The 144,179-nt window shown below is 45.6% G+C and overlaps 1 protein-coding gene across 1 annotated transcript; it reads left to right on the top strand.

Annotated features, from left to right (window-relative positions):
* The first annotated feature begins 70,261 nt into the window (after positions 1 to 70,261).
* EFNB1 (ephrin B1) lies at positions 70,262 to 129,982 on the top strand. Its single transcript, XM_077284939.1, has 5 exons — positions 70,262 to 70,726; positions 109,089 to 109,366; positions 121,423 to 121,515; positions 122,782 to 122,910; positions 123,684 to 129,982. Exons 1-5 carry the CDS (start codon positions 70,620 to 70,622, stop codon positions 124,073 to 124,075), a joined length of 999 nt encoding a protein of 332 aa, XP_077141054.1. The 5' UTR covers positions 70,262 to 70,619; the 3' UTR covers positions 124,076 to 129,982.
* The last annotated feature ends 14,197 nt before the right edge of the window (positions 129,983 to 144,179 follow it).

Below are 144,179 nucleotides of genomic sequence, written 5' to 3'. Positions count from 1 at the left end.
TTTGGTGGGCGGGGCCCCTCGGCCTCCGATGTGGTGGGCGGGGCCCCTCGGCCTCCGATGTGGTGGGCGGGGCCCCTCGGCCTCCGATTTGGAGGGCGGGGACCCCCGGCCTCCGATTTGGTGGGCGGGGACCCTCGGCCTCTGATTTGGTGGGCGGGGACCCTCGGCCTCCAATTTGGTGGGCGGGGACCCTCGGCCTCCGATTTGGTAGGCGGGGCCCCTCGGCCTCCGATTTGGTGGGCGGGGACCCTTGACCTCCGATTTGGTGGGCGGGGACCCCCGGCCTCCGATTTGGTGGGCGGGGACCCTCGGCCTCCGATTTGGTGGGCGGGGCCCCTCAGCCTCCGATGTGGTGGTCGGGGCCCCACGGCCTCCGCTTTGGTGGGCAGGGCCGGGCCCCTCGGCCTCCGCTTTGGTGGGCGGGGCCGCTCGGCCTTCGATTTGGTGGGCGGGGCTCCTCGGCCTCCGATTTGGTTGGCGGGGCCCCTCGGCCTCCGATTTGGTTGGCGGGGACCCTCGGCCTCCGATTTGGTGTGTGCTCTGCCTGGGGCCACTGTGCTCTGCCTGGGGCCCCATATGCTGCCTGGGGCCCCTGTGCTCTGCCTGGGGCCCCATATGCTGCCTGGGGCCCCTGTGCTCTGCCTGGGGCCACTGTGCTCTGCCTGGGGCCCCATGTTCTGCCTGGGGCCACTGTGCTCTGCCTGGGGCCCCATAAGCTGCCTGGGGCCCCTGTGCTCTGCCTGGGACCACTGTGCTCTGCCTGGGGCCCCATATGCTGCCTGGGGCCCCTGTGCTCTGCCTGGGGCCACTGTGCTCTGCCTGGGGCCCCATATGCTGCCTGGGGCCACTGAGCTCTGCCTGGGGCCCCATATGCTGCCTGGGGCCCCTGTGCTCTGCCTGGGGCCCCATATGCTGCCTGAGGCCCCTATGCTCTGCCTGGGGCCCCTGTGCTCTGCCTGGGGCCCCTGTGCTCTGCCTGGGGCCCCATGTTCTGCCTGGGGCCCCTGTGCTCTGCCTGGGGCCCCTGTGCTCTGCCTGGGGCCCCATAGGCTGCCTGGGGCCCCTGTGCTCTACCTGGGACCACTGTGCTCTGCCTGGGGCCCCATATGCTGCCTGGGGCCCCTTAGCTCTGCCTGGGGCCCCTGTGCTCTGCCTGGGGCCCCATGTTCTGCCTGGGGCCACTGTGCTCTGCCTGGGGCCCCATAGGCTGCCTGGGGCCCTTGTGCTCTGCCTGGGACCACTGTGCTCTGCCTGGGGCCCCATATGCTGCCTGGGGCCCCTGTGCTCTGCCTGGGGCCACTGTGCTCTGCCTGGGGCCCCATATGCTGCCTGGGGCCCCTGTGCTCTGCCTGGGGCCCCATATGCTGCCTGGGGCCCCTGTGCTCTGCCTGGGGCCCCATATGCTGCCTGGGGCCCCTGTGCTCTGCCTGGGGCCCCTGTGCTCTGCCTGGGGCCCCATGTTCTGCCTGGGGCCCCTGTGCTCTGCCTGGGGCCACTGTGCTCTGCCTGGGGCCCCATGTTCTGCCTGGGGCCACTGTGCTCTGCCTGGGGCCCCATAAGCTGCCTGGGGCCCCTGTGCTCTGCCTGGGACCACTGTGCTCTGCCTGGGGCCCCATATGCTGCCTGGGGCCACTGTGCTCTGCCTGGGGCCCCATATGCTGCCTGGGGCCCCTGTGCTCTGCCTGGGGCCACTGTGCTCTGCCTGGGGCCCCATATGCTGCCTGGGGCCCCTGTGCTCTGCCTGGGGCCCGATATGCTGCCTGGGGCCCCATATGCTGCCTGGGGCTTCTGTGCTCTGCCTGGGGCCCCTGTGCTCTGCCTGGGGCCCCATGTTCTGCCTGGGGCCCCTGTGCTCTGCCTGGGGCCACTGTGCTCTGCCTGGGGCCACTGTGCTCTGCCTGGGGCCCCATAAGCTGCCTGGGGCCCCTGTGCTCTGCCTGGGACCACTGTGCTCTGCCTGGGGCCCCATATGCTGCCTGGGGCCCCTGTGCTCTGCCTGGGGCCACTGTGCTCTGCCTGGGGCCCCATATGCTGCCTGGGGCCCCTGTGCTCTACCTGGGGCCCCATATGCTGCCTGGGGCCCCTGTGCTCTGCCTGGGGCCCCTGTGCTCTGCCTGGGGCCCCATGTTCTGCCTGGGGCCACTGTGCTCTGCCTGGGGCCCCTGTGCTCTGCCTGGGGCCCCATATGCTGCCTGGGGCCCCTGTGCTCTGCCTGGGGCCACTGTGCTCTTCCTGGGGCCCCATAGGCTGCCTGGGGCCCCTGTGCTCTGCCTGGGACCACTGTGCTCTGCCTGGGGCCCCATATGCTGCCTGGGGCCACTGTGCTCTGCCTGGGGCCCCATATGCTGCCTGGGGCCCCTGTGCTCTGCCTGGGTGTAGGACACTGGTGACGTCACTTATCTCCGGACATTAGCTCCGGACATTAGCTCCGGACATTATCTCCGGACATTAGCTCCGGACATTATCTTCGGACATTAGCTCCGGACAAAGCCACGGAAGTTGGCACAAATTGCAGGAAGTAGTATTCTAGGCAATTATATATTAGATACAGCAGGTGTCCAGGAGACAGAAATGTCCTGCAGCTTCGCTATCAGTAGGCTGCATGCTATCTGCATTGGGATGTCATTATATGGTGTCACATTCACAGGCTACAGGATGACAATACGATCAGCATGGGGTCTGCTGGTGGATTTCCAGGGCAACAATGAAGAATTTGCAATTGCCTGCAGCCCTACCTCCTGAGGAAACCTGGAGAAAAAGGACTGTTCCTATTCATAGAGGAAATTTCTTGTTAAAGGAGTTTCCACAACTTTTCACCTATTCACGCAATAGATAAGATTGTGATCGATGGGGGTTCAGACCCCCCAATCATTAGAATTGAGGTCTCAGATTATCCTGCATGAAAGGGGTTACGGACATAGCCAAATTCAGTACTTAGTTATCTCTTGTCAGTCAGTCTCATAGACAGTGATGTGAGTGCTGGTCATGTATGCAAACTACCGCATGATTGGCATAGACGAGGACTGGGGATCGCCCTGCATGTGATCAATGGGGACAGTCGGACCCCAGGACTCAAACACTTATTACTTATCCTGTTGATAGGTGAAAATGGGGATTATGTGAAGACTCCTGCATGAAAATCTAAGAAATTCATGTAGATTGCACCAATGTTTCAAACCTTGAATGTCTTATGATGGCTGTGCAAATATTTATGTCATGTGCATTTTCTTGTCCTACATTTTTCTCAGGTTTTAATTAGTTTTGATGTATCTTTAGTTTTTTTTATGTTGGAACATTTCTGTTCATATTATATATAATTGCAAGCAAAAAACTGAGTAACTGTCAACTGTTCTCTAGAGACTTGGTGATACGATAAACTCCTATAACGTGGAATAACACACCGTGATTTCAGATTCAATAAGTCCTTGTGAATGTGGCCAGCCTTCCATATCACGGGGCAGCATACTGCCCGGGTCACTGGCTGCCCCCTGACCTCCCAAATCTGTCATTCACAAAACATGCCCCACAAGCAGCAGCCACTGATGTGACTCTGTACTTCCATCCCAAAGCCCTGGCCAATGAACTAGAACAGCAGTCCTGGCACACAATTGGTCCGAGAGAGTCATGTTACCTAAATGACTCAGGTGTCAGGAACCAAAGGCTCAGACGAGTGACATTCACAGACTAAAGCAGATGGACTGAGTGATCCTTGCTGTCACAGGTCGTACATCTTGATGTAATTAGTAGGGTTGAGCGAAACGGGTCGATCATTTTCAAAAGTCGCCGACTTTTGGCTAAGTCGGCGTCTCATGAAACCCGATCCGACCCCTGTGCTTGTCGGCCATGCGGTACGCGACTTTCGCGCCAAAGTCGCGTTTCAATGACGCGAAAAGCGCCATTTCTCAGCCAATGAAGGTGAACGCAGAGTGTGGGCAGCGTGATGACATAGGTCCTGGTCCCCACCATCTTAGAGAAGGGCATTGCAGTGATTGGCTTGCTGTCTGCGGCGTCACAGGGGCTATAAAGGGGCGTTCCCGCCGACCGCCATCTTACTGCTGCTGATCTGAGCTTAGGGAGAGGTTGCTGCCGCTTCGTCAGAATCAGGGAGAGCGTTAGGCAGGGTCCACTAACCACCAAACCGCTTGTGCTGCAGCGATTTCCACTGTCCAACACCACCTTCGGTGTGCAGGGACAGTGGAAGCTATTTTTTTTTTTTTTTCCCCTCAGCGCTGTAGCTCATTGGGCTGCCCTAGAAGGCTCCGTGATAGCTGTATTGCTGTGTGTACGCCACTGTGGAAACCAACTGCTTTTATCAAAGCACATATCCTCTTGTTCCTTCCTTTCTGCACAGCTATCTTTTTTGTTTGTCCACACTTTTTATTTAATTTGTGCATCAGTCCACTCCTATTGCTGCCTGCCATACCTGGCTGAGATTACTGCAGGGAGATAGTAATTGTAGGACAGTCCCTGTTTTTTTTTTTTTTTTTTTTTTTTTTTTTTGTGGGAGATTAAGATTGGCATTTCTGCTAGAGTGCCATCCCTGTGTGTGCCATCTCTCACTGAGTGGGCCATAGAAAGCCTATTTATTTTTTCCTTCATTTGTGTTCTAAAATCTACCTCAACACAAAAACACTACATCAATCAGTGGGAGAAAAATATTGGCCTCAGTCAGGGCTTGTGTGCCACTGCTGTGTGTGCTATCTCTCATTCAGTGGGCTATAGAAAGCCTATTTATTTATTTTTTTTTTAAATATTATTTGGTTTCTAAAGTCTCCCTGAAACAAAAAAAATACCTAAAAAAACAGTGGGAGAGTAATATTGCCCTTTCAGCTTGTGTGCCAGTCTTGACTCCTGGGTGTGCCACCTCTGTCCCTCTCATTCAGTGGGCCATAGAAAGCCTTTTTTTTTTTTTTAATATTATTTGGTTTCTAAAGTCTCCCTGAAAATAAAAAAAAAAATACATAAAAAAACAGTGGGAGAGTAATATTGCCATATCAGCTTGTGTGCCAGTCTTGACTCCTGGGTGTGCCACCTCTGTCCCTCTCATTCAGTGGGCCATAGAAAGCCTTGTTTTTTTGTTTTTTTTTTAATATTATTTGGTTTCTAAAGTCTCCCTGAAAATAAAAAAAAAAAAAACATAAAAAAACAGTGGGAGAGTAATATTGCCCTTTCAGCTTGTGTGCCAGTCTTGACTCCTGGGTGTGCCACCTCTCTCTCTAATTGTGGGCCATAGAAAGCCTTTTTATTTTTTTCCTTCATTTGTGTTTTAAAATCAACCTCAACACAAAAACACTACATCAATCAGTGGGAGAAAAATATTGGCCTCAGTCAGGGCTTGTGTGCCACTCCTGTGCGTGCCATCTCTCATTCAGTGGGCCATAGAAAGCCTTGTTTTTTTTTTTTTTTTTTAATATTATTTGGTTTCTAAAGTCTCCCTGAAAATAAAAAAAAAAATACATAAAAAAACAGTGGGAGAGTAATATTGCCCTTTCAGCTTGTGTGCCAGTCTTCACTCCTGGGTGTGCCACCTCTGTCCCTCTCATTCAGTGGGCCATAGAAAGCCTTGTTTTTTTTTTTTTTTTTAATATTATTTGGTTTCTAAAGTCTCCCTGAAAATAAAAAAAAAAATACATAAAAAAACAGTGGGAGAGTAATATTGCCATTTCAGCTTGTGTGCCAGTCTTGACTCCTGGGTGTGCCACCTCTGTCCCTCTCATTCAGTGGGCCATAGAAAGCCTTGTTTTTTTTTTTTTTTTAATATTATTTGGTTTCTAAAGTCTCCCTGAAAATAAAAAAAAAAAAAACATAAAAAAACAGTGGGAGAGTAATATTGCCCTTTCAGCTTGTGTGCCAGTCTTGACTCCTGGGTGTGCCACCTCTGTCCCTCTCATTCAGTGGGCCATAGAAAGCCTTGTTTTTTTTTTTTTTTTTAATATTATTTGGTTTCTAAAGTCTCCCTGAAAATAAAAAAAAAATACATAAAAAAACAGTGGGAGAGTAATATTGCCATTTCAGCTTGTGTGCCAGTCTTGACTCCTGGGTGTGCCACCTCTGTCCCTCTCATTCAGTGGGCCATAGAAAGCCTTGTTTTTTTGTTTTTTTTTTAATATTATTTGGTTTCTAAAGTCTCCCTGAAAATAAAAAAAAAATACATAAAAAAACAGTGGGAGAGTAATATTGCCATTTCAGCTTGTGTGCCAGTCTTGACTCCTGGGTGTGCCACCTCTCTCTCTAATTGTGGGCCATAGAAAGCCTTTTTATTTTTTTCCTTCATTTGTGTTTTAAAATCAACCTCAACACAAAAACACTACATCAATCAGTGGGAGAAAAATATTGGCCTCAGTCAGGGCTTGTGTGCCACTCCTGTGCGTGCCATCTCTCATTCAGTGGGCCATAGAAAGCCTTGTTTTTTTTTTTTTTTTTAATATTATTTGGTTTCTAAAGTCTCCCTGAAAATAAAAATAAAAATACATAAAAAAACAGTGGGAGAGTAATATTGCCCTTTCAGCTTGTGTGCCAGTCTTCACTCCTGGGTGTGCCACCTCTGTCCCTCTCATTCAGTGGGCCATAGAAAGCCTTGTTTTTTTTTTTTTTAATATTATTTGGTTTCTAAAGTCTCCCTGAAAATAAAAAAAAAAATACATAAAAAAACAGTGGGAGAGTAATATTGCCATTTCAGCTTGTGTGCCAGTCTTGACTCCTGGGTGTGCCACCTCTCTCTCTAATTGTGGGCCATAGAAAGCCTTTTTATTTTTTTCCTTCATTTGTGTTTTAAAATCAACCTCAACACAAAAACACTACATCAATCAGTGGGAGAAAAATATTGGCCTCAGTCAGGGCTTGTGTGCCACTCCTGTGCGTGCCATCTCTCATTCAGTGGGCCATAGAAAGCCTTGTTTTTTTGTTTTTTTTTTAAATATTATTTGGTTTCTAAAGTCTCACAGAGAAAAAAAATAAAATAAATTAGGTGGGAGATTAATATTGACATTAGTGCTTGAGTGACAGTCCTGCGTGTGTGTCATCTCTGTGATTTGGTGTCACAGAAAACAGAGTGTGTAACATTGTGCCTGATTTTCCTTGTGGTCTCACCAACCTGTTAAGGGATATTGAAATCATACTGAAGTTATAGCTCACCGTGTAAGTTGTTTGACAGCAACAAATAAAGTTAGTTTGGTTACGATTTTTAAACAATGAGGAAGTCTGGTGCAAGAGGTCGTCGTGGGCGTTCATTGTCAGCTGGTAATGATGGTAGTGGTAGTGGAGCATCAGGTGGTCGTGGGGATAAAAATATTCCACCTAAGTCTGGAGCTGTGGAGCCAGTTTCGTCGTCAGGCTACACAAGGCCTCGAACGCTCTCTTTTCTGGGAGTAGGAAAACCGCTTTTAAAGGCGGAGCAGCAACAGCAAGTTTTGGCTTACATTGCAGACTCAGCCTCTAGCTCTTTTGCCTCCTCTTCCGAAACTGGTAAATGTAAAAGCAGCGCGTCGCTTGTGGATGTTCACGGTCAGGGACAAGTCGCTTCCTTGTCCTCCTCAGCAAAAACTACAACAAGAGAGAAGGATGCAGCAGGCGACACAACGGGTCACTCCATGGAGCTCTTTACACATACCGTCCCTGGCTTAGAAAGTGAAACATTTAACAGGCCATGCCCATTACAAGTAGATTCTGACATGGAGTGCACTGATGCACAGCCACAGCCAGAGTACTATGCTGCTCCTTTGACTCAGACCACCACATTGCCCTCTCAGGGTACAGATCCACAATCAGACCCTGATGAGACTATGTTGCCCCGCCACGAACGCTATACCACCGACCGACACAGTGACACAGACGAAGTTGCACACGAGCTCGAAGAGGAGGTAATAGATGACCCAGTTATTGACCCCGATTGGCAGCCATTGGGGGAACAGGGTGCAGGCGGCAGTAGTTCAGAAGCGGAGGTGGAGGAGGGGCCGCAGCAGGCATCAACATCGCAACAGGTTCCATCTGCCGGGCCCGTATCTGGCCCAAAACGCATGTCAAAGCCAAAACCTGTTGGAGGACAGCGTGGCCATCCGGTTAAAGCTCAGTCTGCAATCCCTGAAAAGGGATCCGAGTCTAGGAAGAGTGCAGTCTGGCATTTTTTTAAACAACATCCAACTGATCAGCGCAAAGTCATCTGTCAAAAATGTTCAACTAGCTTAAGCAGAGGTCAGAATCTGAAAAGTCTAAATACTAGTTGCATGCATAGACACTTAACCACCATGCATTTTCAAGCCTGGACTAACTACCAAACGTCCCTTAAGGTTGTAGCACCCTCGGCCAATGAAGCTAGTCAGCAACGCAACATCCCTTCCGTCACTGTAAGGCCACCATTTTCCGCACCACCGGCAGTATCTGTGCAGGTTTCTTTGCCAGCCAAAAGCAGTCAGGGTCAGGGAATCACCAGTTTAGTAGGAGGAAATATTGCATCTAGGGCACCGGCGGAAACAATACCGTCTCCAACCGTCTCTCAGTCTGCCATGTACACCGGCACACCCGAAAGTTCCACGATCTCCTGCTCTCCAGTCCAGCTCACCCTACATGAGACTCTGGTTAGAAAAAGGAAGTACTTATCCTCGCATCCGCGTACACAGGGTTTTAACGCCCACATAGCTAGACTAATCTCGTTAGAGATGATGCCCTACCGTTTAGTTGAAAGCGAAGCTTTTAAAGCCTTGATGGAGTACGCTGAACCACGATACGAGCTACCTAGTCGACACTTTTTTTCCAGAAAAGCCATCCCAGCCCTGCACCAGCATGTTAAACAGCGCATCGTCCATGCACTTAGGCAATCTGTGAGTACAAAGGTGCACCTGACTACAGATGCATGGACCAGTAGGCATGGCCAGGGACGTTATGTGTCCATCACGGCACACTGGGTGAATGTGGTGGATGCAGGGTCCACAGGCGACATCAATTTAGGGACAGTTGTGCCTAGCCCACGGTCTAGGAAACAGTTGGCTGTAGGCGTTCGCACCCCCTCCTCCTCCTCCTCGTCCTCCTGCAGAAGCTACAGCTCTTCCACAGAACGCAGTCGGCCAACCACTCCATCGGCAGATGACACTGTTGCACACCAGTTGTCCCATTATGGGCCAGCTACTGCCAAGCGTCAGCAGGCTGTATTGGCTATGAAGTGTTTGGGCGACAACAGACACACCGCGGAAGTTCTGTCCGAGTTCTTGCAACAAGAAACGCAGTCGTGGCTGGGCACAGTAGATCTTGAGGCAGGCAAGGTAGTGAGTGATAACGGAAGGAATTTCATGGCTGCCATCTCCCTTTCCCAACTGAAACACATTCCTTGCCTGGCTCACACCTTAAACCTGGTGGTGCAGTGCTTATTGAAAACTTATCCTGGGTTCTCCGACCTGCTCCTCAAAGTGCGTGCACTTTGCTCACATATCCGACGTTCGCCTGTACACGCCAGCCGTATGCAGACCTATCAGCGGTCTTTGAACCTTCCCCAGCATCGCCTAATCATAGACGTTGCAACAAGGTGGAACTCAACACTGCACATGCTTCAGAGACTGTGCGAACAGAGGCGTGCTGTTATTTATTTGTGGGAGGATACACGGGCAGGCAGTAGGATGGCAGACATGGAGTTGTCAGGTGTGCAGTGGTCGAAGATACAAGACATGTGTCAAGTCCTTCAGTGTTTTGAGGAATGCACACGGCTGGTTAGTGCAGACAACGCCGTAATAAGCATGAGCATCCCCCTAATGCGTCTGCTGATGCAAAGTTTGACGCACATAAAGGAGCAGGCGTCTGCACCAGAGGAAGAGGGAAGCCTTGATGACAGTCAGCCATTGTCTGGTCAGGGCAGTGTACAGGACGAGGTAGCGGGCGAAGAGGAGGTGGAGGACGAGGAGGATGATGGGGATGAGTATATTTTTAATGCGGAAACTTTCACGGGGGCACAGGAAATTGGTTGCGTGTCACGGCCGGGTTCTGGTTTTTTGAGGGACACAAGTGACGTAGATTTGCCTGCAACTGCCCCTCAACCAATCACAACCGGAGATTTGACAACTGGAACTTTGGCCCACATGGCGGATTATGCCTTACGTATCCTAAAAAGGGACACACGCATTACGAAAATGATGAACGATGACGATTACTGGTTGGCCTGCCTCCTTGATCCACGCTATAAAGGCAAATTGCAAAATATTATGCCACATGAGAACTTGGAACTAATATTAGCAACCAAACAATCAACTCTTGTTGACCGTTTGCTTCAGGCATTCCCAGCACACAGCGCACGTGATCGTTCTCACACGAGCTCCAGGGGGCAGCAGACTAGGAGTGTTAGGGGTGCACACATCAGAAGTGGCGTTGGACAGAGGGGTTTTCTGACCAGGTTGTGGAGTGATTTTGCTATGACCGCAGACAGGACAGGTACTGCTGCATCAATTGAAAGTGACAGGAGACAACATTTGTCCAGTATGGTTACTAACTATTTTTCATCCCTTATCGATGTTCTCCCTCAACCGTCATTCCCATTTGATTACTGGGCCTCCAAATTAGACACCTGGCCAGAATTGGCAGAATATGCATTGCAGGAGCTTGCTTGCCCGGCAGCAAGTGTCCTATCAGAAAGAGTATTCAGTGCTGCAGGGTCAATATTAACCGAAAAAAGGACTCGTCTGGCTACCCAAAATGTTGACGATCTAACATTCATTAAAATGAACCACAACTGGATTTCAAAATCTTTTGCCCCACCTTGCCCGGCCGACACCTAGCTTTCCTATGAAAAGCTCTTGCCTGTGAATTACTTTTCTAATGTCTAATTTGCTGCTGCAGATTGTACAGCATACGACATGTTTACACCTCCCTAAATGGCCAAACTCCCCACACGGGGCCGTGGTATCGCGACTTGGCGCAAGCACCCGTGAGACTGCTGTTTGTCTGAAGAGGTGGGTGTGCTCGCTTTTGGTTGACGGCATTGCTACTGGGTCCCTCATAGTACAATGTAGTGTCTCTGGCGGTGGTGGTGCGCACCCAACGTCAGACACACCGTTGTAACATGAGTGGCCCTGGGGCGGTCCCGCCGGCCTCAAGAGAGTTCCCCCCTACCCCAGCTCAAACTGGGCTCTACCACGTGCAAAATTATGTCGCACAGCTCCACCAATCTTTAGTCTATTCGCTGACATCATTCAATGTCTGGCACTGACAATACAAATTTGTAGACATCTATGATGCAACTTAAAGTAGTCTGTGTCTGTGTCCTATATTGGCACCATTAAATAGTTACTGCCAAATTACTATGTCAGAAACACAGCAGATGAGCCCACCCCTGTACCTAAGTATGCCACCTTTTTTTTTGTTTTGGTTGTTTTGCGAGACATTAACATCTATTTATATTTTGGGAGTACTGGGACAGACACTCCTTGCACTACTCCTCCACTCAGCACCAAGCTGCCTGCCCGTGTATCCATGTAACCGCTGTAAAACTGCCATGAGCCTATTGTTTGTTATTTTAGGCCTTTGAAGCCTTTCTGCGCTCCCTCCTTCCACTAGTCCTCCACTGACCAGACCACTGCTGCCCGTGTACCCCTGGAACCAATTTTAAAGTGCCTACAGCCAGCCCATTTTATTGTGTTAGGCCTTCGAAGCCTGTCTGCGGTCCATACTTCCACTAGGCCTCCACTGACCAGACCACTGCTGCCCGTGTACCCCTGGAACCAATTTTAAAGTGCCTACAGCCAGCCCATTTTATTGTGTTAGGCCTTCGAAGCCTGTCTGCGGTCCATACTTCCACTAGGCCTCCACTGACCAGACCACTGCTGCCCGTGTACCCCTGGAACCAATTTTAAAGTGCCTACAGCCAGCCCATTTTATTGTGTTAGGCCTTCGAAGCCTGTCTGCGGTCCCTCCTTCCACTAGGCCTCCACTGACCAGACCACTGCTGCCCGTGTACCCCTGGAACCAATTTTAAAGTGCCTACAGCCAGCCCATTTTATTGTGTTAGGCCTTCGAAGCCTGTCTGCGGTCCATACTTTAAATACTCCTCCACTCACCACCAAGCTGCCTGCCCGTGTATCCATGTAACCGCTGTAAAACTGCCATGAGCCTATTGTTTGTTATTTTAGGCCTTTGATAGCCTGTCTGCGGTCCCTACTCCTCCACTGACCACCAAGCTGCCTGCCCGTGTATCCATGTAACCGCTGTAAAACTGCCATGAGCCTATTGTTTGTTATTTTAGGCCTTTGAAGCCTTTCTGCGCTCCCTCCTTCCACTAGTCCTCCACTGACCAGACCACTGCTGCCCGTGTACCCCTGGAACCAATTATAAAGTGCCTACAGCCAGCCCATTTTATTATGTTAGGCCTTTGAAGCCTGTCTGCGGTCCCTACTTTAAATACTCCTCCACTCACCACCAAGCTGCCTGCCCGTGTATCCATGTAACCGATTTCAAACTGCCATGACTGCCTACTGTTTGTTATTTTAGGCCTTTGTGAGCCTGTCTGCGGCCCCTACTTGCAATACTCCTCCACTGACCACAATGCTGCCTGGAGTGCCTGCCTGTGTATCCATGTAACCGATTTCAAACTGCCATGACTGCCTACTGTTTGTTATTTTAGGCCTTTGTGAGCCTGTCTGCGGCCCCTACTTGCAATACTCCTCCACTGACCACAATGCTGCCTGGAGTGCCTGCCTGTGTATCCATGTAACCGATTTCAAACTGCCATGACTGCCTACTGTTTGTTATTTTAGGCCTTTGTGAGCCTGTCTGCGGCCCCTACTTGCAATACTCCTCCACTGACCACAATGCTGCCTGGAGTGCCTGCCTGTGTATCCATGTAACCGATTTCAAACTGCCATGACTGCCTACTGTTTGTTATTTTAGGCCTTTGTGAGCCTGTCTGCGGCCCCTACTTGCAATACTCCTCCACTGACCACACCAATGCTGCCCGTGTACCCCTGGAACCTATTTAAAAGTTCATAGAGCCTAGTTATATATTTTATTTACTATTAATAAGGCCATGATGGACTACGCTGTACCACGCTACAAGCTAACCAGTCGACACTTCTTTTGCGAGAAAAGCCATCCCAACCCTCCACCAGCTTGTAGAAGACCGCATTGTCCATGCACTCTGGCAATCTGTGAGTACAAAGGTGCACCTGACAACAGACGCATGGACCTGTAGGCATGGCCACGGAAGATTACGTGTCCATTACGGCACAATGGGTTAATGTGTTGGATGCATGGTCCACAGAGGACAGCCTACTAAGTATGTCTGCAGTCCATAATTCAAATTGTCCTCCACTGTCTAAATCGGAGCTTCCACCTTCTGGCTTTCGGCCTATAGTATCAGAAATTAAACTGCATTTGGCCTTCAATTTTGGTTACGGCCTACTAACGGCTTCTGCCCCTCCCTGGTGTTGCCCACAACTAAATAAAGCTGAGCTTCAACCTTCCGGCTCTCATTAAGTGGTTTTGAAAAAAAAAAATGGTGGATAGGGCCTACTAACGGCTTCTTCCCCTCCCTGGTGTTGCCCTCAACTAAATAAAGCTGAGCTTCAACCTTCCGGCTATCATTAAGTGGTTTTGAAAAAACAAAATGGTGGATAGGGCCTACTAACGGCTTCTTCCCCTCCCTGGTGTTGCCCTCAACTAAATAAAGCTGAGCTTCAACCTTCCGGCTATCATTAAGTGGTTTTGAAAAAACAAAATGGTGGATAGGGCCTACTAACGGCTTCTGCCCCTCCCTGGTGTTGCCCTCAACTAAATAAAGCTGAGCTTCAACCTTCCGGCTCTCATTAAGTGGTTTTGAAAAAAAAAAATGGTGGATAGGGCCTACTAACGGCTTCTTCCCCTCCCTGGTGTTGCCCTCAACTAAATAAAGCTGAGCTTCAACCTTCCGGCTATCATTAAGTGGTTTTGAAAAAACAAAATGGTGGATAGGGCCTACTAACGGCTTCTTCCCCTCCCTGGTGTTGCCCTCAACTAAATAAAGCTGAGCTTCAACCTTCCGGCTATCATTAAGTGGTTTTGAAAAAACAAAATGGTGGATAGGGCCTACTAACGGCTTCTGCCCCTCCGTGGTGTTGCCCTCAACTAAATAAAGCTGAGCTTCAACCTTCCGGCTCTCATTAAGTGGTTTTGAAAAAACAAAATGGTGGATAGGGCCTACTAACGGCTTCTGCCCCTCCCTGGTGTTGCCCACAACTAAATAAAGCTGAGCTTCAACCTTCCGGCTCTCATTAAGTGGTTTTGAAAAAACAAAATGGTGGATAGGGCCTACTAACGGCTTCTGCCCCTCCCTGGTGTTGCCCTCAACTAAATAAAGCTGAGCTTCAACCTTCCGGCTCTCATTAAGTGGTTTTGAAAAAACAAAATGGTGGATAGGGCCTACTAACGGCTTCTGCCCCTCCCTGGTGTTGCCCTCAACTAAATAAAGCTGAGCTTCAACCTTCCGGCTCTCATTAAGTGGTTTTGAAAAAACAAAATGGTGGATAGGGCCTACTAACGGCTTCTGCCCCTCCCTGGTGTTGCCCACAACTAAATAAAGCTGAGCTTCAACCTTCCGGCTCTCATTAAGTGGTTTTGAAAAAACAAAATGGTGGATAGGGCCTACTAACGGCTTCTGCCCCTCCCTGGTGTTGCCCACAACTAAATAAAGCTGAGCTTCAACCTTCCGGCTCTCATTAAGTGGTTTTGAAAAAACAAAATGGTGGATAGGGCCTACTAACGGCTTCTGCCCCTCCCTGGTGTTGCCCACAACTAAATAAAGCTGAGCTTCAACCTTCCGGCTCTCATTAAGTGGTTTTGAAAAAACAAAATGGTGGATAGGGCCTACTAACGGCTTCTGCCCCTCCCTGGTGTTGCCCTCAACTAAATAAAGCTGAGCTTCAACCTTCCGGCTCTCATTAAGTGGTTTTGAAAAAACAAAATGGTGGATAGGGCCTACTAACGGCTTCTGCCCCTCCCTGGTGTTGCCCACAACTAAATAAAGCTGAGCTTCAACCTTCCGGCTCTCATTAAGTGGTTTTGAAAAAACAAAATGGTGGTTAGGGCCTACTAACGGCTTCTGCCCCTCCCTGGTGTTGTCCTCAACTGAACAAAGCTGAGCTTCCACATTCTGCCTTTCGCCCTATACTATCAGATATTAAACTGCATTTGGCCTACTAGTGTGGTTAGGCCCTTGAAACAGTGTCTGCTGCTCTTGGGTTTGCTACTCCACTGAACAAAGCAATGCCGCCTGTTTAGTCCTGTTACCAATTTTGAACTGCATTTAGCCTACTTTATTCTTTGGCCCTATATCTGTTTCCTCCTCATCCTGCCCATTGCCCAGCCACTGCTAAATGAGTCTGCTGGTACATTGACCTAGACCACTACATTCCCCTTGTACTCTACACAGCCAGAATCTGACCCTGCTGAAAGTAAGGTTCCCCTTCTCGCATGTTATACCACCTTACACAGGGACAAAGAGGAAGGTGCAGATGAAAGTGCAGGTTCCTTCATCAGGTGGGGGGGGCATACTCGTTGGCGACGTCACTGGCACAGGGCCCCTCAGAGTACGCAAAAGTGTCGCTGCTGGTGGGAGGCGCCCCCGCCATGCAAACACACCGCCGTACTTTGAGGGGCCCTGTGCCAGTGCCAATGCGAACGAGTGGGCCCCCCCCTGCTTGCTCAGGATCACAGCACTTGCAACGTTTAAATACTTACCTTTCCCTGCAACACCGCCGTGACGTAGTCCGCATTTCCTGGGCCCACGAAAAAATTGAGCCAGCCCTACTCCCCCCACAACTTTTGCCAAATGACCCCCAATTCCCTATGCCCAACTATTATTATAAAGTTAATTACGATTGGCAAGCTTCAGAAACAAGAATGGATGTTTTTGGCATTAAAATGGGCACTGTAGGTGTTTTCCTGGCCTCCACTCACTGCCGACTATGCTTCCCCATTGACTTGCATTGGGTTTCGTGTTTCGGTCGATCCCCGACTTTTAGCGATAATCGGCCGAATGCACTCGACTCGACTCTGGACAAAATCGGGTTTCCCAAAACCCTACTCGATCTGAAAAAAATGAAAGTCGCTCAACCCTAGTAATTAGGTCTTGTGTCAATCCACTGAGATTTTAGAGACATGAGTGTGGAAGATATATTGAAAGACTGATCCTGACTCCATCACATTCAAAGTATGCGTGGCTAAACTGGATGAGATCTGGCATCTGTGACATCACCAAGGGGCTTATTTCTGTGGTCTAACAAGGACTACTTGAATTTGTGATCATGCCCAACAGACTAGAATCCAGTTTGCCCATGCCAACCATGGCTGATAAAAGACTGCTGGTTGGCTGTGTACAAGCAATGGTTGTTTAATGGTCTGATCTGGCCATCCAGAAGTCTCCATGGACAGAACGATAGTTAATTTGATTCTCTGTGCTCACAGGATACATATCACCAATATCGGCAACACATAATGATTTTATTTGCACAGGATGATGTTAACGCTGGCATGGATGGTGCAATTACTGGATGATAGAATGGTTTCCTTGTTTATCTGGTGATTGTCAACATGTTTACACATGTTGATAATCCACAAATGCTCATTCCTAATTATCAGAATGTCTAAATGGGCCTCAACTGCTAATCATTGCAGGGTATAATGACCAATCTGTTTCAGTTGTGCTACAGTGCCTTGCGAAAGTATTCGGCTCCCTGGAACTTTTCAACCTTTTCCCACATATCATGCTTCAAACATAAAGATACCAAATGTAAATTTTTGGTGAAGAATCAACAACAAGTGGAACACAATTGTGAAGTTGAACAAAATGTATTGGTTATTTTAAGTTTTTGTGGAAAATCAAAACTGAAAAGTGGGGTGGCAAATTTTTCGGCCCCTTTAACTTAATACTTTGTTGCGCCACCATTTGCTGCAATTACAGCTGCAAGTCACTTGGGGTATGTCTCTATCAGTTTTGTACATCGAGAGACTGAAATTCTTGCCCATTCTTCCTTGGCAAACAGCTTAAGCTCAGGAGGTTTGATGGAGATCGTTTGTGAACAGCAGTTTTCAGCTCTTTTCACAGATTCTTGATTGGATTGAGGTCTGGACTTTGACTTGGCCATTCTAACACCTGGATACGTTTACTTGTGAACCATTCCATTGTAGATTTTGCTTTATGTTTGGGATCATTGTCTTGTTGGAAGACAAATCTCCATCCCAGTCTCAGGTCTTTTGCAGACTCCAACAGGTTTTCCTCAAGAATGGTCCTGTATTTGTCTCCATCCATCTTCCCATCAATTTAGCCATCTTCCCTGTCCCTGCTGAAGAAAAGCAGGCCCAAACCATGATGCTGCCACCACCATGTTTGACAGTGGGGATGGTGTGTTCAGGGTGATGAGCTGTGTTGCCTTTACACCAAACATATCGTTTGGCATTGTTGCCAAAAAGTTCGATTTTGGTTTCATCTGACCAGAGCACCTTCTTCCACATGTTTTGTGTGTCTCCCAGGTGGCTTGTTGCAAACTTTAAATGACACTTTTTATGGATATCTTTGAGAAATGGCTTTCTTCTTGCCACTCTTCCATAAAGTCCAAATTTGTGCAGTGTACGACTGATTGTTGTCCTATGGACAGACTGTCCCACCTCAGCTGTAGATCTCTGCAGTTCATCCACAGTGATCATGGGCCTCTTGGCTTCATCTCTGACAAGTTTTCACCTTGTTTGAGATGAAAGTTTAGAGGGACAGCCCAGTCTTGGTAGATTTGCAGTGGTATGATACTCCTTCCATTTCAATATGATCGCTTGCACAGTGCTCCTTGGGATGTTTAAAGTTTTGGAAATAATTTTGTATCCAAATCCAGCTTTAAACTTCACCACAACATTATCACGGACCTGCCTGTTGTGTTCCTTGGTCTTCATGATGCTCTCTGTACTTCAAACAGAACCCTGAGACTATCAAAGAGCAGGTGCATTTATACGGAGACTTGATTACACTCAGGTGGATTATATTTATCATCATTAGGCATTTAGGACAACATTAGATCATTCAGAGATCCACAATGAACTTCTAGAGTGAGTTTGCTGCACTGAAAGTAAAGGGGCCCAATAATATTGCACGCCAAACTTTTCAGTTTTTGAATTTCCCAAAAAATTTAAAATAACCAATAAATTTCATTCAACTTCACAATTGTGTTCCACTTGTTGTTGATTTTTCACCAACAATTTACATTTGGTATCTTTATGTTTGAAGCATGATATGTGGGAAAAGGTTGAAAAGTTCCAGGGAGCCGAATACTTTCACAAGGCACTGTATATTGTCAGTTGTGCCCATAATAGTGTTACAAGTTGGAAACTACAGAAGAGTGGATTGATCCACAGAGGATCGAGTTTGAGTCAAATTTCCTGAAATGTGTGGTTTCACGCGAATTCGAACAATTCAAAATTTAATTTGTGGTAAAAAAATAAACACTTGTCTTACACAATTTCCCACATTGCTGAAGCATCAGAGGGCAGGCTAATGTCATTTTGCGTTGTGAGCCTCCCCATAATGTCCTGCAGCTATGATATCTTACAGATTATCATCCCTTTTACAGTGGTGGTCGGTACCTGGATCATCACAGATCAGCAGTTCCCAGCAGAGCACAGTTTGAACATTCATTTTCCATTTCCAGAGTCACTGGGTAAGTCTCTCTCCTGTAGAGTGTAAGCTCTTATGATCAGTGAGGTCCTCTCTCTACTGTAGAGTTTAAGAGTTAGTATTCACCGCACACTCTCTTGAATATATGCAAAAATAAGCTATTTATTGATATACCATCAAATATGAAGTAGAGCAAGAACACAAGAAAAAAATGAGTTTGACGTTTTGATCCTCCAGGATCTTAATCATAAAGTCGCTTTTCCACAGGAAATTAACATATAGAGAGTGTAGGCAAAGGAATCCCAAAGGGAGCATGAAAGCTGTCATGTAAGGTCAGATGCCTAGCTGAGGCATAAATCACCATCCTAGGGAGGGACTTGGTAGTATGTTAGTTGTGAGCGGCGCGGTGCTCCTCTCCTCTCCTGAAGAGTTTAAGCTCTTATGGTCAGTGTGGTCCTCTCTCCTGTAGAGTGTAAGCTCTTATGGTCAGTGGGGTCCCCTCTCTCCTGTAGAGTGTAAGTTCATATAGTCAGCAGCGCTCGCTCTTTCTCCTGTAGCGTGTAAGCTCTTATGGTCAGTGGGGTCATCTGTTTCCTGTAGAATGTAAGCTCTTATAGTCAGCGGAATTCTCTCTCTCTCCTGTATAGTGTGAGCTCTTAAGGTTAGTTGGGTCCTCTCTCTCTCCTGTATAGTGTAAGGTCTTATGGTCAGCGGAGTCCTATCTGTTCTGTAGAGTGTAAGCTCTTATGGTCAGTGGGATCCTCTGTCTCCTGTAGAGTGTAAGCTCTTATGGTTAGTGGGCATCCTCTGTCTCCTGTAGAGCATAAGCTCTTATGGTCAGTGGGATCCGCCCTCTACTGCAGAACATAAGCTCTTATGGTCAGTGGGGTCCTCTCTCTCCTGTAGAGTGTAAGCTCTTATGGTCAGTAGGGTCCTCTGTCTCCTGTAGAGTGTAAGCTCCTATGGTCAGTGGAGTCCTCTGTTTCCTGTAGAGTGTAAGCTCTTATGGTTAGTGGGCATCCTCTTTCTCCTGTAGAGCATAAGCTCTTATGGTCAGTGGTATCCTCCCTCTACTGCAGAGCATAAGCTCTTATGGTCAGTGGGGTCCTCTCTCTCCTGTAGAGTGTAAGCTCTTATGGTCAGTAGGGTCATCTGTCTCTTATAGAGTGTAAGCTCCTATGGTCAGTGGGGTCCTCTGTTTCCTGTAGAGTATAAACTCCTATGGTCAGTGGGGTCCCCTGTAGACTGTAAGCTCTTATGGTCAGCGGGGTCCTCTCTTTTCTTTAGAGTGTAAGTGTAACACCCCAGGAAGCCGGTTGTTACAGTGGTGTTAGAGAGTAGTTAGAAAGAGGGAGGAGTTAGAGAGTAGTTAGAGAGAGAGGAGTTGGAGAGGAGAGCTGGAGCCATGCAGACGTGAGGTTCTGCAGTTCCTGACCAGGAGTGGAGCAGTCAGACAAAATTGTATGTTAGATCGTTTAATGGCCACCATTGTTGCACCACGAGGTCGGTAAGGAGCGGAGAAGATGTGCTGTCACGGGTGGAGCCTGAGGACAGGTATGAAGACTGGACCTGCCCACTACAGAGACTTTAATGCAAAAAGAACATGTCCGTCAGGAGGATGGATCCACCCCCAGAGATGGCTGGTGGTAAAGTGGAGCAAGGACCGCTCACAAAAGAGAGAGAAGGAGGAACGCATGGGAAAACATGCAGCAGAGATGGCTGAACACTACCCAGTACACGCTATGGCAGATGGCAGTGGAGAGCCGCCGGAACCTACTGAAAAAGGAGTGGACTTCCCCGGTCGGCCAGAAGAAACCTTGGACCAGAGGACAGCATTGGATCCGAAGCTCCTCGGCGCTGAGATGGAGGAGCTGGCCCGACATCTCCTTTGGTCTCAGCTGGCACCAGTGACCGCGTGGAAGAAGACGCTGCTGAAGAGAATGATGACACCTAGGAAACAGACCCTGTCACCGGCGCTCCTTGTCGCAGAGTGCGTCTTCTTGCAGTCACCGCTAATCTGTTGCATATGCCAACACTCCTGACCCCAGCAGAGCAAGAGGAGGAGACCAGCACCGGGAACTCAGGTATGCACACTGCCCCGGTAGTGGACAAGACCCTGGTGGGACCAACCCTAACGTCCGCCCAGGTAGTCACAGCAGTAACCTGGGATCGCATGACTGACCTGGTGGGTGCCCTGAAAGAACCGATGGTACCCAAACCCTTGTCCTTGGGGTATACAGGAAGGAGGAGGCAATATACTGGAGGCACCCAGAGACAGATCTTATGGGATTCCCAGAGGAGGCACAAGCGGGAGCTAATCAAGTGGAGATTGTTAACAGGGAAGAGTTTTGCCGGCAGCAAATACTTAAATTGGAGGCAGAAAAGCAAAAGCGCAGAGCTCAGTGGGAGGCCATGGAACAGCGTAATATGCAAGCCAAAGCCCAGACCCGCAGAGCCAGACCCGCAGATAGGGGTTCAATCAGACAAGGGATTGTAGTCTCATTTAACCTGGATAGAGGATAGGGATTTATTCGGGAACCTAGAGTACCTACAGAACTGTTTTTGAACCGCAGGGATGTGGAGTCATATTTGCAAAAGGGACACCCATACCGTGACTTGTATCCTGGTGACCAAGTGACATTTACTAGGCACAAAGGTGAAAGGGAATGGTATGCCCTTAATGTTAAGCTACGCACAGAAAAGCATGCGAAATCAGACAAAGCAGCTGAAACTGTGGTACAAACCCAGGCAACACAAACCCCAGTTTCTGGACTAGCACCTGTTGTGATAACCAGAGAGCACTATTCCCAACCAGGAGGTTGCAGACCTGAAGACCTGCCATGGAAGAGAAAGTAAAGAAAAAGAACAAACAGATAATGACAGTTGCTGTTTATTAGTAAATAGTTAATTACCTGGTTAAAAATGTTTGGTTATGCTTATTGGAAGATAAAATGGACAATAGGGTAATGGATGGTAAATTACCTAAAAACTTTCCTTGTAAATACTTGGCACCTCCTAAGGAGCATCTTATTGGTTTTACCACGCCTGGCAGCGTGAGTAGAACCGTGTTTGTTTCAAAAGACCAGAACAAAAACCATTTGGCGTGGCCAAAGAAAGGTCTGGATATTTACACCTTGCAGCCCAACCAAGACCTACATTGGGGTTTAGAACAGGTCCCCCTCATCATTATAGTTGGTGCACAAGGACACCCTGGTATCAAAATGTTTTTACTTTGATATTCAAAAATGTTTGCACATTTGTAAATTATGTTATGCAATGTTCAGGGAAATAAACTTCCCACAAAGGGAAGAAAAAGTTTATTTACCTATTGAAATGCATTTCCAAAAATTTTTTGCAATATCTAATCTGTTATTGTTATGCTTCTTTTCCCTGTCCGGGAGTACTGGATTTAACGGTGGAGGAATGTAACACCCCAGGAAGCCAGTTGTTACAGTGGTGTTGCCTTCCTCTTGGGGAGGGTGATGCCATGCCTTTAACAGGTGACACATATACATGCAACATGTTCTGATCCCAGGCCAGAAAGGGGAGCTCTGACCTGGTTTCAGGGTGGCTTCCCTGGATTTTCTGGCTTGGGAGAGGAGTTAGAGAGTAGTTAGAGAGAGGGGAGTTGGAGAGAAGAGCTGGAGCCGGGCAGACATGAGGTTCTGCAGCTCCTGACCAGGAGTGAAGGAGTCAGACAAAGTTGTATTTGTGAAACGTGCAAGGGGAAAGAAAGCACAGTAGAAGTGAGAAGCCTGAGGGGAGCTGCGGCTGGGCTCCCTCCACGCTGAAGCTCAGGAACTGGACACCGGGTGTCCGAGGCTGTGTGGGACTGTATACCCCACAGCAAAAACCAGAGGGCAGGAGATTTCAAGTCGTCTGTCCACAACCACACCCGAAGGCACAGCAACATATAGTGCCTGGAATCGCAATCAGAGACACCTGTAAAAGGGCTTGCGTTGCCTGCCATGCGGGTACTGTCCTACATATAGGATAGAGAGAGAGGACCTTGTGAGAAGTCATAGGCAGCAAGGGACACACACAACAGCGCAGGAAGGAAGGCTTTTAACCCCACCTGCAAGGGGGATTCCTAATCGCTTCCAGGCTGGCCGGAACTCACCATCACCTGTGATCCGTACCCTGGACTGTGGCAGACTACCACCAGTAAAAGGTAAAGAGACTGCAACCCTGTGTGTTATGATCCGGTGACCATGGAGCCGCATGAGACTTTCTCAGGAGTAGGTGGAACCTGTACTGACCGCAAACCCTAAACTGTCACCGCAACTAGAAGTAGCCGTGGGGTGTACCTAACACATCCTAGACACCTCGACACAGCCGGAGGACTAAATACCCCTATAGATGGAAATGGGAATTCTATCTTGCCTCAGAGCAGAACCCCAAAGGATAGGCAGCCCCCCACAAATATTGACTGTGAGTATTAGAGGAAAGACACACGCAGGCAGAAATCAGGATTTAGCAAAAGAGGCCATGCTAGCTAAATAGGAAAGGATAGGACAGAATACTAAGCGGTCAGTATTAAAACCCTAAAAATATCCACAGCAGATAATACAAAAATTCCACCATCTAACTAAAGACATGGAATGTATATCTGCATCTCCTGAGAATCCAACTTGACTGAAATATCCAAACGCAGTCTAAGCTGGACAAGAAAAAACATTGAATAGTACTGAATTGTAAAGCACACAGCATGTGTGCTGTAGAAACAAAACCAGACACTTATCTTTGCTGATTTGGCAGCAGGGCAGGAGGAACCAGACAGAGATGCAAAACCTCCAAGAACAATGGACAACTGGCAAGGGCTAATGAATCCTGCACACCTAAATATCCCAGTCAGAGCTGCAATCAGCAGGGACACCTGCCCAGGATTGCAACCCAGGGACAACTGCATTACTACCAACAACCACCGGAGGGAACCCAAGAGCAGAATTCACAACACCTGTGTCCTCTGATTCTATCTGGCACTACACCATCTACCATCTTTACCCACTACATCAGGAGCCCAGGAGATCCAGCTTCACCTGTGAGAAGCCATACCATCCCTGCTGCAGTACCATAATTCCCAATGGACCCCTTTTAGCAGCGTCGGTCATCCCTGACCGAATACCACAGGTGGCGTCACAAACATTCTTTATTCCACAACCCCTTTAAAGTCCTTCCCTTTTGGTTGGATGCCCAGGGCCATGGACCGGGTTGCTGCCACCATGACCACCCCTTTAACGACCACCGGACCCGGTACCGAGTATCCCCTAGGCCCTAGCAGGTGCTCCATAAGCTCTTATGGTCAGTGGCATCTTCTGTCTCTTGTAGAGCGTAAGCTCTTATGGTCGGTGGGGTCCTCTCTCTCTTGTACAGTGTAAGCTCTTATGGTCAGTGGGGTCCTTGGTCTTCTCCTCATCAACTACAAAAAACATCTGACTGTTGTGCTTGCCAACAAGGGTTTTGCCACCAAGTATTAAGTCTTGTTTGCCAGAGGGATCAAATACTTATTTCTCACTGCAAAATGCAAATAAATGTATATAATTTATACAATGTAATTTTCTGGATTTTATTTTTGATATTCTATCTCTCAATGTTAAAATTAACCTATCCTTAAAAGTATAGTCTGTTCATGTCTTTGTCAGTGGGCAAACTTAAATCAGCAAGGGATCAAATAATTATTTCCTTCACTCTAGGTGGCATTTAGGCATGCAGTGACAGCCGGCAGAAGAGCGTAGAGCAATTTTTAGATCTGTAGCTGCCAATGACAAATGATAGCAAAAGTCAAATCAACAGGTTAAATTCTGGTCAAATTTCTGCATACCCATAATGCTCTCTTTGCCATATGTTAACACTAAGGGTATGTGCACACGTCCGGATTTCTTGCAGAAATTTCCTGAAGAAAACCGGAAATTTTCTGCAAGAAATCCGCATTTTTTTTGTGCGTTTTTTTTCCGTTTTTTTCGCTTTTTTTAGCATTCTGCAAGCGTAATTAGCTTGCAGAATGCTAAAGTTTTCCAAGCGATCTGTAGCATCGCTTGGAAAACTGACTGACAGGTTGGTCACACTTGTCAAACATAGCGTTTGACAAGTGTGACCATCTTTTTACTATAGATGCTGCCTATGCAGCATCTATAGTAACAGATAGAATGTTTAAAAAAAATAAAAAAAATGGTTATACTCACCTGCAGGCGTCCGTTCCTATAGATGCCGTTGTGGTTCAGGACCTTCCATGACGTCGCGGTCACGTGAGCGGTCACATGACCGGTCTCGACCAATCACAAGACAGTGACGTCATCGCAGGTCCTTCACCGCACACCAGCTTTAGAAACCGAAGCGGCAGCATGCAGCGGAGAGGCGGGAAGACATCGAAGGTGAGTATAGGACTATTTTTTATTTTAATTCTTTTTTTTTACCAATTATATGCTGCCCAGTCCGTGGAGGAGAGTCTCCTCTCCTCCACCCTGGGTACCTACCGCACATAATCTGCTTACTTCCCGCATGGTGTGCACAGCCCCGTGCGGGAAGTAAGCAGATCAATGCACTCCTAGGTGTGCGGAATCCCCTGCAATTCCGCATTTTAATGAACATGTTGCTTTTTTTTCCGCGATGCGATTTTTTCGCGGAAAAAAAGGCTACATTTGCACAAAAAATGCGTAATACACTGAAAATAATGGGAGGCATATGTTAGCGTTTTTTTCGCGTTTTTATCACGTTTTATAGCGAAAAAAAACGCGAAAAATACTGAACGTGTGCACATGGCCTAAGAGGGGAGGATCTCACCATGTATACCTCTATTGAAAGGCTGAAGAGTGTACCCTACTGTGAGCACTGGGATTAATCACTAGCAAACTTTCATTGCAAGAAATGTATACAGCTTGATATATATTTCTAACAGTATACCGTTACATACTGGCTATTGGAAGGCCTAAAAGACATCTTTTTGACCTCTGTTGGATAAATGCTCCTCAGAAGATACTTTTAGTGTACACTGCAGGAGCCTTTCCCAGCAAATGTGCCAAGCTAATGCTCTTAACCTGAGAAGAGCGGAGTCTAATGCTATTTGTTAAATTTTCTTCTATATAGTTTAATGAACAAAAGTTTAATTGTATAAGATGGTAATGAAAAGGTTCAAGTCTACATAGGGCAAGATACTTGAACTTTTGTATTACTGGAGATGAAGATCTGTGTATCAATTCCTAGTACTTTATTTTCAGTAAATGTATAAGCCGGATTTTGTAAGCATTTTTTTCATGTCCAGTTATCTATACTTACACCTCAGTATTTCTTTTATACTAGTAAATAGTCAGAAGTGCCCAGTCGTACGCTTATATCTAATGGAAGATTAATAGCTATGTCCAAAAACTTTTTCCAACATCCTTTATTCCCAGTGGGTACACACCAAGGTGTCAATATTGTTCCTACCGCAAATGGCAAATTTCTATCACCACGTAAAAAAAAAAGAAGAAAACAGCAAAGGAAAAATGCAGCTGAAAGCTTATAAAAGAAGCAAAATATGGTTAATGGGTAAGAAGCAGTCTAAATATAATAGACATTCTCGGGAAACCTTTATATACAAGACCAAAATCATTAGGAGCCAGTTCAGCTCAATCTATACTTCCATTGTCTTGGATCCGGGTGCTGTATCCAATATTGGATCTCCGTGACTTTTCCCCTTTGTTTTACATAGATGTTCTAAATGCTTTCACATTAGGAGACACATTAGTTTAATGGCAAACATTGTGGTTTTGGCTCAGTACACACACCAGCTGAAGACAGAGACAGAAAGAGGAGGAGGATACACATTAACTGAAAAGAATAAAAAGAGGGACGCTACAGCAAAAACTATGGAATATAGGCGCACACACGGACTCCTGATCAAATATCACACAGGCATCCATGGTGCTAAACTTCCTCTCCACGCCTCATCTCTCCCTCCCTTCTCAGGTGTCCTTTATTCTAGCAAATAACATGGTTTTAGGTTTCCTTGTCCTCTTTTTCTCTTTTCTTCAACCCCCACAGCTTCTGTCTGGCTATTTTGTTTGGTCCTGAGGGATAATCTGGATTTGAGTTAAGAAATGTAAATACCTTAATCTGGTTTGATGTGCCAGTAGGTAGGAGAACCATGGGATTCCTAGGTGTCAACTGGACATACGAGTAGCCATACATGTAATAGTATATCCAGAGATGGACAAAAAGCTTTTAGAAGTGTGAAGGGAAATGGGAAAAAGCTTGTTGTTCAGAGGCATCAACAAGTAATAAACAGGTCACAGTTACCTAATAAAAGGTGAACATGGGAACATTTACAGGAGCGAGGTCAAAGGGGTGTTCAAGGCAAAATGTGGACCTTCAGACAAGTCAGAAATGAAGAGAGCAGAGGTCAGCAGTGGTGGCCCATTTATAGGTTAAAAAAGAGACATAAAACCTTACGGGTAGAAGATGTTAAACTCATCAACGTTAACGCCTCTGTATTCACCAGTTGCATTAATTTGTGAAGACCAGTGGTCTTTTGTGTTTGTTTAACAGCAATTAAGTTGTTTTTTTAGATCTTTAGCTATATCTTAAAATGTGTCATAAATCAAAGTATTACTATTGGCTTTTCAGACCAACTATTATATGACACATGTGTGACTTATTGTATTAGACATAACAGGACACAGTGAAAACGCTTTCTCTGGGCCTGAGTGAGAAAGCTGAACCCATCATGTGCAGACTAAGATACAACTTCACTTGTGCATAGAAACATGGAATATACGTGATAACTGTACTAATTCATAAAGTGAAATTACTCTAATTGATGGCATCAGATCTCGGCTCTGCCTATTTGAGGACATACAGTTCTTTTGGCATGTTGGCCAATTAGTAATACAGCCATTAGGGTCAGTTTCCAGTGCCTCCCTTGGAGCTTTCACTCATTTTCTGATCATATAGACACACAATATCATTGATTTTCATGCTCGATCCGGTGAACATTTCTTAGCGCCACAGCAGTACAGTACTTCAGCACAGTTTACCAAAACTATGTACAGAATAGTAGTACTGTAGGGTTCTATTTTGTGATTTTCTTTGGTAGGCTACATTGCGTTTTATTAAAAGGGTGGTTAAATCATACCATGTTCATGATCTATCCAAAGGACTTTGTGAGGGTCCCGCACATGTATCCCCATCGATTGTGTTTATTTCCTCGAGCAGCAGCTTCATTCAAAGTGTAGTGGTCGCTGTCAGGTACCGCAGAACAGCTCCTAGTCTTTTGAGCTGTTCTGCAGTACCAAGTTGTGGCCGATACACATTAAATGAAGTGCACTCCTAGGATAGCTTTATCATAGACTCCATATCTTAGAGAGTACAGGTGAGACATATACAGTGGGTACGAAAAGTATTCAGGCCCCTTTAAATTTTTCACTCTTTGTTTCATCGTAGCCATTTGGTAAATTCAAAAAGGTTCATTTTTTCTCATTAATGTACACTCTGCACCCCATCTTGACTTAAAAAAGCAGAAATGTAGAAATTTTCGCAAATGTATTAAAAAAGAAAAACGGAAATATCACATGGTCATAAGTATTCAGACCCTTTGCTCAGACACTCATATTTATGTCACATGCGGTCCATTTCTTTGTGATCCTCCTTGAGATGGTTCTACTGCTTCATTGGAGTCCAGCTGTGTTTAATTAAACTGAAAAGAAACCACAAAAAATATAGTAGAATCCTAGAACACAAGAAAAACATACAAAAACAAGGATCCCTAAAATATAACCTTTATTAAAGCTAAATAAAAAGAACTCTTTTCAACAACAATACAACAATATAAAAAACCACAAGATATGTACCTATTGAGCCCTAAAGGAACGCTAGACTCCAAACCGCCTAGCAGTGGGGGTAGGCACCCTAATTTACTGCGATAGGCGCCCCCACTCCTCGTCGGCTCACCCTAAAAAGTCCCTAGAGGTCCCTGTGATGCAGGAACCCTGGTGAAACCTAGAAAATCCCTATTGGGAAAAAACTACCTGGCAGTGGAGGTTGGCACCCTAATTTGAAGCGGTAGGCGCCCCCACTCAGCGTCGACTGACCCTAGGGTCCCTCAAAATCCCCTACAATAAGGATAGAAGATGCAAGAAAATGTCCCAATACATTTTCTTGCATCTTCTATCCTTATTGTAGGGAATTTTAACCCAATTGAGCATCTCTGGAGAGACCTGAAAATGGCTGTCCACCAACGTTCACCATCCAACCTGGCGGAACTGGAGAGGATCTACAAGGAAGAATGGCAGAGGATCCCCAAATCCAGGTGTGAAAAACTTGCTGCATCATTCCCAAAAAGACTCATGGCTGTACTAGCTCAAAAGGGGGCTTCTACTCAATATTGAGCAAAGGGTCTGAATACTTATGACCAAGTGATATTTCAGTTTTTCTTTTTCAATAAATTTGCAAACATTTCTACATTTTTATTTTTTTTTTGTCAGTCAGGATTGTCAGTCAGTGTACATTAATGAGAAAAAAATGAACTTTTTTGAATTTACCAAATGGCTGCAATGAAACAAAGAGTGAAAAATGTAAAGGGGTCTGACTACTTTCCGTACCCACTGTGTGTATATATATATATATATATATATATATATATATATATATATATATATATATATATATATATATATATATATATATATATATAGATATACAGCTCAGCTTAGTGCTGGTTTGCATTACAATCTCCCAGCTTTGCGTTCTCATTTCATGCTATCACATTAATGTAACTGTACTGGTTTGGGGTTATTAATTATTCATTTCTCATTTATCCCTTTTGTTTGCACAACTGTGCAGATTTCTTCTATTGAGCAAACTTGGCAAAGCAGTTAACATTACACAATCTTATCTAGAAGCCCAGTGGCAGCATTTATCTTTTATTTAGAAATACCTGGGTATTCACGCGTGAAGCCATTATTCCAAATTAAAATAAAGATATTTAAGACTGACATTCCTGCAAGCTAAGACTGGTTACATATAATGTATGTCATCTGGGCATTTGGTGCGGAATAAGTCAATATGTGCACTCAGACCTCTTACATTTGGGATGTATGATGTCTAGTCAGCACTTCATTACCATGCCATCCGTTCACTTTCATGCAGAGGTCCCATGTCCTAACCTGCGTTGCCCTCCCCCTAACTCTTAATGGATTGTTTTTCTGTTCAAAAGCACAAAATCCTGGGGACATGAAAACCCTGAAATTCATCACACATCTCTCTGGTTTCAACACCATTAATCAAGTCCTGATGAAGAAGTCACAGGTCTTGACCTACGACCCTGCAGAAAACTTTACAATGCCCAAGGTGTGGCAGGACTACTTCATGCCACCAAAACATTCCTCTTGTGTAATCTTGTTGGACTGTGTAAAAAGTAATCACTTTATGTAGTTTAGTTTATTTCCATCTACTCGTAGTTTGGGATTCTAAACCCTAGAGCAAAAGATTATGTTCTGATAATACTACGCTCAAATAGTGCTTTCTCTATAATGACAAAAGTACAAATCAATAGGCTTGTGAGAACTGATAACCCCCATTACTGCTCATAGAGAGGGGTTGTCACTCAGCTTTCCATGACTCCTGCCAAAATACGCCATGCTAACTCTTCTGCTCCAATATCACAAGATACATAGAGTCTTTATAAAATTCAGAACATCGGTATATGGCAGCTATAGTGGTTGTCACCGAAATTTTAAAAGGTTTGTTCGGTGTTGACATTTTTTACTTAGGCACAATTTGTGATAAAATAACAATCAGAAGCATACTCGCATCCTGTTGAGGCTAAGCAGGCCGCTCCAGTGATCAGCGACTGATTCAAAAGTGGTGACTGTGTGATGTAGATGTCACAGGACAGCTTGTGATTGGCTGCAGCGGTCAGGTGACTGGAACAATGTATCTTTAGAAAAACATCCAAAGGAACGAAATTCCATTAATCTGGTACCTGCAGCATCTAAAGGATGTCCTGTGACATCTAGAGGGTGTAGTCATCCCTTCTAGAGACAGCACTGACCACCGGAGCGGTTAGGGGTAACAGCAGGTGAGTATCCCTCTGTATGTTATTGTTTTAATAGTTCATGCTAATATACAGTGGGGAAAAAAGTATTTAGTCAGCCACCAATTGTGCAAGTTCTCACACTTAAAAAGATGAGAGAGGCCTGTAACTGACATCACAGGTAGACCACAACTATGAGAATCTAAATGAGAAATCAAATCCAGAAAATCGCCTAGTCTGATTTGACAAGATTTATTTTGCAAATTATGGTGGAAAATAAGTATTTGATCACCTAAAAACATGCAAGATTTCTGGCCCTCACAGGCCTGTAACTTCTTCTTTAAGAAGCTCCTCTGTCCTCCACTCATTACCTATAGTAATGGCACATGTTTAAACATGTTATCAGTATAAAAGACACCTGTCCACAACCTCAAACAGATATACACTCCAAACTCCACTATAGTGAAGACTAGTGATGAGCGAGTGACCTCCGAGTATTTATGACTGCTCTAAGATTTAGTTTTCATCACGGCAGCTGAATGATTTGCAGCTACTAGCCTGCTTGATTACATGTGAGGATTCCCTAGCAACCAGGCAACCCCCACATGTACTCAGCCTGGCTAGTAGCTGTAAATCATTCAGCTGCCGGTGATGAAAACTAAATCTCCGAGCAGTCATAAATACTCGGAGGTCACCCAAACGTGCTCGGGGAAACCCTGAGCAACGAGTACACTCACTCATCAGTAGCGAAGACCAGAGAGCTGTCGAAGGACATCAGAAACAAAATTGCAGCCCTGCACCAGGCTGGGAAGACTGAATCTGCAATAGGCAAGCAGCTTGGTGTGATGAAATCAACTGTGGGAGCAATAATAAGAAAATGGAAGACATACTAGACCACTGATAATCTCCCTTGATCTGGGGTTCCACACAAGATCTTTCCCTGCGGGGTCAAAATGATCACAAGAACGGTGAGCAACAATCCCAGAACCACACGGGGGGGCCTATGAATGACCTGCATAGAGCTGGGACCACAGTAACAAAGGCTACCAACAGTAACACACTACGCCGCCAGGGACTCAGATCCTGCAGTGCCTACGTGCCCCCCTGTTTAAGCCAGTACATGTCCGGGCCTGTCTGAAGTTTGCTAGAGAGAATTTGGATTATCCAGAAGAGTATTGGGAGAATGTCATATGGTCTGATGAAACCAAAGTAGAACTGTTTGGTATAAACAAAACTCGTGTTTGAAGGAGACAGAATGGTGAGTTGCATCCAAAGAACACCATACCTACTGTGAAGCATGGGGGTGGCAACATCATGCTTTGGAGCTGTTTCTCTGCAAAGGGACCAGGATGACTGATCCGTTTACATGAAAGAATGAATTGGGCCATGTATCGTGAGATTTTGAGTGCAAACCTCCTTCCATCAGCAAAGGCATTGAAGATGAAACATGGATGGGTCTTTCAGCGCATGATAACGATCCCAAGCACACCACCAGAGCATGGAAAGAGTGGCTTCGTAAGAAGCATATGAAGGTCCTGGAGTGGCCTAGCCAGTCTGCAGATCTCAACCCCATAGAAAACCTTTGAAGGGAGTTGAAAGTCCATGTTGCCCAGCGACAGGCCCAAAACATCGCTGCTCTAGAGGAGATCTGCATGGAGGAATGGGCCAATATACCACCAACAGTGTGTGCCAACCTTGTGAAGACTTACAGAAAACATTTGACCTCTGTCATTGCCAACAAAGGATATATAACACAATACTGGGATGAAGTTTTGTTAATGACTAAATACTTATTTTCCACAATAATTTGCAAAATATGTATATATGTATTTATATTACATAGATAGAAAGATGAAAATCCGGCAATTCAGCAGCCGCGGTAGTGTAAAATCACAACAGGAGTTGACAGGATAGAAGAGATGGATTACATACAGTAGATACACATAGAATAGGTAGATATACAGATGTCTGTAACAAATACAATTAGTACAGTGTATGGGCAGCTTACTGTACATGTATTTATTGAAAGGTGAAGTGAGTTAATTGGCTGTGAACTCGCAGGACTAGTCTGACGGCACCATGAGCAGGAGAACTTTCTCACGCTCATGGAGCCCTTGCAGCGCCCCCACTGCCGCAGGGCCGAGGGGTACCCGGTACCGGGCCTCTGAGTCTCTGCTCTGTGGTTGTCACGGTGGCTAGACCCGGTCCGTGACCCTGCTGAGGGGCGCACAATAAAAGATGGTGGTATGGTGCTGATGTTATGATGCGGTGTAGTGCCGGTCGCAGTCAATAACGAGGACACCAGGTTGCAGTCTCTTTACCTCTTTACTGAAGGCTTCTGAGTCCTCATTCCGGAATACGGTTAACAAGGCTGCGCAAGTCCGGCCGGTCCGATGGCACCTCCAGAGTTCCCTTTGCAGGTGGAAATCTGTGCCTTCCTGCTAGCGCTATGTGTTGTGGTCCTCCCCTGCTGAGCTTACGGGATAGTCCCCACAACTGTTGTGTCTGTTTCTCGTGTTCCCTCACAACTCGATTAGATGATCTTCTGCTAATCTTCCGTCCCTCCCAGATGTTATGGTTGGGACGCACCCGCATGACGGGTACGCTCGGAGCTCTTCCGGGACCCTAGAGTCGCCCCTCTCCAAAGGTTGCCCCCTATCTCTGCGTAGGTGATTTAGATGAGACAGCCCGCCTATGACTGACTGTCCTGCCGTTGGTTTGAAGTATGGCTTAGAGCTCTGTACCTCCTTGGCGTTCCGGCCGCCGGTTGTTTACGCCTCAGTAGGATGTTGCCTCGATCTTACAGCACGACTCCTACTGGTATTCTCCTTCTTGCTTTGATCTCGTTTCTCACTCAGCACAATAAATCTCGCTTCTTATCCTTTCTTAGGGCACCGCCGCTATGAAGTGCAGGCGCGGTCCCATAGCTTTCTCTCTGTTTGCCAGGCCTCTGTCAGGATCCCACCCCTGACAGGGACCCTACCGAATCTTCCCCTGCAACACCCTCTGCCACAAGGTGTTGCCTGGTTCCAACCCAGTCAGCGTTCTCCCTAACTTCCTGCCTAACCCCCAGTTTTACCAGACTGTGAGGAGTGGCCTAATGAATAGTACCCTTAGCTCCCCCTGGAGGCCAGACTGTGAAATGTATTGGTGTCTGTGATACCTGGTCAGATGAACTCCTTCAGTGCCATCAGACGTACCATAGCCCCCCTTAGCGGCGGAGCCATAGTACTGCAACGACCAGGACTCTGGGGCGCTGCATTCCCCCCCGGTTAAATCCAGTACTCCCGGACTGGGAAGAAAACAACAATACATGTTAGCAAAAAGACATACAATTTTGAAAATGCAAGTACAAGTCAACTTTGTAACAGAGCTTCCCTTTATGGGAGGTGAGGACACTTGAACATTACAAACATGGTTAAATACTTTCAATAACAGACTATAAATAACTTTTCTTACCCAACCGGGTGTTCTACTGAGTGCAAATTCTGAACAATAGTTTAGCATTGCCTTTAAGGACATACTCGCTAAATCCACTAAAGACCTTCTTATATCACATATAAGGCTAATTAACTTTTATGCATTCTCCTACTTTACGTCTGCAGGACCGCCTGTCCTAACTGCTCCAGACCTACTTCCTCTCCTTTCTATACAGGACCGCTCCTTTCCGCCCGAGCCTACTGTCCTTCCACTACTATACACAGTATAGAACTTATTTTTCTTTCAGTTTAAGATCACTGAGCCATCTCTATATGGCTCCTAGGAGGACTCACTACTAACCCCTACGGGTTCACTTCCTGTCCTCATTCTTCTATTAACATTATTGAACATTTCTTACAATCAACTAAGTAGTTATATTTAACTTTCACATATCAACATCATCAATACTTTCTTTTCAAGACATTATTGCCATTCAACCATCTTAAGGCAACACTGTTCATAAGTGCAAGATGTGAACATCCCCTTTAAGAGGGGACCAAGTCTCTATGAGGTAGTGCAACTTTTCAAGCTGCAAGTCCGTATGCAGCAAGGACTCCAATGCAGGTTCCAAGAACCGTATCTTCGCAAAGAGTCCGTCTTTTATGTAAAACCAGTAGAGAGCACCTTTAAGAAGGTGCAAACTATATACAAGGAGTTTGTATCATGCATTGTTCATGATTCAGCAGTTCTTTAATAACTTGTGCAAACGTAGAAAACAAACAAAAAGCAAATGGGATCCCGGGTAAACAAAGGGATCCCTTTAAGAATAACCCTACTCGGGTTTAAAGCAGCAAAGAGCAGGGAAACAAACAGTTAACTATTTACATATCCATGGCATCGAGGTTTACTCTCGCTCTGGCGGCCGAAGCTCCGCATAGACCTCGCTCGGCAAGGTGATCGGCGAGATCGGTGCCTTTAAGAAGTGCTCCATACCCGGGGCCTGATCCCAGGGTGTAAGGCGCTGGAGTCTATAGGTCCCAGGGAGAGGGGGTAACGCGACAGGGCCTATCAGCAGGTCCTCTGCTGGCGAGGCAGGGTCATTCTTCATACCTGCTTCAGATGCGGTCCCTCCGGTGCCGATCTGCTCCGTCTCCGCTGGGATCTGGAACGCTGATTGCAGGGAATTGCGCTGCGGCGTTGTCATCTCCATTTGCAGCATCTCGCTTTCCGGCAGAGCCTTGCTTTCTGGCTTCGGAGCGCTGGAACTTCTTTCCTGCTCCGGACCAGACGAGGCTGCCGACAGATGTCTGGTGAGGCTCCCGATGAAGGTCTCCTTCCACCCAGCCTCAGTGCTCAGCTGCGTCCGCAGGAGTTGGTCGCTGAGCTCATCCACTCCGGCCGGCAGGAAGTCAGTATCAGCAGTGGAGGCCTGGTCACGGTGTCCCTCCAGGTAGCTGGGGGAGTCCTCTGCTCCGACCCCACGCTCCGGTTCCGGGCAGCTCGCCATGGCGTCCTCCATGTCGCTGACTTCTTCTTCCTGGTCCTTTTCCCGCTCTCTCCTTCGTGGGCGGTTTTGCTTTCGTTGTCTCCGCCCCCCATTGAGGATCAGGAGGCGGATCTCGGCTGCTGACGGACACATCCTCAAGGGGCAGAAATATTTAGACTGGGCGGCCATTGTCTTTCGCGCTCTCCAGCTTGTCTACGCCCACTCCACGCCCTTCTTCTTCTCCTGCGCTCTCACTAGCGCCGTAATGGCGGCGGTTTTGGTGGGAACTTCTGGCGGCAAGTGGCAATACACAGTCTTTGCAATAAGTCATAGTCCAAGTACAATAAATCACAGTTCCAAGGCACACATGACCTGATTCTTCAGGCTTAAGTAGATCCTGTTCGTGACGCCAAGTTTGCAGCGCCCCCACTGCCGCAGGGCTGAGGGGTACCCGGTACCGGGCCTCTGAGTCTCTGCTCTGGGGTTGTCACGGTGGCTAGACCCGGTCCGTGACCCTGCTGAGGGGCGCACAATAAAAGATGGTGGTATGGTGCTGATGTTATGATGCGGTGTAGTGCCGGTCGCAGTCAATAACGAGGACACCAGGTTGCAGTCTCTTTACCTCTTTACTGAAGGCTTCTGAGTCCTCAATCCGGAATACGGTTAACCAGGCTGCGCAAGTCCGGCCGGTCCGATGGCACCTCCAGAGTTCCCTTTGCAGGTGGAAATCTGTGCCTTCCTGCTAGCGCTATGTGTTGTGGTCCTCCCCTGCTGAGCTTACGGGATAGTCCCCACAACTGTTGTGTCTGTTTCTCGTGTTCCCTCACAACTCGATTAGATGATCTTCTGCTAATCTTCCGTCCCTCCAGATGTTATGGTTGGGACGCACCCGTATGACGGGTAGGCTCGGAGCTCTTCCGGGACCCTAGAGTCGCCCCTCTCCAAAGGTTGCCCCCTATGTCTGCGTAGGTGATTTAGGTGAGACAGCCCGCCTATGACTGACTGTCCTGCCGTTGGTTTGAAGTATGGCTTAGAGCTCTGTACCTCCTCGGCGTTCCGGCCGCCGGTTGTTTACGCCTCAGTAGGATGTTGCCTCGATCTTACAGCACGACTCCTACTGGTATTCTCCTTCTTGCTTTGATCTCGTTTCTCACTCAGCACAATAAATCTCGCTTCTTATCCTTTCTTAGGGCACCGCCGCTATGAAGTGCAGGCGCGGTCCCATAGCTTTCTCTCTGTTTGCCAGGCCTCTGTCAGGATCCCACCCCTGACAGGGACCCTACCGAATCTTCCCCTGCAACACCCTCTGCCACAAGGTGTTGCCTGGTTCCAACCCAGTCAGCGTTCTCCCTAACTTCCTGCCTAACCCCCAGTTTTACCAGACTGTGAGGAGTGGCCTAATGAATAGTACCCTTAGCTCCCCTGGAGGCCAGACTGTGAAATGTATTGGTGTCTGTGATACCTGGTCAGATGAACTCCTTCAGTGCCATCAGACGTACCATAGCCCCCCTTAGCGGCAGAGCCATAGTACTGCAATGACCAGGACTCTGGGGCGCTGCACCCTCAGACAGGGAATAGGAGTTCACAGGGAAACACTGAGCACACGGTGCTCAGTGTCTACTGGATGATAGGCTGTATGGTCGCATTATGCAACCATGCAGCCTGCCATCTAGATGTAGCAGAGCTAGACCAGTCATGGGACAATTGGATTACCAGCATCTCTGCAGAAAGGTGAGGAATATTGTTATATTGTTATTTTTTAATTTTTACCTCATTTGCAGATGGCAAAGGCATCAAGGGAATGAGCGAGGTCGTAAGTATGGTTTAATTAATATTTATTAAAGGAGTCTGTGTCATTCTTTCAATTAAAAGACTTTTCTGTGTGTCTGTGTTTTCATACAATGTAACTATGGGGTTAGTAATGGAGGTGTCTTATTGACGCCTATCCATTACTAACCTTGGGGCTTGATGTCACCTGACAATACAAAGGTGACATCAAGCCCCAACTATCACCCCACTTGCCACCGCTACAGGGCAAGTAGGAAGAGCAAGGCTAAGTGCCAGCATTGGCACATCTTAGAGATGTGCCTTTTCTGGGGCAGCTGAGAGCTGAGGTTTTTAGCCTGGGGGGCCAGTACCATGGCCACTTCCAAGGCTATTAATATCAGCCCGCAGCTGTCTGCATAGCCATAGATCGCTTATTATACTCACATACGGGGTGGACGGGTCCAATGGGTGTCGCTAGCTTTGATCAGGCAGCTCATTTCTTCTTGCTGTTGCCATCCTCCTTCTCCAGTTCGCGTAGATGACGCGTTCTACGTCATCCACACAGTGTTCAGCATCGCGCTCCTGCACAGGAGTAGTTCTCTGCCCTGTTGAGGCAGAGTAAAGTACTGCAATGCGCATGCACTGTGCTCTTTGGCCTTTTCCTGCGCATGCGTACTGCAGTACTTTGCTCTGTCCTCGACAGGGCAGAAAAGTATGCCTGTGCAGGCGCGCAATGCTGAGGAGACTGTGTGGATGATATGGGACACGTCATCCACACGACGCAAGAAGGAGGACGGTGATCACAAGAAGAGAGGAGGCAAGCCGGATCAAGACCAGTGACACCCACCAGGCCGCCCCGTAGGTGAGTAAAGTAAAAGGTGTTTCCCTTGTCTTGCAGGACAGATTGGGGGCTTATTAGAATGCTGTATATCAGGGCTTACAGGTACTGGGCTTAGCTCATATGGGAAAAACCTGTGACAGGTTCCCTTTAAGGCACTAGAATCCTTTGGAATCCTGTGATTTCATTTAAGAAATTATTCTATGGATTAATGGGTAGATCCCTGTAAGACCTAATGTCTTTTTAAGATCCCAGCTGCCATGCAAACTCATCGTTAACCTGGAATTATGTAATGTGGTGCTGATGAGCTGTAAATCTGAATTCTCTATTGACTGTGCCATCTACGGGGTTACACCGCTAGAATTAAAAGGAACTAAAGTCCCTAATGTTACAGCAGGATGTCAACTCTATATTGTAATGTTGTGGTGCTTTTGGAGTTTGTGGCATTTTCTCAAGATTCAGCATGTTCTGGATACGGTGTTTTCCACAAATACTTTGATAAAGGAACCGAAACAAAGAAAAGCAACAACCCCCTCATATGGAAAACATTTCACAGCATTTTTTTTCTATATGCACAAAAAAAATGATGTATGTAAATGAGCATATATAATTCAGAGCTGTATTCATGATTCTGCAGGATCTCTGTAGAAATATCACAGCACATCTTTGCTGTCCGCACAACGCTTGCTAAAGTGATTTGCATTCTGTAATTGTAATCTTTACACCAGGTTGTACTGTAATCCTTTAGAAAAGCTTACTGTCCTACTGCATTTATAGCAACTGAACGACACTAATAGGGAGCGTCCCGGATATCTCTGATACATGCAAACTGATCTGTGAATGTAGCTCGGAACCATCAAACCGTGTTCACATGTAACCTAAATGCTGCAATGTATTCTGCTGCTTTTGACTGCACGTGTCACCATCATAATATGCAATAGCAATCTTCTCTGATTATTGTATTTTTGCTATGGGGCAGGGGGTGTTTGTGCAGTCTCACCCTTATTTGATGTATTTTTGGTGTGGATCTGAAGCAGCGTTTTAATGCATTTTTTTGATACAGAAAAGCATTGATTCTGCACTGCGTTTTTTCAGGCTCCAGCAAGAGTTGTCATAAAATCAAATCCACTTTTCTTTAAAGCACCACTCCAGTTGGGGGGGTTCAGTGCTGGAGTGGAGCTTTAAATGTAAGCTCCCTGCCCCCGATCTGATACTCACCTTCACCTTTCCATTCCCATGGTGCCATCTTACTCCCGTTTCTTCTGATTGGCCGGAAGATAGAAGTTTAGTCACAAAAGCTCAATGCAAGTCTATGAGGCCAGAAAGAGGACAGAACGAGGCTCCCATAGACTAGTATTGAAAAGTGACCTCTGAGCCACTTCATGAAAAACTAGAGCTGCCAGGAGGTCACTTTTCCACAGACACCGACGGGAGAGACGCTGGAAATGGATGAAGGCGGTGAGTATATGACCGGTGGCGGGGGAATTACATTTAAAGCACCATTCCAGCGGTGCAATAATAAAAACACTGGAGTGTTGCTTTAACTGGTGGATGTCCTCATATGACCTGGAGCGTGGGAAAAAGTTCCCAGGCTGCAGTTCATGAGGACATCCAGCAAGGGGCGCATCACCGCGACTGAAGGTAACTATAGGTCATTGATCTACATTTCCTTCATTCTCCGGGGTTTACAGGCACGAGCACAGCTGCATTATAGCAGAGCTCCTGCCTGTAAAATATTTTAACCCCTTCAGATGGATTTACCTCGTGGGACTTGACAGTTCATCGGAGGGTATGTATATTGTTTGTTTATTATTTTGCCAAGCGAGGGTCTTCAGGTGGATTGAGAGAGCAATAAAATATTAAAACAACCTGTGTGTTTATTTCATTAAAATACTTTTTAATCATGTGTGTGTGTGTTTTTAACCCTTTCATACAATTGGATTAATAATGGATAGGTGTCATAATTGACACCTCTCCATTATTAATCTGGCTTAATGTCACCTTACAATAGCAAGGTGGCATTAACCCTTCATTACCCCATATCCCACCGCTACACGGGAGTGGGAAGAGAGTGGCCAAGTGCCAGAATAGGCACATCTTCCAGATGTGCCTTTTCTGGGGTGGCTGGGGGCAGATGTTTGTAGCCGGGGGGGGGGGGGGGAAATAACCATGGACCCTCTCTAGGCTATTAATATCTGCTCTCAGTCACTGGCTTTACCACTCTGGCGGAGAAAATTGAGCGGGAGCCCACGCCAATTTTTTCAGCGATTTAACCCTTAAATTTAATAGCTACAGCGCCGAAATTTTGCACATACACACTACTAACATTAGTAGTGTGGAATATGCAAAAAAAAGGGGGATGTGACATGCTTTACTGTATGTAAACCATGTCTCATATCATGTCGGGTTTAGGCAGGAGAAATGAAAAGCCGGCAATTGAATTACAGGCTTTTCACATATATCGCGCTGAAGTAAATATAAATATATATATGTGTCTCAATGACATATATATATATAAAAAACGAAACCCGACTTTGGAGCTAAGATCGCCGACGACCGACCCGATCCCACAGTGAGATCGGGTCGGGTTTCATGAAACCCGACTTTCCCAAAAGTCGGCGACTTTTGAAATTGGCCGATCTGTTTCCCTCAACCCTAGTCTCTAATAATGTGACAAAGCAAAAAAATAACTATTTTGACGTAAAATGCACAAAGAAGATGCAAAAATCTTGAGAAATGTAGGCCAAAGTCTTTCTTTCACACAGTTGGTCACCACAGTAAAGACCAATATTTCTCCTAGAAATCCACAAAGGAACCCAGACAGGTCATATTTTGAGCATGTTCCATGAAGGCCAATTTTCTGCCAAAGGCCTCATTATCAGACATCAGTTTATCTCAAGTGCCCATACACATTAGTCTTTAATTCGGCAACATTTAACAATAAACAATCATTTTAGGCTACTAATGACAGGCTGCCTTCACCTGGAAAGAAGAGAAAATTTTCATTCGACGGTCCAATAAAGATCTTTCCATGACAGAATATTTCTAGAACATTCCTCGAAACCTAGTTTGTCCTTTGCCCAGTGGGACTGAAAAGGTGGATTGATCGTTTCCCAGATGACTGTTCATTCACTTATTGTTCCCCATCACCCTCCTCCTATCTAATGTGTATGGCCAACTTTAGTCCTTACCCTGTCACATTATGCCCTGGGCTCTAAAATCTAATATATACTTATTTATTTTACAACTTCCTTTAACAGTTCTGCTCTCTGGCCATTTCCCAGGGAGTGGTAGGACTTTCTCTGCTCTAATTGGCTGTGATTAATGATGGACCCAGTGATAAGTAGCAACTGGCAGACGGTGACACTGACAGATGGTCTCCTTCTGGCCATTAAAGAGGGCAGGGCAAGGATAGGATCATAAATAACCAAAGACAAGAACCCAATATTAAATTAAATATCACAAAAATGTAAGTTCACAAAGTGCAATTGGCCATGTGAGAAGACAACATAAGACTATAATGAAGTGGTGACCATGACTAAAAGAGGATGATGGGCTTTAGCTTTTTTACTTTTCCCTCTGTTGCACATGTATTATTATTATTTATTTGTTAGAGCACCATTGTTTCCATGTAAATGTGATGAGGGTTTACATACAAAATACAAATATAACTTACATTGAACAAAATAACAGCGACAGAATGGTACAGAGGGGAGAGTACCCTACCCTCATGGGTTAACAGTCTACAGGGTAATGGAGACAGAGACCATAGGTTGGGGAGTTGAAGAAGCTCTGGTGATAGAGAGTTGACAGCAGGATTATTGCAGGCTGTAAGCTTTCTTGGAGAGATGGGTTTTCAAGTTTTGTCTGAAGGTTCCTAACGTTGGAGACAATCGGATGTGTTTGGGCATGGGATTCTGGAGGATAAGGGATGCTCATGAGAAATCTTGAAGGCAATTTGATGAGGAACATACAAGAGTTGAGGAGAGTAGGAGGCCTTGTAAAAAACAAGAATACGTGTAGGGAATGTGACATTATGTCCTTAATAAGTTTTGCTAAATGTTCCTTAATTATATTATGTGGTACTGCTCCACTGTTCGGTGTATTATCACTGCTGTATTTCTTGGTACTGCTACACTTATTACAAGTATTACCATTAATGTCTTTATGTGTAATGTGCTTGTACAATTATTGTTATATTGTTTGGTAGGGAAAGTGAAGTACCCCGAGCTGGTCATTAGGTGTAGTGCTAGGGAAGTAGTACCCCAAGTTGGCCACTAGATGGGGGCACTATAAGTAGGATAGCAAACAGTTAACTGTAGGAGGGGCATGGTGGGATAAGGTAGTGAGGTCTTCCTGGTCAGTTCAGTTGGGGCCGGGGCGTCCATGTGGGACACAGGGCTGGCTAGCCCAGGGCAACACCATGCCCTGTAACATTTGTCAGAAGAGTGGGCCCAGCAGTCAGTATCTAGGGGGCCAGAGTACAGAACGAAGCATAGCGACATCAGAGATAGCGGTGCAGTATAAGTGTGACTGCAGTGTTACGGAAAGAAGGTTAAGCTGTACGGGAGCAAGGTATCCAAGATGTGGCAGATTTTTGCGTGGGCCGCTATTCTAAGCACCGGGGCAAAATGGCAGAGAATACCCCCACGAGAAGCAGGAATTCTGGGTATTGAGGACACTATGGGATCGGAGGAAATGAACCATCACGGGGACAGGCTTAGCGGCAGAGAGAAAAGGCAAGGGAAAGCGTTGCCAATTGTTATGATTGACGTTGCCCTGGATAATGCTGTGTTAAGTAAAGATGTTGAAGTTAAAGTGAAGCCAGACTGTGACTCTTTAATTGCGGAGCCATCTGAAGGGAATACATTCTCGTGCCGGGAGATCCCAGATGACACAGAGGAGCAGCACCGAGGTACTCAGAGAAAAAAACATGATCTTGTGCTGGGAGGGGGCCATGCGGTGATACAGGGATTACTGTTGGCCATGACAGCAGCCCTAGCCCTCCATCCTACATACATGTGGGAAAATATTGTGAGATTAGTTCGGAGATATATGAAGGAGACAGATTTTGGATGGCCTTGTAGGTCAGTGTTAGTAGTTCAAATTGTATCAGTTGGGAAAGTGGAATGAAATTAAGAGATTTGCATAGCAGAGAGGCAGAGGTATAGCGAAGGGAGGGGTGGATTAATAGGGCAGCAGAGATAAGGAGGGACTCAAGAGGTGCAAGAGTGTTAGTTGGGACGTCAAAGTGTTGGATATTGCAGTAGTCGAGATGGAAAATTATGAGGACATGCACTGACAAATTTTTTGAGTTGGCGATGGCAGGAGGTTGTAAGAGCTTGGATGTATGGTTTCAAGGAAACGGTGAAGTTAAAGGTTAATCGGTTAATCGGAGCCAGCGGACTTGCGATACAGAGGAAAGGATGATGTAATTTCTAATGACAGATAGATCTGTACGGGAGATAATTGAGATGGAAAAAAGATCTTTTGTTTTGTCCCGATTAACTTTTAGGAAACATGATGAGAAGAAGGAAGATGTGGCTGATAGACACTCTGCGATTCGGTACAGCAAAGAGGTGACTTCTGGGCCAGAGATCGATTTGAGTTTCATCAGTATATAGATGATACTGGAAGCCATGGACTTTATGACTTGTTGAAGACCAAAAGTATAAATGGAGAAGAGTAGGAGTCCCAGGATAGAGCCTTGAGGTTCATTGACAGAGAGAGGACGAGATAAGGAGGTAGTATGGGGCTGGGAAATGCTAAATGTATGGTTAGTGAGGCATGAGAAGATCCAAAAGAGGGCAAGATCTTTGATGCCAAAGGAAGAGAGTAGTAGGAGAGAGTAGTTGACTCTGTTGAAGACAGATGAAAGGTCGAGAAAGCGCAGTATAGAGAATTGTCTGTTAGCTTTTGTGGTAAGTAGGTAGTAATTTTGGTTAGGGCAGGCTCAGTAGACCGGTGGGGATGGAATCAGGATTGTAAGATGTCAAAGAGCAAGTGGAATGAGGGGGGGGGGGAACATGCTGTTCGAGGAGTTTGGAGGCGGACGGGAGTAGCAATATTTCTGTAGAAATGAGGTATGGTTTGAGGGGGCAACGGTGGAAGGAGGAGGGAGTTAAAAGTATCATATAACTGTTTAGTGCTGTGGTATAGAGAATATATGAGAACGGTGACATATTCCTGTTTATCAATATGCGAGGGCTGACTGGAATGTGCGAATTGTTGTTTGAATGTGATAATGTCTTCCTGTGCATGCATTTTCTTCTAGTACCGCTCTGCAACTCTGGACATTCGCCGAAGCTTTTTTGTGATGTTAGTGTGTCAAGTTTGTCTATTGCTTTGTTGCCCTTTTCCTATGTACATGAGCTGATGCCAGTGTGGCGATGTAGAAAACAGTGGCTGTGTCTGCGTCATTAGAAGAGGATATGGCTGATAGCGGTAGAAGACAGTCAGTAAGAGTACCGTCACACAGTACCATTTTCATCGCTACGACGGTACGATTCGTGACGTTCTAGCGATATCGTTACGATATCGCAGTGTCTGACACGCAGCAGCGATCAGGGACCCTGCTGAGAATCGTACGTCGTAGCAGATCGTTTGGAACTTTCTTTCGTCGCTTGATCACCCGCTGACATCGCTGGATCGTTGTGTGTGACAGCGATCCAGCGATGCGTTCGCTTGTAACCAGGGTAAACATCGGGTAACTAAGCGCAGGGCCGCGCTTAGTAACCCGATGTTTACCGTGGTTACCAGCGTAAACGTAAAAAAAAACAAACAGTACATACTCACATTCCGGTGTCTGTCCTCCGGCGTCTCAGCTTCTCTGCACTGTGAGCGCCTGCCGGCCGGAAAGCGAGCACAGCGGTGACGCGGTGACGTCACCGCTGTGCTTTCCGGCTATGGTGCTTACACAGTGCAGAGAAGCAGAACGCCGGGGGACAGACACCGGAATGTAAGTATGTACTGTTTGTTTGGTTTTTTTACGTTTACGCTGGTAACCAGGGTAAACATCGGGTTACTAAGCGCGGCCCTGCGCTTAGTTACCCGATGTTTACCCTGGTTACCCGGGGACTTCGGCATCGCTCCAGCGCCGTGATTGCAAAGTGTGACCGCAGTCTACGACGCTGGAGCGATAATCATACGACGCTGCGACGTCACAGATCGTGCCGTCGTAGCGATGAAAATGGTACTGTGTGACGGTACCCTAAGTGTGTGATTGTCGAGGTGTGAAACATTTCTCCAAGGGTGTGCTAACTGCTGGACTTGGAGGCCAGGTGAAGAGGTAAGGGATGAGAAAGTGAGTAGATAGAGGTCAGATAGGGGGAGAGGTGAAGTTGTGATGTTAGATAAGCAATAAAGGCCTGTGAAGAGGAGGTCTAGTGTTTGTTCGTCTATACGGGTGGATGTGGAGGACCATTGTGTGAGACCAAATGATGAAGCAAGGCACAGGAGTTTGGAGACTGCTGGGTGTCAACTGGGATGTTAAAGTCACCCTTGAAGGTGGGAATGTCAGAAGAAAGTGAAGAACGTATGTTTATATGCATATGTTAGTATTAATATTTATTCAGCCATAAGCACCATTGTTTTATAAGTTTTTTCTTTGAATTAGTTGTTTGCTATTGTGAATTATAAGCTGCAAAGCTGTTTGAGGCTTTTCCTTTAAAGGAAGTCCATAACGAGTGAATTTTCAGCTATGCAAACCATTGCCTCAGATTCTAGAACAGACTGGTAACATGTAGTATGGAACAGAAAAAATCAGAGTTATCTGTTGGATTTAGGACTGTTATTCTTTAACAACCTTGGAGGTCCAGTGATATCATCCAGGACCCTTGCAGTTTATGCTGGGTATCATAGGTCCTTCATGCGGTTACCTGCATCTAGCGGTTACCTACAAATGTAAAGGAATTCACTGATGCTATCTACCTTTTTTATCAGGATAATGGCCTTCACGGAGGAGGAATAGAAAAAAAAACAATCAAGAGTATATTTCAAACATGATAAAAAGATAAAACACAGCTAAGTTCATAAGCAAGGACTAAAGTCTGACATTTTATCTACTGTACTACTCTAGTTATAGGGAAAATATGTTGTGTAAAAAAATTATGTCCCCCAATACCCTTTCTGATCTTCTAGGAAAAAAGATAAATCATAAAAAGTAACTATAATACAAAACTCTAAAAGCTATGTGAAAAATATCAATTAAACTAATTGATCCCTTGATTCAAAAGCAATTCCAAAGAGTAAGTCATGTAATATAGCAAATTAAAATATTGGATGCTAGTGGACACAAATTATTTTTCTTAGATTTCTCTACGAGATTAAAAAAAATGTTTTTAATTCATTTTTTTGTCAAACTGTAAATGATCAATAGTAAAAAAGAAATACAAAATGGGGGGGGGGGAATTTATTGCATTTGTCAAAACTTTTACGCAAATCGTGACATTTAAAAAAAAAAATTATCTGAGGTTTAGTGGGAAGAGTATTGTCAATTTGATTTCAACACAGTTAAATTTTTGGCGTGAAAATGGTCTAGTGTAAAAAGTTATCGCAAAAGTTTCAAAGTTGTTAAAAAAAGGAAATCTATAATATATATAATAATATATTCTGTCACTCCAATCCGATGCTGTCTGGGTCCCCCAACAGTCTTTACTTCCCATCTGGACAACGCAGGAGACTGAGACCAGCGGAAACTTGGTTAGCACTGAAATGAGAGAGGTGGGGTATCTGTGAGCTGGGTTTAGCGTCTTTCATTTTTTTTTTTAATCAATCTGAGTCCTTTGAAACAAATGTACTAAAGAATCACTTTAAGTCTCAAAGCATGTATTATTAAGGAAAAAAATATCCGCGCTAGGCGTAATAAAATGTATAAATGTCTTAAATCACTTCCATTTTAACAAACTTTGCATAAATCAAAGTACAAGCAGAAAAAAAAAAAAGTGTATCTTTATTATAGAAATATGTTTAATTCTCCTCTTATGAGCCACTTATCTCTTCTGGAAGAAAGGAACAGAGTGAGAGAGGCAAAGAGGCAGATTGTCCTGCTGCTTTCTAGTAAGTGTTTGTCTCACAATGGAGCTGGATTCAGACCCACACTGCTCAGTACTGTACATAGTATCCTCCATGTTGCTGTTTCTAAAAATGAGTTACATAAAAAAGCCAGAACAGGAACGTGTCATTTTGTGTGTATATGAGATATCACAGAGGCTAGCCTAGGTCCACTACCCCAGAGACAACTGAAAATTAGAGACTACAGAGGTGAAAAATGCAAGATACAAGTTATATAATGGATGAAATAGTGTTATGTATGCACAGGACAGCTAAGGGTACTGTCACACTCTGCAACTTTCCAACGATCACGACCAGCGATACGACCTAGCCGTGATCGTTGGAAAGTCGTTGTGTGGTCGCTGGAGAGCTGTCACACAGACCGCTCTCCAGCGACCAACGATGCCGAAGGCCCCGGGTAACCACGGTAAACATCGGGTTACTAAGCGCAGGGCCGCGCTTAGTAACCCGATGTTTACCCTGGTTACCAGCGTAAAAGTAAAAAAAACAAACACTACATACTCACATTCCGGTGCCCGTCAGGTCCCTTGCAGTCTGCTTCCCGCTCTGACTGAGTGCCGCCGTAAAGTGAAAGCAGATCACAGCGGTGACGTCACCGCTGTGATCTGCTCTTACATTCCGGCCGGCAGTCAGTCAGAGCGGGAAGCAGACTGCAAGGGACCTGACGGGCACCGGAATGTGAGTATGTACGTTTTTTTTTTTTTACTTTTACGATGGTAACCAGGGTAAACATCGGGTTACTAAGCGCGGCCCTGCGCTTAGTAACCCGATGTTTACCCTGGTTACAAGCGAACGCATCGCTGGATCGCTGTCACACACAACGATCCAGCGATGACAGCGGGAGATCCAGCGACGAAAGAAAGTTTCAAACGATCTGCTACGACGTACGATTCTCAGCAGGGTCCCTGATCGCAGTAGCGTGTCAGACACAGCGATATCATAACTATATCGCTAGAACGTCACGAATCTTGCCGTCGTAGCGATGAAAATGCCACTGTGTGACAGTACCCTTAGTCTATGAAGTCAATACAATGACAAATACACTTTAACTAAACTTATTATTTTTTTTACCAGTTCCCAAGAACAATAAGAGCAATAACAATAGTGTAGTGTAGTGAGAATAGTGTAGTCTGTAGGGAGTACTGTTTATCTTGGATAGGAACACAATGGTTATTTTTACACTGTGATAACATCGGTGTTCTTCTATCGACACCCCGTTATCGCTATATGTATTACATGTATACAGTGCTTTTATGGGTGCATTCACACAAGCATTATATACAGTGCCTTGCGAAAGTATTCGGCCCCCTGGAACTTTTCAACCTTTTCCCACATATCATGCTTCAAACATAAAGATACCAAATGTAAATTTTTGGTGAAGAATCAACAACAAGTGGAAAACAATTGTGAAGTTGAATGAAATTTATTGCTTATTTTAAATTTTTGTGGAAATTCAAAAACTGAAAAGTGGGGCGTGCAATATTATTCGGCCCCTTTAACTTAATACTTTGTTGCGCCACCTTTTGCTGGGATTACAGCTGCAAGTCCCTTGGGGTTTGTCTCCATCAGTTTTGTACATCGAGAGACTGAAATTCTTGCCCATTCTTCCTTGGCAAACAGCTTGAGCTCAGTGAGGATTGATGGAGATCCTTTGTGAACAGCAGTTTTCAGCTCTTTCCACAGATTCTTGATTGGATTGAGGTCTGGACTTTGACTTGGCCATTCTAAAGGCCCCGTCTCACATAGCGAGATCGCTAGCGAGATCGCTGCTGAGTCACAAGTTTTGTGACGCAACAGCGACCTCAGCAGCGATCTCGCTATGTGTGACACGTACCAGCGACCAGGCCCCTGCTGCGAGATCGCTGGTCGTGTCGGAATGGCCTGGACCTTTTTTTGATCATTGAGGTCCCGCTGGGTAGCACACATCGCTGTGTTTGACACCTTACCAACGACCTCGTTGACGACGCAGACACTGAATCGTCATAATAGCTCCCATGTGACATCGTTGTACAGGTCGCTACAGGTCGCTGGTGAGATGTCAAACAGTGAGAGCGCAGGAGCGATCGTTGGTAAGATCTCACTGTTTGACATCTCACCAGCGACCACATAGCGACGCAGCAACGATCCCTGACAGGTCGTATCGTTGTCGGGATCGCTTTAGCGTCGCTAAGTGAGACGGGGCCTTAACACCTGGATACGTTTACCTGTGAACCATTCCATTGTAGATTTTGCTTTATGTTTGGGATCATTGTCTTGTTGGAAGACAAATCTCTATCCCAGTCTCAGGTCTTTTGCAGGCTCCAACAGGTTTTCCTCAAGAATGGTCCTGTATTTGGCTCCATCCATCTTCCCATCAATTTAGCCATCTTCCCTGTCCCTGCTGAAGAAAAGCAGGCCCAAACCATGATGCTGCCACCACCAAGTTTGACAGTGGGGATGGTGTGTTCAGGGTGATGAGCTGTGTTGCCTTTACACCAAACATATCGTTTGGCATTGTTGCCAAAAAGTTCGATTTTGGTTTCGTCTGACCTATAGCACCTTCTTCCACATGTTTGGTGTGTCTCCCAGGTGGCTTGTTGCAAACTTTAAAGGACACTTTTTATGAATATCTTTGAGAAATGGCTTTCTTCTTGCCACTTTTCCATAAAGGCCAGATTTGTGCAGTGTATGACTGATTGTTGTCCTATGGACAGACTGTCCTACCTCAGCTGTAGATCTCTGGAGTTCATCCAGAGTGATCATGGGCCTCTTGGCTGCATCTCTGATAAGTCTTCTCCTTGTTTGAGACGAAAGTTTTGAGGGACGGCCGGGTCTTGGTAGACTTGCAGTGGTATGATACTCCTTCCATTTCAATATGATTGCTTGCACAGTACTCCTTGGGATGTTTAAAGTTTTGGAAATCGTTTTGTATCCAAATCCGGCTTTAAACATCTCCACAACAGTATCACGGACCTGCCTGTTGTGTTCCTTGGTCTTCATGATGCTCTCTGTGCTTCAAACAGAACCCTGAGACTATCACAGAGTAGGTGCATTTATACGGAGACTTGATAGTGCAGCGCCCCAGAGTCCTGGTTGCTGCAGTAGTGTCGCTCTTCCACCAGGGGGAGTAATATTACGTCTGATGGTACTAAAGGAGTTCACCTTGCCAGGTATCACAAGTCACACACTACACTTCACACTCAGTCCACCAGGGGGAGCCTTGCTTCTATCTATTAGGGCACTCCTCACACACGGGTAAAACTGGTGGGTTGGATAGGAAGTGAGTCAGAAGCTGACTGGGCTTTGCCCAGGCAACACCTGTCAGGCAGACAGGGGGAAAAGGAGGAACATCTGAGCTGCAGACAGAGGGTCCCTGTCAGGGGTGGGATCCTGACAGAGGCCTAGCACGAGATAGAACATTACGGAGCTGCGCCTGCCCCACGTGCGGCAGCATCCTAAGAAAGGACACGAAGAGAAGTGTATTGTGGAGAGTGAGAAACGAAGTCACAGCACAAGGAGATAATACTGGGAGGAGTTCTGCCCCAAGATCGGCAGCCTCCTTCTGAGGCGCATAGCCGGTGGCCGGAACACCGAGGGAGTAATTGACTCTACGCATTACTTCAGAGACCAGCAGGACAGTCAATTCCAAGTTGGTTGCCCGACCTTAATACCTAAGAAGACACGGTGGCAAATTGTGGGGGTCGGGCGTCTCTAGGGTCCCTACAAACAAGCCCCAGGCTATCCCAGTCATACGGGTTGTCCTATCCATACCATCTGGGGGACAGAGAGAGAACATCAGAAACATCTACGAAAGTTGTGAGGACTATCCCGTGGTGCTCAGCAGGGAGGTACTACAACACACAGGCGCTAGTAGGAAGGCTACTGATTTCCACCTGGTTAAGAGAACTCTGGATGTGCCTTCAGACCGGCCGGACTCTGCCTGCCCTGTGAACGGTACTCTGGACTGTGGACGCTGAAGTCTTCAGTAAAAGGTAAAGAGACTGCAACCTTTGTGTCCTCGTTATTCATTGCGCCTTACATCGTCCACCATCACCACCTACACATCTGGGAAGCCCTGGGGACATACTTCACCTGTGGGAAGGTATACCATCTAGCTGCCATTCCATCACCCCAGCGGACCCCTAAGCAGTGTCGGTCACTTTGACCGAATACCACAGGTGGCGTCACGAACACCAAACTTCACCTTTAATTGGACGCCCCTCAGAAGGGCCACAGACCGGGTCGGGCCACCGTGACATCCCCAGAACCGAGATAGACCCGGTGCCGAGTACCCCATTGCCCTTACGCGTGGGGGCGCTCCAATTACACACAGGTGGATTATATTTATCATCATTAGGCATTTAGGACAACATTGGATTATTCAGAGATCCACAATGAACTTCTGGAGTGAGTTTGCTGCACTGAAAGTAAAGGGGCCGTATAATATTGCACACCCCACTTTTCAGTTTTTGAATTTCCACAAAAACTGCAATAAATTTCGTTCAACTTCACAATTGTGTTCCACTTGTTGATTCTTCACCAAAAATGTACATTTGGTATCTTTATGTTTGAAGCATGATATGTGGGAAAAGGTTGAAAAGTCTAGGGGGCCGAATACTTTCGCAAGGCACTGTATAAAAGTCTCAATACATGTTTCTTGCTCTGAAGCCATGAACTGTAAGATCTGCCAAGTGATGTGGATATTGAGTTCTCATTAACTAAGGACTACATTTTGTGAATTCAGCAAAATGCTATAGAGCTGGCAACAATTTTGCTGGATTCAAAAGGTCAAGTAAGAGATAAAAAAGTAATACTTACCTGTCTCCTTCATTCTGGTCACCACTGTCTTTATTGGGCTATCTTCGGCACCTTACCGGACCTGGCACCTTTGGGTTCTGCTGCAATAACTAGGCTGCGACACATGATAAGTGACGGCATGATGTGCATTGCGTGTTTTCATTAAGGGAGAATTCATGAAGGCATTGCTGAAGATGCCGAATGCTGAAAGAAGCTGAAGATGCTGGGTGACAGCAGATGACAAAGATGGTCCCGAAAAGACCACATTTATGACCAGACCAAAGAAGGTGACTAGACTGAAAAAGAGCTGCGCAGCCGGAAAGATGAAGGCTGGGTGAGTATAATGTTCTTTTGCTTATTATTTTTTTTACATTTATTTATTATGTTCTGGGATCTGGAAAAACCTGAGAGTATAATAGCTTGTAATCAATTTGCATCAAACAAATATGGCATAGATTCATTTTTCCTGGACAAATTAGCATGAACAACCAAATTTGAATTTCAGCAGATTCATCCATCACTACTTCGCGTGCCCGGGTCAATAAACTTATTGTTTACAACGGGAAGCTGGTTAATAATTGGTAATTATTTTAATTTTGCTGCTTCCCTGAGTATGCAGCCGTTTCTTCTATGTAATTTGCCTCTTCAGAGGGGAAAAGGATTTGAACTCTAATGCCACCTATTTGATGCAGCAATCCTAAAAGTCACTATTGACCCTTTAACGAGCCCTTTAATGAGCCTTGTCATATGACTTAGGATACAAGTCAAACCAGAATCTTAATTTACAGACAAGTGTTTCAGGTCGTTGCCCCTCATTAGTGCAAAGCAAGAGATCTGATTTGATTGTATTAGAGGCCTCAGACTGGGGTCTAAGGGGTAACATTTCTACTTGTGGAGAGTGACAAGCTTGACGTGCCATGGTATATGCCATAAAACTTCAGAGGTATGAGCTTTTTAATTTAGTGATCATATCTTATGTTCTTTACCACGTGTTAAGAATGCCGCTTAATCTAGAAACAAGCCCCTGGAAAATTCTGTAAAATTATCTCTTAATAAAAAGGGCCATATCTCTGGAACCATATGGTTGATTTAAAATAGAAAAAAAAAATTGAATACTCAGGAACATTTTTGCCCTGGTGATTGGTTCTCTTTAAGACACCTGCTACTACAAATGAAACCATTGCTATTTGCTTTGATTAGCGACATTAATGGAGAATGGACTGGAGAAAGTAAACTCCAGTAATGGAGAAAGTTTGAGAAAACAGTGTGAACGTAAGAAGAAAGTGCTTGGGGTGAGAAATCTCCGGGATGGGAGAGGCAGCCAGGTGAGAAGGTACAGACCACACAGGATCCGCAGACAGTGACTGTAATCAGATAACAGATATGCTGACACGCACCCACACACCAGCCAGGCCTCTGTCCGCCTGAGGGGGCTCCACGCTGCCAGGACAGGCGCAGGACAGCCGAAGAAGCGAAACATGCAGGAAGCAAAGACAGTGTAAGAGGTCAGCAAGTGATATGCGACCATGACCCATGCTTGCAGTTACCAGACTCCCATCATCCACTGCCACGGGGGTCCGCGGTGCGTCAAGTTACAAGGCTACATGTTGGCCCTATTCTTTACTAATGAAGATCTCTAAACCACAGGTATATGCCATAAATGACAATGTACCACAGCACTATGTAGTAAATCTACATATTCTGTGTATTGCCATCCTGAGCCATCAGTAGCTGTGCCAGTGATTGACAGCTGCACTCTTAGACAATCACCGACAGCCTGTAGTACTGACAGGGGGCTCACACAAAAAATACTGTGGCTTTTTTTTTCAACTTGGTAGCATTTATTCACCCTTTGGGTGCCTTCACACAATAATACTTTATAGTCTGTGCTTGGGTCGTAGTGCAGGGCCTGACTGCAGATCAGAACCAGAACTAATGGCCTCATAGAAGTTATAAACCTGTTAGTTTAAAGGTGTGTCCCCACTCGGACAACCCTGTCTGTTTGCCCCCAGCAAAATAACAACCCTCATACTCACCTCCGGTTCCGCTGCTGTTCCACTTAGGGCTGCGGCTGGCCGCTCACTTAGGCTGCCGTCACACGATCAGTATTTGGTCAGTATTTTACATCAGTATGTGTAATTATTACACCTATAAACCGCACCTAAATCATTATTACGCGCCGCAGTGTCCTTAGGACCCGGAAGTAAATACATCGGGCAGGTGACTGACGGCCTATGGCTTTTGAGAATCCTCATTTATCTTTTTCTTTATATGTTGGTAAGCCTTTGGGGTGCTAATAGGGTTTGTGGTATCCATTTTTGGTGTTATATTGGGATTTTTAACGCAATCATTACCCGGATGTTATTACGCTGCCCCCGACTGGGGGCGGGGCCTATGAAGGTGCGCGGATTTAATGCTATCTATTTATATCCGCCGATTACCACCGCCGGCTTATGCTATCCATCTTCATGGCATGAGGCAATATCGGCCACCACATCATTTCCTCCTGATGAACCGTGCAAACGGGGAAACGCGTCGGGGTGACGTCAGCACACGCTAAGTGATCTTTTGTCTCTCTTAGTATCATATCTTGGTCTACCATTCCGGTGTCTATTGTCTGTTTATACTATTGGCTGTATCCAGGACGGACAAAGAACTGAGATGTTTATCGTTGGACTCAATTATTTAATATGACATGGGTCGCTATTGAGCGAAGTGCTGCATTTCTATTGTTATTACCATCCTAAGTGGGGGTGTTTGCTATTGTATGTTGGGGTTATTTTTTGCACTATCTTTTCACCACTGCCCTCCACTATTTTGTTTTCCCACCTTTAATGGTAGGGATTCGTTAGGGAAGTGAGGGACAGCCTACGTCTGAGTGGGGGCGCCAAATAATCGTATCTTAGGGTGCCAACCTCCACAGCTAGGCAGAGGTGAGCAGTAGGTTTTATTGTAGTACCTCAACAGGTTACCTATTGGTGGTATCTTATCGTGGTTATTTAACCAAGGTTTTTTTTTTTTTTTTTTGGGTTAGGGTTTTATATATGTCATCATTAAAAGCTAAGTTTTAAGGGGATTCTATGTTCAACACATACGCCAGGCAAGTAGTCATAAATACACCAAAGAAAAAGCACTAAGTGAGAAAGTAATAAAATATATAAATTTTATTATAACACCAATAAAATCAATCAAGTAAATACCATATATAACCAAGGGGAACCAAAAAATACAGAAAAACCACAAGGTATGGCTGGAAAAAGTGGTAACAGTCAATATGGAGTAACCTTCACAATATCAGCATCATCATAATGACAGCAAAGTAATCACATATTCAAAGGACTTATATATAAAACATTAACAATACACATGATACCACAGCCATCAATGACAATGAACCCAAAGCCAGTGCATATAGATGATAAAATATTAGTTTATATAAAGATAAGGTGCAAAGTACCAGCTAGGAATAAATATCAACAAATGGTAAAGTTTTTAAGGGTTCAGAATCATTGTAAGCTGAAGCATCAGAGGATATAATAACAGCATTAGAAAAAATGTCCCCTGGACGAAGCTTTCCTGAGCGAAACGTGCGTCGGGTGTCGTGGGTCCCTGGCTGGTGGTCTATACTGGGTAAATATGTTCCCTTTACTTGCTTTTTTCTAATGCTGTTATTATATCCTCTGATGCTTCGGCTTACAATGATTCTGAACCCTTAAAAACTTTACCGTTTGTTGATATTTATTCCTAGCTGGTACTTTGCACCTTATCTTTATATAAACTAATATTTTATCATATATATGCACTGGCTTTGGGTTGATTGTCATTGATGGCTGTGGTATCATGTGTATTGTTAATGTTTTATATATGTCCTTTGAATATGTGATTACTTTGCTGTCATTATGATGATGCTGATATTGTGAAGGTTACTCCATATTGACTGTTACCACTTTTTCCAGCCATACCTTGTGGTTTTTTTGTATTTTTTGGTTCCCCTTGGTTATATATGGTATTTACTTGATTGATTTTATTGGTGTTATAATAAAAATTATATATTTTATTACTTTCTCGCTTAGTGCTTTTTCTTTGGTGTATTTAATCAGTATGTGTAAGCCAAAACCAGGAGTGGAACAATTAGAGGAAAAGTATAATAGAAACATATGCACCACTTCTGCATTTATCACCCACTCCTGGTTTTGGCTTAAGGTACCTTCACACGAAGCGACGCTGCAGCGATAGCGACAATGATGCCGATCGCTGCAGCGTCGCTGTTTGGTCGCTGGAGAGCTGTCACACAGACCGCTCTCCAGCGACCAACGATGCCGAGGTCCCCGGGTAAACATCGGGTTGCTAAGCGCAGGGCCGCGCTTAGTAACCCGATGTTTACCCTGGTTACCAGCGTAAAAGTAAAAATAACAAACAGTACATGCTCACCTGCGCGTCCCCCGGCGTCCGCTTCCTGTACTGTGTGAGCACCGGCCCTAACAGCAGAGCGGTGACGTCACCGCTGTGCTTTTACTTTCACTTTACGGCCGGCGCTCAGTCAGAGCAGGAAGCGGATGGCAGGGGACGCGCAGGTGAGTATGTACTGTTTGTTTTTTTTACTTTTACGCTGGTAACCAGGGTAAACATCGGGTTACTAAGCGCGGCCCTGCGCTTAGTAACCCGATATTTACCCTGGTTACAAGCGTAAAACATCGCTGGTATCGTTGCTTTTGGTGTCAAACCTGACGATACACGCCGGTCTGACGACCAAATAAAGTTCTGAACTTTATTCAACGACCAGCGATATCACAGCAGGATCCAGATCGCTACTGCGTGTCAAACACAACGATATCGCTATCCAGGACGCTGCAACGTCACGGATCGTTGTCGTTCTCGTTGTAAAGTCGTTTCGTGTGAAGGTACCTTTACAAATACTGATGTAAAATACTGACCAAAAACTGATAGTGTGACGGCAGCCTTACTCTTGGTGCCGGTTTGTCTGAAGGTGTGGAGAGTGAAGGCAGCGCTGATTGGGTGCAGGGTCGTGCAGACACCGCTGAAATGGCGCCAGCATCAGAGGCGAGTTTAAGTGTTATTATTTTACTGGGGGTAAATACCCTGCTGGCATTGAGATGGGGTTGTCCGAGTAGCGGACAACCTCTTTTAAAGCCAGGAGATCTGCAGTTAGTTCAGGCATTATAGCCCATACACAATTTTGGCTCCCTGGAATTTATCCAAGTACAGCACACTCTAGGTATGGTGTAGTCTCATGCATCTATCAGTAGGCTTCTCTATAAGAAAAAAAAACGTACAACAAAAATAAACACGTGTAAAAAAAAAACACAAAAAAGCAACATTTTTGGTGTCAAAATGGATGTCACCAGATTTCACATACAAACTTCATACTGTCATGGGGTTACCGCGACAGTGTGGAGCCAGAAGGCCGGCACTGAGAAGAAACACTTCTCCTTCATTTTAAATGTGTTTATTTCTTCTGGCAGAACAGGGATTAATTGGCCATGTTGCAAATCCCTGTGCTCACAACTGAGTTTGGTTAGCCACTCCTTTACCCTATATAATCTGGGCTCTGTTACTAATCCTTGTCAGAGCTAGCATTTGCTGCATGGCTAACAGAGGGAGAGGAGTTCATATGAGAAGGAGAGTTAAAGGAGTTATCGGTGACTGTTGCTTGGTTTGTATGTGTGGTAATTCCTTATCCTTTTCTGTTTGTTTATTCCCCTACCTTCACACCTCGGTGCATTCCTCTATTATGTGTGAGTGAATATTTTGTATGCCTGGAGTTTTCTGTTAACCCCTATTTGTGTTGGCTTGTTTGTCAGGTTGGTGTACTACAGTAGCGGCCCTCTTCCTTGGGTGAGGAAAGAAAACAAACTGAGGGCTAACGCAGGAGATAAGGCAAGGGCGGAGGCCCAGCCATCTTCACCTTCAGAAGTATCCCGGGGAGGAGGGCAAGCTAGGGCGCCCCTAGTGTTAGGGAAAGGGAAGGAGACCCTGGTCCCTATTCACCCAATAGCTGTGTCGTGACACATACATTTTTATTGAAATCTGTCAGTAGGATCGACCCTACTAAGTTGTCTATATGGGCATGTAGGTCATAAGAGGCTGAATAAAATACTGAGATTAGCTTCCCAGGCTATGGGCCAGACATAGATCTCCCAGAGAATCTGCCTGCAGAAATTATTTTTAATAAAAAGAGGAGTTACCAGTGTGAGACAAGTAACTAACATAGGACAGCAGAGCTGAACTTTGTCTCCTTATAAACATGTTACCAGATGCAGCTCTCCTGTATTGTAACAATATTACAACATGTCTGTCCCTGAGCTGGAAGCTGAGAGAAACCTCCAGATGTGTCAGGTGTAATCACACACAGCTCCGCACTGAGATCAGGAGAGCAGAGAGCGGCCATCACACATCACACTGATAATGCCCCTTCATGTGAAATAAGCTCTGGTGGCAAATGCTCATGCAGATGGGTGTCTGACCCACAGTCTGGACATTGGATTGGATAAGACATAGGATCACATATATCAAGGTAGCATCGGTATGTATGGCTTAGGAGGGTGGATCCTTCTGACATTGTCCATTTCAGCTCCAACACTTTACAATGTTTTTTCTTTAAAAACCATGGCAGTAAAATCCTTTATAAAAGTTTAAACAGAAGCTTTCCCCACTCAGCCGAAAGCCACGTTCACACATTCAGTATTTGGTCACTATTTTCCATCAGTATTTGTAAGCCGAAACCAGGAGTGGGTGATAAATACAGAAGTGGTGACGTGTTTGTATTATACTTTTTCTCTGAAGATCGCACCTGCCCCGTCAATACGCAGGGCGACATGTGAGTGGCAGCGCCTGTGGTGCCCGCACAGTGGTGTCTGCCCTGTGCCCCTCCGTCCTCCCTCCTCACTCTCCAGGCTTTGACGTCACGTTTCCGGTTTTGTTTTTCACTGGAATCTGCTTTCTCGCGTCTGCTGTTCCTGCGGTGACCAGTAAGTGGAGCTGTTGTTCCACTAATAACAGAAAGCTCAGACCCTGCTCTCCAGTAACTGCAGACGCCTGACCGTGATGTTCCCTGGATCCTCCGCCTCAGCCCACGGCACTGCTGGAAACACGGGGGCAGGAAGGATGATTCTCATTAGGACTGCTGTGTAGTGTCTGCGGGCTGATAGGAGAAATCACCAGCCAAATCACACTGCATCGCACCATAATAGACCAGGAATCCTCCACTTCTAAGAGGGCACCAGTATAAGTGGCACTGGGAACACTGGGGACCCTGCACCAGGCTGTGCAGGGGGTCCAGAAACCTCCAGTTATGCCCGGCGCCACCTTGTTACCACAGGGGGTCCTAAAAACATTTTCTGGGTGTCCCCAATGCTGTTCCTGATGTGGGGGCAGGTGAAGCGGCTTATTACCCCAGCCCCTGCTATAGCCCCAGTGTGTTCCCCATCAGTGACAGTCCACAAAATGTCCTTCATGTGCCAATAACCTGGAATCAGGGCTACACAGCCAGACGCCCCTCTAGTCATATAAGGGGGGGGGGGGGGGCACATATATTGTCTGTAGTGCTCTGTGTACTAATAGCATTATATCAGCGATCAGCCTCTCAGTAACTCCGTCTTCACATGCAAAGTTTTTTAGGAAAAAAAATCTGTTTTAGTAGCTTTTTTCCTTGCTAAAAAAACAGCAATCAATAGAGTATTAGGAAACATAATACAAACGGTGCCATTTTGGAGGAATTTTTTTTACAAATTTACTTTTTTGTCTTTTAAAAAGCAGCATTCTAGGTTCGGCGGATGGATCTTAGGTTTTTTTTTCCTATAGATTTCTATATAGTAAAAAAAATATGGAAAACGAAAAGTTTGTAACCAAAAATAAATTCCCCGTAGTCGCCCTTATTATATCGGATGTATAACTACAGGGGAGAAAGAACACAATGGAAGTGTTAATCTAGGTCCTGATTTGTATATAACACTAAAAAAAATGAATAATAAGTCCAGACCCCGACATGTACCCCTGAGCGAGGAGCCATTACTGTGATCAGTCACCTTCATTCCTCAGGTATAGCAATACAATGTACAGAGCAAAACCTGTATAGTAATGTATGCAGGAAATGTGGGTGTCATGGTAAACATGGCCGCCCTGGGGACGCAGCACATCATGGGTGCAGTTTCCAGGTCTGATTATATGAAGAAACTATTATTACTAAGAATCATAACAATAATATCCTTATATAAAACATGAACAACGAGCGCTTTCTGTCTCCCTAATGTCAGCTGCCATAGAATGTAGGACAAAGCTGGGAGTAAAAAGAGAGAAATATTACAGACCCCATTATTACTTATATGACAGACATAAATATTACAGACCCCGTTTAGGCTATGTTCACATGTGGCGTTTTTGTGGCTTTTTTATGCCAATTTTCAGCTGCGTTTTACAGTATATGATTTTTTTTGTCACTAAACTTTATCAGTATGCAGAAGAGACAAATGTAGCATGAGAAAAATGCAGCAAAAAACACAAGAAAAGACAAGCAAAACCTGCATTTTTTTCTCGCGTTTACTGCCAAGAGAGCGGGTTTTGCTGCAGAAAAAAAAGACAGAATAACGCAACGTGTGAACATAGCCTTATACTTATTATAAATTATATATATACTTTTTTTTTTTTCTCATCTGGCTTTAAACACTGAATCAGGTATAACCTGTCTGCCCTGGTATTTAGCCGCTGACTCTTAACAAAGGAGCAATAAAAGTGAATGAAATATTGCCGTAACACAGAATTATAAAGTATGTCTTCTGTTTTTAATCCACGTTTACTGGATCCGCATAGGCTTTAATGGCCAAGTGTGATGAGACCAGGACATGCAGCGAGTTACACAGGTCGGACACACGGATCCATTCTTATAACCGATGCGTGTACGGATGGATGAAGCTCTAGGGTCAGTGTGCTGCCCTGATCCTGCACAACACATGGGTGAATGCTGCATTATGGAGGTCCTCTATGACGGGCTGTCAGCGGCTCGGTGCCCATACACTGTCCATACACAGGGGCTTTGTGTATTTCTGCCTCTGACCCCACTACAGCAGACACATAACTGATGGACATGGAGAAGACACCGCACATAGACAAGGTCAGGACTTTCTGAATGTGATAGTGAGTACAGGCAGAGTAGTGGTCTCCAGCCAGCAAGCACAGATCTGTATATTACCTACAAAAAGTGTCATTGTATTGAGCTGTCGCCTTTACACCTCACAATGGCTGCCAGATCCTTATCTATGGATAGCTTGTGATCAGATAAGTCACAGGAGGCAGCCCCTGCAGCCAGCACCTCCACTCCTGCGGGAGGCAGCCCCTTCAGTCAGCGCCTCCACCCCTGCAAGAGGCAGCCCCTTCAGTCAGCACCCCCACCCCTGCAGGAGGCAGCCCCTTCACTCAGCACCCCCACCCCTGCAGGAGGCAGCCCCTTCAGCCAGCACCCCCACCCCTGCAAGAGGCAGCCCCTTCAGTCAGCACCCCCACCCCTGCAGGAGGCAGCCCCTTCAGTCAGCACCCCCACCCCTGCAGGAGGCAGCCCCTTCAGTCAGCACCTCAACCCCTGCAGGAGGCAGCCCCTTCAGTCAGCACCTCAACCTCTGCAAGAGGCAGCCCCTTCAGTCAGCACCTCCACCACCCCTGCAGGAGGCAGCCCCTTCAGTCAGCACCCCCACCCCTGCAGGAGGCAGCCCCTTCAGCCAGCACCCCCACCCCTGCAAGAGGCAGCCCCTTCAGTCAGCACCCCCACCCCTGCAGGAGGCAGCCCCTTCAGTCAGCACCCCCACCCCTGCAGGAGGCAGCCCCTTCAGTCAGCACCTCAACCCCTGCAGGAGGCAGCCCCTTCAGTCAGCACCTCAACCTCTGCAAGAGGCAGCCCCTTCAGTCAGCACCTCCACCACCCCTGCAGGAGGCAGCCCCTTCAGCCAGCGCCTCCACCCCTGCAGGAGGCAGCCCCTTCAGTCTGTACCTCCACCCCTGCAGGAGGCAGCCCCTTCAGAAAGCACCCCACCCCTGCAGGAGGCAGCCCCTTCAGTCAGCACCCCCACCCCTGCAGGAGGCAGCCCCTTCAGTCAGCACCCCCACCCCTGCAGGAGGCAGCCCCTTCAGTCAGCACCTCAACCCCTGCAAGAGGCAGCCCCTTCAGTCAGCACCTCAACCTCTGCAAGAGGCAGCCCCTTCAGTCAGCACCTCCACCACCACTGCAGGAGGCAGCCCCTTCAGCCAGCGCCTCCACCCCTGCAGGAGGCAGCCCCTTCAGTCAGCACCTCAACCCCTGCAGGAGGCAGCCCCTTCAGCCAGCACCCCCAACCCTGCAGGAGGCAGCCCCTTCAGTCTGTACCTCCACCCTTGCAGGAGGCAGCCCCTTCAGTCAGCACCCCACCCCTGCAGGAGGCAGCCCCTTCAGCCAGCACCCCCACCCCTGCAGGAGGCAGCCCCTTCAGCCTGCACCCCCACCCCTGCAGGAGGCAGCCCCTTCAGTCAGCACCTCCACCCCTGCAGGAGGCAGCCCCTTCAGTCAGCACCCCACCCCTGCAGGAGGCAGCCCCTTCAGCCAGCACCCCCACCCCTGCAGGAGGCAGCCCCTTCAGCCAGCACCCCCACCCCTGCAGGAGGCAGCCCCTTCAGCCTGCACCCCCACCCCTGCAGGAGGCAGCCCCTTCAGCCTGCACCCCCACCCCTGCAGGAGGCAGCCCCTTCAGCCAGCACCCCCACCCCTGCAGGAGGCAGCCCCTTCAGTCAGCGCCCCCACCCCTGCAGGAGGCAGCCCCTTCAGCCAGCACCCCCACCCCTGCAGGAGGCAGCCCCTTCAGTCAGCATCTCCACCCCTGCAGGAGGCAGCCCCTTCAGTCAGCACCCCCACCCCTGCAGGAGGCAGCCCCTTCAGCCAGCACCTCCACCCCTGCAGGAGGCAGCCCCTTCAGTCAGCACCCCCACCCCTGCAGGAGGCAGCCCCTTCAGTCAGCACCCCCACCCCTGCAGGAGGCAGCCCCTTCAGCCAGCACCCCCACCCCTGCAGGAGGCAGCCCCTTCAGCCTGCACCCCCACCCCTGCAGGAGGCAGCCCCTTCAGTCAGCACCTCCACCCCTGCAGGAGGCAGCCCCTTCAGTCAGCACCCCCACCCCTGCAGGAGGCAGCCCCTTCAGTCAGCACCCCCACCCCTGCAGGAGGCAGCCCCTTCAGCCAGCACCCCCACCCCTGCAGGAGGCAGCCCCTTCAGCCTGCACCCCCACCCCTGCAGGAGGCAGCCCCTTCAGTCAGCACCTCCACCCCTGCAGGAGGCAGCCCCTTCAGTCAGCACCCCCACCCCTGCAGGAGGCAGCCCCCTCAGTCAGCACCCCCACCCCTGCAGGAGGCAGCCCCTTCAGTCAGCACCTCCACCCCTGCAGGAGGCAGCCCCTTCAGTCAGCACCCCCACCCCTGCAGGAGGCAGCCCCCTCAGTCAGCACCTCCACCCCTGCAGGAGGCAGCCCCTTCAGTCAGCACCCCCACCCCTGCAGGAGGCAGCCCCTTCAGTCAGCACCTCCACCCCTGCAGGAGGCAGCCCCTTCAGTCAGCACCCCCACCCCTGCAGGAGGCAGCCCCTTCAGTCAGCACCCCCACCCCTGCAGGAGGCAGCCCCTTCAGTCAGCACCCCCACCCCTGCAGGAGGCAGCCCCTTCAGTCAGCACCTCCACCCCTGCCATGCTCAGGGCCTGCGGGCCTCCTCTGTCTTCTCATTGCCTGAGGTGACTTCACAAGTGACAACAGTCTGCTTATCTGTTTATTCAGACTCCTTCACACTTTCCTCCATTCTCGGCTTCCTCCTCAGGAGACCTGTGCGGGCACATCTTCCAGGTCTCCTCTTGTTCCTGTCCACTCCTCCATGACACTATTACTCTCACATATCATTTACTGCCATTACAGCCCAAATATTTGGGAGATTGATGTGTAGTCCTCGCCTCTTAGGGTATGTGTCCACGTTCAGGTTTGCTTCAGGCTTTGGTCAGGATTTTATGCAGGTAAAATCCTGACCAAAACTGCACCTGAGGTCACTGGCAGGTCACCTGCGGTGTTCCTGCTTGTTTTGCTCATTGTAGCAACATGCTACGTTCTGAAAAAACGCAACACGTCCGTTTTTGCGGGAATTCCGCATGCGTTTTTTAATGCACAGTGGAGACGGGATTTCATGAAATCCCCTCCACTATGCTGTAACATCTGGATGCTGCGTTTTTGACGCTGCGGCTCAACACTGTGTCAAAAACGCAGCGTTTCCTGAACGTGGACACGTACCCTGACTCAGAGCAATAAAATAAGTGCTTTGTAAGGTTCCCCATGTGCAACGTAACGAAAACACCAAAAACTCATGGTGGGGACGTAGACTAGCAGTTTCCAGAGGAGTCATCCAGCCAGCACTCACAGACCCTGGATGGCAAGGCCGCCTAATTATACAGACATGTATAAACCTTTTCCCTTTGCAGGACTCTGGGAAAGCTGGGTGACATCTCTGGTAGCTGGAATAATCACCTTTTTGGCTGGTACATTACTTTCTTTGGCTGCAAATTCTTTTATTTTGAAAAGAAAATACTGTTTATTGCCAAACATGAAATCTTCAGGTGCAACAGTCTAACATTTTCTGGGGGAAGAACGGCGCAAAGACCTGACGTCTGTTTGTAATAAAAATACTTTCACTCAAACAAAACCACACAAACAAAATGTAAAGAAACTTCAGGCACCTGGATTTCAGCTTATAAATCAGAGACATAAAACAGTCAGGCGGGCATCTTTTAATCCCTCTAATATGACCTAAAAATAAAGGAAGCCTTTAATATGGCCATAAACTTGTCATTATTAACCAGTGAGACTCAGACCTCACCTTGTGGCAGACGTGTTGCTGTACGTTCCAGCACAAATCCAAAATCTTGCCTCAAAAGCTGGAAGAAAAAAAAATCAGGGTTCAGCAACATCTCCAAACTGCACGGGGCTAACGAAATATTAAGGATTATGGTGTACGAGTGCTGTGTGTTTCCTCTCCAAATTGTACGGAGCCCCAGGGCAGCGCCCCTAGGAGTGCAGGGGACCCCGCTGTACAGTAGATCAGAGTAGAGGCGGACAGCTGGTTTTTGGATAAATATTTAAAGAATATTTGCTTGGGTAGAATTGAATAAAAACTGAACAGTTCCAGCACAATCAAAAATAATAATAATAATAATCTTTATATATAGAGCGCCAACATATTCCACAGCGCTTTACAGTTTATCAGTTCATACACAAGTCATAAGTAACAACGTTCAAAGTACTACAATAATTAAAGCAAAATAATAATAATAACCCTGCTCGTAAGATTACAATCTACAATGAGGTGGGGGAGACACAAAGTACAGATGTGTATTTACAGTGAAAATAATAATAATAATAATAATAAAAATGTATATATATATATATATATATATATATATATATATATATATATATATATGTTTGTGAGCGCTTTTCCTACATGTTTCGGACTATATATACATATATATATATATATATATATATATATATATATATATACATACATGTTTATTCCACAAAATATTGATTTCTGAACTCTTCCTGAGTTAAAACATTAGTATTGTTGTTTCTAAATGATCATTAACTTGTTTTCTTTGCAATATTTGAGGTCTGAAAGCACCGTTTGCTTGTTTTTTTATTTTTACCATTTTTCTTTGTCAGAAAAAAATTACAAAATGTATTGCTTGGAACTTCGGAGACATGTTGTCAGAAGTTTATAGAATAAATGAACAATTTACATTTTACTCAAAAATATACCTATAAAGAGAAAAAACAGACAAACTGAACATTTTACAGTCGTCTCGCATGAACAGCCTATAATTTTGAGAGTAGGTTAAATTTAACAGTGAGAGATAGAATATCAAAAATAAAACCAGAAAATCATATTGTATAAATTATATACATTTATTTGCATTTTGCAGTGAGAATTAAGTATTTGATCCCCTACCAACCACTAAGAGTTCTGGCTCCTACAGACCAGTTAGACGCTCCTAATCACCTCGTTACCTGCATTACAGACAGCCATCTTAGGGTATGTGTCCACGTTCAGGATTGCATCAGGATTTGGTCAGGATTTTTCATCAGTATTTGTAAGCCAAAACCAGGAGTAGAACAATTAGAGGAAAAGTATAATGCTCCACTTCTGCATTTATCACCCACTCCTGGTTTTGGCTTACAAATACTGATGAAAAATCCTGACCAAATCCTGATGCAATCCTGAACGTGGACACATACCCTAACATAGACTCCTGTCCACAGACTCAGTCAGCCAGACTTTATTCTAACGCGTTTCAGGATCTCACTGGCATTTTTCTTTTTAAGAGAAGGAAAAGTTTAAAGTGAAGCTTCCCATAAGCCATATATTAGGTCAATGGAGTTCTTTCTGTTCTTGTACCTGAATCATCCCTATTCACACCGCAGGTGATTTCTGCATATAATATCTATTGGAGATGATGGAGTTACTCTGAGGTAGAACATGGCGGGATGAAGAACTTCACTTTTTGAGGGCTAATGATTATTGCTCGGTGTTAGGAGACAATGCCCTAAGAATAACAATATCCAGGGACTTAAGAAGTTCTGCACAATGTGGCAAAGTGTGAACATATGTCAGAAAAGTGCACACATGCTAAGTGCAGTACCAGAGAGACACAGTCACTGGGTGGTTGGGATAAAATGTGAGAATTCTGGTTCCCTGGGAACTGAAAGGTGAGAGGACACATGAGAGAGATCACCGGTCGCCTATTTAGGGTGTAGAATAACAAGAAGCTAAACTAACAAGTTTACACAGAGCTGAAAAGAGCTTTCTCATTGTGCAAGAAGCAGAAAGGAGCGAGACTGAGGGGAGGGGACAATGTGCACAAGTCAGGAGATGACCTGGCCATTGTCTCCTTCACACTGGGACCTCTGTGAGGGGGAAATGGCTGAAATAATGTAGTGTCAGTGAAAAGAGGCTACTTCATAAACAGAGAGCGGCCCAGCCCCACTGCTGGTGAATGCCCGGGCCCATAAATCAGATTATGGCCCATGGTCCCTGCAGCTACGCTAGGCCTCAGGCTTTGCTTCCATCATAAGCTTATGTATTAATGTGCTGTACAAAGAGAATTGTCCGCAGGCTCCTGGAGTCACGGCGGGGTTCCTGTGCGGATTTCATGGTGGGGAATCCACAGTGAGGTTACGTTCACACCACTGTATTTTTGATCCTCGAAAAAAACTGACTTCACCCGGCCGGCACTAGGACCAATGTTATTCACTTGGCAGCGCTAGGTTCTTCCATATGTCATATCGAAGGTTTCGCCATCCAAGACTATGGGTGTGAAAACACAATGCATCCCACACGGATCATCTACATCGCAGCCGATTCCTATACATTGCAATTACTGACATAGGAAATTGTATTTGTTCTTGTAAATGAGAATTGGACGATCTTTCTAAACGCTCGTGTGGAGATATTGTGCACAAAAATAATTGAAGTGCATCATGGATTTCACCCTTTTCCATAGACGGAGAGCACTAGGTTTTGTGGTTGATTGGCATTTGACAGATTTCCCCCCCTCCGCAGTGTGTTACATGTGTTTGCCGCACACTTTCCCCCTCTCCGCAGTGTGTTACATGTATGTGTCACAGACTTTCCCCCTCTCCGCAGTGTGTTAGATGTGTGCCGCAGATTTTCCCCCTCTGCACTGTTAGATGTTTGTGCCGCAGACTTTCCCCCTCTCCGCAGTGTTAGATGTGTGTGCCACAGACTTCCCCCCTCTCCACAATGTTAGATGTATGTGCCGCAGACTTTCCCACTCTCCGCAATGTGTTAGATGTGTGTGCCGCAGACTTTTCCCCTCTCCACAATGTGTTAGATGTGTGTGCCACAGACTTTCCCCCTCTGCAGTGTGTTAGATGTTTGTGCCGCAGACTTTCCCCCTCTCCGCAGTGTTAGATATACTGTATGTGCCGCAGATTTTCCCCCTCTCCACAATGTGTTAGATGTGTGTGCCGCAGACTTTCCCTCTCTCCGCAGTGTGTTAGATGTATGTGCAGCAGACTTTCCCCCTGTCCACAGTGTGTTAGATGTGTGTGCCGCAGACTTTCTCCCTCTCCGCAGTTAGATTTGTGTGATGCAGACTTTCTCCCTCTCCACACTGTTAGCTATATGTGCCGCAGACTTCCCCCTCTCCGCAGTGTTAGATGTGTGCCGCAGATTTCCCCCCTCTCTGCAGTGTGTTAGATGTATGTGCCGCACACGTTCCCCCTCTCTGCAGCGTGTTAGACATATGTGCTGCAGACTTTCCACCCTCTCTGCAGTGTGTTAGACATATGTGCCGCAGACTTTCCACCCTCTCTGCAGTGTGTTAGATGTATGTGCCACAGACTTTCCACCCTCTCCGCAATGTGCTAGATGTGTGTGCCGCACACTTTCCCCCTCTGCAGTGTTAGATGTGTGTGCCGCACTTTCCCACCTCTACGCAGTGTGTTAGATGTGTGTGCCGCAGACTTTCCCCCTCTCTGTAGTGTGTTAGATGTGTGTGCTGCACACTTTCCCCCTCTCCGCAGTCTGTTAGATGTATGTGCCACTGACTTTCCCCATCTCCGCTGTTAGTTGATGTGTGACGCAGACTTTCCCCCTTTCCGCAGTGTGTTAGATGTGTGCTGCAGACTTTCCCCCCTCCGCAGTCTGTTAGATGTGTGTGCCGCAGACTTTTCCCCTATCCGCAATCTGTTAGATGTGTGTGCCGCAGACTTTCCCTCTCTCCGCAGTGTGTTAGATGTATGTGCCACAGACTTTCCCCCTCTCCACAGTGTGTTAGATGTATGTGCCACAGGCTTTCCCCCTTTCCGCAGTGTGCTAGATGTATGTGCCACAGGTTTTCCCCCTTTCCACAGTGTGTTAGATGTATGTGCCGCACTTTCCCCCTCTCCGCAGTGTGTTAGATGTGTGTGCCGCAGACTTTCCCCCTCTCTGCAGTGTGTTAGATGTATGTGCCACAGACTTTCCCCCTCTCCGCAGTGTGTTAGATGTATGTGCCACAGGCTTTCCCCCTTTCCGCAGTGTGCTAGATGTATGTGCCACAGGCTTTCCCCCTTTCCACAGTGTGTTAGATGTATGTGCCGCACACTTTCCCCCTTTCCGCAGTGTGTTAGATGTGTGCTGCAGACTTTCCCCCCCTCCGCAGTGTTAGATGTGTGTGCCGCAGACTTTTCCCCTATCCGCAGTCTGTTAGATGTGTGTGCCACAGACTTTCCCCCTCTCCGCAGTGTGTTAGATGTATGTGCCACAGACTTTCCCCCTCTCTGCAGTGTGCTAGATGTATGTGCCACAGGCTTTCCCCCTTTCCGCAGTGTGCTAGATGTATGTGCCACAGGCTTTCCCCCTTTCCACAGTGTTAGATGTGTGTGCCGCACACTTTCCCCCTCTCCGCAGTGTGTTAGATGTGTGTGCCGCAGACTTTCCCCCTCTCCGCAGTGTGTTAGATGTATGTGCCACAGACTTTCCCCCTCTCCGCAGTGTGTTAGATGTATGTGCCACAGGCTTTCCCCCTTTCCGCAGTGTGCTAGATGTATGTGCCACAGGCTTTCCCCCTTTCCACAGTGTGTTAGCTGTATGTGCCGCACACTTTCCCCCTCTCCGCAGTGTGTTAGATGTGTGTGCCGCACTTTCCCCCTCTCCGCAGTGTGTTAGATGTCTGTGCCGCAGATTTCCCCCTTCCGCAGTGTGTTAGATGTATGTGCCGCACACTTCCCCCTCTCCGCAGTGTGTTACATGTGTGCAGCAGACTTTCCCCCTCTCCGCAGTGTGTTAGCTATATGGGATATGCTGATGAGTTCCAGAGTTATTACCACATAAAGTGACACTGGTCAGATTTAAAAAATGTGGCCCGGTCACTAAGGGGTTAAGGCTTTGGAACAAAATCAGCATTAAAAACCCAGTGAGTCTGACAGCGCCACAGCTTGTAGCGGGGTCTGCAGCTCTGCACAAGCCCCGAGTGTCTCCAACCAAGGACTCCCGGCAGCCGGGCTCACTGTGTGTGCTGGCACCTGAGAGCAGCGGGTACTGCCTGCAGTGAGGCGGCCGCCCTGACACCAGCTCCCGGCCGCTTTGACTCCCGCACGGTGTGCGCTGCTCGTTTAAGGGGCGTGTCTTTATATCAGTCACGCCTCTCAGTGGGAACAGGGCGTGGTCTGGCAAGGGCACCTCACCTCATTAGATTATTGTCATTGGTTGACGCTGGCTTGTGCAGACCACGCCCCCAGGGGCGGGGGTGATGCGAGCGGCGGGTGCCCTGTGCCTCAGTCTGAGCCAGGCGGCTGCAGGAGAGAACATCGTGGCTGCCTGTCCGTCATCGCGGAGACTCTGCCCCGGAGCGCGCATAGGACAGGACGCGGGGACTGTGCACCGGCTGGAGGCTACTGTGGGTGGAAAGTGGCATGGAGCCGTGACCAGCCCCTGGGACTAGGGGATTACAACTCACCGCTCCGGCACCAGGGGATGGGCAGCCTGGATACCTGACGGCGCTTTGGGCGGGTTCACACATTGGACGGGAAAAGTTCGGAGAGTCCGGGACTGGCACGGCGACCCCAGCCGGGAGTTAGGATGGAGGGGCTCCGGCAGCTGCTCGGGCTCCTGCTCGCCCTGTGCCGGGTGTCTGCGGCGCTCAGCAAAACCTTGGAGTCGGTGACCTGGAACTCGCAAAACCCGCGGTAAGCCTGGAGGATCGTCTGCTCACCCGCCGGGCAGCTCACCCACTGCCTGCTCCAGTGCCGGGCAGCTCACCCGCTCCAGTGCCGGGCAGCTCACCCGCTCCAGTGCCGGGCAGCTCACCCACTGCCTGCCCTCTGTACCTGCTCTAGTGCCGGGCACCCTACCCTCTGCCTGCTCAACTACCGGGCTCCTCACCCGCCGCCTGCCCTCTGTGCCTGCTCCATAGCTAGCCTACACAAGTCATTGCTAAACCGTCGGGCACCTCACTCCTGTTTTTCCCTCTGTGCCCGCTCCAGTATTGGACCCATCACCCATATCCTGCTTTCTACCTGCTGTAGTATCGGCTAGGCATATTCTGTGTCCTGCCCACTGTGCCCGCTCCAGTACTGGGCAGACACATTTATTTTACTCGCTTATATAGTGTCATTAATTCCACAGTGCTTTACAGACACCTCATCCATATTCTGCCTTTTGGGCCCACACTGGTATTGGGTAGGCACATTACCTGTATCCTGCCCACTGTGCCCCCTCCAGCACTGGGCAGACACATCACCCATATCTTGCCCTCCCCCTGCTGTAGTTTGGGGTAGGCACATTACCTGTATCCTGCCCACTGTACCTGCTGTAGTTTCGGGTAGGCACATTGTGTCCTGCCCACCGTGCCCCCTTCAGCGCTGGGCAGACACATCACCCATATCCTGATCTTGTTTATTGCAGTATGGTGTGTCTGAGGCCATGATGCCCACTGCCACGGGTCTGGGCCTGGCACATCCTGTGTGTATGACGGGGTAACAGGCACATAATTCTGTGTTGAGCTGTGGGTATTGTGTAGGTGGCACCGGCACTCACACTGTACCCATAGTTCTCAGTTACATTTCTCTGGTGGGATAGTCGGGGTCCCTGTGTGTGGGCGCTGTATATTGGTACCCGCGTGCTTTGCTGGTTAGGTGTGTGCTGTTGGCGTGTGTGCTGTTGGCACTGTTGATCAGTACATGCTGGTACTGTGCCTGGCACTGTTGGCGCTATGTGCTGGTACTGCTGTATAATACGTATTTCTTGTGGGCACTATGTAGATGTCTGTATATCGAGGGTAGTTACGTGGCTGTGAACGTGGCACTGTATGTAGTGTACTCCCACTACTTGGTACTGTTGTACTTCGTGCATATTAGTGCCACCTATGTGTGTGGGTTACTTGGAGGGGTAGTGTTGGACTGGTGCTCTGCCAGTTGGCACTGTGTGTGGGGTAGTGTATGTTCTACCTCCTCTTCTAGGCCTCAGTCTCCTAGAACCCTTCAGATAAATGTAACTTGGTAAGAACTTCCTGGGCTCTTCTGTGGCTTGAGTCTGGTTGATGGTGGCACTGAGCCAATGTACTGTGTCAGGGACCAGCGGCAGGAGACATATTGGGGTCTGGGTAAATATCTCCTAGTACACCGTGGACTGTGCTCTTCACAAGGAGAACACAGGACGTGCTGAGGGTCACCATTGTCACTACCGGCCGCTGTCACCTAGTGAGGTGGCCTTTGTCCTATCACTGAGCTTGTGATGGGCTAGTGAAGACCAGCAGATAAGATCATCTCCCCTTCATGTGAAGAGGCTTGTTCTTCATGTACTTTAGTGACACTTCATTTCTATCCGCACTCCAAGACCAACCTCAGCTGAAGATCTGCAGATTATTTCTCAGTTATCGTGAGTCCAGAACTTTAAGCTTTTTTTTTTTTTTTTTTTTCTAGACAGACCTTTCCAGGATTCAAGATTGAGGGTTTTCTCAATGATAAAGGTTGGCTGCTGAGGATTTCTGGTATGGAAAGTCAGAAGGACTTCAGCCTCTTTGTAGTTTTCTTTTGTACTGTCCATTAAGAGCCTGAAATAAACTAAAGTTCAGGCCTGATCCTGAGCTGATTCTAGATGTGCTGCTCCGTCAGACTGACCTTCATGTGTCGGTGGTCTCACCACGTCAGGCCTTACCTCTGTAGATGGCTGCCTGGGTCCACTCACCAGTCTCCTATATGTAGCATTGACCCTATTGGTGGGCTTTGTTACCTCTGTTAATTCCCTGGTTTTAGTTGGCTCTTTGGTCTCCAGTAATGTTCTTTTCCGATAGATACAAGGCCTGTGGGACAGCTGTGACCCATACTACACCCGTAGATGCAGAAGTATGTTGGATATCGTACATCTGACTTTTCAGCCTTGCTGAGAGGCTGCTCTGTGTAGTGTGCAGGGTGCGGCAGGGGTTTCTCCTTGAAAAGGGTCTTTGTAAATAGCCCTGCTTGAAAATAAACCTGTGTGCTGCCAGAGGGAGCTAGATCCAGGCGTAAAGGTGCCGCCATCTGGTATGTGCAGTGAGCTCGGGAGGCTGAAGAAGCCGGGCTTGTGTCTACTGGGTTAGTAGTTTCTGACTCCTCGGCTTCGAAGAGAAGTTGTCATTAGTATGTACACCGCTGGGTTTAGCCCTTGGTACCATCTGAGGTTTGTAAATCTTACAGACGTCCCACACACAATGCAATAAAACCGCGATCTAAAGATTTGTTCCTACAGAATTAAGCAAACGACCTCCACTTATGGACTTACACATACAACTTGTATCTAGAGACTTGTCTGAGCGCTTCCTCGGTATCTGTAGAGGAAGTTATATGAATGGGAAGATGGAGAAACTCTGCATTCTGTCTATAATCTGCACTTCATGGATTAGAAATGAAAGCAGAGTTGCTTGGGATCTCCTGAGGACCTTCCATGTGCTTCCAGGGGCGCTCTTCAGATTTTAGAATCCGGTTATTTTTCTTTTTACCTTGTTTAGTATTTATTTTTTTTAGCCGTTTGTTTTGCACTTGCATTATTCCTGGCATTTCAGTAACATAATGCGTCTCACGTACCTAGAATTCTGGCTCTACATGACAATGGTAATTGGTCAGGTTGGGACTTGTCTGCTGCATTATCTCATAGGACGCGAGGATCTAATGGGCCGTTCTTGTGTTGTGTGCATTGGAAAGTAGCGTGTTTATTATTTGTGATTATTTAGTAGTAACCTATAGATGGAGAACTTTCAGAAAGTAAGATGTAAAGTTTTGTCTAGAGCACAGCTAAGGCGTCCACGCCGGTCTGCGCTTCCCTTAATTTCATCATCCTCAGCCATTTGACACGTGTTAACTCCTCGCCAAGTTTAGGGGTCCCACTGAGTGCCAGCATGGGCCCCTTTTTACCTCTCGCTGAAAGAAAAGCTTATGATACAATTCTTAGTATTTCCCTGTTCTGTCATTTATTAAAAAAATATATTCAAACCATTTTTTAAAATAAGAAATTAAATAAAATTGCTGTCCGCTTTGTTAATAAAACTGCCTTTATTTTGCAAGAACAATAGCGCAGTAATATCATGAGTCCTCTGTCTATTGGTATTTATAGTCATTAACGAAGCTTCATTATACCTAATTAGAGTGAAGGGCTCTGACAGCAGGAGAGTCGGCACAATGACTCCAGTGATCTATAGAAGCCGGGGACCCTCTTCCCATGACTAAAGTGAATGTAAAAAGCCACTGTCTTCACCCAAGATCTATCTGCTGCGCTCATCATTTATTAAATCTATACTTGTAATATACGGTATATTTGTGTATGTACGTTTTATTAAACTTGCTAGTTTCTCCCCCCCCCCCCCCAATTTTTACTATTTTTAAGCATACCGATTCACTATTCTTTTTAATTAAATTTTACAAAGTTCATTAACTTAACTGCTGTCACACATTAATTTCCGTCCTTCTTAAAAACTTATTTCAAATTAACTTGTGAATATTTTTTATCTTGGTCTTAGACATGAAATTGTCTAGATCCTAATAGTTTTATATATAAACCGAGTTCCTTTTTCTTAACATCTGACGTCTCAGAAAAGTTCTGATTTTTTTTTTTTTTTTTTTTTTTTGTGTTTTTTTTCATGTTCCTTACAGTGCATTTTGCATATCTTTTCACCATTAAGCCTCCTCCCGGGATTTATGGACCAGTAATGTTCTCCTTGGTGCTGGCCTAGAATGGAAATTGCTCCACTTTGTGCTTTAGTGTTTGTCTGGAAGCTTTACTATGTGGTTTCAGAGAACAAATACTTTATTTTCAGTTCTTCTGTATCCTGTGGTTTTTTTTTTTCCCAAAACTTTAGGCGTGGCAGATTAACTCTCTCCTCACCACAGGCATCGAGAGTTAGACTGTCTCCGGTAATTGGTTGACAGCTGTAAACGGGGGCTTGATATGTTGCATGTGGTTTTTTAAGAAGCGGTGACATTTCTGCTGCTTCAATGCTTTTGCTACACTTGTGCTAAATCAGACAATGGTTGTCTGGTAATTACGCTGAAAGAATTGCGACAAGAGTGGATGGATCTCCTAACAAGCCCTCATTTGCAGCAGTGACAATTTACCCATCGTCCCATATTTCCTTGAGCGGCAGCCCCGTCTCTCATCCATTACTGTGTAGGTTTATATAGTCTGTCTCTCTGAATGCTTTGCATGGCAGCAAAATGTAGTGCCCTTCAGGACTGACACATTTATATTCAGCGGGTACAATTTCTCACTCGTCTCCAGACGAAATGCAATAAGGCTCCTCGGGGCATGATGTGCCCACCTCCTGTGGAGCTCTGTCACTAAGAAGATGTGACAGGTTCTGCCAAGCAGACGTTCCATGTGGCCACAGTTCAGTGACTTCTCACTGGGAATGTCCTCTTCTTTTAGGTTAGCACAATATATATTTTATTGTATATCATTTTAGGGTAGGGAATCTGAATCTCAAGATTGTTGTTCTACCCCTTCAGTCTGTAGACTGTTTTTGCATCCTTAGTAGTCCGAGGTCTCCACCATGATTTGCGGGCATCTGACTCTTTCGATTTAGCTTTTCTTGTATTATTTTAGGTGTTTCTCTCCCTTGGCATTCATTCTGGCTGTTTTACTTTCTGCTCTGCTGAGTAAGTAATTATACTGCTGGCAGTGTACACTATTTGGTGCTTGTCGTTTGCATCTTATTTCCATTGGGTATTATCTCCTTCATGCCAGGGGGCCAGCATCACTTGCTGAAGTCTACATTTGTGAAGCACCTTCTATTTGGGGACATCTAGCCCAGGAAACATTAAAGCAAAGAGCTGCTCCTGTCGGTATAAATTGCTCCTGATATGTATTGCCGAGCGGCGTAATCCCGTCTGAAAAGTTTGTCTACGTGCCCGCGATGTACCGTTTGGTACCATTATGCCATAAATACTGTTTTACAGGGTCCCACATTGCTTCACAGCTTAATCTTATTCACTAAACTGCATGAAAGTCCCCTAAAAGCCTCTTTGCCGTGCCATGGTAGCCATTTTTCAGGCTGCTTTGTATGTGAACTTCCAGTGGAGCGTAAGTAACTGGCTCTTATGTGGGCACTGCTCTTAGGAATGTCAGTGCGTCTGGACCAGACATTACGTACAAGCAAAGGACTCTTGGTTCCAGGTTCTCTTGTTAACCCTTGCTGTATTCTGGTGATGTGGCACCTCGCATCCCTTTAGGTCGTGTGCCGTGCCAGTATCTCTTTGTAGGCCTCTGGTTGCATTTTTTAGTCTTTGATCTTTTTCTGGGATTTTCTGATGTACGTTATAAGCAGACTTTGTCTATTTTGTCTGGACCAGACATTATGTACAAGCAAAGGACTCTTTTGGTTCCAGGTTCTCCTGCTAACCCTTGCAGGGTTCTGGTAATGTGGCACCTCGCATCCCTTTAGGTAGTGTGCCGTGCCAGTATCTCTTTGTAGGCTTCTGGTTGCATGTTTTTAGTCTTTGTTCTTTTTCTGGCATCTCCTTATGTATGTTTATAAGCAGACTTTCTCTATTTTGGCACTTCCGGCCGTTTGTTTGTATTTTTGGCCATTCTGCACAGAACACCATGTTTCAAGAGTTAAACGAGTTCCTCTCTTCTGGGAGATTCTTGTTTTGGAAGGTTTCACCCTTGTTGACCTAATGTCATCCTAGCATTTAAACAGTCATTTATCTTTGGAGAACCTACAACCCTTATCAGCTGTGGAGTGCATGTCCAAACATTGAGTGCTGGGATTCCTTGCTCTTAATTATCAAGAATCATTTACAAATTAAAAATCAATTTATCTGGATATCTAGTCTTCAGCAAGCTTCACCCCCTTCTGTCCAGTATTTAACCATACTACTGCTAAAGTAAAGGCTCATTTCTCTTTGACCTTATTCTGGGCTTCCAAGGGAGCTGATATACATGGTGTTTGATGTGGTGGTCCTAGTTTCTAGGCACAAGATTCAGTGTCACCAAACTACTCCCATCTCAAATTCTTTGCTGTACGAACTAGCAGTAAATTAGTACTTGGACAGATTTCTCAAGACCTAATTATATGCCACGTAGAGAATAAAATAATTGTCTATTTCCTTTTCCGAAGACAATTGTAATGAAATCCAGGCCCCGTTGAGCTGAGCAGCTCGCTCCCTGTAGCTGCTCGCCATCATAAGGTCCCTCTGCTGGAGCTTCCTCACCTGACTTGCCATAGCTCTGCCTAGAAGCCCTCCATGCCATTTGGAGAATCCATTAGGAAGACAGAGCTTCTGCCAAGAAAGAAAAACAATAAAACAAAGCAGCGACTTGTAAACGTGTTAATTAGTCTTGGGACTCGGCAAGCTGCACCATGGCAGATAATGAACTTTCCTGAAATGTCTAGGTGGTGGCTCTGAAACAGTTAAAGCGCGTCTTTTGTTCGAGAGCCCAACACTTTAAGTGCATTTGTTCATCCGCGGCGCCCGAGGGAGCAGAGCTGTCTTGCAATACAGCATTTGTCACAGCAAAATATTAAACACATGAATGGAATTGGCTTTGCCCTCAGATACCCTTCATATTGTTTTTCTGCTGAGATGTGCGTGGTCTGCACAGTATCTAATAAAACCGATTATGAGGAACGCCGGCTCTTGGGTGGTGCCTCAGCACAGACGTATAATGGAAGCCTTTGCCTTCGGAGACGCCTTGTTTTCACATGGTCTCGTATGTAAAGCATTTTGGTATATCAGTAGGTCAGAAATAATTTCCCGAAAATCCAGAATTTTTATAAAGTGAAGACGAATTGCCAACAGAAGTCATCTGTTAGTAGCCACGTAAGAGAATTGGAAACAGCTTTGTGTCCAAAAAGCTTTTGTTTATAGGCTTTAACCCCCTCCTGAACAGGTTGTAGACCCATACTCCAGACAGGGGTTAATAACGCTGCAGCTTTATGCAGTTTCCTACTCTATAAAGTCCCAAATCCATCCTTATAAAGCTAAACCCGAAAATAGGGATTATCTGCCAAGGCATGTTTAATAAGCCGCTTGTAGCGTTTCCACTGGTTGACTATTTAAGACTTTCTCGTACTGGGTGGAGAGGGTCGCCTTTACTACAACTCTCACCAGGCACGGGCCTGCAGTAATCGGCCTACAGCTTGTGGCTTGCTTCATGTTGGTGTTGGGTTGCATGAAATGATGGCCTGTCTGCAGTGATGATTCCCGAGGAGGACGCTGATCTGTTCTCCTAAGATGCCCCTGATTGTTCATGGTAATTTGGTTGTGGATGATGTGCTGTCTTTGGTAATCCTGTTTAAAACCTCATCATCTATCCCTGGTTAGGGATTGTACACTTAATCCCTTTGCTGAAGAAGGAGCCAAATGGCTGCTTGTCTTATTTCTCGGGTTTTTCTAGCTCCGTGTACAGCCAGGCACAGGAGCTTTATTTGTTTCTGTCAATAAAAGCCATTTAATTAACGCACCGGAACTTGTCCTGAGCTGCGTGGTAACAAAGGCTTTTACATCCATCTGAAAATAATTGGTACCTTTGGTGACTTTCCAGAACGTCTCGGTTCTGTCCTGACGTGGGGCCGCATTGACGTCAGTGCTGCGCTTTAATGAGGTTCTGGGTCTCGCTGGGATCGATTACTGATTACGGGTTAGATGTCATTTTGATCCTGACCACTTTCTCATGACTCCATATTGTTGCACCGCAAACCTCTTGTCTGGTATTTCTAACTTTTGTAGATGGTGCATAAGTTGTACAAGTACAGCCGGGGTCATTGGTTCCTAAGATAATGCACACTAGGGTGCTTTTCCTATTTTTAGGCCGATACCTCTTGTCTTACACCTAATTAAGATGTGCTGTAGCCATGTACGTTGTAAGGTGTCTGCACAAATGCTGAGCAAGAATGTGCTGCTACATTTCACTACTTGCACTGCTGTCTGGTCACTTGTGGACTCCTGTTTGTGGCCGGGAGATGACAAGCGCCAGCTGGCTAGTAAGGGCTACAAGGTGTGCATGCCCTGGCCCACATGAGCCACCATCCATGGGAGATGACAAGCGCCAGCTGGCTAGTAAGGGCTACAAGGTGTGCATGCCCTGGCCCACATGAGCCACCATCCATGGGAAATGACAAGCGCCAGCTGGCTAGTAAGGGCTACAAGGTGTGCATGCCCTGGCCCACATGAGCCACCATCCATGGGAGATTACAAGCGCCAGCTGGCTAGTAAGGGCTACAAGGTGTGCATGCCCTGGCCCACATGAGCCACCATCCATGGGAGATTACAAGCGCCAGCTGGCTAGTAAGGGCTACAAGGTGTGCATGCCCTGGCCCACATGAGCCACCATCCATGGGAGATGACAAGCGCCAGCTGGCTAGTAAGGGCTACAAGGTGTGCATGCCCTGGCCCACATGAGCCACCATCCATGGGAGATGACAAGCACCAGCTGGCTAGTAAGGGCTACAAGGTGTGCATGCCCTGGCCCACATGAGCCACCATCCATGGGAGATGACAAGCGCCAGCTGGCTAGTAAGGGCTACAAGGTGTGCATGCCCTGGCCCACATGAGCCACCATCCATGGGAGATTACAAGCGCCAGCTGGCTAGTAAGGGCTACAAGGTGTGCATGCCCTGGCCCACATGAGCCACCATCCATGGGAGATGACAAGCGCCAGCTGGCTAGTAAGGGCTACAAGGTGTGCATGCCCTGGCCCACATGAGCCACCATCCATGGGAGATGACAAGCGCCAGCTGGCTAGTAAGGGCTACAAGGTGTGCATGCCCTGGCCCACATGAGCCACCATCCATGGGAGATTACAAGCGCCAGCTGGCTAGTAAGGGCTACAAGGTGTGCATGCCCTGGCCCACATGAGCCACCATCCATGGGAGATGACAAGCGCCAGCTGGCTAGTAAGGGCTACAAGGTGTGCATGCCCTGGCCCACATGAGCCACCATCCATGGGAAATGACAAGCGCCAGCTGGCTAGTAAGGGCTACAAGGTGTGCATGCCCTGGCCCACATGAGCCACCATCCATGGGAGATGACAAGCGCCAGCTGGCTAGTAAGGGCTACAAGGTGTGCATGCCCTGGCCCACATGAGCCACCATCCATGGGAGATTACAAGCGCCAGCTGGCTAGTAAGGGCTACAAGGTGTGCATGCCCTGACCCTCACGAGCCACTGTCCACTCATGGACTTTAATTTTGAGTTCCTTCAGAAGTCTTTGGGCACAGACATGACAGTATAACTCCTCTCATCCTCCACTCTCTGCTGGTAAGTAGTCTGTCCATCCCAGCTGCCCGGCACATCTACCTCCTGGATACTTTTTAATATGTTGCATGTTTGTTAAATTCGGGTCAGTGTTGTAATGGCACAAGAACGGTCACGGGATATTCTTCCTACTCTCCAGCTCCTAGATTTAATCCTTCCCAAGACTCTGCAGATGTCAGAGAAAATCCCCTGCTTGAAAGTGGAAATTGATCTGATGATCGGCGCTGAAAATGACCTCTTAATCTTCCCCTCACATCTCGGAATTATTTGCATTGAAAACAGAATTATTGTGCTCGTTCTGTGGGCAAACATGAGCCATCTGGGGTTATGGGGACGTGCATGGGGCGGGCTCTGCACTTCTATAGGAATGCTTGTTACATTTGGATATATGCATTTTTAACCCTTTCTTGATTGCTTGACATACATTTACGTCATACGGTTGCAAGAGGTGTACGGTGCACACTCTGGAACCAAGCCCGCAGAATACCCCAGAAGGTGCCGGCTGTGTGACACAGCCGGCTTCTCTACCACACCTTGCTCCGATCATTGCTGCTTAACATTTTTAAATGCTTTTGCCAATCACTGACAGTGGCATGTAAAAGACTGCTCCGATCAGCACTCTTCCTAAGAGTTTCTGAGAAATCGTCTGGTTAATATGGAAGCCAGGGGCTTTCTTTTGCCGTAACAGCCATCTTGGTCCTCCTATGAAGCTTGGAGAACCACAGTTTCACTATTGCCATACAGTGGAATTGCAGTACATAGTATAAGTGATCAAACCATCGCAATTTAAAATCCCCAAAATAAAATAAGTTTTAAAAATATAGCAAAGTGTGAGTTTAATTCGTCCTCCGTATTTCCCATCTAAAAACTCAGGAAAAAGAAAAAAAAAATGAAGTCCAATCTATTATGACAAAATAATTTTAACTTTACGCTAAACAGCAGAAGAAAGTTAAACACAGGAACTAATTTTTTTTTTTTTTTTTTTGCATTCCCCACAAAATTACAATCGAGAGATAAAAATCTTGTATCTATGCCAAAATGAAATCAATAAAGAAAGCTAAACTCAGTGCATGAAAATCAAGCCCAGCTCCATTGACGGAAAAATGTTTACAGATCTAGGACAAGGGTGACACAAATAAATTTTTTTTTTTTTAATTTATGAATTTTTTGACCATTAAATATATATAAAAAATAAATTTAAACTTTTCAAGTTTGGTATTGTCGTAATTGTACTGACTTGAAGAATAATAATGGTAGGTCATTCTTGCCACACTGGTTTTTTTTTTTTTTTTTTTAAACGTCTATTACATGGTAGTGATGTCATTTAAAACTAAAACGAGCGTTTATATGGCTGCACTGATGTCAAGGAATAAGTTTTGGTTTTTGGAAGTTAGAACAAGAGAAGTAAAATAAAGGTCAAAACCTGGAAGCTTCTGACTCGGGAAGAGGTTAATATGACTTCTGGGCCTCCACAGTGATGATGTAGACGATGTATAAAGTTATTAGGATGTGGGATTGTCAGCAGTGCTCATCTCGGTTGTTAGACTGGTGCTAGGATACTTTGGTAATACCTAGGAAGGGTTGTGTTTCATAGGAACTTACGGAGTTGCACAATTTCTACAATTCTGTGATCCCTCTGCAGTATCTGAGCCGCCAGAAGTTGCAATGAACTGCACCTCGAGTGATTCTATACTGGTGCTTCATAGAGGTTAATGGAAAATAGCAGTTGAGCCATAGAAGTGCTCAATTTCATTAAGAAGATGGCTGGCACTGCTCCAAAGGCTCCCCACCAGCGCCCATGACACTGACACTGCTCCTGCACGGATCTTGGATCAGGTTTACAACTTGGATCTGAATAGTCCAAACCTTTTACTAAATATGGCTCCATTCAGCGATGTGACCAAGTTGTCAAAAAACTTGGGATTCAGGTAGAATTATGGTGAAAGTTTTCACCATAATTCTACCTGAGTGCCAAGTTTTTTTTACGACATTACATGTGGGCCGGATACCCTACTTGTGCACCTTACTCATCGACCCAAGAGTGCCGTATATGACTTATTAGTGATAAAGGTGATCGATCGGCTGCTTTTCTTTGAGGGGAGCTGTCATTAAGAAGACTGTAGTATTGGTGTGTGTCGCAGGACTGTTCTGTATTATCCTTAGAAAAACACCTTCAGGCTTTCACCTGAGTGCGCGGATTATGTACTCTGTATGCACAATTTCATCTGTAAAGAAGTGTTGCGGAACCATTAAATGGTATTTAAAGCCATAACCAATCTCTGCCGCCTGATCCCTGCCTTGACGCTCTCTTTTTGGAGCATTAATGAGAATACACTTCTCCTTTTAGTCTTGCATGTCTTCCACTCGTAGAACAAGTGCACCGGCTCCTTTGTTCCCTCTTCCAGTTATTTGCCTCTATCCTTGAGCCATGACAGGTGTTCACCTTGTTTCCATTATTCCAACGTACCCATTTCCATTACTGAGTGGCTCCATTTACTGTGCGGTGTAATTGATTTATTGGCTCATTTTTCTTTAATTGCCCTGATTCATTGCATAGGTAGGATGTGATCTGTGGTTACGCGACAGCAGCCATGATAATTTCTCACCCGCGGAGTGTGCACACCCGGTTACATCACACACCTGACTCTGCTCCGTGCACGCTTCCTATCCCCATGTCCATTGTTTCTGTGCTGATTGCTCATTTTTCCTGGGCTCTGGCAGTAGCCTTGCTCAGGGCCGTCCATACCGGTGAACCATGCTGTTACAATAGCTGGAATGATGGCTTGTAGCCTGTCGTGGGAGGATTTGACTTTTCTCTTAATGTCATTTTGAGGCACTTGGTTAGAGAGCATGTCATCAGATTCATGCTGCACAAACCACAGACAGCATGAAACCACCTGGTTGAACTATTACAGCCATGTATGTTTTTACTACGAAAGCGTACACCTACTTGGAAAAGCCGGCCATGGACGGTCTCGGCTGACTAGTCCGAGGCTTCTGCCCAGTGGCTTCACCCTGCCAGCTCCAGTTGACTGAGAGATCTCGCTATACCTGTACTTGGGAAGAGGACCAATCAGTCGGAGTGATCTGGGTGTGTAGAAGCCACCAGAGACTGTCCTTGAGTTACTCAACTGAGACGCATTAGTCTGTAGCCAGCTTTTGAAAGTTAGGTTTACTTAGAAAAGCCATGGTGCATTTGTACAGCCAGTTTCCATATTGTCCTGCTCATGGTTCGGGCAACATGAATCTGACATGGTCCCTTTAGGGTATGTGCAGATGATCCAGAAGTGGCAGCACTTTGGACGCAGTGCATATTCGCTGAGTCCAAAGTGCTGCCGGCTATTGAACGCATGTGAATCTGTATGTGTTCCCTGAACCGTGCGGAATCACCGCATCCAATACATTCTACAGTTCCCGATCACACAAGACCTGCTAGGACGTCCATTGTGCAGCCTTGTTTTCTTCCATCATCTGTGATCTTACAGAGCGTCAAACGTCCAAGCTCTTGAGGCTGAGGCCAGCACACGACAGGAAAAGTGACATGAAGACACCCGTGTTTCAAGTAGTAAGACCGGATGGGAGGCAACGCACGGGAAGACTCTCCCAATACAATAATAGGCTGCTTTCAACAGATTACTACTTTCATCTTCTGACTCTTTCTGTGCTGGATTGCGGGCAGAACAACCAACAGTCTGGATCTGTGGTTTCCTTTAGACTTTATTCACTCATCAGTATTTCAGTAGTATTTGCATACCAAAACACAGAACAGGTGTCAATCTTTTACAGTTTTTCTGATTGTTCCACTCCTGGTTTTGGCATATAAATACTAATGCAAAATCCTGACCAATAATGGGGCCTTACCAAGATGTTTTCACCTTGGACCAGAACTATGGAAGGCCACGGTCACGTCACATTTGGTCTGTACGCAGGAAATGCTGCTGACATACAAGCTAAGCATGTCCATAGGGTTACAGTACCCTGGTGTGGTCTGCCTGGTATAGACTGCTATTCCATACAACAGTGCCTGGTAAATCCTATACCACTTTTATTTTGCGTTCCTATAGGTGACAGGTGCCACTGAATGGCAACCAATAGTCACATACGTTTATTGGAGACCATAAATATAGTGTGATCCCAGCAGCAAGCGTCTCTTCCAGATCTGGTTTGCTAATGTTTTTGCTCAGATATATACCAGGGTACGGATTCCATTTAGAGCAACGTAATGGATCTTGAGGCATCGGCCTGGTGGCTTAGTATCAGGACCTCCGTATACAGTGTGCAGAGATGGCTGCCCGTTCTTCTCTGTGGGCTAATGTCAGCTTTTGAAACGTTCATAGTAGGCCATATGCGTCGTGTTAACAGCACTGGAAATCTGATCTAGCCTTTATAGTCCGTAAAAGTCACTCGTGTGAACCTACAGGACCTGAGCTATGAAGGCTGGGATTGACACGGACCATCTGACTGAGGCTCCAACAAATCTGGGCTACCGAATGCTCCCGACAACTCTGACAAGTTTTGGGTGTCAAAACAAACTAATCAATCAGTTTGGACACCGGTGTCTAATATCAGGGTGTTCTCCAAATGACGGTGTGCGGGCAGCTCTGTCTGGGGTATTTTTAGGCCTTTGTTCTCCTGATCTGTAGACCACCAAATAAATGTGTTCTGCGAAACTCTCTGCCCTTTATCCCTGTGAGCTCTGTTCTTAGAGCTTTAACCTCAATGTTCTCTCTTCTGTCATCTTTTTTTAATTGCAGTTTGACAAAATAATCTGACGCGCTGGACTAAACGCTGCCGCGCTTGTGAGCTCCTTCCAGTCTCTGGTTGTCATAAACGCTTATTACTTCCATTTACGCTCACAGCACAGTGTATGTAGGCTGGAGATGACGCATATGGAAAGTCTCGCTTTCCGTGCTAGATCAGTAGCGCCATCAGATCGGTGCATGGCTTCTCTGCTGTAGCTCGGGAGCAGTGCTGGTCTTCTACCAGCAGTGCTGGGTTTCAGTGATTTCTCCAGCAGAGGGCTGTCCAGACATTCCTACACAAGCTCCTACTCCAGGGGAGTCGCTGCTTAATTCTTGTGGTTTTTTTTTTTTTGTTTTTTGTTTTTCCTTTTAGTTTTTTTGTGAAGAAAAAATTTACATTGCTAAACTTTTAAAGATCTTAGTTTTGAAGTCAGTAGATGATCACACCAAATATTGATCGGCTTTACATTTCTTTTGTTCGTTCACTTTCCATGTTTCTTTTTATCATCACTTCCATATTTGAAAGCTTGTTTTGCAGTCTCATCTGTCTGTAAATATCTAGCTAATGATTTTCCTCCTTCCAAGATGCCTTTTGCCAGGGTCAGCACTTGGTACTTTTCATCTCTTTTGTCCATGTGTACCCTGCTTTGAAGTAGGATACAATACAGATCAGTGGAATGTTCACAGCGGCTGGAGATGGCAGTGCTGACCTTGTTGGAGGCAGTGACCTGTCTAGGCCATGCTTATATTAATAAAGGCAGGACGGTGTTTGACACATGCACTGGAGAGGAGGAGGGCAAGCGAGATCAGTTGGATAAGGGCAGGGTCACATAGGAATTCTCACATGGGTGCAGTGAAAAGATGTCCAAGCACCTCTGCAAGTGCTGAATGGAGTGCAATCAGCTGCGTGTCCACTAGAGGGCCCCAGGGACTCAGTGCGGAGGTTCCCTCTGCTATCCATTCACCTATCTGGTCCCTGCTTAGATCCATGTCTGGCTGTAGCACAGCGTCCAGTCCTGGGAGACGATCCAGGGAAGTGACAGCGTGTAATGACGGTGTTACAGACACTCCTTTCATGTTCCCAAACGGGTTTGCTGTCTGTTAAACTCATTACCACGACCCCTCCAGCCTCCTCGCCCATTTCACTCATTTACTTTCTTGACTTCTTCACTCCCTCTTTCCTTCCTTTTATGACCCCCATTCGCCTTTTATTTTTCTCCTGTAACAATAATTCTCTTGAGTTAGAAGTTGGAAATATTCCGCAGCTAATCAGCGCCAGGAATTTTGTTTTCTGCGTGCTTGGCCTGAGCGGCGAGATCTGTCTTCTGGGAGATTTCTAGTGTGGTCTGTAACTACAAAACCCAGCGTGCTTTGCTTCATTTTCATCTGATCACTACCCGCAGAGGTTTTTGGGTTGACATGAGCATACAAAACCCCCCCCCCCCCCCTTTTTTTAGGTTGTAAACCGCTGATTGTTGGTGTACGTTCCTCCTACGCCCCCTTCTGCCGTAGACCCTTGTGAAGTCTGTCCGCTTTTCTTTTCATGGTATGTTTCATTAGCTTCAAGGCTTTCATTTCTTGCACTGACTAATGGACTGTTCTGTTTCCTCGGTACAGACTTGGCCTAGCTGTGGTCCAGTTATGAAGGAAGTCTCCCTCTGGGCATGGGAGTGTCTTGGTCTTCCCAGGATTCATTCTTGGCCTTCTTTTATGTGTCTGGTAATCTATCCCAGCTGGGCTGCTGTGTGGAATCCAGCCTGCTGAGCCTCCTCGCCTTTCTCACTTTTGCCTCAGCTCTTTGTTCCTCTGCTTGCTGTTGCCTGACTCTCAACAGCTGAGGGGTCTCTGCTACAAAGAGGGGGAGTCGTGTAACGGAGCACCCAACGTGAACTCTCTCTACATTGCTCTGTGGATCATACAGGGGAAGGTCCAATGTGCTTTCTCATTTATCTGCCATCATCTAGGATTTTTAACATTTACCTCCCATTTAGATTAAAGGTTAAGATGAGGCAGAAATTGTTCAGAGAAGTCTGTCATGTAGGTAATGGCCATTCTGTGCCATTGTCATGAGGTATATCCTCCTCGTCCATCCGGCACTCTGGTAAATTCTGCAGATAAAGCCTTCTCCTATCAACTCCTATTCAGTGTTAATACATCCAACACAAGGCTCATATCCTTCATACTAATCCTACTGGCCATCTTATTACTCATCTGTGCATGCATCTGTTCTGTGTGAGGAGAGTGGAGTTGGCCTCTGTCCCCATGGCTGGCCCGTCTTGGAAGGCTCCATAAGGCCCCTTTCACACATCAGTTTTTTGCTATCCGTCGCAATCCATCGATTTTTGAAAAAAAAAAAAACCAAATCTGGCAACTGATGCCGGCAGATATGTTTTTTTTTCTCAGACTTGTATTAGCGACGGATTGCAACGGATGGTTTCACGTTTCAACAGTCGTTCGCCAGATCCGTCCTGATTTGCATAAGGTGTCTTCTCTAGACTTCTCAAGCACATAAGGGCCCCCATTCATCAAAATAGGTGATCGTCACACTGGTTTTGATGAGGGTACAGGCTGAAGTGCGATGCTTCTGATTCTTAAGTCGAGGCATGATGTGGCATGTGCGTCTTGTCACAAATCTTTATCCGGTACCTCCTGGAGTAAGATCTGTGCCGTACCGAACTCCGCCGCTCTTCATAAACTTGCCAAGTGGAGTCTACACGCCTATGACCCACCTATGCTCCGTGCACTTTGTTGGAGCTGGGCAAAAATGGCTTGGACACCTAAAGTCAGACAGCTTTACCACCACTTTGAGTTGTGCCAACATTTTGCAACTTTATAATGCTTTGAAGGCCAGAATCCTGGTGTAATTCATTAAAGCTTTTAACCCTGGATATAAAAATTAAAAAAAAAGTGTAGTAATTTGAGGGACAAGTGTCTACCTAGCCATACCACTAATTCTATGTGTACCGCGCTAATAGTTTTCATCTTTTTTTCAGAGGAACCTAATACAAGATTCTTATGAGTGGATTAGAGGTTCGTTACAACCTTGGAAAAGTTGAAGAAAAGTTTTTCTTTTTGTAATTGAGATGAAAGTTTTTTGTTTTTTTTCCCTACATCATAAGTGCTCCCTTAGTCTTTCTATGAAGTCTTGGTGGAAGCCTTGTAATGTGAGCCATTCCTCATGAGATCTTTACCAAATCAACCTTTAAACTCCGACCTTGGAATGAGCCTCGCTCCTATGTCGACACAGGTGGGGATCGTTGAAAGACATGGTCTCCCTAGAAACCCTAGCCATCTTGAGGATCAAAGGCGTGGAATGTGTTTGTTGGGGTAGCGCAGGGAGTGTTGCCCCTCCGGACTGCACACACTGTTAATGATCTGTATTGACCAGCCTGTAAAACGGAATCATTTTCTCTTCTTGCCGGTGATGTGAGAAGCTGAACCTCTTCCCATAACTTTGCTGCTCAGTAGTCCTCTGCACCCCTCTAGGTTGTAGTTTTTGGGCATTTATCTCTGGCAGTGCTCTTGCAGGACACATTGGTTTAGTAGATGTATCCCAATTATTAATAGTGGAATTATTTCTTTGTCTTACTTTTTCTGCCAGCAAAGATGGCCTGTTAATGCGAAAAGGTTCATTCTGTACAATTGGATTTAGTTTCTGTATTTTTCTTTGATGTTTAAGAGCATTGAGTTATTAAAGATGTTGTTCACCATTGAATAAAAAAAACTTTTCCAAGATCAGATCGATTTAAAAAAAAAAAAAAAAAAAATTAGTCAATTTTTTTATTTTTATTTTCCTGTGGCTCCAGGTCCAAAACAATTACTGCCCCCGCCCTTCCTGGCTGAGGTGGGTCATCCATATATTTAAAGAATGTCGTTACCACCTTGGATCCATTATGTAGATCCTCTGAATTTCATTAATGGGTGCGGTGAAGGTTAAATGTGTCCTACAAAAAATTGCACACAGACCATAAACTGGACAACACTGTTTTAAAGAAAATCTGTCAGATTATCAGATGTCCAAACAGCTCATTCCAGCATGTCTTGAGCACATGACGAAAATGGTTTTGTTTGCTCACCTGGCAATTTCAGCTGGTGGTCATGCTTGTCTGCTGCCAGTCAACACTCGAGTACGTAGGGCACTTCTGTTTCTTGTTCAGGACTCCTGTCTAGTGCGCAGTAGTTGCTTTCCAGACCTACAATCCTATAGTATCCCTTTGTTTGGTGGCATATTAAATGAAAAAAACAAACATTTGCTATAATTGAATTATTTTGTAAAAGAAACACTCGGCCTCCGGTTTCTTTTCCCTATTCACTCTTATCGGAGTCAGCCATTTTTAATTGGGGAGCTGCTGACTGTCTACACTTGTGATTACCAATGTCTCCTACATCTTATCAGACCCTCTGGAAAGAATGCAGGGGTTTTCCAGTGCTGCTCACTTTCACCTTGGATGTGAGCAGTTATAGACCCCACTTATCTGCTAATGTGTGTGTGTGTCCTGTGTGTGTGTGTCCTGTGTGTGTGTGTCCTGTGTGTGTGTGTCCTGTGTGTGTGTGTCCTGTGTGTGTGTGTCCTGTGTGTGTGTCCTGTGTGTGTGTGTCCTGTGTGTGTGTGTCCTGTGTGTGTGTGTCCTGTGTGTGTGTCCTGTGTGTGTGTCCTGTGTGTGTGTCCTGTGTGTGTGTCCTGTGTGTGTGTCCTGTGTGTGTCCTGTGTGTGTCCTGTGTGTGTGTCCTGTGTGTGTCCTGTGTGTGTCCTGTGTGTGTCCTGTGTGTGTCCTGTGTGTGTGTCCTGTGTGTGTGTCCTGTGTGTGTGTCCTGTGTGTGTCCTGTGTGTCCTGTGTGTGTGTCCTGTGTGTGTGTCCTGTGTGTGTGTCCTGTGTGTGTGTCCTGTGTGTGTGTCCTGTGTGTGTGTGTCCTGTGTGTGTGTGTCCTGTGTGTGTGTGTCCTGTGTGTCGTGTGTGGTGTGTGTCCTGTGTGTCGTGTGTCCTGTGTGTCGTGTGTGGTGTGTGTCCTGTGTGTCGTGTGTGGTGTGTGTCCTGTGTGTGTGTGTGTCCTGTGTGTGTGTGTCCTGTGTGTGTGTGTCCTGTGTGTGTGTCCTGTGTGTGTCCTGTGTGTGTGTCCTGTGTGTGTGTGTCCTGTGTGTGTGTGTGTCCTGTGTGTCCTGTGTGTCGTGTGTGGTGTGTGTCCTGTGTGTCGTGTGTCCTGTGTGTCGTGTGTGGTGTGTCCTGTGTGTCGTGTGTGGTGTGTGTCCTGTGTGTGTGTGTCCTGTGTGTGTGTGTGTCCTGTGTGTGTGTGTGTCCTGTGTGTGTGTGTGTCCTGTGTGTGTGTCCTGTGTGTGTGTCCTGTGTGTGTGTCCTGTGTGTGTCCTGTGTGTGTGTCCTGTGTGTGTGTGTCCTGTGTGTGTGTCCTGTGTGTGTGTCCTGTGTGTGTCCTGTGTGTGTGTCCTGTGTGTGTGTGTCCTGTGTGTGTGTGTCCTGTGTGTGTGTGTGTCCTGTGTGTCGTGTGTGGTGTGTCCTGTGTGTCGTGTGTGGTGTGTCCTGTGTGTGTGTGTCCTGTGTGTGTGTCCTGTGTGTGTGTCCTGTGTGTGTGTCCTGTGTGTGTGTCCTGTGTGTGTGTCCTGTGTGTGTCCTGTGTGTGTGTCCTGTGTGTGTCCTGTGTGTGTGTGTCCTGTGTGTGTGTGTGTCCTGTGTGTGTGTGTGTCCTGTGTGTCGTGTGTGGTGTGTGTCCTGTGTGTGGTGTGTCCTGTGTGTCGTGTGTGTCCTGTGTCGTGTGTGGTGTGTGTCCTGTGTGTGTGTGTCCTGTGTGTGTGTGTCCTGTGTGTGTGTGTCCTGTGTGTGTGTGTCCTGTGTGTGTGTGTCCTGTGTGTGTGTGTCCTGTGTGTGTGTGTCCTGTGTGTGTGTGTCCTGTGTGTGTGTCCTGTGTGTGTGTCCTGTGTGTGTGTCCTGTGTGTGTGTGTCCTGTGTGTGTGTGTCCTGTGTGTGTGTCCTGTGTGTGTGTCCTGTGTGTGTGTGTCCTGTGTGTGTGTCCTGTGTGTGTGTGTCCTGTGTGTGTGTGTCCTGTGTGTGTGTGTCCTGTGTGTGTGTGTCCTGTGTGTGTGTCCTGTGTGTGTGTGTGTCCTGTGTGTGTGTGTGTCCTGTGTGTGTGTGTGTCCTGTGTGTCGTGTGTCCTGTGTGTCGTGTGTGGTGTGTGTCCTGTGTGTCGTGTGTGGTGTGTCCTGTGTGTCGTGTGTGGTGTGTGTCCTGTGTGTGTGTCCTGTGTGTGTGTGTCCTGTGTGTGTGTGTCCTGTGTGTGTGTGTCCTGTGTGTGTGTGTCCTGTGTGTGTGTGTCCTGTGTGTGTGTGTCCTGTGTGTGTGTGTCCTGTGTGTGTGTGTCCTGTGTGTGTGTGTCCTGTGTGTGTGTGTCCTGTGTGTGTGTGTCCTGTGTGTGTGTGTCCTGTGTGTGTGTGTGTCCTGTGTGTGTGTGTCCTGTGTGTGTGTGTCCTGTGTGTGTGTGTCCTGTGTGTGTGTGTCCTGTGTGTGTGTGTCCTGTGTGTGTGTGTCCTGTGTGTGTGTGTCCTGTGTGTGTGTCCTGTGTGTGTCCTGTGTGTGTGTGTGTCCTGTGTGTGTGTGTGTCCTGTGTGTGTGTGTGTGTGTGTGTCCTGTGTGTGTGTGTCCTGTGTGTGTGTGTGTCCTGTGTGTCGTGTGTCCTGTGTGTCGTGTGTGGTGTGTGTCCTGTGTGTCGTGTGTGGTGTCCTGTGTGTCGTGTGTGTCCTGTGTGTCGTGTGTGGGTCCTGTGTGTGTCCTGTGTGTGTGTGTCCTGTGTGTGTGTGTCCTGTGTGTGTGTCCTGTGTGTCCTGTGTGTGTGTGTCCTGTGTGTGTGTGTGTCCTGTGTGTGTGTGTGTGTCCTGTGTGTGTGTCCTGTGTGTGTGTGTCCTGTGTGTGTGTGTCCTGTGTGTGTGTGTCCTGTGTGTGTGTGTCCTGTGTGTGTGTGTCCTGTGTGTGTGTGTGTGTGTCCTGTGTGTGTGTGTGTCCTGTGTCGTGTGTGGTGTGTGTCGTGTGTGGTGTGTGTCCTGTGTGTGTGTGTGTGTCGATACCTGTCAATTGTGGTTGTATGTGGGGTCATAATGATTGACACCTCTCATCTCCAGTGTGTAAGTGAGAGGCAGCAGATGAACACTAACTTCTTTTCATGTATACTGTAATAGTACCATCTTTTTCTGTTAGTGTTCATGTACATTAGCTGCATTTTCTACCACGGAAAATCTGCACCAGTCATGTTGATATTGCAGATGTTTACAGGGCAAATTGACGTGCTTCAAATTACAATCCGCAATCCTAGTAGAATAGTTTTGTAATACCAAAAAATCAGCTCTTTCTTATGTACTCTTTTTTTAATTTTTTATTTTTTTTTATGAATTTCAGTTGTATACGTGGAAACTGAATTATTTTACCCCAAACAACTGTCCATATTTTTGTGCCCCTCTCGAGCTGTGGGAATACTTCTACATGCATGGCGGAGGAAATGACCAATTATATTTCTGCAAATTAAAACAAGCACAGCTGTTGCTCACATCCACCCTCCTCCCCACACATTATGTGACAGGTGCATGCTTCACACAAAGGGTTAATTAACAGGTGTCACTCCCTATTTACACACACTCGGCTTTTCTGGAGACTCAGAAATGTCCTTTCTTGTGTAATTACGGCCATGTTGAACAACAAAACGCCAGATTTCATGAACTGTCTGTCATGACGTTTTGCCTGCAGAAGTTGGGTGTCCAGCATAGTCGGCCTGTGTGCTGGTGTCTGCTGTTGAGTTCTGACACCTGTCTCTCCCCCCATACATGGTCCCTTTGTGCTCTTACATTTTACATATTCCCTCTTTTACATATGGTGCCTCTGTCATAAAAGCTTGCTGAGGTGTATGATCATGTAGAGATTTTTCTATGTCGGCGGCTTTGTTGTAGACCTTGTCCTCCCCAAGCAGCAGGAAGGCTCCATGGTTGGCATTTTATTTTCCAATTCTGTAACTTTAGGCAAGAAAAGATGGCTCTGCACATGTCTACGTCCCATTCAACAGCTTTTCCTCAAGCATTCTTATCCTGATGTCCACAGATGAAGACCCTCCTGTTGTACAATGCCTGGACAGTACTTGGATTGCTAACACTTTAGTCTTTAAAAGTTCAGCACTTCCATCATTCCCCCACCAAAAAAAATAACTTATGAATGATACCTGTGCCCATTGAAAGGATTAGCGTGTCTGGCTTTGGTATGGAGCATTCTAATTTTGTTTTGTTTTCTATTGCCTTTAGAAATTGTAGCTGTCCTCGGGCATCACTTGGGTGCGATGGAAAGGCATAATCCTAGGTATCTCAATATATAGTGCTGTTGATGAACTCAAGTCTTAGAGGGATAGACTGCTGATGAGCCTCTTAACTCTGAATTCCCTCAATTCTAAAAAAAATAAAAAATGCCAAAGATATTTATCACCTATCCACAGCATTTGTGATAAATGTCTGGGGGGTCCAACTGCTCAGACCCCCACTTGAACAGGTGTCCCGATCCCCATGCTCTCCAAAGGGTAAATGTAGCAGTGTACAGTATTGCTCTATTGATTTTCTGACATTAGTAGAGATGGCCTAGTACAGTGCTCAGAAAGAAGTATGATCGAGACCACCTCCACTCCTGTACCGACAGCTCGTTGAGTTTAGTGGAAATGGGTCAACGCTTCATTTTTCAAACACTTGCTATTGAGTTTCCTGCAAAGATTAAAGCTGATTTCTGGATATCTGTGATCAGTTTATCTGAAAAGTGAATCTCCAATGCAGACAACCCCAACATATCCATATACTTAAACCTTGTACCCAGAGCCTAGCAAATGCATAACCTGTATCCATAGGATTTTGTTCACCGGACCAAGGTCAAAGCTTTCCCTTTTGGCCTGCGATGAGGAGCAAGCTATGTCTGTAATTAGGCCCCTTGCAGTTTTAGTTATCTTGTCCAGAAGTGTATATATCTATATATCTATATATATAATTGTCTAAGGGTTTTTCCGTCTGTCTGTCTTTCTGTCTGTCTTTCTGTCTGTCTGTCTGTCTGTCTGTCTGTCCTGGAAATCCCGCGTCTCTGATTGGTCGAGGCCGCCAGGCCTCGACCAATCAGTGACGGGCACAGCATGGCGACGATGATGTCATATTGGAAATCCCGCGTCTCTGATTGGTCGAGGCCGCCAGGCCTCGACCAATCAGCGACGGGCACAGTATCGACGTAGATGTCATAATGGTTGCCATGGCGACGATGATGTCATAACGGTTGCCTCGACCAATCAGCGACGGGCACAGTCTGCCGCGAATTCTGGAATCATCATTGTCCATACACTACGGGGACATGCATATTCTAGAATACCCGATGCATTAGAATCGGGCCACAGTCTAGTATATATATAATTGTCTAAGGGTTTTTCCGTCTGTCTGTCTGTCTGTCCTGGAATTCCCGTGTCTCTGATTGGTCGAGGCCGCCAGGCCTCGACCAATCAGCGACGGGCACAGCATGGCGACGATGATGTCATAATGGAAAACCCGCATCTCTGATTTGTCGAGGCCGCCAGGCGACGGGCACAGTATCGACGTAGATGTCATAATGGTTGCCATGGCGAAGATGATGTCATAAAGGTTGCCTCGACCAATCAGCGACGGGCAGTCGGAATCATCATTGTCCATATACTACGGGGACATGCATATTCTAGAATACCCGATGCATTAGAATCGGGCCACAATCTAGTATATTTATATTTGTCTAAGGGTTTTTCCGTCTGTCTGTCTGTCCTGGAAATCCCGCGTCTGATTGGTCGAGGCCGCCAAGCCTCGACCAATCAGCGACGGGCACAGTATCAACATAGATGTCATAATGGTTGCCATGGCGACGATGTCATAAAGGTTGCCTCGACCAATCAGCGACGGGCACAGTCTGCCGTGAATTCTGGAATCATCATTGTCCATATACTACGGGGACATGCATATTCTAGAATACCCGATGCATTAGAATCGGGCCACAATCTAGTATCCAATATTAATGCATTGTCACCACGCCGCCACAGTTGGCTTTGCTCCTGGTGTCATCTTGGCAGCCCCAACTTGGTACAAATGGTTTTGGGCCATTTACTTCATCATGGTTTTGGGCCATTTACTTCATCATTGTTTCACTAATGTGTTTCCATCTCAGGAATCCATGGTCTGCTGATATACAACGCATTCCAAGTCAATTATATAGTGGGCGTCCATCATTAATGAAATTTCCACGACCATGTAACCTTCATTGAGAGCCAGTTCTGGCTGTCTAGCCTTAACTAGTGTAGGAGGGACCTGGAGCGCTAGCTGAACATTTAGACGTGCAATAATCTGTTTTCTAGCGGACAAAGTGGAGTATAGCGGAGGATTGCCTCGTGAAGAACAGTAATAATCTGTGTTATCGGTTTATTAACAAATATAAAGTGTTTTGTCATTAATTCCTCTGAAATGATATTCCTGTGATGGAAGGCTTTATATGTGCCGTGGAGTTCATTACTTTTACACTTCAGCTGCAGTCTTCAAAATACTAAAGGGGCATAATGAGAATTGGGTGGGAGTGGACGCTCTTCTACTGGGAATTGCTTCTTTCTAGATGTTTTTCATTAGAGGTCATGGCTTTATTGCTGCTTCTTTCATTCAGGTCATGGAAAGATATTGTTTCTCAGAGCTCGGCTGACCTATTGTCTCACATTAAATCTTCTCTTGTCCTTTCCTGGTCCTTGGTTTTCTGTAGATGAAGACGTAGAGGGATGGAGCTTTTTGCCAGCTAGTCCCTGGTGTCACGTACCAGATTTTGCTGGTGACCTCAGCAGTTTTTAGCAGGTAGCTTTTACAGCATACTGCTTTTCAGAGTGATATAGAATTTTCTTGCAAGGTGTCTCACTCAGTAATGGTTTTCTTCAACAGATCTGCAAATTCGGTGTACTTTTTTTTAAAAGATTCCCTGCCTAAATCATTCCTGGTTGTGTGAATTGTGATTAACTTCTGGCTCCATTAATTTGAGATTTTGAGGATTTCCTATGTTCCCAGCTGCAAATTAACTCTCCCATACATTTTGTCTTGGCTGCCCTGGACCCAGCACCTCCCTTCCCTGATCCTTTTCATCAGTCCCCATCTTGTTCTCTTGAGAGGCTCGCTGAAGAAGGTGGGGGGCTTTGTGAAATTTGTCATGGTCCCTGCACTTTATCCATCTTCTTGAAATAAAGAAATTGGAAGGGTACCGGGGGTGGGGGGGTGTATAATGCTTAGCTCCCTCCCCCTGTCACTCTTGTTCAGAGTCCTCTCACTCTCAATGAGTCTGTGAATAGAAATCTGCAGTAATTGGATGCAAATTATACAGAGGGAGCCCGAGGCTGCCTGGAATTCCTTTGGGGGGACAGGAGGCGAGGGTATAATTAAGATGGCAAGAATTAGGAAGAAGAACTTGGTGAAGGGTGGGACAAGAATTCATTTGGATTTTAATCCCCTTATTGTTTGAGAGGAAAGGAGTACTTGGTGGGCACTGGATGCTGTTCTCTGGAAAGGGTTAAATTGCCGAACATCTGGTTGGTACACAGCTGATAAACACGATCTGTTTCGGAATTTACATTTTTTGGCATGTCGCATCATATTTTCTTCAAGGCACTCATAAATACATGAGGCCTTCAGGTTTCTTGGAGATTTCGAAGAAGCAGCTTTTTTTTTTTTTTTTTTTTTTTTTTTTTTTTTTGGACCCTGTTGCATATAAGATGCATGGTGATGACCTTCTCGGCTGGGGCAAGCTTCATCTCTCAGCCTTGTAAGATAGTTTTTATACCTCTGTTCTTCAAGGTAAATCTTGCAGAACACCTTTTGATTTGTTGTCTCTGCTTTCAAGGCCGTGTCAATGGACTAAAGAGTGAAAAGTTTGAGTTTATTGTGGTCATCATGAGGATAAGACCTATGACGTGTAATGGGGTTAATGGACTCACTTTTATTGTTCCCCATGTCTGCATTTTTCTTAAACAAATTCCATTGTTTCAATTGTCAGCATGTTTCATGGCCGTAAGCCTGATGTCCATAGTGGTGGAGGTGGGCCATTACCTGATCTCATATGTTTATTGCTGCTCGGTCAATAAGTAACACCTAGTCAGAGTTCAGTGGTCAGTATGAAGACGCTGACTATTCCCCAGCTGTCTGCATGAGCGCAATTGTGCCATAATCCATGTATCTGCTGTAATGGGAGGCTGGTGCTCCATTGAAGAGTGAATTTTGCCCTTTTGGGTCCCTGGGAAAAGTAAACTAATTTCACTCTGCTCAAACAATAAAGGCTCCCTCCCCGTCTGATGGGTTTTGTTTGTTCATTGTCCTGTACGAAGTCCATGAGCGTGGTCTTCCCCTATTGCAGTCTACGTAATTGATTTACTTGTGGTCATTATGATTCATGAGTTTCCATTAGAAATTGACGTCATGATGACACCATTGTGAACATGAAGAGCGTCGCTGTTTGATCGCTGGAGAGCTGTCATACAGACCGCTCTCCAGCGACCAACGATGCCGAGGTCCCCGGGTAACCAGGGTAAACATCGGGTTGCTAAGCGCAGGGCCGCGCTTAGTAACCCGATGTTTACCCTGGTTACCAGCGTAAAAGTAAAAAAACAAACAGTACATACTCACCTGCGCGTCCCCCAGCTTCTGCTTCCTGACACTGACTGAGCTCCGGCCCTAACAGCACAGCGGCTTTCACTTTAGGGCCGGCGCTCAGTCAGTGTCAGGAAGCAGACGCTGGGGGAGGTATGACGCTGGGTGAGTATGTACTGTTTGTTTTTTTTACTTTTACGCTGGTAACCAGGGTAAACATCGGGTTACTAAGCGCGGCCCTGCGCTTGGTAACCCGATGTTTACCCTGGTTACCAGTGTAAAACATCGCTGGTATCGTTGCTTTTGGTGTCAAACACAATGATACCCGGCGATCGGACGACCAAATAAAGTTCTGGACTTAAGGGCCCCTTCACACTGTGCAATCAAAGTCTGAACGAGCGTTCGATTTGTGACGTTTATCCGTCCTCGTTCAGAGGTTGCAAAGTGTGACATGGCGTTACGATCTGCGACGCAGCCCAGCATCGTACGATGTGAAAGAAAGAGCAGAACTTTCTTTCGTCGTAAATGTCTCGCTGTGGCGGTCGAAATCGTAGTATGTGACGGCGGTCATACGAGCTCGTAATGCGACTACGTGGGTTGGGCTTCCGCATACCTGTCTCCTGATTGGGCGTGACGTTTTAGCACGCCCATGCTGGTAATACGTCACGCTCGGAGTCGTAGGACTATGGCGGTGTGAAGGGTAGCGTACGATTGCGACGCGTGACGTTCACATCGCAACTACGTCAGAAAAAGCGTTAACATCGTAGAGTGTGACCGCTGGCTACGAGCTCGTACTGCGATGTCGAATATGACGCAAATGCGTCGTAATCGTAGCAGAATCGACCAGTGTGAAGGGGCCCTTATTCAGCGACTAGCGACATCACAGCAGGATCCTGATCGCTGCTGCGTGTCAAACTAAACGATATCGCTAGTGAGGACGCTGCAACGTCACGGATCGCTAGCGATATCGTTTAGTGTGACGGTACCTTAAGGGTCCCAAGACACATGCAATGGCTGAATTGGTGCTCGTCCATCGGCTATCTCTCCTGACTTCTCCATATACACGAAAGCTCGGCTGAGACTATGATAAACCCAGGTGTGGATCTGGGAAAGTCTCTGCCAGAGAGCTCTAGCTCAGTGGCTTATCTCTTTATTAATTAACGGGTTAAAGGAGAATCTGGAGACTCCGATACGCATTAGACCCAATGATATTGGTGGTTTCGGACTATTTTAGACTAATGTATAGGGGGGAGCCTTTGCGGTAAATTTGCCAGGAACAGAAGAGCTGCATAGTCTTTAGTTTTTTATGTCTTTGTCCAATTATGTCGTTTATTTGGTTTAGATTTTCTCCATTTAATTCAACAGTGAATAAATAGTCAGAATTTTCAAACATCTTAGTGTTGGGTATTACCGGTGTATTTGCAGCAAAATCCACTTATGGATATTAATTATAAAATCTAAGAGCCTATATAACTTGGCTGTTCCCTGATTCTCATGTGGCGAGGAGCCATCATGCCTGCCGGCCTACATATAGAGCCCAATGGGGGAGCGGCCACGGGAGCTGCAGGAGACTGATGTCCGAATACAGTCTTAGGATTAGCTTTTTCCTCATGTGAGAGATCTGCCACAAAAGCTGCAAATTGGTCATGTAAATCTTGTTAGGATGACTTATAGCAGAGTAGGTACATGTCACGTTCTTGAAAGCTGCCATTGCCCTTAAGTGAAAAGAGGCAAATAGTGGGCCACCATATGTCTTCCATAAGATGCTAGAATATTGGCAATGGTGTTTTGGCCTAATCTCCCTGCAGGCCTAGCGGCTCTGATTTGTGAATGTTGTCAAAAGAATTGCCTTTTTGCCCAGGAGTCTTGCACTCCCTCACTGCGGGACTTCATCTTCCATGCTGAGAATGAGGTAAGAGGGTGGGCCGCCACTAGTTCTTTTCATTGCATAGGAGGGAGGCATGGGCAGAAAGAAGTTTACTTGACAGGAAATGACAGTAAAGGAACAAAAAAATCCCTGAATGATGTGAGTGACAGGCCCGGCTTTTAATTGGCGCTAGAAAAGAGACAATGAGCCTCAAGTTCTGTTGTCTGGTGCAGGCAGGAGATCCTGATGGAAAATGGGGCCTAATGGGCCTTAACCCTTTCAACTTTATTACTTTTAACACCTTGTGGAGAATATTGTCTCTTTGCCTTTATTGCAGGTAGTTTTATAAACCACCTAATTGCTGTAGCATGTTACATTAGATAAAAACCAAAAAAGAAAAAAGCAAAAAGGCACCAAGATGTGGCAATAGCTGATGAATCACATTAGGCAACTCGTGTTAGTCAGATCCTCTTTTAACTGCATAACGGTGGTGGTTTCGAAACACACGGTGGTGCTCAACTTTAAAGTAGCATATAGAAGAAGTTCATAGAAAAATTGATGTGGCACTCACCAAACGTGTTGTAAAAGTCCTTTTATTCTCCCACTTTGTTAGGGTTGAGGATGTTACATCAAGGGCATGTAACGTCCTCAACCCTAACAAAGTGGGAGAATAAAAGGACTTTTACAACGCGTTTGGTGAGTGCCACATGCATTTTTCTATGAACTTCTTCTATGTTACATTGGATAGTCCTCGGAATAACATTTGGGTGGGCAACCTTTCCCCGCATGCACTGCTGGGCCTGTGTAGTAGGCTTCTCCTGTGTCCTTCAGCCCCATCCTGCCTTTGTTTTATATATGGTGTTTGTTGCTGTACGATGGAGGGGTCTTGTGTTCTCAAGGTTGTGTAGGGTCTTATTAACATGACCGCATCCTGTGAATAGTTAAGTGGCCTGTGGATCGCGTAGAAGCAGCCATGTCATGAGTAACTTGGTCACTTACAACTTCTACTGCGGCAGCATGGGCCCAAGATCCTGTAGGTTTCAGCTTTTGCTCACATGCAAGCTCATTGCCAATTCCTAAGTGATCTTCATGTCGTGTGGCTAAAGTTACCATGTAGTCCTAGCCAAAATCTGATGACACAAACCATTGGGCACTGTGGGCTTGCAAGATGATTTGAGTGAGTTTTGCAGCAGCTTTCTCCTCTACCTCATTGTTAGAAGAGGCGTTACTGTGGAGGTGTTATTTTTTTCTATTTTTCATCCCTTCTCAACTCTGAGGTGAGAAGCCAGTGATCAAGATGACATGGAGATATCGGGGAAGGAGGGAGAATAGGGTAGAGTAGACATGGAGATATTGGGGAAGGAGGGAGAATAGCCTAGGGTCGACATGGAGATATCGGGAAAGGAGGGGGGAGTAGGGTAGAGAAGGGGGTGAAGGAGCAAAGGTTGCTATAGAAACTGGTTTCTGCCTCACTGGTGAATCTTGTAAATCCATTTAGAGACCAGAAAGTGGGTGTGGAGAGCGCACATCAATACAGGCCGGTGTGTGAGACAGAAGAGGGCTTAAGTGTGTCTGTAAGGGGGAAGCCACGTGAATAAGCAGAAGGAATAGAGGCACAAAGAGCTCTGCCTGTCCCTTGTCTTGGACAGTCCATTAAGAGTCACCCTTTAACCCCAGACAATAGAGCTATACTTGTCTCAAGTATATAGACTCCTTCATTTCCCCCATACTGGCCTCGGGGAGGAGTTTTTTTTAATTAGCAGGGCTGGGGGTTTGGTTCTCACAGTAAGGTCCTCTCCGCCCCGACTGTGTACCTCAGCCACATGACTGTGGAGATCCAGTGTCTGCTGTTGCCCAGATCCTTTATGCCGCACTTCCTATAGTGGAGCTCTGTGTGGTAGCCGTGCGCCTCTTGATCAGTATTACGTAATGATACAGAGCTTCACTATTCATCCTTGGGCTCGCTTGGCAAGATATCTTCCCTTGTAATTAACCCAAGCAGTGCTGAAGGAGGTGCACTTCAGGGTTTGCCGGTACCTTACCACCCTAATATGATGGCTTCTTGTTTTTTTACTCTTTTTAGCGGTATGACCACATTTAATGTGTATGGTGAAAGCAAGCACTTGCAGTATAAATCAAGCATTATACCTACATTTTAGTATATGACATATTTTGTAAAGGTTTTAATATCTTTAAAGCAACTCATTACTTGGCAAATTTTTGACATCCATAGTTAATGCCAATTTACTTGACTGTTGAACGTTGCATGACGTGATGACGTACTTGCACAATAACTGCCAGAGCTTTCTAGGTCCAAGAGACTTTCATTCTGAGATGTGCTTGTCTCCAGAAATTCTGCCTAATCTCATCACATTTGTGAGTATAAGGACAAAGCCGTGGGAATGTTTTTGCTGATCTAAATACGTTGGGCAGCACGGTGGCTCATTCATTGGCACTGTTGCTTTGCCGCGCTGGGGTCCTGGGTTCAAAACTCACCAAGGACAACATCTGCAAGGAGTTTGTATGTTCTCCCTGTGTTTGTGTGGGTTCCTTCCGGGGTCCTTCACCTCTCATGATCCAAAGACATACTGATAGGACTCAATCTCTATTCCCTTATGGGGACAGTGATGATGTCTGTAAAGCGCTGGGGAATATGATGGTGCTATATAAGTAAAATCCTTCTATATTTCAAAACACTCTTCATCGGTGATTACTTTGTATCTCCGTTCATACTGCACCCACACACACAAATAATACACCATTTGAAAGGTAAGCTTGCCCCCTTCAGCAAGAAAATAGCCAAACAAACCACATATCCACGATGTGATCACAAAATACACTTTAAACGTTAATTTTCATAAACCTGCAGTAAGGAAAAAAGACCTGCAGGTAGCACCATACTACCCCAAAGCATACTAATACAAAGCTGAAACTAATCTTAACATTTGCCTTGGGGGGCTTTCCAGCTTGCCAAACTCCTTGCCCAGCTGATTTCAGGCAGGTACATATAAAATATTTGCAACATATAATATTTGCTACATATGTGGAAGTAGAATAAAAGTAAAACTTTACCTGTTTAAGACTTCAGCTTTAAAACTGAAGATATAAATGAATGCAGCCTAAAAGGGACCGGACAGGTTCTGAAGCATCAGATTTTCCGTATTATTGGACAGTCATTGAAAAGTCTTATCTTCCTTCTGAGGTGGCAGCTTATTGGTGACCTGGAGTCACCTCTGGTTCCAAGTAAAAAAAAAAACTGCTGCGTTGACCTAACTCAGGCTACGTTCACATTTGCGTTGTGCGCCGCAGCGTCGACAACGCAAATGTGAACGCATGCACAACGCAGCGTTTTGTGACGCATGCGTCCTTTTTTTGCTTGATTTTGGACGCACAAAAAATGCAACTTGCTGCGTCCTGTGCGCCCTGACGCATGCGCCGCAGCGACGCATGCGTCACAGAACGCAAATGCAACGCATGTCCATGCGCCCCCATGTTAAATATAGGGGTGCATGACGCATGCGGCGACGCAGCGGCGCCCGACGCTAATGTGAACGTAGCCTCAGACTGTACATTGGTTCCCGATAGGAGAGATTGGTGGAAAGAACCTTACAAAATTTGAAAAAAAATAAATAAATCCAACCCTAGGGAAAAAAATTTAAAATAATCTGGAGATATTACTTTTTTTTTCTTTTTTTTTTAAAGGGATATTCCCAATTATTATACAATGGTGTAAATACGCTCAGTTATGGGGTCAATTCTTCATTTTTACTGTCAAGTGGCACTGCTGTACTGGGAGCTGCTCCGTTCACATACATAGGGCTGTGTTGCACTTCCCTACAGTGCAGATAGATGGCAGTGCTGCTGTGGAAGGGAAAAAAATGCTGCTGCCCCTGTTCTTTTGCAAGGTCCTGATCAGAAAGTAAAATACCATTATGTTTAATGTTGGGGGATCTCCTTTAGGCTGGAGTCAAACACAACGTCTAAAAAAAATCGGTCCGTTTTACACGGATGAGAATCGCAGAAATGTTCCCTGAACAGTGATCCGTATGTCATCCGTGTGCAGTGCGAGGATTTTTCTCACATGTAAGAATCTGTGTGACATCCGTATGGTGAGATTTTCTCGCCGGCTTGCAAAATGGACATAGAATGGGTCCATGGGCTCAAACATTCGTGAAAACACACACATATATCTATCTCTATCTCTCTGAGACCCATACCTCTGTTCATCATCTCATTAAATACATTTACATTTGACCAGCTTACTTTTCCTGAAACTGCCTGCGACCCCAACAACCAATGTGTGAAAATTTTACATGGGCAGACTAGTATAAGTAAAACAAATGACTGTACCAGCCCTGTCCTAGAATATCTGGGTCCTTCTTTCAGAAGCTCCGTCACCTCCCAATCATCCATCTATGAATATCTAGAGGTAGAACTTGGAGAACGTGCATGTCACAATGGCTAGTATGCCGACATCATGTATGACCTTGTGGCCAGGACCCTGAGGCTAGCATTTATAGGAGGCAAGTAAAGGGGTCTTCTGAGCCGGGGGGGCCTTCTTTTCTTTTTTTTTTTTTTTTTTTTTGCATAACTACGAGGCATTAACAAAGAAAATGACTAAAGCATTCTAGTGATTTGTCAAGTGCTGCGTCTCAATGATTTTTGCCAATAAAAGAGGCATCTGTGACACTGGGGAATGCTGATGGTGAACAGTTAATTCCCCTACAACATAACAATGTTGTAAAATGTGTTAGGAGTTGCCCTGCAGTTTGTAGACAATTGTGTCATAGAATTAGACCCTCATTTTACGTCTGGGCGTCTGTCTACAGAAAAGGGCATCTTCTCTATGCCATTATGTGTAGTGTGTGGTTTTTTTTTTGTTTTTTTTTTCCTCTTTAAATACCTTTTTAGATGATGGAAATAGTGCATGCTTGGCACACCTTGCACAGGCTGCGTCCTGTCTTTACAAAGCTCATTAAACTATTTAATGATGCCTTTTTTTTTTTTTTTTTGCTCTCCCCCTTCAACTGTAGATTTAATAGTGGAGATTTTTTTTTTTGTGCATCAGCAAGATATTAAAGTGTCTGGAACGTTGTTGCCATTTTTATAAATTCAGGCTTATACAATAGATGAGGATAAGATAAGTTTCCAGGTTTTCGACCAATTTTTATTGATTGTAAACTTGGCATTACATGCAGATGAAAATCAATGGAAAATAACCCAAAAAGGTGTACAAACCAGGCACCAAATTTTGCAAATCCCTCGCATAGCAGGTCTGCGGATAACCCAATAATACACTGTTTTTTGAGAACTGCATTTTAATGCATATATTATTTTCAAATAGTTTTTCATAGTTGATAGATTTTATTATTGGTGCTTTGAAGTTACTAAAGTGAGTAACAAGCTGCCATAATGCTATTTGCGTACTTTTCTAGGACTAGATGTTACTCCTAGAATTCTCCATTGTCTTGCTTGCCTATCCCCATTTGTTTGCCTTGCCCCATTTCTCCATTGTAACGCGCTGTATCTTGTGTAGAGGTATTCCTGGAAGGGAGGCGTGATTGACTGGCGTGAAGTGACATTTTTTTTCACTCTTTTCAAATTTAGCGGATCATTCAACCAAGCCATGTGGCCCAGAGGGAATAAAAACTAGCCTGTGTTACTAAATATATTGATTGTCATTTCCTTTGTCATTTTAATGTTCTGCTTAGTGACTTTGCCCTCTTGGGAGTAATCAACAATAATGTTACAAAAATATTCAATCCCGCCAATGAATTTCATCCTAAGGGTTGTGAAAGCAAACCAAACTGGACATAATCTGTCAGATAATTTATTAGGTTAGTTATTAGTCATGAAAGTCAAATTACTGTAAGTCTTTACAGGCCATACTTAGTAGCCAGGCAATAAGACCTTCATACACGTCAGTAGCAAACAGCGGAAGTTATGCCCTCTAAGCCAATTTCTAGAAAAATTAGTTATCTGCCTTCTATAGTCAGTGCAAAATGTAATTTTTTTTGCACACTAGGCCAGAGTGCCACATAGCATTATAATAATGCGTTTTTTTTTGTTTTTTTCAACTTCGGGTTTTGTGCAGAAAATCTTCAGCCTAACTGTCCAAGCAAAGTGGCTGTGATTTTCTTAAACTCCTGATCATTGGGCGGTTTTGGTGTTTCTCTATGGGCTTTAAAAAAAAAAAAAATGTAGGTATTAAGGGCAAAATCAAAACTTTTCTGTAGAAAAAAAAATCACTAAGAGTGCATCTACAGATCTGCATCAAATAGGGGAAAACTTGGCAAAAGCACAAATAAAATTGTGTATTCTGGTACCTGCAGAAAATAGGGAAATAAAAAGCCGCGGCATTTGCACTACATGTGAGCACAGTCTTATACCTATAGTGATGGTGGAGTGGTGGGACAATTTTCCCAATTCGAATCAGACTTCCCCCTTTTGAGTATTTTAGATTTTGGCCAAGAATATTCAGTGGAACAACCAGAAATGAGATTTACTAGGCTCTTCAGACCCGGGAATATTATCCTTAACCTCTTAGGCGAGGTTTGTTACCGTCATGTCTATTCTTTTTGATACCTAATGAAATGGTGTCAGGTGAAGCAGATGGGGCCGTTGACTGGTCATTCGCTATGAATTCTTGGAGATTTATTGGCTTTTGTTCTACTTTTCTTGCCCTGTTGCCAACTGGCTTGGCAGTCCCACCCCCTCTGTGCCAGCCTTTATGCGGCTGAATGGAGGAGGAATGTAAGCCACATTACACCGCTTTGATCGTTAACTTGCCCACTTCATGAGGGTAAGGGGTGTTGTGGGGACTTGAGAGGGGGGCTTGTTTAGACTCTCTCATATGCAAATCACCAGTATTGAGAGCTGTGGAACGTAATGAGATAACACGGCTTTAGAGACCCCAGCACAATCGTGGAAATCCTAAAACAAAAGCCAAGCCGGGACGTGAAAAGGATTTGTCAGGCAAAGACTGGGGGGATCCTTGTTCTCCCCCTCCCGGCACACACACAACAGATTTCTTTCCCACCCCCAGTGGAGCCTAAAGCCCTAAGGATATGCAGATTTTCTATTTTAATATTCATGAACTTGTCAAGCAGAGGTTCCAGCCTGGCAACTTACTTCTAACTTTTTTTTTTTTTTTTTTTGTGAACTCCTTCCCCAATGTCACTAAAGGAGGACTTGAATGACAGCCTGAACCACAGCGAACCTTTCCTGCCTGTGAAATAGTCTTCTGTGTATTGATCAAAATATGGAAATGCGCAGATCTGGAGCCTTCATCCCATGAGCCTTCGTCTTCCTGAGGGACGCTGTCGGCAGGCTTTGCGAGAATGATGTCTCTCCCCGCGCTGTGCACGCAGGTCCACGCATGTCACCATACACACATTAAACACACGCATTTATCACACAGCTTGTGAATCTGGCCTAGCAACAAAGCATTTCTTGTTTACCCAACTCGAAGGGATCATTTTTCAGACCTCACAAATCCCCTCTTCACCTTTCCCATCAGAAAACACCTCCCTGAACAATAAGAAAATTGGGGCCTGCCACCTGATAGCTCTCCCAAGGAACCGGGGAGAGAGGAATGTGCAGAGCTAACTGGCTCCTGTGAGACGGCCTTTGTGTTCGGTGTCTCAATTTGCTGGGGGACGCCCTGCCGAGGCTTTATGTCTTTCCCTGGAGACTGCAATATATATGTTTGTGTGTAGAAATATATCTTTTATATAAACCCAGAAGGGCCGAGACCTCCCCTGTATACTAAGTGACTCGCGCATTAACCACTTCATACCCTTGACAGCGGTGGCTTTTTATGACTTCTGAAGAGTGCCGAATTGTCGTAGATTGATGTTCAACCTTATTTTGTTTATTTTTTTTACTCTAATTAAATTGGCATATAGTGTGCTATGGAGTGGACACCCAAAGGTGCATTTGGCTCTTATGCCCAATTGTCCGATTGCTCATCAGTTTTCTTACACATGTAAGGAGAACGATGGGCTATCAGAATCTCCAGGTTTTGTGGCCTATTGAGACCATCCAGGCTAGTCGCATGTTGGGGTATTAGTTTGTTGTCACCAAATGGTAGGTGCTATTGGTCCTAGACAGATCTGTAATGCTTTATCATTTATCAATGATTCTTTGGAGGCCAGTATTATCTAGCAAGCGTCTTAAGATGTTACGGTAGATCTTAGTGTTCTTCTCAGTGTTCTTACGCAGACCTAATCTTCCTTGGTTTAGGAACCTGCTATTACTGAATGAAGACTTCCATGTAAATTGCCTTTCACGTAGCCTCTTGCATGAGATTGTGTTTGCAGTGGAAGTTATGTTATTTAAGTGAACAAGTGAATTTCCGTGTCCTGAAATGTGCATCGGAGCATGAAGTGCTTGTCACTGCTCCCTCCTGGGGCTGGAAACCTTCATTGTAAGGCTTCTGCTGGGACGAGTAATCAGATATGGGTGACTCTGGCAACCATGTGGTTAAATATTTAACGAGACTCGTTTTCTTGGTAAACCTGTCTTTATTGTGCTATAAATAAGATTGCAGCCATTAGGCAAACAAACGTGCTGGTGACCGAGTAACGCTCTCCAGACGGAATAAAAATCTAATGATATATCATTTGATCTCCCTCCCTGGCCATACGTTTCTATTAGCGCTGTAATCCCGTATTGACGTGGAGAAATCAGGGTTTCTGTTCTGTAAATGACCCGTGGGTCACCGACACATTGGCACTGCCCCTGGAAGGTTAGGAAGCAAAGCTCAGCCTTCAGGTGTAGAAAACATCTGCTTTTGAGGTTTTTTTGGGGATTTTGTCTTCTCCCCAGGTAGATAAAGTAAATTCATGGCAGTTCTTTACAGGTGTACAAATTGCTGCATTGGGCTGTTATCTCCTGTGTGAAGCCGCCTGGGGGTTCAGACAGACTCGGATGATTCACACGTGTACTCATCTACACCTACAGGCTTGGCCAGCTGAGACTAGACACCCTTTCCTCCTTCATTCCTACCATGTGCATTTCTCAGATTATGACTTTATCTTTTGGGCTGTATACAGAAAGGAGAGACTGCTACCTGGCCTTGTACGCCAAGATCAAGTTTCCAGCCTTACCTGACCTACTTGGAGCAGCATGGAGGTGTCTCACGAAGACTGTGTGAGATGCCAGCTGCCTGTAAGCCAGCAGCATACACACTCCCAGTCTCCTCACATGTTTTGTTAATGTTGGGTGATGTCCAAATGCCAAACCCTGTCTTAAACTCCTGCAGTGTCTTGGCTTCTGGGGCTCCCGGTTCCTGCTTCCTTGCTGCAGGCTCTTGATGTTCTGATTACATATTTGATCTCATCTTGGATGTTTCCTCATTCTGCACCTTCTCTACATTTGTGCCTTCATGATGGAACATAAGATTGAGGAAGTTGCAGGATGGGCGGTGAGCTACATCATGGAAATGAGGTGTGATGAATGTGGGAAACGTCTGAAGGTGTGGTTGTATGTTGGAACAGATGATGCTCATGGGGTGGCTGCTAAAGAATTGCCATAAATCTCCCGTTCTAATCTATGTTTTTGTTTCTTGCAGGTTTCTACCTGGAAAAGGCTTGGTTTTATACCCAGAGATTGGAGACCGTTTGGACATTATTTGCCCCAAGGGGGAGCCATCGCGGCCTTATGAGTATTACAAGTTGTACATGGTGCGCAGAGACCAGGCAGATTCATGTAGTACAGTTATGGACCCCAATGTCTTGGTCACCTGCAACATACCTGAGAAGGAATTTCGTTTCACCATCAAGTTCCAAGAATTTAGTCCAAACTACATGGGCCTAGAGTTCAAAAGAAACCAGGACTATTATATTACATGTAAGTCATCGGGACGCCACCAGCCCAGACCTGGGGCAGGCCTTTATGAGCACCAACCACCGTGTTTACTGTGCAATGCTTTGTAAATCTGAACTTTTTTGCACGTGTAAAAGTGGCGTAGTCAAGATGTTAGCAGGAGCGCTGCGGTCATAGCAGGTCCATGTGTGTTACTATGTAATCTACAAAGCAACCAAAGAAAAGTTTGAGGTTTGCACTCTTTAGTGAGCGTTTCCAGACAATTAGAGCGCATTTTGTCTGAAATATGCATGCACAGCAGTACGAGGGAGCGCATCGCCAGCATTCCCGCTAGTGGGGCTTGTGGCCTGTTAAGTAGAAGGGTTTCTGGAGTTTAGGGTCATGGTAAGGTTTATTGCAGCCCAGGGCACTCCAATAATTGTACACTCTTCTCCCCCCGCCCCGTGCAGTAGTAATTGTATTCCTTACACTGTGGGAACTGAATGAAAAGGTACAATTTTTTTTATTTTTTTTGTGAGTGTAATTTCTTTTTTGCTATCTCATGTGGTTTGAGGTTTGTTTTTTATATCTTGCGTAATACATGGGGAATTGTTAAATGTCTTGCATCTTAACGTTTTTACATACACAATTTCCACCCTAGTGATCATGACTTATAGTTGTAGGCTACTATTTTCTTAAAGGGGTTATTCATTTTTTTTCTCTAAGAGGTTAAACATTTAACAGCAGGTAGTGGCCACCTACCTGCCTTTGCTACCCTGCTCCGATCTCTCCCAGCTCAGAGCGGTCACGGACTGCTCCTCCTTAGTGTGAAGGCACGTCTACACAGCAGTTTTCTCTGCTTTCGATGGGGCGTTACTGCTGACGTCATGTTGATTGACAGCCGGCTTTGCCTAATGCAGTGTGGAGTCTTCTGTCAATCAACATGTCAGCAGTGACGCACCATGACCTCACTTCCAGGAAGCTGAAGAATTGCCAGCAGTAGAATCTGAGCGCTTTTGAGGCATGAGGGAGGTATGGGGGGTGAGATTCTTATACTCCATTTTAAGTGGTGCTTGGTACTTTTTAATATGGTGTCTTGACCTAAAAGGTGTCCATCATGAAGGCAAAATCTAGATCAACTGATGCTGCAGGTTTCCAGAACTTTTGCTTTTTCAAAGAGCGAAAGCCACAGTTAAATCCTTCAAAAATAAAATTCCATTGTGAATTTCAAGTCCACAATGTTAAACTCCTTCCGCTGCTAGGTTTAGTATTTTTTTTTTTTTTTTTTTCCTCTGCAGCATGCGATTGCATGAAATATCCTGCACAATGCCATGCCTGTAATACGCAGTGGATTGTACACAGGAATCTAAGGGTACTGTCACACAGTGGCACTTTGGTCGCTACAACGGCACGATCTATGACGTTCCAGCGATATAGTTACGATATCGCTGTGTCTGACACGCTACTGCGATCAGGGACCCCGCTGAGAATCGTGCGTCGTAGCAGACCGTTTGAAACTTTATTTCGTCGTCAAGTGTCCCACTGTGGCGGCATGATCGCAGCGTGTAACAAAGGTGTGCACGATATTCCTAATGTCCCATATGACTTCTACATCGCAACTACGTCATGAAATTATCGCTCCAGCGCCGTGCATTGCAAAGTGTGACCGCAGTCTACGACGCTGGAGCGATAATCAAGCGACGCTGCAACGTCACGGATCATGCCGTCGGAGCGATCAAAGTGCCACTGTGTGACAGTACCCTTAAAGAAAATCTTCCACATCAGTCCTGCACGTATTGTTTTGGGTGTGACTTTTGACACTACAGTGTGAAATAAACTTTTCTCACCTTGATGGGTTGTCAGGTCATAAAAGTTGTAGCAATTATCAAAGTTAACAAGATCAATTTCAAGTCCCTTTTTTTTCCCTGTTCTTAAAGGGACTCTGTCACCTCAAATTGGCGGGATATTTAAATGACTTTTTACCTGTCGATGGGTGGCGTTTCATCTTCATTTCTCCACCCTGTCCGTCCCTGTTGTCCGCAATATGTTAGTGAATTAGAGTACTTGTGCTCCATAGTTGGCGCGTGCACAATGCAATCTTCGGTCGCGCACGTGCAGTATGCTTTGCCCAACTGCGGGCAAAGCCGAAAAGCATTACTGCGCATGCGCCCGCGCTCTATGTCCCACAACACATGCGCAGTAATGCTTTTCGGCTTTGCCCGCAGTTGGGCAAAGCATACTGAACATGCGTGACCGAAGATTGCATTGCGCACGTGCCAACTATGGAGCAAAGTACCCTAATTCACTAACATATTGTGGACAACTGGGACGGACGGGGTGGAGAAATGAAGATGAAAGGCCGCTAGTGATGAGCTAATATACTCGTTACTCGAGATTTCCCAAAAACGCTCGGGGGTCCTATGAGTATTTGACTGCTCGGAGATTGTTTTCTTCACAGCAGCTGGATGATTTACAGCTACTAGCCTGCTTGATTACATGTGGGGATTCCCTAGCAACCAGGCAACCCCCACATGTACTTATGCTGGCTAATAGCTGTAAATCATTCAGCTGAGGCGATGAAAACTAAATCTCCGAGCACTAAAAAATACTCGGAGGACCCCTGAGCGTGCTCGGGAAATCTCGAGTAACGAGTAAATTCGCTCATCACTAAACGCCGCCCATCGAACAGGTAAAGTCATTTAAATATCCCGCCAGTTTGAGGTGACAGAGTCCCTTGAAAAGCATTCTCCACCCAAGTAAATTGTCAGCAAGCCGTGCAGTTTGCCAAATTCTAGGAGTATTTAATATACACACCATTAGGATTCATGCGACCACAAGAATACGATTTGCTTACTTACGGTCGCATCCAGGATACTAAGCCTCTTGTCGATCAAACAAGTGAACGCAAGTAAGCAAATCGTATACTTAGTCATGTGATCACGACTGGAACCGACAAGTGGAGCCAAATCCTAACCATGTGTGTATTGCACACCCTTAGGATTTGGCAAATTGCACAGCTTTCTGAAAATTTTCTTGCACGTGGATAAGATGCTTGCACAAATATTCCTCCTCTTTCAATATTAGAGGTTGTCAACTACTTTAGCATTGATGGTCTACCGTTAGGATATGTCATCAATGTGTGATCGGTTGGGGTCCAGCACCCTGCCGATCAGCTGTCATCGGTGCCAGAGTTGCCCGCCAGCTGGGAGTACTATACATAATCCTCCTATTCAGAGCAATAGAAGGCCAGTGTGCAGTACCCTTCAATGGCCACTATCAGACGACGGAGCAAGTAAGTTCTCCCAAGGAGGCCACTGACGCCGATACAGGTGATGGAGGGGGGGGGGCTGCCGGGCGTCACCCCCTCCCCCCACTGATCAGACATTGATGATCAATCCTAAACATAGGTCATCAATGGTAAAGTAGTGGACACCCTCTTTAAATATTTCTCTGAGGGATCCTGCTGTATAGACTGAAGGCATGCTGCCCCCTTTCTCTGGCGGTTATAAATGGGCAGCTCTTGCTTTTTAATCCGGTGTTCAGAGAGATCCTCATGTTGCCTGGCAAGCACTACATTGTACGCATGAATATTTGCTATGTATTTCTTTTACTGCTTGACTGAGGAATGGAAAGACCCTTAAGGACTCGCTCCCCGCATGTGACACATTGTGCCCTATTTCTTGAAATAGTCAATACTTGATTTGGGCCAGATGGAGCGAGTAATGCGGCTCTGCTTATGAGGGAAGCATGCTCACTGACCCAGTCATGCCAGTCTCCTACCGCTGGGATTCAGAGCTCACGGAGCATGAAATGGCAGAGCATGGCTATGCACAGAGATCTATCTGGTGCTGGCCCCGGCAGGGCCGAGGGGAGCGGGTCTGAGTATTTCAGCTAGACAGGTGGAGACTGAAGGCCAATAGCTATTTCAGTCTTCACAGTGGTCTTGCAGCTTTGCAGCATTTCTCTGACATTGCTTTATTTCCAGACTCTTCCTCCACTCCGCTCCTCCATCTTTTTTCCTTGTATTTCGTTCTTTTTTTTTTTTTTTTCCTTTCTCCAGCTGTAGCCCCTGGCACTGGTTGGCTGGCGGGTGTATGGGAGAAATCTTTCACAGCAGTTCACATCTGGAAGTATTAGATTTTCTATCCAGCAGATACTGGAAATACTGCGGGTACGGTGGTCCAGAAAGTCTGTCTTCTGAATTCTCGTCCTACGTCCATGTAGTATCATGCCATCTATCCGCCTCCGTGCTGGTAGATCCAGCTCCAGTATACGTCACCATGTTAGGTGTGATCTGCTTTATGTACGGTCCATGCTTGAGACTTGTATAGTGTGGAGGACACTAGGGGAACAGGCCTTCATTGCACTACAGATGATGGGGTCAGGCCGTTGGCAGCACTTCTATATTGTAGACATACAACCCTGTAGACCAGTGTTCCCCAACTCCAGTCCTCAAGAGCCACCAACAGGTCATGTTTTCAGGATTTCTTTAGTATTGCCCAGGTGATGGAATTCTTGCCTTTCCAGGTAATGCAATATTAAGGTAATCCTGAAAACATGACCTGTTGGTGGCTCTTGAGGACCGGAGTTGGGGAACACTACTGTAGACCATTGAGCTTTTGGGAGAGTTGTCTGTCTCAGTTGTCTCGTGATGGTTGATCAGCAGCATCAGGTTTATCAAAGTACTTTGACTTGTGTGTCTGTCCTCCTTTCTCTGTGTCTGGTTTCCTCCATGTTTCTGTACTATCTTGAGTGCTTTTTGTTTCTCTGGAAAAGCCTCCTTTCTCCAGCATATCGCCTTTCTGGATTCCATACCCCAGCCTTTCTATGAGAAGACAAAGCCGTGTTCAGCAGCTGATAGGCGAGCGTTGTAGGGTCTTGTGAAATGAAGCATTGACCTGCCAAATGGCATCTATGTGCCTGAGGAAGTGGTCGGGACACTGCATGGCCATCGGGACCCTGATGCCACCACTGTAATCCAGACTACACTAGAGATCTCTGAAGAAGCAGGATATACATAAAGGTCAGCTTAGAGGACATTTTAGTAAATCTGCAGATCCTAGCTCTTTAAATGCATTTTCTGTCTGCCTGACTCAGTGGTCCAGGCAGCGTCGTCTGTTCCACTTTCCAGTAGCTGTGTGCAGAATCGCTTCTATTCATAGTGCCTCCAGTCATTCTTGTGTAGTATGACCCCCTCTACCCTCTCCCTCCGCAGACCTCACATTGTGTTCTGTGGAAAGGAGGGTGAAAAATAACTTTCATTCCATCGGGGTTTGCTTTTCCATATTTGGGGCTTGGGTTGAAACTGTACGGTGAAGAGAGCTGCCATGCGTGGCCGTATAGCTGGGAGGGCAATACTGATCAGACTGGCGCTGATGGTGCACCATTTATATGCTAGAAATGTTTTAGAAAGGAAGTGTTTGCAATGACTGGAGATAACACTTGGATTCCTAGAAACCTTCATACAGGAAGGTCTTTCACAAAGGCTTAAGCATTAAAGGGGTATTCTCAAGGTCTTTATTGCTTCAATTGTGCAGCATGAAAATAAGCAAGTTTGCTATTGACTTAGCTTTTTTATATCTGCTGTCATTTACCTGCAATGAGATCATTTATCTTTTACAGTGCAGATCTACTTTCCATGTAATGCTGCCTCTAGCCCCTGTCCCAGTTTGCACAGTAGTTACATGCAAGGAGAGGGGTTAACTCTTAACATGCTAGTCAGCTCTTTCCATTTATTTCTATACAACAGTTATCTGCTCACCTCCCTTCCCCAATTGCTCATCTTTTGAACAGATGGTTATCAATCACTAGCCCAGCAATTTTCACAGCAAGTCTGGTAATCACAGCTCTCTGCTCTGTCTGGACCATGTGCTTGTTCAAATGTAAAAGCAGGAATAACAGTGTAGACTTGGCACAAACCACTAATAGCTAAATGAGTTAAAACAGAGCTTTTCCTGAGCTTTATAGTTCTAATATGACTGTACTATTCACCAGAGCTGTCACTTAAGGACGAGAACCCATTCTGTGGGAAACTGGATGTGAGGAAACTAAGGAGACTGTGTTGCTCAGAATTGCTGGAGAGACCACTTAAATGAGGAAGGGAATGATATGATGCCCTAATAGTTTATTTGGAAACCTTAGCACGCAAGGTCTGGAAAACTTGTCCATGCTATATGCTGCCAGCAGAGCATCCCATGGCCCGGTGAAATCTTGGCCAACCCAATGCGGAGGAGGTAGTGTGGTGGTGCATGTCTGGTGATCAATCCTAACATTGCCCTGGAAATGCCCACTACCTCATCCCTGGTTGTGACACTGAAGGGCTTTTCAGTGATGGTTTGTCTGCGGTGCTACATTGTATTAAGGAAATTAAATACGTCTGTCATTGTGAGAGACCAGAGGAGCATTTTCACTAACACGAGTCTCTGATTTCTAAAAATTCAATCTTAATAAGTTATTTCTTTGGTTCCGGTCTGTCCCAGTGGAAGCAATTAATAATTTGTTGTTACATCGATCATCCCTAATAAAATTACCCTCCTAATATTATGTAGGTACTAGTGATGAGCAAGTGTACTCTTTGATTGGGTTTTCTCAAGCACGCTCGGGTGACCTCCGAGTATTTGACTGCTCGGAGATTTAGTTTTCATCGCGGCAGCTGAATGATTTACATCTACTAGCCAGCTTGATTACATGTAGGGATTCCTTAGTAACCAGGTGACCCCCACATGTACTCAGCCTGGGTAGTAGCTGCAAATCATTCAGCTGAGGCGATGAAAACTAAATCTCCGAGCAGTCATACTTGGAGGTCACCCGAGCGTGCTCGAGAAAACCCAATCAAAGAGTACACTCGCTCATTACTAGTAGGTAGCAATTCATGTTGACAAAATCTTTGACCTGCTGAAGCAATGACTCCACTCTGCAAGACCCCTGAAGTTTAGGTTTGCTAAAATATTAGTAGCTGATCATTCAAGTTGCAATTTGGGAGCCCACTCGATGGATGGGATGTGTTTTTGTTTTGTTTTTTAAGCCCATTTTACAGATACGTAATCAGACTGAGGCTTGCTAAATTTGGACCCAGTCACCATCTATTTCGGCACAATTTTTGCAGCTTGGCAGGACTCTTCCTGCAGAAAGAGGCAACTGTGATTAGGGAATACAGGCACCATGAATAGTGTACTTGGTGTGCAACAATGTTTAGGTAGGTGGAAACATGGCAAAGTAGCATCCACATGGATGCCAGGACCCAGGGCTTCACAGCAGAACATTGGCAGATTTACATGGGTGGTGGCGCACGTCCTGCTTCTGTGTGTGGGGCTGAATCTCAACTTGCTCGACCATCATTTCTGCAACTGTCCATCCGTCCAGTGACAATGTCGATTTTCTTTAAAAAAAAAAAAAAAAACTTTTGCCAAACTTTGCATGCTAAACCGGCCATGTCGCTGTAGAAAACGTTGCTTCCCTGTCTTTATAAGCTGCAGGAGAGGAGGATAGCTGGCTCTGTCATCACATACTCTGGATAGATCCAGAACATTGTAGCTTGGAATAATGCCCCAATACCTGTGATAGATCCGGGACATAATGCAATGACATTATGTATGAATATCTGTGCTGGGAGAGGAGAGCTGCAGCAGTCATGCAGTTGATCGTGTGAGCAGCATTTGTCATATACAATGATCTGGATCTATCCCGGGTATCTTGGAATAATGCCCCGATACCTGTGATATATCCTGGACATAATGTCATTGGATTATGAATGAATATCTGTGCTGGGAGAGGAGAGCTGCAGCAGTCATGCAGTTGATCGTGTGAGCAGAATTTGTCATATACAATGCTCTGCATTTATCCCATGTACTGGGGTATTATTCCCCCAATTTGAGAAAAAGGATTGCCAGCTCAGCAGTAATAATAGTCCAGTCTGCAAGGAAACACGATCACACCCTTCGTGTAGCAAATGGAGAAAGCGTGCAGAAAAAATCCAGTTCCTGGTAAATTCTTTAGACTATATTCCATATGAAGATTAAAAACTTTTTCCAAGGCAGATATGTACACAAACGTCCTCAAGTCAAAACTTTGCCGAACGATTGTGTATGTTCAGAATGCGTCGCTTTGTACGTATTTGCCTTGGATAGTTTTTAATCTTCATATGCAATAAAGTCTAAAGAATTTTTTACCAGGAGCTGGAATTTGTCTTTATGCTTTGTCCATTATTTCCTGATACCTGGGGTAGACCAGCTCATTGAATGTAATGACTTTACAGGGCAGGCTGGGAATGATCTGTGTGATAACGTAAGACACCTCAGTCTGCCAACACAAGTGGGAGAGCCAGTTCTAAGCTTCTTTGGGGTGTTTGCTTTTCTTTTACCCCTGTATAATGACTTATGATTGGTCAAGGTGTACAGGAAAAAAAGTTAACACCTCCCCACAGAATAATCTTTTACTGCTGCCTTGTTTGAAGTGGAAATTGGCTTATGAAGTCCACTGAACTTTAGAAACAAGTATCTCTACAGTGGACATTTTTTTAAAAATTGAATTTTACATTTTATTTAGCTCTTAAGCCTCTTTATCTATACCAGTTAACCTTACTAGAGAACCTGTTACATATACCGTAATTGTATATGATGATTTTTCAATAATTTCTAGAAGGAATTGGGTCAACACAAGATATTTGTAAGAAACCATGCTCCAGATTTGTCATATTATTGGAGATGGAATATACGTCAGGAGAGCAGACACTAAGGCCTGATTATGCGTCCCTTATGAATCGCAAGATAACCTAGACCACTAACAAATGGCAGCATATCTGACTGTAATCTGAGTCTGTGTAAATTTGTTGAGTGCCTGGTGTACCTGCCGTAACAAAAGGATGAACTTTTCTGAAAATGTTTCTTTCATCTTCCAGATTTTTTTTTTTTCTCACTTCCCACATATGAGATTGATCACCACTTGTACATGGAAGAATAAAAACCGAAGCAATGGACTTTAGGGAGGTCCGCTGCTTACTCTGCTCCCGCTGCTAATAATCCCCCTTCCATGGACCTGCTAGTTTCGCCTGGAGCCTTCCAGTGCTTTAGATTTCTTTTCTTCCTACAAACCCCATGATCCCGCTTCCCAGACTGGGACAGAGGTTTAATTTCCTGTGTGGGGGGAATCCTGCAGAGATTGGGAGGAGACGCTCCAGTTAACCCTCTGTACGCCTGCTTGTCTGATAGCCTGGCGCACTATAATAGTGATGCATGGGGTTCCACACGTAAAGTAAACCTTTATAAATGGTGGTTGTGGCCATGGCTTTACATGTAGGCCCTCGGTAGTAACTCTGGGGGGCATGACAACCATTCACCACTTTTATAAAGCTTAAGCTGAATATATATTTATTTAAAGCTGACTTTTTCTGTGTGCGTAAATCACACCTAAAGCTTTGTTCACACTGCATTTCTGCAGCACATCATGGAGGTACAGTCTCTAAATCCCATTTTTAGGAGGATTTGGACAGAACCCCTAGATGTACTGCATCCTCATTGTGAACGGGACCTAGGGAAAATGAAGCCTTGTGGTTTCTAGTAACCAGTTACAGGTTCAGCTTTTTTTTTTTTTTTTTCATATAGCTATGCTGGCTGAATTCCCTGGGCACAAGGCCAGGTTGTTTTTTTTTCTTCTTCTTCTGGGCCTCGTGGGTCATAGGGCATTTGTTGTCTACCCATTGATCTGATTTCTCATTAAGCTGTTATTACAGTATATTGTGCGAGCTGTGCGCTCCTCTGGATTGGAGTCCGTCATCACCCACCGCTTTCTGCTCGGGCACCATCGCCGTATCTGCCACCCAGAAGGCACAGTGCTCCGAGGCTTCGCCAGCTGTTCCTACGTGTTCACACAAGCGCGATTCTGCCGTATTCCCCCACGTTTAGTTTGGTGTTTTAGAAGCTTTTTAAGAGTTTCTGCTTAAATGGTATAGATACATGGGAGGATATAACATGGTTCCTAGATGTTTCTTCTGAACAAGCTTAAAGGGAAGTGAACCTCGGAAAATTACCTATTGATTAAATCCGCTTCGTATTAAATGTTTGTGGGTTTTGAGCCATTTTTTTTTTCCTTTACATATCAATCTGTAGTAAAAATAAAAAATCTTTCAATTTTCACCCTGGCAAAATGATGGGTTTTTTAGACTTAAATTTCCTGTTTCAGGACCCCCGGCCCTATATTTTCTATTAAAAAATGAGGGTGCACAAAGGTCATTATGAAGGGCGGGGGGTCTGCGACATGGCATGTTGTCATTGGTGGACCCTGTGATCAGCCCTGTATAGATAGAGGCGTTACCTGTCACTGTAACCCTGCCCCTGTAAAGAAAACGTTTCCTGAAAAGACAGGATGTGGGAGTCCAAAAAAAAAGCCTTAGTGTCCAGTGTGAACATTGCAAGATTACAAATTTTTTTCCTTTTCTTTAAAATATGAACCTCGTTACTTGGGGGGATAAAAATGGCCAAATTTAAAATAAAGATTAATGTATCTCAAAAGCCCAATTAAATCATTGTCTGATTATGACTTCTGTGTAAAGATGTTTTCCTAAACTATAATATTGACTTATAAGTGATGTGGAACGTGCTCTCATATAAGGTGTCACCCAAGCATGCTCTGGTGCTAACCGAGTGACTTTGGTGTGCTCGAAAAATGTTCTAGTTCCTGTGGCTGCATGTCTCACTGTTGGTTGTCAGCCACAACACATGCAGATATTGCCTGTTAGGACATCCCTGCATGTGTTGTGGCTGCCGGACAGCCGTGAGACATGCAGCCACGGGGACTCGAACATATTTGAGCATGCTAAAGTCCCCCGGATAGCACCTTATCTGAGCCCGTTCGCTCGTCACTATTGATTAACGAGCCTTAGGAAAGGTTTTCTATATCAATGTTTCTACACCCAAATCCCACCAGTAAATTTGAGGGTGCTGCAATATACCTAATTTGGCTCCTTTCCGTATAATGACTGGGCATGGTACTGTGCAAGCCCTCTTACAGGCACTATTCAGTCACTACACCATATCCAGAGCTCTGACATGTCCGTTGTCTCACTTCCTTCAATAATCTATTCTGTAAAGGTGCCGGGACCCCCTGGTCAGTAAAGGTGCCGGGACCCCCTGGTCAGTTTGGTTTTGACAACCTTTCCTAAAGTCCTTGAAACCTCCTATAATTGGCATCAATCTAAAGGACACCGTCCCTGTTCACACTAGCTTTGTAACTTCTTAATTTACTGGAGCGAAGATTGATCTTATTCCGTTTTTGTTCATGTTTTCCTTTTCACTAAAATAAGTGCATGTCGGGATTGGTGACATGAAGGGTTTTCAGCCTTGGCTTAGTAGCACTAGTAGAGTAACAGACCCTCCTTTTCCACGTTGCGTCTGTACTAATGTGACCATTCCTTACAGGTGTGGCCATATAACTGCTTTTATAGAAGACCTGGCCCTAAGAGGGGACAACTAGTTACACATTGCATTGCGGCTTTTAATTCATAAAATGCTCAAGGACTGAAATCTCCTGGCGGATAAATGGCTGGCTTTATTGTACAAGCCGTGTAGACGCTTGCTTTAATATCCCTTTTGATGTGAACGAGCAGACTCCTTACAATATTGGATAAGTCGATGCTCTTCCCAGGCCTGCAGGCACTTAGAGGGAGGGTCTCGTTTTGCTTTTCTAATCCAGTAACAAGCTTGAACACCAAGAAATATCTGAGTTCATAAATCTTAGTAATTGTTAATGTGGTAATGAACCCATTTCACTGTTGGCTGTTTCTAGTAATGCACATTATTATATATTGCCTAGCCGTCTGATCTGTTAGTAATAGTCAGTCGGGGTGGATATAGATGATTAGTAGAGGGTACACAAAGCACAATGATCTATTTTGTCTACTTTACTACTTTTTAAAACTCTTGGCTTGAGGCCGGCAACGCCGCTTGTAGAACCACAAGTTTAATATTGTCCTGTGGCTCCTGCCCCCTCAACCCACGTCTGACAGATTTAAGATATGTGAAATCTGATGAGAACCCAAGAGGTGTAGGTTGTCATTTACTTTCAGTAAGTTATAATTGTTTTAATATAATCCATTCTTTACACTGCAGCTACTTCCAATGGCACTCTACAGGGTCTGGAGAATCGGGAAGGAGGGGTATGCCAATCACGCTCCATGAAGATCATAATGAAAGTCGGACAAGGTATACAAAGCAACTTATCAATATTCTCGGCCAGGAACTATGTATAACTTCAAGTAAAATAATACATATATCAATGGGTTTTCACCCTTGGTATTGGGGGGTACTGGTCAAGATAAAGGTGCTCCTCGTCAGTAAGGGTTGAGTCCACCAGCTATCCTCCCCATACACCTTCAGTTGGGGTTCTTTTATACAAGTAGATAATCATTCAGACAATGAATGTTTTGGTCGTAGCTCACAAATGTCAGACCAAGTTGGCCAAGCGTTTATCCAGGACTAGAATCATAAATGAAATGGTTGAATAGCGCCCTTTCCACTCCTCTATTTTGCCGGTCTAATTGTTCACTCATTCAATAATCTCCATTTACATTACACAATCTTCAATTTTTGTTCTCACCTTAATGATTCTCTCCACCATGAACAAGCAATTTTTGGACACCGTTCAGTCGGTAAACCCATTCACATTACACAGTTGTCATGAATGATGGGACATTGTTAGAATTTGACGAATTATATTGGTCAATTTGTACAGACTGACCGGCGACACGACAGATGATCCATAAACTTTTACTGATCGCGTGAATACCTGTTTACACAGGCAGATCAAAGTAAAGGATGCACACTGAGTGACCGAACCTAGATCACTCTGTGTATAGGCTACCATGGTTTTCAGCCAAGATTGATCCTTTATGCTGTGCAAAAGATCATTTCACCTGATGAAAGAGCATTTTGCTCATTCGTAGTGATCAGCAGCCTGTTTACATAGCAAGAATCTTGAAATGAGCTTTTTCTATCAAAGCTCATTCTCCATTGTCTTACACTATAAATAATACTGTACAGTCGCTATTCCTCCCCCATACATCTGCACGATCAGTGTGGCCAAATTTGCATGTGTTTCGCTGTATGAGAATTCTCTACTCAGAACAGTAGAATACAGCATTGACATTTAATACGACAGCCGCCATACTCATGAGAGCCAGCAGGCCCTGCGGTGTGGCTGATGTTTCTCTAATGTGTCTGGGCACCAGTACTCCTTAAAATAATAAAATGCAAGATCAAGATAGTTAGGACAACCTGAAAAGCTTCTTTTGCCCTATAAACCCATAATCTTCCATTACTTGTCTGTCATTTATTGATACTGAGTGCACCTTGACTATGTCAGAAGTTTGATCGTAACCATGTAGATGGCCTAACCCAAGTTTAACCAAACTTCCTCTTTTTGAATGTTTTTGGCAAAAACTTTAGATTTTGTTTTTAATTTGTTTACAGACCCCAATGCAGTATTACCAGAACAGGTCACCACTAGCCGGCCAGGCAAAGAAGCAGATAATCCTGGAAAGATGGCAACACCTGGACCAAGGAATAATGGGTTTGAAGGAGAAGACCATGGAAAGCCAGGTGAGCGAGAAACTACCTTTTTAAACACTACTTTTTTTTTCCCTGGAATTTCTTTTGACGGAGTAGCTCCTCATTTGCTTCCTTTTATTTTGTGCCCCTCTGTTCCAAAGTTTTTTGTTTTTTTTCTGGCAATACAGATCAAACTTTTCCTTCAAACAACTGGGCATGTTGTACAGGACGTCTGTAGCCTTTTTTTCTGTTCTCCTCTGTGACAGAAGCTCTACTGTGACCGAAGTTGGTTGAAGGGAACAGGGAACATTGGCATATTTATTACTGGGGGTATAACCTTAGGATGGAAGAGCACATAAAAAAAGTGAAAGGTCATCTTTAAATAGCTAAGTACATAGAAAGTATTGTTCCCGTCCCTGTCAAAAAATTGTAAGGTAGCAGTAGCTGAATATTGATTCATGCTTGACCCCAACAAGCGGACTCTGAAGCTTTGGCAGACAGGTGGTCATGGGCTGTCTGGTCCTTTCTCCCCTACGTCCCAGCTGTCCTCACTACCAGAGCACTTTATATTATTTGTTTATACCTGTCATAAGTAAGATGTACAGATGTGTAACCAGATCCATGTTTTACTAGCACTTAATCTTGGGCCTGTAAAGAGTAATCTCGTGTTGGTGCAATTTTGCCCTCTGGTGTGATTGGGCCATCTTTTTCCATACCTGCTTAGTCTGTAGTGGATGACTTGTGAAGGTTAATATTGGTTGTTGGGTAATTTTTGGTTCCCTTTTGTCCTCCTCCCGCCAACCTTTGGGTGTTTTCTATTTCAGATACTGTGAACCAGGACAATAAACCTTCCTCCGGAAGTGGCGTTGACAACTTCTTCAGCTCAAAAGTGGCTGTGTTTGCAGCCATTGGTGCAGGATGCGTCATCTTTATTCTCATCATCATCTTCCTAGTAGTTTTGCTTATCAAGATTCGAAAACGGCATCGCAAGCATACACAGCAGCGAGCAGCGGCCCTGTCCCTTAGCACATTGGCTAGCCCTAAATGCAGCGGAAATGCTGGCACTGAGCCAAGTGACATCATCATCCCGCTGCGGACTACAGAGAACAATTACTGCCCTCACTATGAGAAGGTGAGCGGGGATTATGGACACCCTGTGTACATTGTACAAGAAATGCCGCCTCAAAGCCCCGCAAACATTTATTACAAGGTCTGAGATGAACTGGGACAACTCCTTCTGCTCCCCATCAGTGGGATGGCCAACCAAGCGCCAGCAGCACAGGCCAAAGGTCACTCTGCATTACAGGACTCTGGGAGACGGAGCAATAAGACTAACTTTCCCTACGTTAGGTATTTTTATATAGTTTGCCCCATTGTTCTGCTCCCTTTCCTGTCCTGGGGAGGGTGGTTTGGATATGCTCCTGTCTGCACTTTGCACATCTGCAGTGGTCAACCTTTACTTGACATGCAAGGGCAGTCTGAACGGTCTTCCACGGTCCTTGTTGTGGAGGCACAATGAAGCAGGTAGTTTTGATGGCTGTGACTTCAGTATTCAGCAAAGCAATGTCTTATATCCTGGTAGTAGAGAGACGACGTATCCTTAGTAGCTATGTAACATTGCGCTGGATGCCCGGATACTACATGTACTGTGCCCGGTTATGAATGACAAGGCATGTATGTGCTGGTGGTAGAGCGCACAGTGATGTGAAGCCCTTCCAGGGCCCTGACATGCATGGATCCTAGGGTCTGTGTTTGGTTTGAGTGGTATAATTCTGCGTGTCTTGATTCTGTTCAGTCTGAACACACCCTGGCTTACCCAGCGGTGCGTCCTCCGGGGTGAGCCGGTGCGTCCTCCGGGGTGAGCCGGTGCGTCCTCCGGGGTGAGCCGTAACCATGAAACCACACGCTGCAGCCCGTGCACAGGTACACGCTGCGTCAGCTACCTGTCAACACATATGCACTTAATTGCACACTCCTTTCAATAGGCCACATCTGCCAATGCTGCCCACTGGCTCCATTACCATGAAATCTATGGGCATCATGTGTACTAAAATTGGGCTCACATGAATGCAACAGCTTGTATGTGCTGGATCCAGTTTTGCTGCAATCACCTGATGATGCACAGAAAATATTTGTGATAATGAGCGACATCTACTAGATAGCTATACCCAATGCAGCGTCTTGTGAAATCCTATTAGGCTCTGTAATCTGAGTTTTTTTTATTCTTTTTTTTTTTTTCTTTTTAATTAATTTGAACCTGGTCTGTGAGTAGGTCTTTCCTGGAAGCGGTAGAAGATAGATTGATGATATACATAATACCCAATTCTACAGTGTGACGTTGTTGGGGAGGTTCCTGCTCCGAGTTGTCACATTAATACCCCTAACATGAGTTGGCATCTTGCTACCTGATTACTGATTTATTATTTAACCCGACTAGTTAATAACCGTCCAGGAGACCTTCACACACCTGTAGAGCACTGGCGTTGCATTCACTCAGGAGCTTGCAAGTTGCTGCTACTTTCTGAGGATGTTGATGCTAATATTGTGGTGACCCCGAGCTTCTTCAGTAGCCTCCCATGAATGGCGTGTCTGCCATTTATTTCATGTACATCAGTACCGCAGGTTGGTACGGTGTTCATATGCACAGTACATATACTTTTTACATAGGGTGGAAAAAAAGCCAGGTTGGTATTGGAGTCTGCAAACCTGAAAGCTTTGCGCAGCATTTTAGCTGTGCAGTTTGGGAAGTATTTCTGCTTTTTGTACCTTTTTAGTAGGGTTTTATTTCAAACTATTCCACCAGTGACTGTGCCAAGGTGCTTTATGGTGCTGATGGTAACCCAATCACCCATCCTTGCTCTATATTGTATCTGTAGAGGTTCTGGTCAGGGGTCTGCCCTGGCAGTGGATCCTTTGAGGACAATTTCAGCACTGAGACCACTTGGTAGAACCAGGTAGGGTGCACACTCTGTCCTTGTTGTCACCTCCATGGAGGAGCGCACTTTGCCGAGTCCTGCAGTATAGAATACACACAACATACAGATATTACTAGAAATGTTTATGCAAAAACCCACTAACATAGCGTTCACACTTACACGGTCGTCCTTCCATGCAGCTCTGCACTAGGCTTACTCTTTCCAACCACAAAGTTTTCCTAATTCTTGTCTGAATTTCTTCAGCTCCTTTGTCCCCTTACCCTACATCTATCATTAGTCTTTCCCCACTCGCACACCTTTCTCACCTATAATCGTCTTTACATCCCCCCACCTTTTCTCACCAGTTAGTTCCTCCTCCACTCTCTTCCTAATATGCTCCTCATTTTATAGGATGTGGACTACTATTTGTATATTTGGCCAATATGAAGCCACTGCCTTATTCCTTGCCATGTATTAGTGGTTCTAACTATTTTCAGACATTTTACACACACGTTTTGTGTGCGGACACATGCATGTACTTGTTCACTCCCCCGCACTAACACACCCTGTTGTAAATCCTGTTGTGGAAGTAGTTTCCTACATGCTTGGCTGAGCGCAGCCTCCGAGTCCAGACATGTGCTGCATGTCTAACTCCATTACGGCATATAAGATCCGACCACATTAGAGCTTGTCCGCCATTCCATAGATGGCCGGGTCCTTCCTGTAACATCAGGACCATCCTCTTCTGTCACATGTTACTTCTCAACCTCGTGGTCTTCTAATGTCTGTCATTCACTCCCATGTTGACTGTCCGGAGCTGAACACCTGGTTGTGCAGGTTTGCTGTGTATTTCTTGCCATAACTACCTGCCGTGCTGGTGGCGCCTCCAGCACATCTCCCTACCCTACCCCTGGGCAGCTCCTGTGCCCGGTCCTACATGCTATGCAGAGTTGGATCTTGTGTCCTTGTATTGAGGCAGATTAAGGGCTTGTATGCTGTAGGGCAGCAGCTGTCTGCTGAAGAGGGGCTATGAGCCGCTTGGTCTCTAGGGACAAGGAAAAAGGCCTTAAAATAGTCTCCGAAGCACCACACACTCAACCCTCCACCTCATGTTTGCATCAGGCACTGTTCCATGCGGATTTTAAGGTTTTATTTTAATTTTTATTTCCCTGCATGGAACCTGCTGTCTTTTGCTGGGCAGGCCAAAGGTGCGAAATGTTTTTAAGCACATGACATAAATACTTCTATAAAGTTCAGCACTCTCGTCTACTTTTATTTTAAAGTCTCTGTACATATGTATTCATTTTACATTCTAAATCCCAAATCTTTAATTATTCCTATTTTATAATGTTTTGCAGATTGCTCCTGTACATTATCTAGGTTAGGAGCAGATCAGATGCCAAATAACTCTTTTGGCTATAGTTAAAAAATGAAATATATATAAATGTCCTGCCAGTTGCCTTGTTACGAGTCTCTTCATAGTTTGGCGGCTGGACTTTTTAACTTCTCATACCTGCAGCAATGTGTTTGTTTTTTTTGTTTCCTTTTATCATACATGAGCCTGTTCATTCTCCACCTGCCCTAAGCACCATGTACATATGTGAAAATAAAAGGTGAAATTTTAAATTTATTAGCACCTTTTTTATTTTTTTTTTCAATTGTTTTTTTTCCTTCTGTACCTTAAGAGATTAACTTTGATATTTTTTGTAAATAATGTGTTTTTGGAAAAAAAATACTGTAAAGCTGTTTTTTGTATAAACTCCAAATTTATTTTCATTTTTTAGTTAAAAAAAGCATAAATTCAATGCATATCTGTTCAGATCATCAAAAGCATCCATAAGTCACACTGACTATGTATTCACAGGATAGGAAAAAGCTTTTAGTAATATTTGAGTAATAGCAGAGGAATTCCACCAAATTGTGGTGGTTTTACTCCTTACTAGTGATGAGCGAGTATGCTCGTTACTTGGGTTTTCCCGAGCATGCTCGGGTGATCTCCCAGTATTTTAGTGCTCGGAGATTTAGTTTTTGTCCACGCAGCTGCATGATTTATTGCTGCTGGAGAGCCTGAATACATGTGGGGGTTGCTAGGGAATCCTCACATGTAATCAGCCTGCCTAGCAGCCGTAAATCATGCAGCTGCGTGGACAAAAACTAAACTAAAAACTAAAACCACCCGAGCATGCTCGGGAAAACCGGAGCAACGAGTATACTCGCTCATCACTAGTCCTTACGTCAGTGCTGGCTGACCGGCCTGGATTTGCACCGCCACTACATTCTTGAGATTTTGAGAATGAATTATTCAAAACCTGCTGGACATTGGGGGGTCATTAACAAAAGGTCTATACTAAAGAACCTAAGGGCAAATTCACACAGTTGGATTGCAGGTATATTTTCTGGTCCATATTATCCACAGGTTCCGTGGGTCTTGAGTCATGACCTAAGTTGGCATCAGAGTTATATATGATGCTGTAATTTCTGAAGACCTGTGGTCAGGATGGAAAATATGGAAGCTCTACGGTCATGTAAATTTGCCCTAAGGCTTTTACTCAGCTATTGCACTTTCTTGCACCTTTTTTGTTCTTTTATTGACTATGCCATTAGCAAGCCTAGTTGGTTGCTAATATTAAAGCTAGACTATGTCCTACATGTTTTTAAATAACTCCCATGATTCTATACAAATTATTCTGGATGCCAAGGCTGGCGTTACATCGGGACTCTTGCTGGGCAAGAGAGCCACCTCATTGTTGTTGGCCCTCGAGCATTGCAAAGGATCTTGCAGTGCAGATATCCCTCAGTAGTTGGGTTGTCATCACTTCTTTATACCATCTTGATGGCAGTCTGTAGACTGTCGGACTGCACCCTGAGCTGTGTTGATGTCTGACACTGGACCGGTCCCTGTGTAGCCTCTACCGCCAGGACTGTAGACTCCTTCTGAATGGACTACAGGCTTTTGGATAGATTTGAAAATGTAATTACTAGTGATGAGTAAATGTGTTAGGATAAGGTGCTAATGGAGTGACTTTGGCGTGCTCGAAAAATGTTTTGAGACCCGGTAACTGTTCGACAGCCGCAACATATGCAGGGATTGCCTAACAGACACAGAATCCTCAAATGTGTTGTGGCTGTCAAACAGCCGCGAGACATGCAGGCGCGGGGACTAGAACATATTTTTCGAGCATGCCGAAGACACTTGGTTGGCACCCGAGCATGCTCCGATAACACCTGTTGAGCACGTTCACTCATCAGTACCATTGACTGTGACCTTGTATAAAAATGTCCTGTGTTTTTTACAGGGTTGCAGTAATGTTTCCATGACTGGGAGGGATTATTAAAAAAATATATATATCCTCGGCAATAATTCTGAAAGTATAACTAATCTAAACTTTGAAAGGTTTTAGTCGTGTAATACAGTTAAGCCACAGCCTCTTTTCTGAAGTCTGCAAGGGATTAAGGTGTAATGTTGTTCCCCTCCGGTAACAGACTGCACAATCAGTTCCCTGTCCCCAATTTTGATCCTCACCCCCCCCCGTGTGTGTGTATATGTGCGTGTGTAAGATAAGGGTTAAGATCAGGGCAAGACTCTAGTAAAGTATCCTCCGAATACTCGCTGCATCTCAGGCAGCGGAAGGTGGGCAGCATCCTTTAGTACCCTTGCCGTCTGTCTCCTCTGTACCCCCCTTTAGCTTTGCAGAGTCACCAGTACCACAGAATAGGACACAGTTAAACAATGGAAGGATAAACACTTTTTATAAATATATATATTTTATTTTTTGTTTTTACTTTTTTGGACTGTGCCTTGTAAACCCTGGAATCTCGGACGGAGCTCGTGGCTCCACCTTGCTATGCACGCCATTTCATGTCCGAGGCCTCTCCGTCAGGAACGCTTGACTCATATCGCCTGGTGTGGGAGGCAGGGTCCCAATCCATCACACTTAGGGAAGAGCTTTCCGTGCACACTTTCAGTTCTCACTGTAATCCACGTACTCTGATAACACTTCTGTTCGCTTCTCATTCCTCAGGCACTCGATTTTTATATTTTCATGCCTCACCTGGGATTGAATACTTTTCTTTGTTTCCTGTTGAATACATTTGCCCTGCTGTTTAAACTTCACCCCATGTCCACGTTTAATGCCTGGAACTCCAGATCCCTGGAGCTATGTTGGAATCCTGATATATTGTTAAATAAAGTTTTTTTCCTATGGAAATGGACGTGTCCTGCTTCTTTCTCTCCTGGTTGACGTGGCCTCACAGTTTCATGAGGTTCACCACTGACCTGAGGACCACAAATGATTGGGGTACAAGTCACCGTCTGCAATGTGCATTAACACATGATGTTTCTACAAGTCAATTTCACGGGACAAACTGGTCATGATGTGACTACTGGAGTGCCCAAATTGTACTTCTGACAACGTCCCTCCAAGCCATCAGAGAGGAGATATTCTGGTAACGTACAGGCCAATTCAGATGAATTCTGCCCATTCTTGGAAATGGTAATCTACTGGTATTATATGTGCAGGTATTATACTTGTGTGTGAGCTATAGGCTAGCACTCCCATCAAAGTCCATCCTATTATTGAATTAATTTCATCACCATTTAAAGGGAACCTGTCACTACTTTTCTGTCCTACCAGTTAAAAAATCATTTTATTCAGTGTCCGCTATGCATTCCCTAAAGACTTGTGTAACCCCCTCCCGACCCCCCATGAATCACCCATGAAAACCTTTCATATTTCTCTTGCGATGTATGCTAATAGGGTCTGTGCGATCCGATGGGCATGGCTTCGGTTCACTCATTCCACCCCTTTCCTCAGCTGCTGCATACAGTCCTTGATGTAGATTAGTCAGATCGCTGTGAGATCACGCCTGCGCATGCGCAAGAAACCATTTGACTGCGCAGGAGCGATATCTCACAGCGATCTGCGTCATCCACGTCAAGGACTGTATGCAGCAGCCGAGGAGAGGGAAAAGTGAGTGAACTGAAGCCATGCCCATTGGATTGGACTGATCCTATTCGCATCCATGGTGGGAGAAATATAAAAGGTTTTAATGGGTGATACATGGGGAGTCGGGAGGGGTTTACATAAGTATTTAGGGAATGCATAGCTGACACTAAATAAAATGATATTTTTAGCTGGTAGGACAGAAAAGTGGTGACCGGTTCCATTTAAATGGAACCGATCAGAATGTTTTTGCTTTTTAATGAGGTAGGGGTTAAAACACTGAATTCAGCCATGTGTCACTTAGGCTGTGTGCTGTTTACTTACAATGAAGGTTTTATCACTAGGACATTATGATTGCCTGGACTAGCTGCTTCCTGCTAAGTTGTCTGACCACGCCCACTCCTCTGATAAGCAGCTCACTGTCTATAGACAATATAGAGAGAGAATCTAGTGTGGGTGGGGGCAGCTTTGAGCCCTGCTGCATCCTTCTTCTAACAATTGTCACAACTGCTACATCCGGTAAGGTAAACTTAAGTGATGCATCGCTGGAATCGGGGTCTCTTTGCTACCGTATTTGAGAGCTGCATGATGTAGGAAAACACCTGCTGACCGATTCCCTTTAAGAGAACGAGGTCTGTTCCAGACAGACCATGGATGAAGGTGATGCTCTTTTCTGCTTAAAAAAAAAAAAATGTATAATTTTTTTCTTTAACCCCTTCACCCCCAGAGCTTTTTCCATTTTTTTTTTTAGTTTTCGCTTTTTGCTCACCTCCTTCCCAGAGCCATAACTTTTTAATTTTTCTGTCAATATGGCCATGTGAGGGCTTATTTTTTGCGGGATGAGATGTACTTTTGAACGACACCACTGGTTTTCCCATGCCCTGTAACAGAAAACGGGAAAAAAATTCCAAGTGTGATGAAAATTGCAAAAAAAGTGCAATCTCACACTTGTTTTTTGTTTAGTTTTAGCATTTGGTGAACCTAGCAAAAAAGCCAAACTGACATTATGATTCTCCAGGTCATTAAGAGTTCATAGACACCTAACATGTCTAGGTTATTTTTTATTTAAGTGGTGAAAAAAAAATTCCGAAGTTTGTTAAAAAAAAAAATAAAAAAATCGCCATCTTCTGATACCTGTAGCGTCTCCATTTTTCGTGATCTTGGGTCGGGTGAGAGCTCATTTTCTACGTGCCAAGCTGGCGTTTTTAATGATACCATTTTGGTGTAGATACGTTCTTTTGATCGCCCGTTATTGCATTTTAATGCAATGTCGCGGCGACCAAAAAAAACGTAATTTTGGCGTTTTGATTTTTTTTCTCACTACGCCATTTAGCGGTCAGGTTAATCCTTTGTTTTTATTGATAGATCGGGCGATTCTGAACGCGGCGATACCAAATGTGTAGGTTTTATTTTATTTTTTTTATTTTTTTTTTTTTTATTTTATTTTGATTGGGGCGAAAGGGGGGTGATTTGAACTTTTATATATTTTTTAATTTTTTTATATTTTTAAATACTTTTTTTTTTTTTTTTTTGTGCCTCCATAGGAGGCTAGAAGCATGCACAACTCGATCGCCTCTGCTACATAGAGGTGAAGCACAGATCACCTCTATGTAGCAGAAATGCAGGTGTACTTTGAACGCCGACCACAGGGTGGCGCTCAAAGCAATCGGCCATCAACAACCATAGAGGTCTCAAGGAGACCTCTGGTTGTTATGGCAATGCACCGATGACCCCCGATCATGTGACAGGGGTCAGTGGTGCGAGCACTTCTGGCCGCGTGGCTGGGAGCGCTAGTTAAATGCTGCTGTCGGCGCTTGACGGCGGCATTTAACTAGTTAATGGGCGCGGGCGGATCGCGATTCCGCTCGCGCTCATTGCGCACATGTCAGCTGTACAAAACAGCTGACATGTCGCGGCTTTGAGGTGGGCTCACCGCCGGAGCCCACCTCAAAGCAGGGGATCTGCCAGCTGACGTACTATTCTGTCAGCTGGCAGAAAGGGGTTAAACATTTACCTTTGTAATGAGATGTTGACAGTGAGAAATTTGTAATACTACCAGAGCATATGTGAGATATATCTATATGCTCTAATCAGCCCTAGTCCAAAAGGGTGTTGGGCTATGTGCACACGCTGCGGATTCGTTGTACAGCACCATGTAAACCTATGGAAAACAAAATCTGCAGTGCACATGCTGCGGAAAATACCGCGTGGAAACGCTGCATTGTTTATTCCACAGCATGTCAATTCTTTGTGCAGATTCCGCAGCGGTTTACACCTGCTCCATAATAGGAATCTGCAGGTGGAATCCGCACAAAAACCGTGGTAATTCCGCAGTAAATCCACAGGTAATCCGCACTGCGATTTACAAAAACAGGTGCGGAAAAATCCACAGAGATCCAACCTATGTGTGCGCATACCCTTATTGGCTTCCCTTATGTCAGTATATTTATATACGAGGGCATCAATGAAGATAAAGCATGTACCACTCCGTACAAGTCACAATTGCTGTATGCCTGTATCCATCATGGATATACATCAGGCCATTCCCTATGTTATAAGAGAATTATGTTCACACAGATTATGATGTGGATTTTTACATTTGGGAATAAAAAAAAAAAAAAATCTTTAAAAAGCCTATTCATCCAGACTGGCATTTTTGCGCACTAATCTTGATGTAGAGAGTGCATAACAGGTGTTTGACAGCATAACAAATGTCCTCCAGTCATCTCTACTGCACTTTATACGTTTGTGGAGTGAATGATGAATTTCCCAGTATCTTGCAAACAGAAAAACTGACCATGACCAGCATATCTGAACTAGTGTGAACAGGTGCCAGCGAACACTAAGGGTATGTGCACACGATGCAGATTTAGTGCAGAATTGGTGCAGAACTGCAGCAGATTTTTCTGCTGCAGAAACGCTGCAGAACTGCACTGTGATTTACAGTACAATGTAAATCAATGGGAAAAAAAAAAGCTGTGCAGAAAAATCTGCGCAGAAACGCTGCAGATTTCAAAGAAGTGCACGTCGCTTCTTTTGTGCAGTTCTGCAGCGTTTCTGCTGCAGATTTTTCTGCACCATGTGCACAGCTTTTTTTTTTCCCATTGATTTACATTGTACTGCACAGAAACTGCACAGAAACTGCATAGAATCTGCGCAGAAACTGCATAGAATCTGCATAGAATCTGCGCAGAAACTGCATAGAATCTGCATAGAAACTGCACAGAAACTGCATAGAATCTGCGCAGAAACTGCATAGAATCTGCATAGAATCTGCGCAGAAACTGCATAGAATCTGCATAGAATCTGCATAGAAACTGCACAGAAACTGCATAGAATCTGCGCAGAAACTGCATAAAAACTGCATAGAATCTGCGCAGAAACTGCATAGAATCTGCATAGAATCTGCATAGAAACTGCACAGAAACTGCATAGAATCTGCGCAGAAACTGCATAGAATCTGCATAGAATCTGCGCAGAAACTGCATAGAATCTGCATAGAATCTGCGCAGAAACTGCATAGAATCTGCATAGAATCTGCATAGAAACTGCACAGAAACTGCATAGAATCTGCGCAGAAACTGCATAGAATCTGCATAGAATCTGCGCAGAAACTGCATAGAATCTGCATAGAATCTGCATAGAAACTGCATAGAATCTGCGCAGAAACTGCATAGAATCTGCGCAGAAACTGCATAGAATCTGCATAGAATCTGCGCAGAAACTGCATAGAATCTGCATAGAATCTGCATAGAAACTGCACAGAAACTGCATAGAATCTGCGCAGAAACTGCATAAAAACTGCATAGAAACTGCACAGAAACTGCATCAAATCTGCAGATGCAGATTTAGTGCAGAAAATTCTGCACCACATTTCCTACGTGTGCACATAGCCTAAGGATAAGGCTACGTTCACACGATCCGGATTTTGATCCGGATCCGTAGCGGATTTTCAGCTGCGGATCCGGATCAGTTTTCCATGTTGGTTACAGTACAATGTAACCCAATGGAAAACCAAAACCGCTGTGCTAACGATCCGTTTTTCCGCTGGAAAATCCGCGCGGATTTTCCAGCGGAAAAAAGAAGTAGCATGTCAATTCTTTCAGCGGATTCCGCACCGGTTTTCCAGCAGCTCCAATAGGAAACTGCTATTGGAAACCCGCAGTGGAAAACGCTGAAGAAAAAGGATCAGAAAACGCAGCTCAAATTCACTGCGGAATTTAGCTGCCGTTTTCCAAAAACGGGCAGGAAAAAAAAAGGATGTAAATCCTGATCGTGTGAACGTAGCCTTAAACAAAGCTGCACTCTGGATTGTTTACAATGGTAAATCTGGAATAGTGGATCTGCATTACTGCCATATTATGTACATATGGAAAACTGGAACTGCAATATTGCTATAGGAGACTGCCCATGTGCACACACCTTCTTATAAAAGTACGGTAACTCCTTAGCGATCTGTTTCAGTCATTTTGTGTATGTACCCGACACTGCCTTATTACCGGATCTCTGTCGATACTTCGGTTTGCCTTTGTTCTGGACTCCGTGGTATTCTCAGTTGTTGGTTACACGTTGGGACAGCTGGGGTAAGTGACGTTGGACTATTCTGCTAACATACACATGTTTGTTCCTGATTTAGGAACACTTAGAAAGCTTTTCAGAGCAATAAAACTGTGCGACGTGCTTCCAGCCAGCCATGCCTTTCCCTGCTTTCTTTTCCATATTGAGGCATGTAAACGTGACCATAAAAATTCCGGTTTCTAAGCCCGAGACGTTTATCAGTGACGGCGCTCTAATCTCTATTACCGCCGCTATAAAGCCGAGCCGCCGCATTGACTAGAACCGTTGTATGTTGTCAGATTGGGTCCACTGAGCAGGGAAGAGAGATGAGGCATGGCTTGATTACAGTCGAGCTGAGAGCGGGTCAAGTCTTTTAAGTGCCATGAAAGTGAAAATAAACGGAATATGTCTGCTTAATGTCAGTAGACCATATGGCAATGCTGGGTTCTTGTGAGTCGACGCTGGAAGCCGGTTGTCCATATAGATCGGTTTACGCATCTTATTGTACAGCGCTGCAGCCATTTACCACCTCCTCAAAATCTTATTTTTCTGCATGTTAAAGTTCTGTCAAATCTTAAGTACCTATCCCTCTCTTCTAAAACTGCTTGAAATGTTGTATTTTTTATTTTTTTCACAACTCAGTTACACAAAATTCTTGTCACTTTTAGCGATTTTCCGCTAGTACCTGCTAACGCTCTGGAAAGTGGGCAATGCACAATTGGGTGCGAGAGTAACAGAGCGCGCCCTACACTGAGGTGTCAAACTGCATTCCTCGAGGGCCGCCAACAGGTCATGTTTTCAGGATTTCCTTGTATTGCACAGGTGATAATTTAATCACCTGCACAGAATGATTCCAGCACCTTGTGGAATGCTAAGGAAATCCTGAAAACATGACCTGTTGGCGGCCCTCGAGGAATGCAGTTTGACACCTCTGCCCTACAGGATCACTAACGGTTACTCTACAAAAGTAATGTGAATTACGACTGACACACAGTTATTGCGGTCACATGGCAGCTGGAAGAGGCATCACATTTATTAGGAGGGGCATCACATAATTAATTTGACACCTCTTACTCCAGTGTACCCTTCACGAACGGGAACCTGTCAGATGTTATTGGATTGTGGCATAAAACCTGCTGTGTTAGACCGCTGAAAAGCTAATAAATCCATACCTTTGTCTTAGCAAGCCCTGCTTGAAATAAATCCGATCTCCAATTTGTATGCCAATGAGCTGCAAGTACAGTAGCCTCGACTGTCCACGTACAGCGGGCCAGCCTCTCTTCCTGCTGCTGGCCTCCGGTCACTGACTGACAGGTCACTCTTGTCTCCCCCGCCCGAGATCTTGTTCAAGCACTGTCGTTCCTGATGCGGTGTGAGTGACCTGTCAGTCAGTGACTGGCAGCAGGTGGGGAGTGAGGGAGAGGCCACTTACACTTGCAGCGTTGTTTAATGAGGAAGAGCAGATCTGCATTTTTTTTTTTCTTATGCCGATTCGGCATGAGAAAGAAAAATTGCATGCTGCGATTGACAGCGTATCTCGCATGGCGCGCACTTATTTAAATCGATAGGTGCGTGCAAAATATCGGACTGCAGTCAGATGTGATCCGAGTGCAGTCCGATATACGCCGAGACAGGCAATGGAGAAGATGGAGAGATTATTTTCTCCTTCTCACTTGTGATCCGATTCTTGCATGAGAAAGGGATCTGATCACCCTCGCAGCAGCATTTGAGCCGAGTGTATTTAGCATATCACATCCAATGCTATACGCTAATGAGACCCGGCCTTAGTCTCCTGTACAGCGACCTATCATAGCAGCTTTTTGTATCCCAAACCAATAACAGGTTCCCTATACATTCCCATGTAAAAGGCCAGTCTTAATGAATCAAAGCCTTCGGCTATGTGCACACCATGCGGAGTGGTGTTCCGCACTTTTTCTGCAAAATCCGCAGGTAAACCGCACTGCGGATTTACCCCTGGTTTTGTGCGGATTCCACCTGCGGTTTTACTCCTGCGGATTCCTATTATGGAGCAGGTGTAAACCGCTGCAGAATCCGCACAAAGAATTGACATGCTGCGGAAAAAAACAATGCAGCATTTCCGCGTGGTATTTTCCGCAGCATGTGCACTGCGGATTTTGTTTTCCATAGGTTTACTTGGTACTGTGCAATGGATGGAAAACAGCTGCAGATTCACAGCAAAATCTGCAACGTGTGCCACATAGCCTTAAAGAGTTTTCCAACACCAGCTTATTGTTAAAAATAATTGCCCCTGAAGGGTAAAAAACTCACATGCATTTTTAGTGCTTTTCTGTGATGGAAAAGCAAAATGAACGCACATAATCCGCACAGAACTGTATCAATGAACTTTTTTTTTTTCAAATTCATATCAAGAAGTATCAAAAACAAAGCAGCTTTAGTTAAAACATGACATTAAAAAAAGACAAAAAACGCACTCAAAGATGCAATGAAAAAACGCAAGTAACCAAGATCAAGAATTCCCCCAAAACTCATTGTGGAAATGTAGCCTTAGGCCGGTTTCACACGTCCGTGGCTCCGGTACGTGTGGTGACAGTTTTCTCACGTACCAGAGACACTGACTCACGTAGACACATTAAAATCAATGTGTCTCTGCACATGTCAGCGTGTTTTCACAGACTGTGTGTCCGTTTGAATAACACGGAGACATGTCAGTGTTCGTGGGAGCGCACGGATCACACGGACCCATTAAAGTCAATGGGTCCGTGTAAAACACGTACCGCACACGGATGCTGTCCGTGTGCCGTGCAGGAGACAGCACTACAGTAATCGCTGTCCCCCCAGCTTGTGGTGCTGAAGCCGCCATTCATTTCTTCTCTCCAGCAGCGTTCGTTGGAGAGAAGGAATGAAAAATCATTGTTTTTTGGGGGGTTTTTTGTGTTTAAAATAAAGATCCTTGTCACCACCTCCCACCCCCTGTGCGCCAGCCCGCTGGAAACAAAATACTCACCCGGCTCCCTCGCTGCTTCCTCTCAGCGCCACAGCTTGTCCTGTATGAGCGGTCACGTGGTGCCGCTCATTAGTGATGAATATGCGGCTCCACCTCCCATAGGGGTGGAGCCACATATTCATCACTGTAATGAGCGGTACCACGTGACCGCTCATACAGGAAGAAGCTGCGGCGCTGAGAGGAAGCATCGAGGGAGCCGGGTGAGTATTTTATTTCCAGCGGGCGGGCGCACAGGGGGTGGGAGGGGGGTGGTGACAAGAATCTTAATAATAATAATAATTAATAATAATTTTATTTATATAGCGCCAACATATTCCGCAGCGCTTTACAACTTATAGAGGGGACTTATACAGACAATAGACATTACAGCATAACAGAAATCACAGTTCAAAACAGATACCAGTAGGAATGAGGGCCCTGCTCGCAAGCTTACAATCTATGAGTCTTTATTTTAAACAAAAAAAAACAATGATTTTTCATTCCTTCTCTCCAGCGAACGCTGCTGGGAAGAAGGAATGAATTCCGGCTTCAGCACCAGATGCAGGGGACAGCGCTTATCTCTAGCGCTGTCTCCTGCACGGTCCGTGTGGTACCCAGTCGGCACACGGCTGCCGCACACGGACACGGATAACTCCGATACCGATTTTTCCGGTACCGGAATTATCTGGTCGTGTGGGACAGGCCTTAGACTGATTCCATAGATCAGTTTTGTCGTACATGATCGATCTGTTATTGTAACTGATAGATCACAGACCCATTACAATGACTGTGCCTTTTCACATGTCCTTCTTATTGCTGATCAATTGTCCATTAAAAAAAACCCTGAGATCTACGCTTTTTTTTTTTTTTTTTAATCCGTTTTGCAGTTCAAATCCGCCAATGCAAGTCAGTGACTCAGTGGAAAAAATGAATAAAAAGTGCGGAGCAGAGCCGTGTGTGTGTGTGTGTGTGTGTGTGTGTGCGCGAGGTGTACAGAGTGGAGCCGTATGTGTATGAGGTGTACAGAGCGGAGCCGTGTGTTTATGAGGTGTACGGAGTGGAGCCGTGTGTGTATGAGGTGTATGAAGCGGAGCCGTGTGTGTGTGTGTGTGTGTGTGTGTGTGTGTGTGTGTGTGTATATGTATGAGGTGTACGGAGCGGAACCGTGTGTGTATGAGGTGTACGGAGCGGAACCGTGTGTGTATGAGGTGTACGGAGCGGAACCGTGTGTGTATGAGGTGTACAGAGCAGAGCCGTGTATGCAAGGTGTACGGAGCGAAGCCACGTGTGTAGGAGTAACTATGTGTGGCCATTATACAGTATGGAGCATCATGTGTGACCATTATACAGCATTGAGCATCATGTGGGGCCATTATACAGTATGGAGCATCATGTGGGGCCATTATACAGTATGGAGCATCATGTGTGACCATTATACAGCATTGAGCATCATGTGGGGCCATTATACAGTATGGAGCATCATGTGTGGCCATAATACAGTATGAAGCACTGTGTGGCCATATTTTTTTGTTTATAATTATTGTTTATGAAACAGTGTGATCAGCAATGCTAAATTGCTGTGGTTGGGATGTGGATATGGGTGTGACTAGTTGTGAAATGGGTGTGGTCAGAGACGTGGCTTAAAATTTGCCGCTCAGCGCGCCGCAAACTTTATCTCTCTTTCCCCTCTTCAAAATTTGGGAGGTATGGTTTAACTGCGCCCCTACTTGTATATGTTTGAGGAAAAGGTGTGGTTAAATGGGTGTGGCTTAAAAAAATGGGTGTGGTTTTCCTACACACAAACACAGAACCTGTTGTTAAAAATTTGAATCCCACCCCTGCTTGCTCTGCTTGTGACTCACTGTTGCTGTGCACGGGCAGTAGTTTGTGCACTCTTCCCAGAGCCTCAGTGATCCGCGGGACTGGGTCTTTACATTACACATGAAAATGGGGGGGGGTGAGGGGAGGAATGAATCACTGGTCTAGGTAGGGGAAGGGCTGGCCCCCCTGGAATAAATGTATTAAAATTAGTGATCCACTATATAGGGCGTGGATGGGGATAGAGATCTACAGAGCGCCTGGTACATGTTTAAGGTTATACGGAGTGCACAGTGACATTTGTGCATGGTTACCTCTCAGCCAATCACACACTGCCTTACAAGTCCATCTGTGATTGGCTGACAGGATGATCTCCAAGTGTCTTCTGTGCAGATATGACATCAATTGCATGACTGCTTTGTGTTATATTCAGTTGTTAAGTATGGAACTTAAATTTATTATTTAGAGTTGATAGTTGTGTTCTAAACTGATAAATATTACAACCTATATGTTTACATAACTTTGTTGTGCTATGGAGGGGGGGGGGCGGCGGGAAGATTTCTTGCACAGGGGCCCTCTGCAGTCTGTGTCCGCCCCTGCCACAGACATACGGTCCATGGAAGCACACTGGCATGTGCCCAGACCCATTCACTTGAATTGGTCTATGTGTGTAAGTGTCTCCCGTATGTGTGAAAACTGTCACCACATGTACCAGACACTGATGTGTGAATGGGGCCTTATCCAGAGTGTTGGCAGGAAAAATACTGTGTAAAATATGCACGTTATGACAGTTCTTTTCCCATTTGCATGTGTGAGAAACGCTCCAAAGACGCTGAACGTCTTGACATGCTGCAGACTTGACAAAGCGCTTTAATGGTTCAGAGATGCAAGGAAAATAATAAGCATTATGTTCCAGAAGGATCAGAATTCTCCTTCACTTTGCTGGTACTGTAAAAAGCTGCATTTTTTCCATAGCAAAATTGCTGCCTATGAACAAGGTCTGAGGCTGAATTCTCAGGGCCCAAGCCCGACAGCTGTCCATGTGTGGGCCAAAAGAGTGGAGTATAATATCCTAATCCCTGACTCGAGCAACATTTCGGGCAGTGGTGCAAATGCCTCTTGATGAATTTGGCGCATATTACTCCGGCATACACGTTTCCAAGACTGGAGTACAAAACTCTAGTCTCTGTGAATCATGACCTAAGATTACTGCAGCAATGCAAAGTCTTGTTTCCCTCATAGTGAATATAATCAATGCTATGTAAATATAATTAGTTTCTATCGGATAAAGCAATCACAGATCTTTAAAATTATTATTTTTCTGCTGCCTTCAATGTTTATGGCTTACTTCTAGCATGCTTTGTGCAGTCTTGATGGAGTGGGCTGCACACATTTTCGCCTACAGGTACGGACACTGAACCAGCCGAGACTTGAGTCCAATCCATCAGAAATGTGACTATAGCTCAGAGGTGTAAACAGGACTACCTTCATCCAGGGCAAAGCTTCAGTTTGCTGCAGTAGCCTTTTATCTGAATGCCCTGGTCAAGGGAAAGCTTCTTTATCATTACAAGATAAATGCAGAAAAGGTTTCTCTTAATCTTTTCTGAGGTTTTATTTCACCTGTAGAAAAGCATAGTTTGTTTACTCACCGCATTCACAGCAAGGTAAAACTGGTTTTAGTGCAGATAACAGACGAATGTGTCCAGGATTTCTCTGCCTGAAAGAGAAAGTGATATTAGAGGAACAAGTGTAGAGATTAGAGTTAAGCGAATATGTTCAGAATCGGTCGCTGAATCTGAATTTGCCATATTCGTGCCATATTGGTACCCTATTAGCTCATTTTAAACTTCCATTGACTCCAGTTACGTTCGCCGAATATTAGAAAAATAATATTCGCCTCCGATCATAATTGGAACCGAATTTTGAAAAAAAAATCGCTCAATTCTTGTAGAGATACTTCCATACAGCTAAAGATCTGCACTAGTGTATGGCTCCACACACTTGACAGCATAGGAGATATGATGCTGGTATTGCCGACTCTCCGGTGGTTCAACTATCCACCTCCCCTCTTTAGAGAATACCCCCACCCTTACCAACCAAACCATTTTATCTACAATAGAAACAAACACAAAAGGTTTGCATGATATTGGCCACAGCGGCCTTTATTATAACCAATACAAACATTTATAAAACCCTTTGTAAAGCGTGGTAAGGTCCTTGAAGCTACAAGATCTGGTGACCCAAAACAACCATAAGCAAAACCACTTATTTTCAGCTGCAACCAGCAGGCTCAGGAGCACCAAAAACACAAAGGGTTTTTTAACAGATAACCACTAACCTGGGACCCAACATTCCTTTGCAACAAGCCTCACCAATCACCAGACCAAGTAACCAACTTATAACTAAGGGATCCATGTCCTGATGAATCCCAATTTAAAACCAACTTCAAGGACCCCAAGATACGCCACCACGAGAGTATTTGAGCCTTCAAATGCTCGAGACCTCCCTCTCCTTCAGGAACATTGATCGCTCGATGTCTTCTTATAAGGCCAGAGCCCAGTATTTAGGTGCACCCCGTCTCTAACTAGAACTTGTCATTACCACACTCCAAATTAAAATGCTGCACAGCCACACCCCCATTGCAATAAACAAAATTTAAAATTGCCCTGTTCACCCATATTCAAGCCTTATCCAACTTCTTGACTGAATGGGTATTCCACCACTTCATTCAGGAAACAATCTTGAACCACACTGTGGTGATCCGGAAAAGGATGTCCGGAGACGTAAAAAATCATGCTTCATATCTCTGACCAAATCCCTGCATGGGCCTGGGCGAACTACCAAATCATTACCCCCCCCATATGCAAAACCAAAATATCTGGGAGCCGATCTAAACAAGCAAACCAATTAACTTCTTCCAAAACCCTGTTCCACCCCAAACCCTCTGAAACCAAGCCACCTGATTTATCTCGGAAAACCAAGTTGCCTCCCGTCTCTTCTCACGTCCACCCCAGTAGTGCACCAATACACATAGGAATGGCCCATAATCCATATCAAAAGAAGAAACCTGTATAAAAACAATGGCATTAGGAGCTGTAACATTCTTAAACTGATTTCCTAATCTTGAATAAACCTCAACCAAGGCATAAGGCCTAAAATACGATAAAAAAAATTGAGATCCCCATCTGCCTATCCACCTAACAATTTCAGGGCTCAAACTGCAAACTGCAGCTTCGGTAGCAGTACCTATACGGAAGGAATGAGGGGCAAAACTAGAAAGATCCAAATCCACTTAAACACCTCCTAAGAATATCTGTAAACTGGTACCTTGATGACAGAAATGCACCATCCTCCTGACATAACAAAGGGATGTCCACTTTGTTGCGAAGGGCACAAAGCCGAATCACGAATGGCCCCTAAACACACTCTCTTACCTCTTCCAGTCTGATCTGCTTTTGATTTTTGAATACAAATTTCCAACCCTCTACTTGTAGCCACCATATCTTTTGCCATAACTTCTCCAATTTTCTTTTTGGTGGGGGCAACCAACTTACTTACCCTTAAAGTCACAAAAAAGCTTATTGAAAATGCCAATTGAAACAACTTTACCTCAAAATCAGAACTACTCACTACCAGCAACTCTTTACCCAAACATTCCAGCAAACCAAAAGAGACAGTGTGCCTGCCATCTCTTCACAACCTTCCCCTGTGAAAATGATCCTATCCAATCCTGCCAAAGCTCCCAGACCAACTGATATGCTGCCCATGTGCTGGCGGAAAGGGACACGCTAATCAAATGTTCGGCTGCTCGAAAGCCAAGATCCATAATGTAGGAGGGCAGTCCAACCCTTTGGCCTCCACATCCGGAGCCAGCGACCAGAAGTGATCCCACTGAAAATGAGAGAGGGCATCGGCTATCAAATTCTGAATACCTGGCACATGTGGCGCTGTAACAAAAGCATTTAAAAATAAGCAGTCTAAAACCAGTCGCCGAAGAACCCGAACCACTGCCAGGAGAGTAGCACTGTTAATTGCTAACACTACGCCCATATCATCACAATTAAAGCAAATACGTTTATTCCAAAAAATGCTCCCCCCACAATGTCACCATCACCAGTAGTA

This window comes from Ranitomeya variabilis, chromosome 2 (genome assembly GCF_051348905.1).
Source record: "Ranitomeya variabilis isolate aRanVar5 chromosome 2, aRanVar5.hap1, whole genome shotgun sequence".
Lineage (NCBI taxonomy): Eukaryota > Metazoa > Chordata > Amphibia > Anura > Dendrobatidae > Ranitomeya > Ranitomeya variabilis.
This window is presented reverse-complemented; position numbering and strand designations above follow the sequence as displayed.

Coding starts and splice junctions, on each gene's coding strand:
- EFNB1 (XM_077284939.1), top strand. CDS start 70,620: ATGGAGGGGCTCCGGCAGCTGCTCGGGCTCCTGCTCGCCCTGTGCCGG. Junction 109,367..121,422: donor CCAGGACTATTATATTACAT/GTAAGTCATCGG, acceptor TTTACACTGCAG/CTACTTCCAATGGCACTCTA. Junction 122,911..123,683: donor AGAAGACCATGGAAAGCCAG/GTGAGCGAGAAA, acceptor TTTCTATTTCAG/ATACTGTGAACCAGGACAAT.